At 33.7% G+C, this 118083-nt stretch overlaps 14 protein-coding genes and 2 pseudogenes across 16 annotated transcripts in view; 9 read left to right on the top strand and 7 right to left on the bottom strand.

The window, feature by feature from the left end:
* Positions 1 to 803: 803 nt before the first annotated feature.
* On the bottom strand, positions 804 to 5511 carry LOC122606568 (disease resistance protein Roq1-like). The gene is made up of 6 exons (XM_043779410.1): positions 5332 to 5511; positions 4494 to 5012; positions 3138 to 4239; positions 2673 to 3023; positions 1563 to 2336; positions 804 to 1485 (listed from the first exon to the last, which is right to left on the bottom strand). The coding sequence occupies exons 2-6, from the start codon at positions 4994 to 4996 to the stop codon at positions 910 to 912; spliced, it is 3306 nt and encodes a 1101-aa protein (XP_043635345.1). The 5' UTR covers positions 4997 to 5012; positions 5332 to 5511; the 3' UTR covers positions 804 to 909.
* A 3335-nt stretch (positions 5512 to 8846) lies between these two features.
* LOC122608840 lies at positions 8847 to 15255 on the top strand (annotated as a pseudogene).
* A 1279-nt stretch (positions 15256 to 16534) lies between these two features.
* On the bottom strand, positions 16535 to 20013 carry LOC122608429 (purple acid phosphatase 3-like). The gene is made up of 7 exons (XM_043781538.1): positions 19831 to 20013; positions 18775 to 18931; positions 18352 to 18459; positions 18124 to 18248; positions 17096 to 17224; positions 16836 to 16903; positions 16535 to 16748 (listed from the first exon to the last, which is right to left on the bottom strand). The coding sequence occupies exons 1-7, from the start codon at positions 20011 to 20013 to the stop codon at positions 16535 to 16537; spliced, it is 984 nt and encodes a 327-aa protein (XP_043637473.1).
* A 5725-nt stretch (positions 20014 to 25738) lies between these two features.
* LOC122608839 (disease resistance protein RUN1-like) lies at positions 25739 to 26780 on the top strand. The gene is made up of 2 exons (XM_043781917.1): positions 25739 to 26001; positions 26363 to 26780. Exons 1-2 carry the CDS (start codon positions 25739 to 25741, stop codon positions 26778 to 26780), a joined length of 681 nt encoding a protein of 226 aa, XP_043637852.1.
* Positions 26781 to 27604: 824 nt separating this feature from the next.
* LOC122608838 (disease resistance protein Roq1-like) lies at positions 27605 to 31238 on the top strand. Its single transcript, XM_043781916.1, has 5 exons — positions 27605 to 28104; positions 28382 to 29474; positions 29558 to 29839; positions 30845 to 31006; positions 31098 to 31238. Exons 1-5 carry the CDS (start codon positions 27605 to 27607, stop codon positions 31236 to 31238), a joined length of 2178 nt encoding a protein of 725 aa, XP_043637851.1.
* LOC122608073 lies at positions 31208 to 32696 on the top strand. Of its 2 annotated transcripts, XM_043781161.1 has the most exons (3): positions 31208 to 31595; positions 31701 to 31894; positions 31990 to 32696. In XM_043781161.1, exons 1-3 carry the CDS (start codon positions 31406 to 31408, stop codon positions 32524 to 32526), a joined length of 921 nt encoding a protein of 306 aa, XP_043637096.1. In that variant the 5' UTR covers positions 31208 to 31405; the 3' UTR covers positions 32527 to 32696. The 2 variants fall into 2 exon arrangements, with proteins under 2 accessions (XP_043637096.1, XP_043637095.1); XM_043781160.1 differs by having other exon boundaries at positions 31208 to 31894.
* A 5784-nt stretch (positions 32697 to 38480) lies between these two features.
* LOC122608837 (disease resistance protein Roq1-like) lies at positions 38481 to 45450 on the top strand. The gene is made up of 9 exons (XM_043781915.1): positions 38481 to 38707; positions 39201 to 39345; positions 40390 to 40876; positions 40934 to 41006; positions 41169 to 42261; positions 42347 to 42628; positions 43879 to 44652; positions 44742 to 45386; positions 45439 to 45450. The coding sequence occupies exons 1-9, from the start codon at positions 38481 to 38483 to the stop codon at positions 45448 to 45450; spliced, it is 3738 nt and encodes a 1245-aa protein (XP_043637850.1).
* A 2368-nt stretch (positions 45451 to 47818) lies between these two features.
* Positions 47819 to 49349, top strand: LOC122608836. The gene is made up of 4 exons (XM_043781914.1): positions 47819 to 48284; positions 48376 to 48711; positions 48808 to 48978; positions 49093 to 49349. Exons 1-4 carry the CDS (start codon positions 47819 to 47821, stop codon positions 49347 to 49349), a joined length of 1230 nt encoding a protein of 409 aa, XP_043637849.1.
* A 6977-nt stretch (positions 49350 to 56326) lies between these two features.
* Positions 56327 to 59467, top strand: LOC122608835 (annotated as a pseudogene).
* Positions 59468 to 64419: 4952 nt separating this feature from the next.
* On the top strand, positions 64420 to 66079 carry LOC122608085 (glucuronoxylan 4-O-methyltransferase 3-like). Its single transcript, XM_043781172.1, has 2 exons — positions 64420 to 65028; positions 65575 to 66079. Exons 1-2 carry the CDS (start codon positions 64480 to 64482, stop codon positions 65920 to 65922), a joined length of 897 nt encoding a protein of 298 aa, XP_043637107.1. The 5' UTR covers positions 64420 to 64479; the 3' UTR covers positions 65923 to 66079.
* A 4185-nt stretch (positions 66080 to 70264) lies between these two features.
* Positions 70265 to 73577, bottom strand: LOC122606933 (40S ribosomal protein S26-1-like). The gene is made up of 5 exons (XM_043779828.1): positions 73443 to 73577; positions 73228 to 73320; positions 72258 to 72342; positions 72040 to 72173; positions 70265 to 70532 (listed from the first exon to the last, which is right to left on the bottom strand). The coding sequence occupies exons 1-5, from the start codon at positions 73443 to 73445 to the stop codon at positions 70461 to 70463; spliced, it is 387 nt and encodes a 128-aa protein (XP_043635763.1). The 5' UTR covers positions 73446 to 73577; the 3' UTR covers positions 70265 to 70460.
* Positions 73578 to 75296: 1719 nt separating this feature from the next.
* Positions 75297 to 78586, bottom strand: LOC122606932 (40S ribosomal protein S26-1-like). Its single transcript, XM_043779827.1, has 5 exons — positions 78475 to 78586; positions 78121 to 78213; positions 77191 to 77275; positions 76962 to 77095; positions 75297 to 75617 (listed from the first exon to the last, which is right to left on the bottom strand). Exons 1-5 carry the CDS (start codon positions 78475 to 78477, stop codon positions 75546 to 75548), a joined length of 387 nt encoding a protein of 128 aa, XP_043635762.1. The 5' UTR covers positions 78478 to 78586; the 3' UTR covers positions 75297 to 75545.
* Positions 78587 to 82309: 3723 nt separating this feature from the next.
* Positions 82310 to 83818, bottom strand: LOC122606499 (immune-associated nucleotide-binding protein 9-like). Its single transcript, XM_043779356.1, has 4 exons — positions 83605 to 83818; positions 83156 to 83430; positions 82583 to 82750; positions 82310 to 82436 (listed from the first exon to the last, which is right to left on the bottom strand). Exons 1-4 carry the CDS (start codon positions 83816 to 83818, stop codon positions 82311 to 82313), a joined length of 783 nt encoding a protein of 260 aa, XP_043635291.1. The 3' UTR covers position 82310.
* A 10606-nt stretch (positions 83819 to 94424) lies between these two features.
* Positions 94425 to 96064, bottom strand: LOC122608834 (immune-associated nucleotide-binding protein 9-like). Its single transcript, XM_043781912.1, has 5 exons — positions 95842 to 96064; positions 95452 to 95729; positions 95185 to 95349; positions 94994 to 95068; positions 94425 to 94616 (listed from the first exon to the last, which is right to left on the bottom strand). Exons 1-5 carry the CDS (start codon positions 96062 to 96064, stop codon positions 94425 to 94427), a joined length of 933 nt encoding a protein of 310 aa, XP_043637847.1.
* A 445-nt stretch (positions 96065 to 96509) lies between these two features.
* LOC122608833 (immune-associated nucleotide-binding protein 9-like) lies at positions 96510 to 98820 on the bottom strand. The gene is made up of 5 exons (XM_043781911.1): positions 98601 to 98820; positions 98196 to 98470; positions 97963 to 98127; positions 97741 to 97875; positions 96510 to 96704 (listed from the first exon to the last, which is right to left on the bottom strand). Exons 1-5 carry the CDS (start codon positions 98818 to 98820, stop codon positions 96510 to 96512), a joined length of 990 nt encoding a protein of 329 aa, XP_043637846.1.
* Positions 98821 to 115186: 16366 nt separating this feature from the next.
* The window catches only part of LOC122606711 (putative methylesterase 12, chloroplastic), a 13080-nt gene continuing 10183 nt past the window's right edge, over positions 115187 to 118083 (top strand). The window contains exons 1-3 of one of the 2 annotated variants that reach the window (XM_043779567.1): positions 115187 to 115613; positions 117443 to 117682; positions 117780 to 117923. In XM_043779567.1, coding sequence (XP_043635502.1) covers positions 115344 to 115613; positions 117443 to 117682; positions 117780 to 117923 — 654 coding nt within the window. In that variant the 5' untranslated portion in view covers positions 115187 to 115343. The remainder of the gene's footprint in view (positions 115614 to 117442; positions 117683 to 117779; positions 117924 to 118083) is intronic. The other variant, XM_043779566.1, reaches the window with a different exon arrangement.

Genomic DNA, 118083 nt, shown 5'->3' with positions numbered 1-118083 from the left:
TTACACTAGGCTACATATATAATTGAGTTTAGTAATATTTAGAGTATGCATGGTGTTTTCTGTACCTTATCGTATCGAATTAGTTAGTGCCGAACCAGTTGTTATCAAAAGAAGAAACCGAATAATTAGTATTGAAGTTATGATGATGAGGAGAAGGGAGACAGTACTCCCCGCTCCCTTATCAACCCTAAAAAAAGTGTCACCTAGCCACCATTTTCTTATCAGCCCACCCCTTATTTTTACCAATAGCACTACAATACCGTATTAAAACAATATATATATATATATATATATATGAAAAATTTATAAAGCTCAAGCTCGGCCCTCCATTTCACCAGAAGGAAATAGTTAATGGCTTCAAAATGTATTCTAACTATACACAATGTTTGATGTATCCAACTCTATGTATCTATATTCAAATTCTTAACATTGTATGTACACATACGACATACCCAACCAATCATAAGCTTGCAAACTAACAAGTTGACACTTGACATGGCAGCATAGACGGATGCACATATACCCGAGTATACACAGAATGTTAGAAGTTTGCAAGTTAAAAACTTACAATGGAAAAAAATTATACTCGGATACTATAGGATAGTGATCAATGAAGAGGTGACTTTAAGGAAAAAGGGTAGAGAAGATGGTTTTTTATACGAGTATTTTTTTTCTTTATTTTTCCATATTTGATTTCTTTATTTTTTTATAGTAAAAACTCATTCCAAAAAAATTAAAAATAAATTAAATAAAATAAAAAATCGTTACACATGTAAAGTATTTTTTATTTTTGGAATGGGTTATCATTTAAAAAAAATTAAAAATATTTTTAGAAAGAAAAAAAAAGGTAAAAAAAAAGTTTAAAATAACCTTCTTTCCCTTCTCTTTAAGCTACCGTCTTCTTGGATCCTACTCTAGATAGAATTCGACTATAATTGGATACCTTACTAAGCCATTAAAGGAAATCTTTAAAGAAGAAGCCGAGTCATGTTCAATCGTAAAGTGAGGTGAATAATTAGAAAAGGCAGGAGACCATGTTGATGTTTCCGCTGAAGCAATTCCAACTTTTTTGGGAACGAACCCAAATCCAAACCCCCTACATATGCCACTGGATTCCACAACCGAAAACGAAAGAGCATTGTATGTATCATCCCACCATAAAGTATGTTTCAATATATCAAAAGAAACAAATGCCACCCATGTTCTTTTATCATCAGCACTCTCCTTCCAAGCCTCATGCTCATATCGAGAATCCATACCCAACCCACCACTCATCGCCTGCTCCATTCTTATCACGATCTCTTTATATGGATCTAAATCCCTTGTACAAGCAACACATATTAAGAATCCAGAAAAGTCATTACACCAGTTTCCCGGAAGTTGGAATTTACGCGTGTTCCCACTAACAAGACAAGGTAAAAACCTCTTTGGAATTTCAAGGCCTTCGAGTCGGAGGATCATACAGTGATTTTCAATATCACTTCCCTAATTAATCAAAACAAATCAATTAAAGTACTTTAAAAATTATAACTACCATAAACTAAGGCCTATATAAAGCTTACCTGGAGCACGGAATCTAGTAAACTGCTGCCATCAATTAAAACACCCCCTCCCACTAATGACACTTTATAAAAGCCTTTACAATTTCTGTGACTACTTCCAATGGATATAAGGGAGTCACAATAGTCTGCTTCCAGAATAGCTAAACTTGATGGGAGCTCGGGCAATTCTACAAGCCTTCTGCAGCCTGACAGGCAGAGGAATCTGAGTCGAGCTAAATAGGAGAGGCTGAAACCTAATCGTGAAAAATCATTCCCATTAAGGTCGAGCTCTTCTAAGTTGGATAACTCACCAACATTAGAGGGAATTTCTCCGTCTTTCAAACCCCAATTACAGAGACTCAACTTTCGTAAGCACCTGAAGTTCAACTTTTCTACAAAACGTGTCAACTGATTGAACACTGTCTCAACTTGCGTACAACGTTCCCAAATTGATGGGTCCGGAAACTTAATGATTCCCTTACTCAAATTTAACTCTACCAACCTTTCCATGTTAGCTTGGATCACTGGAACTTCAACTAAACGATTGCAACGTGCTATCTTAAGGGTGTTGAGTTTCTCCAACCGGACAATCGCTGGGAAGATTCTAAGCTTAAGACACGATCCTACACTTACGTATTCAAGATTTCTATGAGTTCCAAGTGACGGGTGAATTTCTTCCAACTGATAACATGCAAAAATATCCAGCTTTTGAAGACACGGAAGTCCGTCAAAATCAGGTGTGTTGAGTAGGCCTCGCATACCATGGAGTTTAAGCACTTTCAAATGTGGTAGATGCTAATTAAAAAAACGTATACAATTAAATTCATATTTGTATATCGAGTAGTTAAATAAATAGTATGATATGGCATCATTGAAGAAATACATCTCACACTGAAGGCTTCTAGTCTAACTATATTTGTGTTGCCACTTTCAACACCAATATTTGTATACTAGTTAAACAAAATAAGTGTATTATTTTGTAGATTTTAAATTATGTTTGAATTAAACAAATCTTATTAAGAAACACAAAAATAACTTCTAAAAAGTGTATTTCGTAGATGTTCTAAGTCAATCTGGTTAAAATCTGTTAAGGTTATAAATGTAATAATTCCAAAGAAATATATGGATTACCTTGTAACCATTCCAAAGTTCTTTCTGCAAGCTTTCCTTTATTTTTAGCACACACAGCTTCAATGGGGGAAAACTGTCTGGAAATGGACTTTCTGGATACCATCCCCATGAAATATACCTCAACTCATTTGACAAAATATTAGGCATTTCAGCATACTTTACATCTTCATCGTCATGTAAATTAAAACACAATCGTCCAGACGGCGGTTTAATCATCATCTCATGTTCAATCATCATCTTATAGGTATCGTCATTGTAAGAAAACCACCTTAGTTTCTTCATGTTAGATATAATCTCTCCAAAGCATGATAAGTGACCACTATAATCTACAGCTTCAATCTTGTGATTTTCCTACAACAAAGAAAAACTTATTTGATGTTTAAGTAGAATTTATCATTTAATGGTATACGTGTTGCATATATTTTGAAAATAGATTTTGAAAAGCCTAGCTTATAAAATCTCTACCTTTGTTGCTTCCCCAAGATGCATGTTATTGATTTCCTCTTTTTTCCAGACTCTGCTATGTTTTTCAGGATTGTTAGGATGCTCCCCTGTTACAATGTTGTGTCCCATTTCTTGAACTAGATCATGCATATCAAACATACCACCCACAATAGAAATGAGAGCTCGTTGGTGCAACACCTTTATCCCTATAACAGGGTGAAGTCCACAAGCGTCGAGTATCTCCATCGGCGGATCTAAGATATCTGTGCTTTTCCCCCTGAAAAAACATGCAATATCCAAGAATAACTCTTTCTGGAGAGGTTCAAGTCCGTCATAGCTAATTCTGAGTATGTCCATAATCTTGATATTTGGGAAATCTTTTAACTTGGCAAGGGCACTTATCCACTCATTCTCGTCTTTATCAAACAAAAACGAACCTAAAACTTTAAGTGCTAATGGTAGACCAGCAGCATAAGAAACCACACGGGATGAAAGTGTCTCATAATCTGTTAAAGGTTCTTTTTCATTATGTGCATGCTTATAAAATAGCAGGACAGCCTCTTTATGTGATAATAACTTAACAGGGGAGATATGGTCTACCCTGTGAGCTCTTAACACATGTTCATCTCTCGTTGTAATTATTATTCGGCTCCCAGCACCAAACCATTTATGTGATCCAGCTAATGCTTGTAGCTGGTCAAGATCATCAACATCATCAAGAAGTACTAATACCTTACTGTTACATAACCTACTCTTTATTATAAATTTTCCTTCTTCAACACTCTGCACTTCTGCTTGTGTTTTCATAACACTCGATAGAAATTTTTGTTGCAAGGTTTCTAAACCATGTTTGCTTTGCTCACGAATATTGGCAATAAAGCATTGTCCTTGAAAATGGTGAGAGACTTTGGTATAAACAGAATATGCAAGAGTAGTCTTACCACTGCCTCCAATCCCCCATATCCCAACCATGCGCACCCCACCCGACTCAATTTCTAACAGTGATATCAAATCTTGTGAGCGAACCCTCATTCCAACAAACTCTTCATCAACATCTGAATCTAAGGAAAGCAAATAATCTTGAATTTTATCAACAATTTCTTTAATGACTTTTGATTCGTGTCTGCATATTGGATTTATATGGATAATTAGTGTAAGCTAACATTCACAAAGTGAAAAAAAAAAAATAGAAACTAACATGAAATCGGTTTGAAGCTGCAAGTAAAATGGTAAATCCTAAGTGCGAAAAAAAAAAAAAAAAATTCTACTGTGATATATATTGATCCACTATATTTTCTAAAAATGTGACACAAGAAAACTATACTCTATCAATCAAGTCTTCACTATATTTACTTGATTTTTTATAAAGAAAATTACCCGTTGGCAATGTGCTTGGGTTCCCATCCAGCAATGTTACTTGCTTCAATTAGTGCTTTTCTCCATAAATCAGCTTTCTTGAAGTTCTCTGCCTCATGTTTGGCAAACGCTTCTCCAAACTTTCTTTTCTGATGTCTCACATCCGAGGGATCCACGTCATAAAATATGGGTATAACAGTTAACCCTCTGTCATCTCTGCATTTCATAATATGTGCAAGTTCGTCTAAACACCACAAAGAATCTGCATAATTTTCGGAGAATACGATGACAGCAATATGTGATTCTTCGATAGACTTCAACAAAGACGGACCAATGGAATCACCACGGGGAAGTGCTTCATCATCCTTGTAAACACGAATTAGTCTCTGTACAAGAGCAGAGTAGAGATGATCTACAAAGGTCTTGCGGGTATCATCTCCTCTAAAACTTATAAATACATCGTATTTCCATGACCGAGAAGACGAGGCTTGAGCAGAGTTAGAACACGACGGTGCCGATGTCATTGATATGTTTGATTAACTGCTAATTGTGGATTGTAGTTGTAAGGATAATATATAAGTAAAGGTTTAAACTCCAAGTCTACATGATGATGATGATGATAAAATGCACTAAATAAACACTAAATACGAATAAAACGGATACATAAATAAATGTGTGTTTCACTAAGGATAAATTGGATTATCTGGTATCTGGTTTTATTAAGTTATTAGGTAACATAATTCTTATACAGTTGACTTAATAATCCAATATGGTTGGGAATTTAATCTAAATTACACTATAAAAGAATTATAATCAAATAAAAATGAAAATGAAGTAATGATCGATAAGAAGTACAAACCTTAATAAAGAAATCATGAAATCTTGTAATAATTCAATGCAGCGATTGTTTGTAATCTCAAAAGACTGGAATTATCACCGGTTGAGAAAGAGAACAGTCAAGGGCGGCTTTTGTATTTGTCAGTTGGCGTTGACTCTGAAGTTTGTCCACCGATTAAAAAGAAAATAAAAAAAAAATCAATTAGAGCATCTCAGAAGTCAGAACTTTCTAATAGCTGATGACAATTTTTATGTTTTATTTTTCTTCAAACTCAACATCACTTACCCAAAACCCCATCCGGGTTGCGTTGGGTGGGTTGGTAATGGATCCAAACAGAGCGTTTTTACCATAAGGCGGATTGGTTGAAAAGTTTGATTTTTGAGAAAATTATATTTTTACTATCTCAACTTGATAACTTTTGTACTTTTAGTCTTTAACTAAAAAAATTACAGCTTTCATACTTAAAATTTTGTGTTTTTTTTCAGTTTTGATACCACTTTCATACGACGTTAAATTTTGCTGTTAACGCCCTCACGTGATAAACTCGTGAGGGGTATTTTAGACTGTTGACCCCTTTTTTATTGAGAAAATTACATTTTTGATACCTCAAGACTCAAGTTGTCAATTTTTTCACTTTTGGTACCTCAAGTAGACAACATTTTTTATTACACTCTCCAATTTTCATCTCACACATTAACATCTATCAAAGAACACACCCTCAAAATCAACACACATGATTTTTTTTTTTTAACGGCTCCTAAAAAAACACCCAATGGTGTGTATCTATTTTTAAAATATTATATGTTGTTGGTGTAATTACGAGTGATGGTGGAGAAACAGAATGCATTGGTGGATCGATAGCTGGAAAAAACTCATGTCGCCGAAAAATTCTCTCTGGTGGTGTATGATTCATGTAAGAGATCTGAATCCTCTCACCCCTAAATTACCCTTTTCTTCAATTGGAATATGTTACAAACAAAACTTCATCGGAATCTGCTACAAACGAGATCTTAACAGAATCTGTTACAAATGAATATATTTGCTACAAACGAGATTTGATCGGAATCTGGTGCATGGTGGGGAGGGAGATAGTCGACAACCTTTTTTGGTGTGCATGATTCATATAAGAGATCTAAATCTATTTATGCATGTTTATGTATTAGATTTGGTATCGTATAGAGATATATGTATACATGGATTCATATGAATGTGTGTTGATTTTTAAGTACGTGATGTTTGATAGATGTTAATGTGTGAGATGAAAATTATAGAGTGTAATAAAAAAATGTTATCTACTTGAGGTACCAAAAGTGAAAATATTGACAACTTGAGGTATTAAAACTGTAATTTTTTCAAAAAAAAAGGGGGTTAAAAGACTAAAATACCCCTCATGTGTTTATCACGTGAGGGCCTTAACGGAAAAAGTTAACGTCATATGAACGTGGTACCAAAACTGAAAAAAACACAAAACTTTAGGTATGAAAGCTGCAATTTTTTGAGTTGCAGACTAAAAGTGCAAAATTTACCAAGTTAAAGTATCAAAAATGTAACTTTCTATTGATTTTTTTTATTTAGTTCTTAGAAATTATCCTAAAAAAACATTATCATTTATTTATTACAATATTCATTTTTAGCATAATAGATCGTCCATTTGATATATTATTACATAGTCAAAACATAGGTCCTTTCACATTTGTGGTCCTTGTGGTCATTTTATATTTGGCTTTCTTCATTTTTCTCTATCTCGTCAGATTTCATGAATTTACCATCGTCAGAGTTAATCACTATCATTTCCGTCGCTAAATGCGGGTAGCTTTTCTAGTTTCACACTAAAAAGTGCTCTTTTGTCTTGTAAGTTTTAACCCATTTCACAATTCACATGTGTGCTCTTTAGCTAATCTTTGTAAGCAATAAACAACCTTTCCTTCAGTTTTTTTAAATTGTTATTGGAAATGCTGACTCAGGGAGTGATGAACTTAAAGGATACTGTACAAGTAATCTTGTTGAGGTTGAATGTCTGATTGCGCTTTGCCCTGTAGCCACCAAAAGACGAGTCCCCAAATGATTTTTTTTGCTCAAAGCAGGGACATGATTGATGTATTCTTAAGCATCTTTAATTTACAGGATATTGTTTATTAGCTAGAGTAGTAACGATGATAGCATTGTTTATCATATAACCTAAAAAGGGTTTAGATTTTGTGATATCTTAATTACGGATTTACGGGCAATTGTTTGTAACTTATTAGTGATACATTTCATTTTTGTAAATTACCAATGCATGACCAAAAGGTCATTATCTTACAATGTTTTCGCATGCGGGTTTTATTTATTAATACCGTATATTTACAAACAGCTTGAGGAGGCAAACCCAGAAAACCCAACAAGGAATTAGCTTGCACATTTAAATTAGTCTTTACAAATTTTGCAATCTCACAAATATATGTGTTTGATATGTAACTTTTTTACACTTTGAAATTAATTTTCAGTGTCATATGATTTGTTACATACTCTGAAATTAATTTCAGTGCATATTATATGTTATGCTCTTTGATATCAATTTGTGTTTGCTTTTATACAATGATATTTACCAAATTTAAAAGTTTTTTAACTCAATGATATGAAGGACCATAGTTTGTGGACACCTGGGGCTTCTATGGGGTGTTTTTAGAGAGGGAATGTTTGCTTAAAGACCACATATCGAATCTCATCAATTCACCAAGGTCCAGGCATTTATCATTTCGGACATATGTGAGCCGTGTTATCGCACCCTTGGTATCTAGGGGTACATGGGTTCCAACCTCTAACATACTAGCCGCTTGAATGTCACTTTTAGGATACGAACAGTGTCGACTTAATCTTTTTTGTTGCCTTAAGCAAGACCAATTTTGAAGACCTATTCCTCAAGTCTTCTATAAAAACCTCCCTATTTATCCGTACTTGTGATCGACAAAAATGTAAAGAAAAACTTATAACTTACTGAGTTATTTACTTTTATAGACTTTTTGTAAGTGAAAAAAAAAAGTTATATAGAGTTTATTTTTTTAGCTTTTTTAGAAGCAAATTTTTAAGTCCTAGCCCAAAACGTAAACATAAGGCCAAAACAAAGGATACCCACACCCAAACATTAAAAAAAAACTGGAGGCCTTTATCATATGGAGACCTCAAACAACCGCCTAACTGTTATTACTATTGAACCGGCTATGGATTTGAGCCACTAATCAACTAACACGTTGTTTTAAAAAGAAGTTTGATGGACTCTCGTATCTTTAAAGCTAAAACTATGGGAGTGTGCCAAGTTATTCATTTTCTAAAATTAGTTTTATATGTCTACTACGGAGTACAATATAAGGGTTATATTTTACGTTGCTTGTTGCTTTGAACTGTATATAACATTTCCACAATAAAGAAATTTAAGAGAGCACTGTTGCCTCTACCCTCAATCTAAAAAGTCAAAGTCAATAAGCTTCGAAACAAACTACAATAGTCAACGCAAATGAAAATGCTTGTACGTTAGTATTTTTTTTTTATCCCCATGAACTGTACATTTTCTTTGAAGAAGAAATCTAACACAAAGTCAACTTATTTGATGATATGTTCAGGTTTTGTGAACTCAGCCAAGCAGGTATTTACTTGCTCTTGCAATTCTTTTAGTAATTCTTTTCAATTTTATATATTTGCTGGACAGATGAAGTGTTCGATTAAATGCCCCAACCAAATTAATTTTCTGCTATATAGAAGATGTTGTCGTTATTTTAAGTTCCTTTCGATTTTTTTTTTTATTAAAGATGTTGTCGTTATTGTAGAATCCACCTGTTGTTAAACACATCAATGGCATCTACATCTTCTTCTTCTAACCCTGCTCAAGCCTCTTCTTGTCGATCATGGAAATATGATGTATTTCTTAGCTTTAGGGGAGAAGATACTCGCAAGACCTTTGTGGATCATCTATACTCGGCTCTTGTAGAACGATTAATCCGCGTTTACAAGGACGATGAAGCACTTCCCCGTGGTGATTCCGTCGGTCCATCTTTGTTCAAGGGTATCAATGAATCATACATTGCGGTCGTAGTATTCTCCAAAAATTATGCGGACTCTTCATGGTGTTTGGATGAACTTGCATATATTATGAAATGCAGGGATGAGAGAGGGCTAATCGTTATGCCCATATTCTATGACGTGGATCCATCCCAAGTTAGAAAACAAGAAGGGAATTTCGGAGAAGCATTTGCCAAACAAGAGGCGAAGAACGTCATTAAAGCTGAATTGTGGAGAAAAGCACTTTTCGATGCAAGTAACATTGCTGGGTGGGAGCCCAAGCACATCGCCAATGGGTAACTGTTTTTGTTTCTTAATGTTGTTATAATATGCTTAACGTGTTTTTAAAACTTCTTTATACTTGTACCATATAAGTTTTAAGTGATGGATTAATACAAGCTAAGTCAACCAGCTCGTTTAAAGTAATGGGGCTTGGGATATGTCTTAAACTTATTTGTAACATTTAGCTTGGCTTGAGACCGGTTTTATCAAATCAAGCTTGGTTTTGATTCTACTTGTTTGCCAGGAGAATAAACGATCCAAAGCTATGGTCCAAGCAATGAATCTCCGGCTTGTTAATTGTTTCCAAGCCTACTCGTAGTAGTGGCCGTGGTGGTAGTAGTAGACTAGTGTAGTAATAGTAGCATGATTAGTAGAGGAGGGGGAGTAGTGGTAGCAGTAGTGGTATTGGTAGTAGGAGTAGCGCAGTTGCAGCTGCGGCTGTGGTGGTGGTAATAGTGGTGGTGGTGGAGGCGGCAGCGGGGGTAGTGGTGGAAGCAGAGGTGACGGTATGTGTAGCGGTGGTGGTGGTGTGCAGTGTAGTAGTGATGATGGTAGTGGCTGTAGTAGTCGTGATGATGGTAGTGGCTGTAGTAGTCGTGCTGCCGCAAGTAATACTGTATAACATGCTATATTTTGCTAACCAGATTATTTGAGTTTTCACCTATTAAAAGCGTTTCAAACATACAATACTATATCTATGCTATATTACCAGTACTGTTGCTGTTACTACAAGTACTACTTCATAACATGCTATATTCGCCTAACCAGATTGTTTAAGTTTTCACTGATTAAGATTTTTACATAAGATATATAGTTTTTGTTAATTGTTGATGCTATATATTACCAAACTATTAGTCTATCACCTATTAGAGTATGTATAAGCTCAGTTTGAGTTGCTCACCTAATCGAGCTAAAAGTTAATGTCAGAATTGGATTGGGTTCATTTAGCTCAACCTCAAGTCATTGTATTAAGGGCTGATCCTGAGTAGCTTGGATTACTTTATTAGACACCTACTTTCGTTATATATTAAAACAGATTGATTTTTATTATACTTAAATAGATATTTGGATTGGCAAATGAATTATATGATTTGCTATTGATGATGTACCATCTCCCTAATAGCTTAGGAATGATAATATCTCTTCTACCCTACGGAGGCTATTAGGCTTCAGCCCTGATGTAGCCTCCGGACATGAGCATGGATGTTCCATGGAAGCTCCTGATGCAGCCTCTGGATCCTGCTCCATGGAGGCTCCTGACGTGGCCTCCGGACCTAAGCCAATGAGGCTCCTAACGTAGCCTCTGGACCTAAGCCAATGAGGCTCATGACGAGCCTCCGGACCCTGCTCCATGGAGGCTGGAGGCTCCTGACGTGGCCTCCGGACTTAAGCCATGGAGGCTCCTGACTTAGCCTCCAGACCCAAGCCATGGAGGCTCCTAACTAAATCTCCAGACATGAACATGACCCCAGCCTTGTTAAGTCATGGGCTTGATTTAGGCCCACGCATGGAAAGCCAATGGCCCAAAATCATTAAACCGTAGAATCTACTCTCTATAAATAGAAGACAAAGGGCACCAAGCCAAGGGACTTTTCCTTCTCTTCTCTCCCTCTTCTCTCTCACACACTCCTTAACCTACTTCGGCTTGTGGCGTCACATCTTGTGGTCACCGGTTGGGAACCGCCACCCGAAGTAGCAACAACATCATCTCCCCCATTGCATCTTATAGATCTAGGATTGACCCCTCGTACCTAGGTGTAACTTTATGCTTAAACGGCTATTCCATTTAAATGTATGCAGAGCACGCGTCCAATCTAGGATGATCTTCTGCTTAGCTACTCCAATTGTAGATCATAAGCCAGTGATGGTCTTAACATGTAGTTGTGATTTTAACTTTGATGTAGTGGTTCTATACTCTATATCACTAGAGATCTAAAATCTACTATCACCCATTTGCCTTTTTTTGTGGTGGTAGATTATCACTTTCCATGTGAACATACACTAATTATTCTTATAAATCCACTTTACAGGCATGAAGCGAAAGCCATCGAAGAAATTGTTAGTAAAGTTCACGACAGATTGTTTCCCTTAAATTTAGATGTTGATGAAGACTTAGTTGGGATGACACCCCGCATACAAATTCTAAAATCTCTATTGGAAATAGGGTCAGGTGCTGTGCGAATGGTCGGGATATGGGGGGTTGGGGGGTTGGGGGCGGTGGTAAGACTACTCTTGCAACTTCGGTTTGTATGGAAATCTCTCTCCATTTTGATGGTTACTACATTGTTGACAATATTCGTGAGGAATCTAGCAGATATGGTCTTAAAAAGCTTCAAGAAAGTTTGCTATCAACTATTTTAAAAACAGAGGTGAAAGTACAGAGTGTTGCACAAGGAAAACGCAAGATAAAAAGCATATTATATCATAGTAATGTGTTAATACTTCTTGATGATGTCGATGATCTTGGCCAACTAGAGGCATTAGCTGGATCGCATAATTGGTTTGGTACTGGGAGCAGAATAATAATCACAACTAGAGATGAACATTTGCTAAAAACTCACAGGGTGGACCGTGTCTGTCCTATTAGATTATTATCAGTTGAAGAGTCTATCTGGCTATTCTATAAGCATGCATATAATGAAACAGAGCCTTTAACAGATTATGAGAAACTTTCATTACGTGTGGTTTCATATGCTGCTGGGCTCCCATTAGCACTTAAAGTTTTAGGTTCTTTTCTATTTGACAAAGACAGGAATGAGTGGAGAAGTGCCTTGGCAAAGTTAAAAGACATCCCAGATTTTGAGATCATGAATATACTCAAAATTAGTTATGATGGACTTGAGGCCTACCAGAAGGTGTTATTCTTGCATATTGCTTGTTTCTTCAGGTGGGAAAGCACAGTTGATGTAATGGGGATACTTGAAGCTTGTGGTTCGCACCCTTTAATAGGGATAAGGGTGTTGAGACAAAAAGCTCTCGTAACTATTGTGGATGGTAGATTTGATATGCATGATCTCATTCAAGAAATGGGACTCTACATTGTTAGAGGGGAACGATCTAACAATCCTGGAATACATAGCAGATTTCGGATATATAAAGAATTCAGTAACATGTGCTTTGGAGATACAACATTGGTAAAGGTTTAATAAGCTAGCTAGTTTTTCAAAATTTACATTATAATGCCAGTGTATACTTAAATCAACCTATACACTATTTTCTCTTTCATTGTAGGAAAATGACAAGATTGATGCGATACAATATAATTGCTCTTATCATGACCAATCATCACGCTTTTCGAAAATTATTTCAAATATGAAGAAGCTTTGGTCGCCTAGCGTGAGTAAATACTGTAACAATGGCAATGACGATGACCAACTTGATGTTGAAGAGCGTAATTATATCAAGAGGTTGAGAGAAAAGATCAAATTTCTCAAGATTAAAGACACAATTAGTGGTTACATTGATGTTGAAAGGCTTAAGATTCTATCCAAAGACATAATAATTAGGTATTATAGTAGTTCATGTCCAGACAGTTTCCTGAATCTACGTTTTTTTCCAGAAAGGGGGAAATTCTTGCCAATAAAAGAACCATGGATTCATCACAAGGTAATTTAGCTGGTTTCTCTTATTAACATATTGGTGTTAATTAACTTTTATATATATATATATATATTATATATTATATATATATATAGGAGAGAGATCAAATGAGAAGGTGTGTTAAGGAGAGAAGGGAAAGAAGGCTATATGAACCAATCAGAACATGACATGTGGCTTTAAAAAAAAACACGGTGGCATTTTGGTAAATAAATCAAAATTTTGTGAAGCTTGGTCAGCCTGGGTTCTGGGTCAGCTTGGTCAACTGGGTTAGTTAGCTTGGTCAGCCAACCCCAAGCTGACCCAACCCAACCCCAAGCTAACCCAACTTGACCCCAAGCTGACCCAACCCCAAGCTAACCCAACCTGACCCAGACCCCAAGTTGACCCAACCCAACCCCAAGTTGACCCAACCTGACCCAGACGCCAAGCTGACCCAACCTGACCCAGATGCCAAGCTAACCCAACCTGCCCCAGACGCCCAGCTGACCCAACCTGGCTCCAAGTTGACCCAACCCAACCCCAAGTTGACCCAACCTGACCCAGACGCCAAGCTGACCCAACCTGACCCAGATGCCAAGCTAACCCAACCTGCCCCAGACGCCCAGCTGACCCAACCTGGCTCCAAGTTGACCCAACCCCAAGCTAACCCAACCCAACCTGACCCAACCCAACCCCAAGCTGACCCAAGCTGACCCAGACCCCAAGCTGACCCAACCCTAACCCAAGCTGACCCAACCGGACTTAGACCCCAAGCTGACCCAACCCAGAACCCAAGCTGACCCAAAACCCGATTTGTGTGGATTAATCTACATTTGTGTGGATTAATCTACATTTGTGTAGATTATGTGTAGATTGTGTCAAGCTGACCCAACCCAAGCTAACCAAACTTACTAAACCCAGCTGACCCAACCCAAGCTGACCCAACCCTGCGGACCAAGCTGACCCAACCCAAGCTGACCAAGCTTCACAAAAGTTCATTTTTTTTACAATTATGCCACCGCACATTTTTTTTTTATTTTGACACATGTCACGTTCTGATTGGCCCATAGGACCTTCTCTCCCTTTCTCCTTAAGACACCTTCTTCCGGGATCTCTAATATATATATATATATATCTACGAGACATTTAACATGTGTATGTTTTTATACATTAGTTTCCATCTCAGTTGACAGTGCTTACAATCTGTAACATTAAGCGACTCAGTATAATACCAGATTTTGCCAGAATACCGTGTCTTCAAAAGCTGAAACTTAATAATTGCATCAATTTAGAAGAGATCCACCCTTCACTTGGAAATCTTAAAAATCTTATATATGTAAGTGTATATTATTGTAAGAAGTTTAGAAGGTTTCCAACGATTGTCCATATAGAAAAACTCAAGACTCTTAAGATTAAGTGCTGCCCTTTGATTTTTGAGTTACCGGAGATCCAATCTAACATGGAATGCTTGGTAAAGTTGTCTTTGAGAAGGATTTGGAAAGTTGAGAAACAAGTTGAGACGGTTTTTGATGAGCTGACACATATCTTAGGAAAGATGAATCTCAGTAGCTTACGGGAGTTGGATCTCATTAGCTGGGGTTTAAGATCCAATTTAGAAGAGCTAGATCCAAGTGATAATTCGTTTTTACGATTAGGTTTAAGTCCCTCGCAAATCACTTTGCTCAAAATTTTCCGCTTGACGGATTGTACAAGGCTTGTGAATTTGCCGGAGCTCCCATCAAGTATAGCTATTCTTGAAGCAAACTATTGCGACTCCGTTAGAACCATTGCAGATTGTTACACAAATTGTAAATGGTTATGTAAAGTCTCACTTGTCCAAGGGGTTGATACAATTGATGGCGGCAGATTACCACAATCCCTGCTTCAGGTCTCTTTCTTTCTCGCTTGAAATATTTATCAAATTAGGATATCAATTATATATCTAACAAATTTAAATATGTTAATGGTTAGGGAAACGCAATTGAAAATCCCTCTATGCTTCTCCAACTTGAAGGCATTGAGATAACCTCAAGAGAACTGCTAGAATGACTTTTGTGGATCCTTATTTCATAATGTGCGTTGCTTCCACAGATGGCGCCATGACTCATATGAGTGGTTTATTAACACGATGATGTGGCCTGAAATAAGAATGTTAGTGATTAAAGAGACGTGTTTGGTATGTTTCATTTGGTTCATTGTATAATGTATATTGTATGGAAAAAGATATCGGTACCGGGTACCATACAAAATGATAGATGTACCATAATATACAAGCTTTACAACATACAATTATGTAATGTACAAAGATGATAAGTTTATCATCTGATTTTAGGCTTTCCTTCGAACCACTTGGATGTAGTGGTTCGATTTTTGGATCTTCAACTTATCCAATCTAAAGGAAGTGGTTCAATTTTTGGATCTTCAACTTATCCAATCTAAAGCTTAGATGGAACGACATAGCCCTAAGAAAAATTAATCACCTCTTGGAGATTTAGTCTAGACCATATCCCTACCAGTTGCAATATGGTACACAGAAATATTGACTTAGACTCCTCAAAATGTCCTGTTTGCGACTCTGATGCGGAAACAACCCCCTCTATAGGTTCATGATATTCTGTTTTGCGCTGATGTCACGGGATTCCTATGGCAGCCCACGTTGGTTTTGTGATACAAACGGGGTTGGCTCAAAAAGGAAGTAAACATGAAGTGATCTTTCACAACCTTGTTCTGTCTACCTTTAATTCGATTCGTAATAACTAATAAGAGTAAAAGCTGTAATTTGAAATGGCTAATAGACCCCGAATCCTTCTTTTATTAACCATTGTAATATGTAACTTTTGTATTAATACATCACTTTGCTTGTATCAAAACCTATCATATATAAAGTACTAATATCTTTGTTGTTCAAGAGAAAAACTTTACATATGAACATAGAAATGAATGGCAATGGCATTGTATACACCATGATTCGATAAAAACTTAAAACGATCCATGTCGAGCTACTATATGATCTTGTTCATGTTAAATCACAAAGATGGTGGCGTAGAGGTAAAGTCTTGGTCCCTAAGGATGGAAATACTTGGAATTCTCACGTTCAAATCATTTGAGGAAAAAATACACCAACAACGATTCCGGGCTATCAGAAAGCACGTGGTCGCCCTGGGATTAGTCGGTTCGCAAAACGACTCGGATATCATGGTTAAAATAAGGATCTTATTTTTAGCCAGTAAAACTTAACTTCATGTAAAGATAGTCTTTGTATTAAATTTAATTGCTGACAGTTAATCAGATACAAATAGTAACAGAACATGTCTGGGGCTCTTAAGTTTTACAAGAAACTATGTGGGCTTTCTGAGGCACTCCACTTGTGTAATATGTTCCCAAAGATATCATAAAAGGCCACATTCAAGTCATTTTCTCTAACTTCCACGGCCATGAAACCTTGGCCGTCGTAGAAGAACTTCATTTCGTTAAGGTTCTCTAGATTGAAGTCACCCCGCCATGCCTTTGATCCACCTCCACTTGTTAGAAACTGAAGCTGACTGCAAACAAGTAGTAAAATTTTCATTAATACCTAAAATATAATATTTTTTAAGTAACTTTTATATAACAGAAAAGTGTAAGTGTACCTGTTTGAACTACTAATATGCTGCAAACAATGGTCATGCCCATTGATGTATAAATTCACATCATTTTCCTACAATTATTCATACGTTATTCATATGGCAGATAATGGGTTACAATAGACAAGAAAGTAACAAGTGATGTGTATGTTTGTATTATTGACTAGTTCCAAGTTCTAGATAATATATTATACTGGATATATACATGAAGAATGGGCAGAAATTTGTCCTGAAGCTCTAGATAATAAATACTCGTATTTGTATACCTGAAGAATGGGCAGAAGTTTGTCAAGAAGCTCTAGAGTACTGCCATGAACGCCAGCACTGAATAATGTATGATGTCCCACTACGATTTTCCATCTGGCAGTTGATTCTTTTAAAGCTACTTCCACATTCTGCATATCATTGGCATATGCAACACTTTGTTGGTTTATATTTATACTAAATTAAAGATTACCTTTGCCTTGTCAACTATAATACATTATGAAGTTGTAACGCCCAAATTTAGAACTACGGATTTTCAAAAACTTTTAATTTCAATAAGCAGCGTTAGAAAATCGGAAACGTCCCGTTAAAAATTTAATAGAACCCATACAAATGAGTTAATCAACAAAACAAGGTGTGTTACCAATTGCATCATAACAAAATATGCAGATGCATAATGGATACTCGTGTGATGAAGCGACCCAATACACCTTGTGAGGTGTTGTAACAAAGTCAGTTCAAACTAAACAGGTGTATAAAGAATGATAGCATAGTGTCATGTGAACTATAAAAGATAATGTTTCGGTAAAGTAAAAAAAAATAGTTATTATTTTTTATAATTAAAAGTTATAAAAGTATAAGTTTTGATAGATTAAATTGATGGTTAAATAAGGTATTGTACAAGGAGGGAAGTTTGCCTAAATGAATGAGGAAAGAATAATCAATAAATTGATAGAGATAGTACTGTAAGTGTGAAAATGTTCAAAATAGTTAATTAATACAGAGTAATGTCGATGCATATTTTTGTTTCATCAAACCATTGTTTGTATGTTTACATTACACTTTAGAAAGCATTTACAGTGTAAACACAAAAAATGCTTTGAAAAGTAGTAGAGTATATATGAGTATATATTTAGATAAAAAGCATGAAAAATTAGACTTAAATAAACAATTAAGACGGGATATAAACATAAACATCAAACTATAAACAAAGAGATCAATGGAGGATGCATGAGAGATTTAAAAATATTAAAATAATCACATGTTCCATATTCCGTTAATCCGTAGTATTTAATTCAAAAATAATCACCTTCAATAGTTGTGAAAGATACTCTTCTCTGGGAAGCACCCCTCTCCAATCATATTTTTGTTCTGTCTCATTGAAATACTTATCCTGAAATGGTGTTGTATCCACAAAAAAGAATTCCACATTTCCTGTATGTACAAATTCACAATTTAATAAGTTTCAACATTTTTATAAGTAGAAATTGGCTATTCCCACAAATAAAAAATATATATATAAAAAAAAAAAAATTACCAGCACTTAGAATAAAAGATCTAAGGCATAGCCATCTGTTATCCCTTTGGGTGAGGGCCGGGCTCAATTGTGCCAAGACATTACCCCTGTAGTCATGATTCCCTAGCACTACAAAAAATATCAAAAAAAATATTGTTATGTTTTCATAGATGTTTCTTGTCTTAGTTTTAATCTATAAGCAGTAGCGGAGCTATGTGGCAGCCACGGGTGGCCATGACAACCCCACAATATCTATAAAACTCTATAATTATAGTACTATTTTTATGTATTTATTTAATAATTTAAAGGTAATTGGCAACCCCAGATTAATACAGTTTAATTTTATAGTATAACTATTATGCTTATTAGTATAAAAAAAACTATTCGACAACCCCAGATTGAATATCCTGACTCCGCTACTGTCTGTAAGTTAATTGGACTTACCGGAATACCATTGTTTTTGTAAGCTAGGAGCAGTATAAATATTTGTAAAAGAGTCGTAAAATGCTGGATCATCTTCGTCGACTAATCCATTGTCGTAAAAGTTGTCACCGGTCGAGATAATAAAATCAACATGATTTTTCTCCCCCACGTTTCCCATCTAAATTAACGATCATTGTATACTTAAGGTACAATTACAAAGACTTAATAGCAGATTGTATATATAAAGCAAATGTAAAACGGATATATATGATGTGGTGTTATTTAAAGAACATATACCCGACAAGTAAATCCCAATGAGCTAGATATACTATACAATTTTATTTATTGTAAATTTAAAAAAGAATTTCCTTTTGTCTCTTTCAATAATAGATGATCCAGATGATTAGTTCCATTTATTATAACTAGCTAATAAGAATTTCTTTCTTTCATCGATAAATGTTTCACATAAATTGGCAAATATAATATACATATGCAAAACTCTTAATTAATCCTCTTAAAATTAAAATTATGCTAATTACAAAATCATGATATGAGATTAGGAAAAAAAGTTGATACAATCTACAAGTCTTTGATGATTTTAAAGATTAATCATTTCCAATTACTTTTACAAAACATATATAATCAACCAATTATACGTACTCTCGCCGTTCATGAAACTGATATTAAATTTGAAATGTTAATTAATTACTTCGATCAGCATCATTCATGCATGATATAGTAATATAAATACGATGTGGATAAGATTATTTCTGTTTGAGTATAGTATAATAATAAGCGTATTAGAAGCTTCAATAAATGGCAAACACATGTCAATATGTAACATAGCATGGCAATTGATCATAAAATGCTTTTTTCTAATTGAAATTAATGTCATTTGTAGATATTAGATACATTTTTCGGACTCAAAAGTAAATTATATAATGATAATAATATAAAGACGGACTTGCATGGTAAGTAAACTTGTTAATTGGTTTTTATACTCGATCATTTACAATAAGAAATCTAAGCATGTTCATAGTTACTAGCTAACTTCAAAAAAATAGTTATTACTGTTACCTGGTAAGCAACATTGGATTGATTGTAGAGTCCTCTTCTACCCCAGTCACCCACGACCAAAAAGCTGAACGATCCGTCGGAGTTCACCTTATGTTCAAAACGTTTAAGCTCTGCCGCCGTCATTATCACCGTCACTGCCATAAATAACGACAAATAAATGATGGGGGACTTGATCATAGACATTGCAAGGCAGGAAGAGGGAGAGATATATATAGAAAGAGAGAATTAAGGTGTGATGAGATTGAAAGGTGGGGTGGTTTATATACAAGTTTTTACAACGCAGCCAACACTCCTTAATTAGTCCTCTCTTGATATATCGAATTTAATAGTAATTTTTATCAACAAATCCAAAAATCATTGATGAGTGGCATTTGAGGCATTATCCAACAGATTTATAAACTAGTCATGCAAAAATACAAAAATAAAAGTAAAGAGATTTTTCCGTATTGAATAAGATATTGATTTTGTCGACGTATAAAAATAATAACTACTATATCTAAATTTGCAAATTAAAAAGTTCGGGAGCTTAATTAATTTTCGTATAAAGTATTGTGCCATATGTTGCACATGAAGGAACTTGGTGACAATCGGAAAATTATTTAATAAATAGCTCATTTCTCACGAAGTTCAAATGAGATAATTAAGAAGAATTATTAAAACTGGCATAGGAATTGAACATTCCCTTTGTATGAGGTCTTGTGTTCAAGTCTTGGGGAAGACATACGAATTAAGTCCTTTTATGAGGGTTTGGCTTGGGTATACCCAGGTTCAAGTCTGAGAGGGCAGGATTTATCCCTGTTAATAATCGTGCTTTAAGCCGGATTAGTAGGGGGTTTTCCCCCATCGGGTATTTGAAATAGGCATTTCTACTTCAAGTGAGCCCTCTAGCGCGAACCCGGTTAACTTACTTATGTTAGACCTCTCACTGTCGAATCACGATACGAAGTTTCCAACAAAATTCACTTTAAAAAAAGAAAAATTAAAACGGACACATTTCTTTCGAGGGTTTTGACTTTAGCGTTGGTGATGATTTTTGATGTTGAAAAAACAAAACATCATTAAGAAAGTGAGTAAGTGAGAGTAAAAAACTATTTTTTTAATTTGAAACCAAAATATGTTTGTTTAGATTTTTTTTGAAAATCAACAGATTTTAGGAAAAACAAAAATAATAATACTAATGCAAATGCAAATGTTAAAAGCAATATCATGATACAACAATAAATCCAGAAAATTAATATCTAACGAATTCTTATATTTGTTATATTACATGACATGCATCTAACCCATTTATATTAACATTGAATAACACTTTACCCGCATAATGCGGCGGTAGTCTTGACGCCGATGATGTAGTGGTGGACGCGACATTTGGTGGTAGATGAGGCATCGAGTATTTGGTTAATGAATACTCGATTGATAATTAATTAATGAAAGTATTTTAAAAAATAAGGATTGATAATGTAATTTAATCATCAATGTTAAGAGGATAGTGTAAGTAAAAATATTTTAAAGAGTACTAAGAGAAAATGTTACATATTTTTTAACACTTTCAAAAATAAAGTACTATTTTTTTTATTATATAATACTCCATCTGTCCCATCAAATGTGTTCACTTTTAAGTTTTTAAAGATAATTTTTTCAACTTTGACCTTGAATATTTTTGTTTGTGTTATATAATATTCGATGAAAGTTATACCAATGTAAACATATGTAAAACTCAATAAATTTATATAATTTTCATTAAGTATTATACAACACAAACAAAGATATTCAAGGTCAAAGTTATAAAAAAAATTGACTTTAAAAGTTTAAAAGTGGACACATTTAGTGGAATGTAGGGAGTATAAATAATTACAATGCAGTTCTCAAAATATTAACGTTCTACCACATAATTAATATTTAATCTAAATTTAATCCTCATTAAATCAATGCCATCTATTTTTTGTTAGACTATGTAATATTAAGTAGATATGAACTGTATTTGCATAGTTATTATATATAAGGTGTTCGTTTGTTAACACAAATCTTTAATCTTTAGTTTAGTTGTAATTAATTAGTTTTTGAGCTTTAGCTCAATGGTTGAAAAATCACCCCCTTTTTATGAGGTCTTGTGTTCAAGCCGTGAGAAAGACATATAAATTAAGTCCGTTTATGAGGGCTTGCCGGCTTGGCATAGGTATATCCATGTTCAAGTCCAGGGGGCAGTTTACCTCTATTGATCGTCGTGCCTTCAAGCGGATTAGTAGGGCCCCCCATCGGGTATTTGAAATAGGCATTTCTACTTCGGGTGAGCTCTCTAGTGCGTACCCAGTTAAGACAACGTATGCTAGATTTCCCGCTATCGAATCGCGACACGAAGTTTCCAGCGAAATTCACCTTAAAGAAAAAACATACTAGTTAAGAAAACTTAAAATAAAAAATCCATCAAACATTCTAGGCTCAAATTCTCGCGTTCTCACTTACCTTATAGTCATCACACGTTCTAGTGAAGGTTATCTCACGTTTTTGGGTCACATTTTAATAAATTAATCCATAAAAAACTTACTATTTACTCATTCTGCATTAAATAATAAAAAAATTAGTATGAAAGAGCTTCATACTTAAGTTTAAGTACATAACAACCACACGATCATATATATTTTATAATATAAATTCAAGTTAGCTTATCTACTTTTCTTTTTTAATTTTAACAACCCAAGTTTTACTTTTATTTTTTCTGTTTTTGACACAAGAACTTTACTTTTCTTTACATTCCGCCAAGATAAAAAAAACACCAACGTCGTAGCCGTTGTAAGCTAGTAAGTCCGAAATCCAATCTATAACTTGTAACTTATACTATATGTCCTTTCCAGTCAATAACTTATATTATATTGTCCTTTCCAATACCTATATTATATGTCCTTTCCAATGGGTTGAAGGGTGCACCAGATCACTCGAAAGGCTTGTTGACGTCAAAAAAAAGAAACCATTAGAGCTTAAAGTTGGAGATAAGGTGATATTAGAAGTATAATCTTGGAAAGATATTACCCGCTACAGGAAGCAAGGAAAGTTGAATAAAAAATAAATTGAAACATTTGAGATACTAGACACTGTCGCTTCAGTCACATATTGCTTACAACTATTTAAACATTGGGCTGCATTCATGATATTTTTCATGTCTGAAAAAGTGTATATTAGAAGAAACAATGGTCATGCCTAAAGTTGAGATCCGGATCGACAACCAGTTTGTCAAAACTCTTATAGAAATAATCGATTAGGAAAGCCAACGATTGAAACATAGAAGAATCTCTAATAGTGAAAATTCGTTAGACTGACCAAGAGGTAATAAATACACATGGGAATGTGAACACCAATAGTGAAAATTCTTTAGACCGACCAAGTGTTGATGTCTTAAAATATGTTATTTGGAGAAAATTCGTTAAAATATGTCCCTATTGGTAATTTGGACCAAAATTGTTGAAAAAGTTTCAAAGACAGAGATCAAAAACGTAATTTCAGAAAGTCAAAGACGAAATTTGTAACTTCATGCAAGCCACAAGGACCAAAAGTGTAACTAAGTCTATATAATTATAGGAATCTGGACAGGGACCAGACTCAAGAGTGGACTAAAGAGTTTTTTGTGTGTGTGTGTTTGGTTATGTCTTCCAGTCAAAGTCAAAGTCAAAGTCAACGTCAACCAAAATGAAAACTATTTATGTGAATTTATCATGATGGTTGTTTATGACAATAATAATAAGGGTAAATTACAAAAATCATACTTAAGGTTTGTTCAAAACTACATTGGTCACACCTACAATTTAAAAATTACACGAGACATACCCATCATTGTCAAAAACTTACACTGGCCATACCTATCGCTGACGGTTGTCTATTTGGCCGTTAAGTTAAGTCACATGCCGTGCATGTGAGGTATCAAAATCGTAATTTAATGCATACTTTAGGTATTATTCTTGTAATTTTCATTCTAAAATAAATAATTGTTAAGAATCTTAGAGTTTTATTTATAATTGAGTTATTAAGTTGGGTATATATGATATTTATCATAAAAAAATATATTTTTATTTAATTAAAAATATAACGAGAAAAATAGTTGATACATGAATGCATTTATTATTATATATGTCATTATTATTTTGTTATATATGTATAGTGAATATAACAAAGATGAAAACCATGAAAACCACTAAAATTTTCACTTTTGTACTATTATATTATTATATTAATTTTTTTTTTATGATTTATATATATTTCCCTATAAAGAAAAAATCCTCTTTTATTTTATATAATTTTACCTTTGAATTACAAGAATTGCCTTTGAGTTTTTGTGTTTAGTCCTTAATGAATTAATTTACACACTAAACCTTTATTTTAATAACAATTTAAGCCCTTATCTTTTAAAAATTTTCTAATATCACAATTACATCAACCTACACCACTTGACTCCACCACCACCATGAATACTACCATCACCGACACCACTATACCGCCTCCTCCACCATTGTCGCTGCATTGCAAGGGTACCATGCTTGTTATTTTTAATAGAAACCAATTTAAAAAGATATAAAACAAAAGAATTTTAAAAGGCAATATAATAAATGAAATATAAATATAAATATCTTAATAATTTTTTATTAGGGTAAATTACACATATGATACCCGGAGTATACACGAAATTACGATTTTGATACCTCACATGCACGACACGTGACTTTACTTAACGGTCAAATAGACGACCGTCAGTGATAGGTATGGTCAATGTAAGTTTGTGACTAATGTAGTTTTGAACAAACCTCAGCTATCATTTTTGTAATTTATCCTAATAATAATGATAAATTACAAACTCTCGGGCTGCATTCTTGAGTTTTTTTCCAAAAGAAAAGAAAGGGAAAGATAAGAAAAATTACCTTTTTGCATTCTTGAGTTTTTTTCCCAAAAGAAAAGAGAGTGAAAGGGAAGGAAAAATCAAGGTTTTTTCCCCCAAAAGTTTTCTGGCCATTTTGGCCTGATTTGAAAGGAAACTCGTGGAAGTGGTGGTTGCAGGTTTCCGGTGGTGGTTGCGTTGTAGGGGGTGGTTGCAGGTTTCCGGTGGTGGTTGCGTGGAAGGGGTGGTTGCAGGTGGAAAGGGTGGTTTCCGGCGGTGGTTGCAAGTTTCCGGCGGTGGTTGCAGGTTTCCGGCGATTGTTCCAATTATTTTTCTTTCACTTTCCTTTCAAACTCAAGAATGACTTTTATAAATCTAATCTTCTATCTTTTCTTCCCTTATCCAATCTTCCCCTTTCTTTTTTTTAAAAAAATCTCAAGAATACACTCTCACAGTTTTGCCGGATGCTCTGTTTAGAGATTTCAGGAATTCGCTGTAATCACTTCAACGTACTTCAAAGCTTTTGATCAATTATGGATCCAGGTTATACCATTTTAAGAGCTTCTATTTTGAGTGGTAAGTCATGTTAACCTTTAAATATTGTCCCTATGGATCTTTTATTATGGATTCTATATTTCTATTTCTATTATATATACATAGTTCAGATTTTAGGTTATTAACTTATAAGTTATAATAAAGGGAATAACTTAATGACATAATTTGAGGAAACAGAGGGTTGTATTTAGCTAATCAGAACCTTCTTTTTAATATATTTTAAGATAAGATTAAGATAAGATAATTAGATTGTACATGTTCGACTTATATAAATGCCCCAACCAAATTGATATACTTTGTTCTTGATTATTTTTTTGTTTGCTGATATTGTTTATTGATTAGGGATCCACATTGTATTGTTCAGTTTTTTGTTTGAATAATTTATTTGTATAAATACATATTATGTCAATGTCATGTAGATTGCTGGAGAGTTAAAAAACATTAATATCCATACAAGTACTTACAATTCACCTGTGGTCTTCAAACACGTCAATGGCATTTTCAATGGCGTCTTCGTCAAACTCTGCTCCACCATCGTCCTCTAGGTCATGGAGATATGATGTATTTCTTAGTTTTAGAGGAGTGGATGTTCGTAAGACCTTTGTTGATCATCTCTACTCCGCTCTTATAGGGATGAGGGGGCTAATCGTGATGCCCATATTCTATGATGTGGATCCCTTGCAAGTTAGGAAGCAACAAGGGAATTCCGGAAAGGCATTTGCCAAACAAGAAGTAAAGAACATCAGCAAAGTTTTGTTTACATGGGTAAAAGTACCCTTTACCTAAAATAAAGAAAACATCAAAAAAGTGGAATTAGAGAAAAGCACTTGTTGATGCAACATTGCTGAATGGGAACACAAGAACATTGCCGACGGGTCATTTTCTTTCTTTCTTAAATTAATCGTTGGCTTCTCATTTCACATGAATACAATTATAGATCATAAGCCAAACATGGGTAATAAAGGTACTGTCTCTAATATTCACTTTGGTGTTGTGGTTCTATTTTAATCGAATGTCTCAAATTTACTTACAGTTCCTTTGCCTTATTTTGTATGGTAAGTTACCACTTTGTGAATGTGATCACATGCTAATTATCCATATATATCCAATTCGCAGGCATGAAACAAAAGTCATCAAAGAAATTGTTGATGATATTCAAGATAGATTGTTTCCCTTGGAATCAGATGTTGATGAAGAGCTTGTTGGAATGAGAGAGCGATTGCAAGATTTGATATCACAGTTAGAAATTAGGACGAGTGATGTGCAAATGGCTGGGATATGGGGAAAGACTACTCTCGCGTCTTCTGTTTATAAGCAAATATCTCGCCATTTCCATGGTCATTGTGTTGTGGCCAATATTCGTGAGGCGTCAAGCAAACATGGTTTAGAAACTCTGCAACAAAAGATTCCATCGACTCTCTTAAAAATAGAAGTAGAAGTGCAGAGTGTTGAAGAAGGAAAACACATAATGAAGAGTAGGTTATGTAATAGATTTAGGTTTCTTATGCTGCTGGGATGCATGGGAGTATTGTAATTGATGGCAGCAGTTACTACAATCCATGCTTCAGGTATGTATGTCTCGTTCTTTGTTTTCTAATCTAAATCATTTAAACTTTATATACATTTAGTTATACATAGTAAATTTATAGTTTAAAAAATTTGTAATAAACTACTAGGAATATAATCAGGGAAGGGCTTGTGAGAGGGAATACCCGTACACTGTAAAGGTGATAAGGCTTTTTCAAAATTACTAAGTGAACAGATGCAAACATTACATCAAATGTATAACACCCCTTTAGTATAGGCTTACCCATTGTTATTAAGGTATTGAATAAAAAATCCCAAAACTTTCTTTTATAAAACTAACACCCCTTGAGATATAAAATAAAATAAAGAGAGCGCTATTGCCTATTTTTTATATACCCCATCAAAAAAAGTCAATGAGCTTCGAAATAAAATACAAAAGTCAACGCAAACGAAAAATGCTGAATGCAATGCATTGTGTATATTTTAATTTTTTATATTCCCTCCGAGAGAGCTGTACAATTATTTGAAGAATACAACACAAAGTCAACTTTGAAGAAAGTCAAAAACCTTAACCAGCCAAACAAATTATTCCCTTCAAGAGAGCTTTGAACATTTCTTTGATGATATCTGATTTCTTTGCTGTTTGTAATTTTTTTGATTCTTTTCAAGTTCATTTCTTTGTTGCAAATGAAATGTTCGATCAAATGCCCCAACCAAATTGATTTTCCGCTATTTAACTTGGACTTTCAGAACCAAGTTGTTTTAGGAGTGCCCTTTCTATATCTTTAATAAAGGGTATGCAGTAGAATTCACTAGTGGTTAAACGCGTCAATGGCATCTTCATCATCTTCTAACTCTGCTCAAGAGTCTTCGTCTCGGTCATGGAAATACGATGTATTTCTTAGTTTTAGAGGAGAAGATACTCGCAAGGCCTTTGTAGATCATCTCTTCTCTGCTCTTGTAGAACGACTTATCCGCGTTTACAAGGATGATGAATCGCTTCTCCGTGGTGAATCCATCGGTCCATCTTTGTTCAAAGCTATCGATGAATCACATATTGCTGTCATAGTATTCTCCAAGAACTATGCAGACTCTTCATGGTGTCTAGACGAACTTGTACATATTATGAAATGCAGGGATGAGAGAGGGTTAACTGTTATGCCCATATTCTATGACGTGGAACCCTCGGAAGTGAGAAATCAGAAAAGGAAGTTTGGAGAAGCATTTGCCAATCAAGAGGCAAAGAATGTCACTAAAGTTGAACTGTGGAGAAAAGCACTTTTTGATGCAAGTAACATTGCTGGGTGGGAACCCAAGCACATTGCCAATGGGTATTCTTTTTTTATTCTTGTTTAAAGTTTCTACATAGCTTAATGCGTATTTTTTATGGATGGTATATAATTGTGTACCTTATAGTTTTCAGAGTTATTTAATACATTCGATTGTACCTTTTATGGAAATTAAGATAGCTCAAGCTTGAGCTAGGGTTGTTTAGAGCCCTTTGTTTATAACTTGCTACTTATAATTCCTTTTCATTGATTTGTGTAGGTAATTACCACTTTGCTTATGTCAACATAAACTAATTATTCATATAATTCCACTCTGCAGGCATGAAAAAGAAGTCATCAAAGAAATTGTTGGTAAAATTCAAGATAGATTGTTTCCATTGGATTCAGATGTTGATGAAGAGCTTGTTGGAATAAGAGAGCGATTGCAAGATTTAATATCACAGTTAGAAATTGGGATGGGTGGTAGGCGCATGGTTGGGATATGGGGAATTGGCGGCAGTGGTAAGACTACTCTCGCGTCCTCTGTTTATACAGAAGTCTCTCACCATTTTCATGCTCATTGCTTTATTGCCAATATTCGTGAGAAAAGTAAACATGGTTTAGAAACCCTGCAACAAAAAATTTTATCGACTCTTTTGAAAAGAGAAGTAGAAGTGCAGAATGTTCAACAAGGAAAACATATAATAAAGAGTAGGTTATGTAACAGTAAAGTGTTGGTAATTCTTGATGATGTCGATCATCTAGGCCAACTACAGGCATTAGCTGGATCAACTCAATGGTTTGGAAGTGGGAGCCGAATAATAATCACAACTAGAGATGAACATTTGCTAAGAACTCACAGGGTAGATCACATCTCCCCCGTTAAATTATTATCCGATAAGGAGGCTATCTTGCTATTTTATAAGCATGCATATAATGAAACAGAGCCTCTAAAAGATTATAAGAAACTTTCATCCCGTGTGGTTTCTTATGCTGCCGGGCTGCCATTAGCACTTCATGTTTTAGGTTCTTTTCTATTTGACAAAGACAAGGAGGAGTGGATAAGTACCTTGGCCAAGTTAGAAGATATCCCAAATATCGAGGTTATGGATATACTAAGAATTAGTTATGAAGGGCTTGAAACTCTCCAGAAAGAGTTATTTTTGGATATTGCGTGTTTCTTCAGGTGGAAAAGCATAGATGAAGCCATGGAGATACTTGATGCTTGTGGCTTTCACCCTGTTATAGGGATAAGGATACTAAGACAAAAAGCTCTCTTAACTACTACGGATGGTAAGTTTGATATGCATGATTTGGTTCAAGAAATGGGACACTACATTGTTAGAGGGGAACATGCTAAGAATCCTGGAAAAAATAGCCGAGTTTGGAAAAACGAAGAAATCAGTAACATGTGTTATGGGGATTCAACAACGGTATAGATTTAGTTAGCTATTATTTCAAATATATATTATATACGTGCACTGAGTAACAAGATCAGTTTTCTTCTTTATTACAGGAAAATGACAAGATTGAAGCGATGCGTTATTATGGTCATTCATCGCGTTTATTCGAATTTATTTCAAACATGAAGAAACTAAGGTTGCTTAGTGTGGTTTTGTACCTTGATGATGACAGGGACAACCAAACTGAAGGGCCTTTTTTTCTGTCAAATGAATTGAGGTATTTTTATTGGGAAAGGTATCCGGCAAGTCCACTCCCAGACAGTTTTCAACCAATGAATCTTGTTGTTCTAAAATTGCATTACAGCTCGCAAAAAGAACTTTGGAATGGTCGCAAGGTAAGTAAATTACTATTAGTTCTGTGATTAACATATAAAAAGTTATGGATCCATTGAATTGAATAATGGCGGAGGCATTGAGTCAAAATAAACTAAGTTGAATTTTATCTATTTTTGTTAACAGTCTGTACTTAATAAAATATCACAATAAGTTTTTCTTTCAAATGAACCACAGTGAAGTATGTGATAAGCAAACCATTATTAATTTTATGTAAAGTAGAATGTAGAGACGACGTCTAACCATAAATGTGTAAAAACAATGTCTAACCAAAAAACTGTTTCTTCGTCGAGTTACACCATTTGAGTTAGTTTGACAATAAATTGCAATATTACCACACGTTTGTCATACTATCTGTCATAAAACACTAATATTAGAGCTGTCAATCACGTCAGGTTTGGGTTTGTGGGTTGGCGGGTTTTAATTTTTCAACCCTAACCCATCTCACTAAAAGTTTAAAGTCAGAAATCTCAACCCTGTCCTACAACCTATTAATCAGGACCCAACTCATGGAACTCATCAATACATTGTTTAAACAGATTGGTGGGTTGGTGGGTCGGTGGGTTGGTTTCGGATCAAATGGATTTCACATCAACATGTTGTGATCTTTTTTTCTACAAAAGTAAAGATTTAAAAAGGCTTAACAAACTAATACTTGTGCTTATGGAGTGTATTAAAAATAATCGGATTGTATTAACCAATATATCACAAGTTCACAACTTATACAACAATATGACAACCAAATGCTTGAGAAATGCATATGTGTTAGAAAAAAAATTTATTTAAAAAGTATCCGAGTTTACGGATCAATCTGACAACACACAAAAAACCATCTCTGGCCCGACCTAAAGAAAATCAGGTTGGCGGTCTGTCGGGTTGGTGGGTTTGCAGTTTGAGATTATATAATTCTAACCTGCTTTTTTTAGGGCTGCTTTTAGTTGGGTCAAACTCCTATCTAATATTACTGATACATAATCTTATTATTTGTATATGCTTGTATACACTAGTGTCTACCACATCTTAAAGTTCTTCAACTCTGTTTTATGAGCAATCTACTGAGCACACCAGATTTTGATGGACTCCCATGTCTTGAAACGTTAGTACTCCGATATTGTGACAAGTTAGAAGAGATCCACCCATCACTTGGAAATCGGAGAAGTCTTGAACACGTAAGTGTATTACGATATATCGTATATGTCTTAAACTCTGATATATATATAATAATTTCAGTTTTAACGTGTGTATGCTTGTATACATTAGCGGCTGCCACAGTTAAAAGTGCTTGAACTCTGTTATATGGAGAAGCTATTCAGCACACCAGATTTTAATGGACTCCCGTACCAGATTTTAATGGACTCCCGTATCTTCAAAAGCTTGAAATCAGTAATTGTGACAAGTTAATAGAGATTCACCCATCACTTGGAAATCATACGAGTCTTGGATACGTAAGTGTTAGATCTTGTAAGAAGCTTAGAACGTTCCCAATAATTGTTCAGACGAAAAATCTCAAGACCCTCGAAATAGAAAATTGCAATTCAATTCTTGAGTTGCCAAAGATCCAATCAAACATGGAAAGCTTGGTAAGTTTGTCTATGAATAGGATTAGGAAAAGAGTTGTTCCGTCTTCCGTTGGAGAACGTTATACACAACATGAGACGGTGTCCCATCAGTGTACACGAAAGATGAATCTGAGTAGCTTGCAAAAGTTGGAACTCAGTGGCTGGGGTTTGAAAGATGGAGAAATTCCATTTGATATTGGTGAGTTATCCAACTTAGAAGAGCTCAATCTTAGTCGCAATGATTTTTCACTATTAGGTTTCAGCTTGTCCCATCTTACTCGGCTAAAAACCCTCATCCTATCAGAATGCAAAAGGCTTGTCGAATTGCCTGAGCTCCCATCAAGCATAGCTGTTCTGGAAGCAGACTTTTGCGACTCACTTACAACCATCGGAAAAAATTATCACACAAATTTTAAATACTTATGTGAAGTTTCAATTCTGAGAAATTCGCGCGGAATTGTAGATGATGCGGGCAAATTAGTAGAATCCATGCTCCAGGTATATATATGGTTTGATTCTCTGTTTCTGTATCAATATAATAAATTAGTAATACATCCTTAACATAATTTAATAAATTGGTGTTAATTAATTAGGGAATGGGCATTGAGATTCCAGTAAGGAATAAACATATGGTGCAACTTCCAGAGAACTGGTGCAATGACTTTTATGGCTTGGTAATGTGTGTTTTCACAAAATATTCAACCCCATTGAGCTATACGATAATAATGGAGAAGATGATCAATTATGACAATTTATCGGAGCCGGATTGGCGTCGACAATATGTAGTGTCTTCCGGGAAGAGCATTGGTGGTGAAAGAACATGGGTGGGGTTTGTTTCATTTGCTGCACTAAGACACACTTCTTGGTGGCAAGAAACACCCAACACTCTTTTCGTTTCATTTGAAACTAAGTTACCAGATGAAGGATTTGGAATTGCACTCGTTCCCAAGAAAAGTGGAATTGCTCCAACGGAAACATCAACAGATTTTCTTGCATTCCCTCACTTAAACATTGTAGGCGACTCAACCTCTACATTAAAGATTTTGATCAGCTTCAACTCCAATGATAAGTCAGGTTTCTATGTTTCAGATACAATCATCAAACGAAACCAACTTCTATTTAGTGATTGAGTCATAAATTCTTATGAATTGTATTTTTTTTAACTTCATGTACCCGTCATGATAAACACGACGTAACTTAAGTGGCTAACTTGTTGATTGTTGTGGTTTATATATGTACGTTTGATTGAAAAACTAATGGTGGATGATACTTTAAGTTGGTTGTTTTGGTGCATCATATTTTTAAAGGGATCAGTGCATGCCTGTTTTGTTTTTGTGTCTATTTCACTTTAAAATCTCTGTTGTATGTACTCAAGTCTTGTGTTTTTCATTGATCATCTAGTTTAAAAAATAATGCACACATCAACAAAAACGAAAAATGTTAGAATACACACAATAGTTAAAAAATAATGATGTGAAAATTAATTTTATATCATAAAAAAGACATAACAAATCACCATGACTTGGTAAGTATGTTATTAAAATAGCTTGAATAAATAAACTAGAGCATAAGCTTGGTATGTTCAGAATGAAGATCACCATGGGTGGTCCCGCGTTCAATGAATTCACTTATTGACCTGCTGGATCACTGGATGTATTGTTTGGTCTTTTTAGTAGGGATGCTTTACCAGCATATGGACGGCAACATAAATATCCGTTTATGGACTGGGGCAACACATTAATGGATTTCGAAAGTCCATGACCATCTAAGTTTTTTTTTTTTTTGAACAGCCCATGACCATCTTAGTGATTTGAAGAGCTAGGGATGAAGTCTGTATTAACGTGTAAACCACAAGAACGATAAGTTTAATTAACTTTCTAGTTGTGTAAATTTGGATCAAGTCACAAGTTGCAAACTTATAATTAATTGTATTTTTATACTATAGTGATATATTATTATACATTGTTTATTATATATATATATTATATATTATATTTATTGTTACATTATTTTGTATTTTATCAATATAGTTTTGATCTTTTTATTGCGAGTTTAAGGATAAATTGTAAGTTTATGACTAAATGCTATTGAATATGTACCATTTTGATAAGATAATGAACTTATATTTTGTTTCCAAATACGTCACATATATAATTATACTATATAATGTAATATTTAAAAATATTCTGCCTTTTACGAGCCGAGTCACGTTTCGTGAGTCAAAATTACATGTTTTCGAGTCACGAATCAAAAATTATGAGTCAACAACTATGGTATAACCGAGTAATTATTTTCTTTCTATTATTTATTCTGTACGTAAGACTGGAGGACTAACGATGATATCAGGTATGCATTATGGGTAGAAAGCGTCAAGATTGAAAAGTTGGGAGCTGGTGTGGACTACTTTTGCAAAGAAGACTAAACATTGGATGCTGCTTGGAGAAGTCTCAAAAGAACAGACCATCATATGTCCACTGTGATGGTGGCTTATGACGGAAACATATTTTGTGTCTTGGGCAGTTTGATTGATTGATAATTACACCCAAAATCAAGCAGGTTCTTAATGCTTCTCTTACATTACCTATTTACTTTAATTACTCGTACTTCTTTTTCATAATTAGGTATAATTTGGCGTTTTGACTTTGTTGTTAGATTAATACTAGTAATAAAATAGATTATGCACGCACAGACGAAGTATTTGATTGAATGCCTCAATCATATTCATTTACTACTTTAACTACTTCTAAATTGGATAATATTATAATTAAAGATTATTTGTTACTGATTGTATTTTTTTCATATCCATTTAGAGTTGAATCAATCATTACAAGTAGAATCCACCACTTCTATACTTACTATGGGTATGTTTGGAAAAAGTAGCTATAGCTGCTATTTGTAGCTTTTAGTTGGAGATGTAAGCTTTAGCTTTTAGTTGTAGTTGTAAGCTATAGCCTTTATTTTGAAAAAACAGAATCGAGGCGCGTTTTGAGGCGAAACGGGGTTGTAGCGTAAATGAGGCGGCGCCTCAGGGTATTGGTTTGGTACGTACGCCTCGGGTTGTTGAGGTGGTGGAGAAGTGTATGAGGCGGAGAAACGGATCGAGGCGGTTCCTTATTTTTTTGGGCGGGCTATATCTATTTGGCAGCAAAAATAGGAGGCAATATCTATTTGGCGGGAAAATTGGAGCCAATAATATTATATGGCGGCAATTATTGGAGCCAATTATATATTTTTGGAGGGCATACCTTTACCTAAAATACTCTAAACATCAATTAATATAAATACAAAATAATATTGGGCGATCTAGGGCTCCATATGCTATCTTCCTCTTCTCATCTTAGATAGCAAGGATTGAAGGTATGTTTCTCTTCTTCAATTAATTCTCTTCTTCAATAATATTGTGAATAATTCTCTTCTTCAATTAAACAATCTAGGAAGCGAAAAAGTGCTCCAATAAATTTGATTGATGAGTCTGAAGATGAAGATGATTCGGTCCATGAAGCTGATGACTTGGGAGATGATGCAAATTATCTTATTTGATTGATTATGAACTTTATTTGATGTTTAGTATTTTCTTTTTTAATATAAGATATTAAATATATAGTTTTCTATATTTTTTTTATTAACGCCTCGACCTTACGACTCGATTCGCCTCGAGGCTTACGCCTCTTGAGGCAAAGGAAAAACGCCTCAAAACCTGTTTCCGTTTTTTTAAACCTTGGAAGTGTTTGGTATGGTAGCTGTAGTTGCAACTTCAAGAGGTATTTGTGTAACTTTTAAAGATTAAAAGCTTTATAAAAAATTTAAAGCTTTTGAATAGCGTTTCATTTTGGACCTCTTTCTTTCAAATAAAAGTTAAAGTTAGTTGCATCTAAACAAAACTTTAACACTTTAGGAGCTTTTAGTTTAATATAAAAAGTTAAAGCTCCTGAAGTGCCAAACTCAATAACTAAGACAAGTATTATTTTTCTTTGAAATAGGTTCCATATAACACGAATAGCCTACTCACTTCTTTTTCTTTCTTCACTTCCACGAGTCACTACAATCAAGTTGAGTCCCCTAGGCTCAATTTGTTAAACCTTTGGGATGTGATACATACCCATTTCTTTATGAACACAATTGTAATAACGACATACATACTTGATCTAAGTCTTTGTTTATTCAAGCCCTTCCTTCATGAAACGTTAATTAAATATAAATAAATGTGAATATGGTTAGTAGCGCTACTAGGATTGACAACCCCACTTTGTACAAGTGATCATATTTGTAAACTTGGGTACCTTGAACAAGTACCACTTGAGGCAAACTATTACTAGTCAAGTTTCGTTTCATGAACTTAGATATTTACGTATGCAAATTTGGCTGCTAGATATTGCAAATTTGGGTAATGATCACTATATGGTACCTTATGGTTCATGGATAACTCGTTTTGCTAAAACTTGGGAATTCACCAACATTATTGTTGACTTTGTTTAGTATGTGTCACAGGTGTTTTGATGGATTTCTATGGCTTGACAACGTATGCATGCAATGGGGGAAAAGTTGGGGGATCACAAGTCTTGACCTTCGAAAGTTCTATGCTTACTATGTTTCATGTTTTCAATAAATAAGTTGTTTAATGTCAACAACGTTCGAACTCTTTATATTTTAAATGTAATGTACTCATGTTTTCAAACTAATCGTCATGTTATTCCATAAGTCTTTCGATAGACAAAAACTTGTCTTGTTTACTGTGAATTTGTGTTGTGATACCATATACGTCACACCCATTGCATACCATATTTTGGGGGTGTAATAGACAGAGTGGTATCAGAGAGAAAGGTTATAGTGAACTAGGTTTCAAAAAGAGAATGAAATGCGAAAATGCTTTAAAAAAAAAGCCTAGACTATAACCCCGGGAAGTCACTAAACATTGCATGCACCTTAATTGTTATATTTGAACATAAAGGATGTGTTGCTTGTTGAAACTAATGTTGTCTTACTTCTTGTAGGACTCAAATATGGGTTTATATGATTGTTAGTATATGTGAAATGCATAATCTATCTACATGAGATTCGTGCATGTTTTTCAGCTTGTTTAGCCTTCTATAGACTTGGACTGTTTGGGACGAATTTATTGGAGGACAATCCTGAAGGTTTGGGACTTCAAAGTTTTACTACATAAACCACCTTCAAATGCTTAGTACTTACTTGAATTTTTCCAAATTTTATTTCAAACATTAGCTATTTTTAAAAATTCTCTAAAGGAAACTGCACCAGAAAGCTCACTGTCTTCTGACATTGAGAGTTTTATAAAAGTTTAATATGAAGAAGGCTTTCAAAAATTCTGAAATTTTTGCAGAAATTCATTAACACCTTAATTGAGATACTATAGAAAAATCAGGTCTTAGTTCCCTCTGGATTGCGAGATAAAAATTCGCAAAGTTTCTGTTGAAGGAAGCCAGAAATAATAGTTTTGACTTCCTGACCCGTAAAACCCTTTTGATCGACTTTACCTTACTCTTAAGACCTGAAACCACATCGATCGGAAGGAGGATTCTCTGGACTTGAGTTTAGGCACCATAATCATGATAAAACAATAAGCCATGGTCGACTCATACCCTTTTGGAAACAGAATACGTATTCTATCTAGAAGCTGAAATCATGCTTAGGATGACTTTTGTGTGTAGATTTTTGTGTACTTATTCTTGGGAAATGTAGATAACTAAATATAAGACATACGTGATCGTCTCAATCACTATAAGACCCTATTACATGCTTTGATGTTACTTGTCTTGTATAACATACGTGGAAATATTTATACATATGCACACCTAAACATTTTCTGTTTCTTTTTTTCTTATTCAGAAAATGGATGACATAACCGGGGTCCCTATTGAAGAAATTCCTGATACACCATTGGAAGAGCTATTGATACATGTGGACGAAAATGGCAACTTCATCCCTGAGCACGAGATCTTAGGTGACAATGCCGAGCTCCAAATCATCGAACCCATCGAAGACTCCTCCGATGAAGAATCCATTGCTCCCTCAAACCAAGCTCCACCTCTATCACCTACGATGCCACTTGCTCAACCCGCCCCTATTGCCACTACTACTCCTTTCCCAGACCCTCCTATCATGAACTTACCTCCACACCCCAACAAGGGGATTGCACATGGAGAAGGTTCATTTCGGCGACCGTTTCCCCACTCCCACAACGACTATCGCCAATGCCTTAGGCAACGCTCCTCTTTCACCTCCACAACTATTGAGCCACACCATGGACACCAAACAATGTGGAGCCTCAATGGTGTAGGTTGGTCGAGCAACTTCATGAATGGAAGCGACAATAGGGGATTGAGAGATCACCTTTGTGTGGGAAGGCAATGGGAAGAATGTGCACACCTCACCTCACTAGGGAATCGGTCCATAAAACCGTCCCATTTTCTTGTGGCTCGACTTGCAAGGGCGGAGGAGCGTATCTAATTTCTTGAGTGTGTACTAGCATCGCTAATCAGGTTTACACCGTCGATGACAGATTGGAGGATGGAGTTATGCAAATCCATACACTGCATTGGAGGCTAGCGGAGTTGGAGACGGAGAACAACCTACTAAGGATCGGAGCTCAAATGAATGGGGAGAGAATTCAAAAATTAGATACATGGGAGCTTCGCGCAATCTGACATCTTATAGACAGCGGTGATGAAAATGATGGAATCACCGTTGTCATAAGGATGTCAGATTGTTGCAGCTCTTGTTTTACTTTGAATTCTCTTCCCATTCATTTGAGCTCCAATCCTTAGTACATTGTTCTCTGCCTCCAACTCCGCTCGCCTCCAATGCAGTGTATGGATTTGCATAACTCCCTTCTCTAACCTGTCCTCGACGGTGTAAACCTGATTCGCGAGGCTAGTATAGTCCACACACTCGATAAATTGGACAGACTCCTCCGCCCTTGTAAGTCGAGCCACAAGTAATGGGACGGTTTTATGGACAGATTCTACGGTGAGGTGAGGTGTGCACATCCTTTCCATTGCCCTCCCATACAAAGGTGATCTCTTAATCCCCTCCAGTCGCTTCCATTCATGAAGTTGTTCGACCAATGCCATTGAGGCTCCACATTGTTTGGCGAAATGTGGTGTGGCTCAATAGTTGTGGAGGTGAAAAAGGAGCGTTGGCGAGGGTGATAGTCGTCGTGGAGTGGGGAAAGGGTAGTCGAGATGAACCTTCTCCATGTGCAATCCCCTTGTTGGGGTGTGGAGGTAAGTTCATGACAGGGGAGAGAAGTAGTAGTGGCAATAGGGGCGGGTTGAGCAAGTGGCATCGTAGGTGATGGAGGTGGAGCTTGGTTTGAGAGAGCAATGGATTCTTCATCGGAGGAGTTTTCTTTAGAAAATTTTTAAAAATAGCTAATGTTTGAAATAAAATTTGGAAAAATTCAAGTAAACACGTTACACAATAACCTATACTACTCGATGTGGCCACCTCCACCAATCACCGCCGTCATTATCGCCGCATCCCGCGGGTACTCTTCTAGTGTCGTAAATTACATCAATCAATGGCATCCTCGTCTTCGTCTAACTCTGCTCAAGCTTCTTCTTCTCGGTCGTGGAAATAGGATGTAGATCATCTCTACTCTTGTACAAAGACTAATTTGTGTTTACAAGGATGATGAAGCACCTCCCAAGGGTACGTGATTCAATCGGTCCATCTTTGTTCAAGTCTATTGGAGAATCATACATATTGCTGTCACAGTATTCTCCAAAAACTATGCAGATTTTTCTTGATCTTTGGATGAAGTTGCACATATTATGAAATGCAGAGATGAGACAGGGTTAATTGTTATGCCCATATTCTATGATGTGGATCCTTCTCAGGTTAGAAAACAAAACCCGAATTTCGGAAAAGCACTTGCCAAACAAGTAACATTGCTGGGTGGACTGGGAACCCAACCACACTGCCAACGGGTAATCTTCTTTATTTTGGTTAAAGTTTCTATCTATGTTTAATGCATATCTTTCTGGATGATTTATAATATTGTATCTTTATTTTGGCTGAAGTTCGTTATGTCAACATATGCTAGTTATTCATATAATCCCACTCTGTTCTCTGTAGGCATCAAATAAAAATCATCAAGAAATTGTTGATAAAATTCAAAATAGTTATTTATAACAATGTAGTTAATGTGTTTTAACATTTTGGTATTTGAAGAAGAGGAACCTTGACTCAAATAGAAATATCATCCACTTGGCCACTTCTAAACTCTTTTCAAGACCCCACTCGTAATATTCACTTTTAAATAAGCTTCAATGTTCAAAAAAATAAAAATAAATAAGCTCCAACTTAAAAACTCTTCTAAGAGACAATTGGCCAAATGTTTTTTGGGTTCCTAAAGAGACATTTTCAACTAATGATGTTCTCTTTATTTATTAAAATATATACAAATAGTAATCTGGACAGGGACAAGAGTGGACTAAGCATAATTTGTGTTTGGTTTATGTCGTCCAGCCAAAGTCAACATCAACCCTAATGGAAACTATATGTATGAACTTATTATGATGGTTGATACTCTGTCTTGAAATTTCAGGAATTCGCTGTAATCACTTTACGGTACTTAATCAATTATTTTTGGTTATATCAAATTTTATAGAACTTTTGGTTGAATTGTTTCGATGACCGGTTTTGTTGTTGAATTAGTAACCATCTAAACTCTTTATAAAGATCTATAGATAATTAAAATATTAGATTAGATTTTAAATGTTCGTTCTATACAAATGCCCCGACCAAATTGATATACTTTGTTTTTGATTATATTTTTGTTTGATGATATTGGTTATTGATATAGATCAACATAAAGTAGCTTTATTAATTTATTTGTTTGTATAAATATGCTTGGGTTTTTGTTATTGAAATTTCCTTTGCTTTCTCATCTATCAAAGATTCGTTTTTTTCTATCTTCTTATTGTTGATGATATTACTGATTGCATATTTTTTTTGTCAATGTCATGTAGATTGCTGGAGAGTTAAAACCATTAATTATCCACCTGTGGTCTTTAAACACGTCAATGGCATTTTCAGCGGCGTCTTCGTCGAACTCAACTCCACCCTCGTCTTCTCGGTCATGGAAGTATGATGTATTTCTTAGTTTCAGAGGAGAGGATACTCGCAAAACCTTTGTTGATCATCTCTACTCCACCCTTACTGAAAGACTAATTCGTGTATACAAAGATGATGAAACACTTCCCCGTGGTGATTCTATTGGTCAATCTTTATTGAAGGCTATTGAAGAATCACGGATTGCGGTTGTTGTATTTTCCAAAAACTATGCAGAATCCTCATGGTGTTTGGATGAACTTGCATATATTATGAAATGTAAAGCTGAGGAAGGGCTAATGGTGATGCCCATATTCTATGACGTGGATCCCTCACAAGTTAGGAAACAACAAGGGGATTTCGGAAAGGCGTTTGCCAAACAGGAAACGAAGAACATCAATAAAGGTTTTTTTACCAGGGTAAAAATACCCTTTACCGAAAGAGACAAAAACACCCAAAAAGTTGAATCATGGAGAAAGGCACTTCTTGATGCAAGTAGCATTGCAGGATGGGAACACAAGAACATTGCCAACGGGTCATTTTCTTTCTTTCTTAAGTTCTTCCTCGTCTCCTCCTTTCACCTCAATACTATTATAGATCTCAAATATACTAGCTTATAGTTACTTTTCCTTATTTTTTTAACGTGATCATGTACTGATTATATATATATATATACACATATATATCCAATCTACAGGCATGAATCAAAAGTTATCAAAAATATTGTTGGTGAAATTCAGAACCGATTGTTAGCCTTGGCTTCCGATGTTAATGAAGAGCTTGTTGGAATGACAGAGCGCTTGCAAGATTTGATGTCACAGTTAGAAATTGGTACCGGTGGTGTGCGAATGGTTGGGATATGGGGAATAGGGGGCAGTGGTAAGACTACCCTCGCATCTTCTGTTTATACAGAGATCTCTCACCATTTTCATGGTCATTGCTTTATTGCCAATATTCGTGAGAAAAGTAAACGTGGTTTAGAAACCCTGCAACAAAAAATTCTATCGACTCTTTTGAAAAGTGAAGTAGAAGTGCACAATGTTCAGCAAGGAAAATACATGATAAAGAATAGCTTATGTTACAGTAAAGTGTTGATAATTCTTGATGATGTCGATTATCTAGGTCAACTACAGGCATTAGCTGGATCGCCTCGATGGTTTGGGAGTGGGAGCCGAATAATAATCACAACTAGAGATGAACATTTGCTAAAAACTCATAGGGTAGACCATGTCACTCCCATTAGATTATTATCAGATAAAGAAGCTATTCGGCTATTTTATAAGCATGCATATAATGAAAAAGAACCTTTAACAGAATACGAGACACTTTCATCCCGTGTGGTTTCTTATGCTGCTGGTCTACCATTAGCTCTTAAAGTTTTAGGTTCTTTTCTATTTGACAAAGACAAGAAGGAGTGGATAAGTGCCTTAGCCAAGTTAAAAGATATCCCGGATATCAAGATCATGGATATACTCCGAATTAGTTATGACGGGCTTGAAACTCTCCAGAAAGAGTTATTCTTGGATATTGCGTGTTTTTTCAGATGGAAAAGCATAGCTGATGCAATGGAGATACTTGATGCTTGTGGCTTTTATCCTGTTATAGAGATAAAGGTGCTAACACAAAAAGCTCTCATAACTACTACCGATGGTAAGTTTGATATGCACGATTTGGTTCAACAAATGGGACAATACATTGTTAGAGGGGAACATCCTAACGATCCTGAAAAACATAGCAGAGTTTGGAAAAACGAAGAAATCAGTAACATGTGTTATGGAGATTCGACAATGGTAAAGATTTACTGTAGATAGCTATTACTTCAAATTCAGTTTGTATGTGCACTGCGTAAGTATATCAACTTCTTCTTTGTTACAGGAAAATGACAAGATTGAAGCAATGCGATATTATGGTCATTCATCACATTTATTTGATATTATTTCAAACATGAAGAAACTAAGGTGGCTTAGTGTGGTTGTGTACCTCGGAGCTAACAGGGGCAAGCACACTGAAGGGCCTTCTTTTCTGTCAAACAATTTGAGGTATTTGTATTGGGAAAGGTATCCGGCAAGTCCATTCCCAGACAACTTCCAACTATCTAAGCTTGTTGTTCTGAAATTGTATTACAGTTTGCAAAAAGAACTTTGGAATGGTTACAAGGTAATTAAAATGTTTCTTCGATTAACATATAAGTTGCGGATCCATCGAGTTAATTAATAAATCAGACTGATTTTTCTGTTGTTAAGTTGCCTATACTTTATAAAATGTCACAATGAGTTCTTTTTTCAAATAAATCCAAAATCTATCTGTGTTTCTTAATGTTTTGAGATTAGTATATATAATCCAAACACTAGAGGTACACTTTCCAACCAAACTTATGTTTCTTTGTCAGATTATACCTTTGAGTTAGTTTTGACAATAACTTGTGATCTCCCCACGTTCATCATACTATCTGTCATAAACTCTAATATTAGGCATGTCAATCAGGTTGGGTAAGTTTGTGGGTTGCTGGGAGGAACTATCCTGACCCTAACCCAACCCATTATAAGTTTCACGTCTGAAATGTTAACCATGACCTTTAACTCCGACCCAAGCCATGTGGCCTGATTAATAAATGGTCTAAACTGGTTGGTGGGTTGACGTGTTGGTTTTGAGTCATATGGGTTGGTTTGAGCAGCAATTTCTGTGATCCTTTTTTTTCTCCTACAGAAAACTTAACAAACAAATTCATACGACATAACATGTTTTACGTAATCTGAGTATCACAAGTTGTGCCAAAATATAATAACCAAATGTTTAAGATATGTATATAATAATGAGCAAGGTTGGATCAAGTGATTAACAACCTTGCGTTTGGAGACAGGGGCAAGGGTTTCATCCTCATATCTTGTAAGGGTGTCAACATCTCAACCTCCCTCATACACCGCCGAAATAGACGACATTGAATATTACCAACTTACTTATTTATGTTTGAAAAAAGAATTCATTAAAAAGTATTCGGGTCGATGTGATAACCAAAACACCAACCCTGACCTGACCTAAAGAAAATTAGGTTGGTGGGTTCGCATGTCGAGATTGCACAATTTAATTTTTTGGGGTCTGGTTCTGGGTTTGGTCGAATATCTAGAGTCCTGTCTACTATTACTAATATATAATCTCGTATACACTAGTGTCTACCACATCTGAAAGTCCTTCAACTCTGTTTTATGAGCAACCTACTCAGCACACCAGATTTTGAAGGACTCCCGTGTCTTGAAACGTTAGTACTCCGATTTTGTGACAAGTTAGAAGAGATTCACCCATCGCTTGGAAATCGTACAAGTCTTGAATACGTAAGTGTATCATGATATATGTAACTTTGCTATCGGTTATAATTTTAAATTTAACTTATGTATGCTTTTATAAATTAGCGCCGGCCACATTTAAAAGTGCTTCAACTCTGTTATATGGAGAAGCTACTCAGAACACCAGATTTTAATGGACTCCCGTATCTTCAAAAGTTGGAAATCAGTAGTTGTGACAAGTTAAAAAAGATTCACCCATCACTTGGAAATCATACAAGTCTTGAATTCGTAAGTGTAAGATCTTGTGAGAACCTTAGAATGTTCCCACTGATTGTCGAAATGAAAAGTCTTAAGACCCTCGAAATAGAGAATTGCTATTTAATTCTTGAGTTGCCAAAAATCCAATTAAACATTCAAAGCTTGGTAACATTGTCTATGAATAGGATAAGGAAAAGAGTTCTACCCTCATCAGTTGGAGAATGTTATATCCAACCTGAGACTGTGGTCCATGAGTTTACACGAAAGCTGAATCTGAGTAGCTTGCAAAAGTTAGATCTCAGTGGCTGGGGTTTGAAAGATGGAGAAATTCCATCTGATATTGGTGAGATATCCAGCTTAGAAGAGCTCCATCTTAGTCGCAATGACTTTTCACAATTGGATTTCAGCCTCTCGCAACTTACTCGGCTAAAGATCCTCATCTTGTCCGAATGTAAATGGCTTGTTGAATTGCCCGAGCTACCATCATGCATAGCTGTTCTCGAAGCAGACTATTGCGATTCACTTATAACCATTGGAAATAATTGTCACACAGATTTTAAATGCTTATGTGAAGTTTCACTTCTGAGAAATTCACACGGTATTGTAAATGATGCGGGCAGATTAGTAGAATCCATGCTCCAGGTATGTCTATATGGGTTCATTCATTCTCTGTTTCTGAATCATTATAAATTAAGCTGTATACCGATAATTAATGAATTGGTGTTAATTAGGGAATGGGCATTCCAAAGGTTTTACGTCCAAGGAATAGACGTAGAATGCAACTTCCAGAGAACTGGTGCAATGACTTTTGTGGATTCATAATGTGTTTTTTCACAAAATATTCAACCTCATTGAGCTGTAAAGTAGGAATGTCGAACGAGATCCCGGACGAGATCCCTAAGAAGTTTTCTTTTATTAGTTATTATGAAGTGTCTTTGGAGAGGAGTATCGGTGGCGAGAGAACATGGGTGGCGTTTGTTTCATTTGCTTCACTAAGACACACTTCATGGTGGGAAGAAACACAAAACACTCTTTCTGTTTCATTTCACGAAGTCTTACGGGTTGAAGGACTTAGCGATATGTTAGTGGATGCAGAATTTGAAGTTGCACTCGTCCCAAAAAAAAGTGGAATTGCTCCAACCGAAATATCAAGAGATTTTCCTGCATATCATCCCTTAAACATTGTAGATTACTCGACTTCTAGGATAACGATTGAGATCAGCTTCTGCTCTAATCATAAGTCAGGTAAGAGCATCCTTAAAGGGCCGGCGGTGAGCATTGGCGACGATCAGCCCCCGCTAGGTGATGGGTTACCGAGAGAAGGTGACAGGGTCGGTGATGGTGAAGTGGGTGGTAGCCACCACCAGGGTAAAGGGGTCCGTTTCTTATTTTTAAATTTTCTTATTTTGTTTTTTGTTGTTGTTTTAGGCGATAGAATAGTTAGGGATGGATGGTATCATACTTTATAATTAGTTTTTGTTGTAAATCGCTGATCTTGAAGAAACAATCTTGTTGGTAATATATGTAGAGAATCCGAGATTTCCAGAGGGCCAAGTTTAAAATAAGATTGATAAAGAGATTTTATTATATTAGGTCCAACAATGATGCTTACATTCTCCTTGCCTGAAATCCCTTCTCGTAATTGATGTTTGTGAAGCAATCCCTTCCAATATACCATTGTTACCAACGTTATTCCTATTACTGTAAATCTGTAATCCACAACGGTAGTTTTTTATGCGGAGCATTCCCTTTCTTCTCCCAGTCACAATTTTTTGGTATCAAAAACCAGTCCGTGGTAACAAATGTTATTCAGGGAACTTGTAAATTCCTATAGTTGCATTCATAAAACCAATTCCGAATTCCCGTACTTAATTTCACCAACAATCTTTGTTCTGCCAGAGCATTCCTCGTTTATCTTTGTCTTTACCAGAAACACTGCACGGTAGTGGTGCTTCCATCTTCTATTTCAGTTTTCATGTAAATCGTCCTGCAAAAGTATTCATACCAAATTCAATGGCTTTTCTTGCATATCCAACCACAACCGTGTTTTAGTCTTCTAATTTTGTACAGTCACCAAAAACACCCCGTTCTTATTCTTCATCAGTTGCACAACCTCAATTCACAAACACACAAACAAAGTCTCCAAATAGTACTCTATGTTTTTTTCAAAGAAAAATTAATGTTTCCAAGTAGAAGCCCAAATAATGGCTTGGGTTCGAAAGATGGAGAGATTCACAGATTCCATCTGATTTTTGGATTATATAATATATATAATTAGTCCAACTTAGAAGAGCTCGATCTTAGTTATAATGATTTTTGGCTATTAGGTTTCAGCCTCTCCCAACTTACTCGGCTAATCCTCAACCTATACGAATGTCAAGGGCTTGTTGATTTGCCCGAGCTCCCATCAAGCATAGCTAAGCAGACTATTGCGTCTCACTTTCAACAATCGGCAATAATTGTCACACAAAATTTAAGAGGTTATGTGAAGTTTCATTCCTAATTTTATTAGTAGAGGAAGAACAAGGATGGGGTTTGTTTCATTTGCTTCACTAAGACACTTCAACGATCGACTACCGGATGGAGGAATTGCAATGGCACTCGTTCCCAAGAAAAGTGGTATTGCTGCAATGGAAACATAAACAGATTTTCTTACATTTCATCGCTTAAACATTGTAGACGTCTCAACTTCAACATTAACGATTGAGATCAGCTTCCTCTCTAATTAATGATAAGTCACTATGTTTCCGACAAAATAATCAAACCAAAATCAATTGAGCCGTAAATGCTTACGAATTGTATAATACAATACAATTTGTATAGTATCGTGTGCGTACGGTGTATTGGTAATTAAAATATGAAGTAAACATCTAGTGCCTCGGTGTATGAGGAATGAGGAAGGTCTATGATGTAAACAGTCTTACATCTATCTAGGTGGAGAAACAACTTACAAGTTTTATTTAAATGATGGAAAAGGACCTCTGTCTTTGCATGAGGTGAGTTTTGAACTCTTTACCTTTGTCCTCAAAAACAAGTGTTAACCACTTAATCCAACTATGTTATTTTTAAAATGTTAATTCATGTAACTTAAGTTACTAAAATGTTAATTTTTGTGGTTTATATATGTACATTTGAATGAAAACCTAATAGTGAAAAAAAAAGTTAATTAGATGGAAACCCTTTGATCTCATGTAACATTGATACCCATTAATCACTCAACCAGACTAGTGTCCAGGTGGATCTCAACCACTTAATAATCTCCTGATTATCTCACATTTGTCATTGGCAAGACTTGAACCTAGGACCTCTTTTGGAAAGTGACGACTGCTGGCCACTTGGCTATTACCCAATATGAAAACCTAATAGTGGGTGATTTTTAATTAGTTTTTTGAGTTGTTTTCACAAATGATCATTATGGTTGTTTAAATTAGACTTTTAACCCATGTGCTTTTTATTAGTCATTGTTAGACTATCCGGAATAGCCCGTTCCCTCTCTTGGAAACCGTTCAGAACGCCCGGGAAAGCCTCCTCTCGGCCCCGGGGGGCGTTCCACTTACTGAAAAAGCGTGCCCCTTTGGTTTTGTAACGCGTCCGAAATGGTGTTTGCTAGTGGGCATATAGCCGTTTCTCCCTTGGAATAAACAAAATATTTTTTTTTTAATTTTTTTTATAACATTTCACCTTATATATATATATACATACACATATTCTTACATAACTAAACAACCATCTACCTATCTATCTTCATTCTTTCTTCAAATTTTCTTTAAAAAAAATACATACACATATTCTCTTATAAAATCACCATATGGATTCCGATGATTCATCTGGATCTTCTAACGGTCACGACGACTACGCAGATCGTTTCCAGGCTATACTACAACGAGCTGCCCAAGTAGTTCAAAGGCGTCTTGCTGACCAACCTGACGCAGTCATTCACCGAAGGGTTCCAGTTGACCGTAATCGTATTGAAGCACATGCGCGTTTGATGCATGACTACTTCAATGATCAACCGCGATACAACTCGAGACTTTTCAGAAAAAGGTTTCGTATGACAAAACCTTTATTTATGCGGATAGTCGGTGATTTGGAGGCTAGGTACCCATATTTTCAGACGAGATATGACCGGGCTGGGAGAAAAGGGTTCGCCGGGGTACAGAAGTGTACATCTACAATTCGCCAATTGGCATACGGCGTGAATAGTGATTTCCTTGACGAGTATTTGCAGATGTCTGAGCGAACTTCAAGGGAAGCGTGTCTAAAATTTTGTATCGGTAATATTTTTTACAGTGTATATATATAATTATTAATATTATATATATATTATTTACAGAGTATTTATACTTTTATATATATCATTCAAAGGTATACGGGAAATTTATGGGCCAACATACCTACGGAGACCAACTTCGACCGATCTGCATCGTATGTACTATGTCCATGAACAACTTCTTGGTTTTCTCGGTATGATTGGTAGTATTGATTGTATGCATTGGCCATGGGAGTTGTGTCCGGCGGCTTGGCGAGGTACTTACACGAGCGGTCATGTGGGTAGACCGTCATTGATATTGCAGGCTGTAGCATCCAACGATCTATGGATTTGGAATGCTTATTTTGGACAGCAAGGTTCGCACAATGATATCAATGTGTTTGAAGCATCGCCGATTCTTGAGGAGATTATTAACGGCTTGGCACCTAGTGGTAAAAGTTTAATGATAAAAGTTTAATTAAAATGTGTAATTGTAAATATTAATTTATTATTGAGTCAATTTTTGTATGTTTTAATTGTATTTGCAGTTCCGTTTTCGGCAAACGGAAACCATTACGAGAAGGGCTACTATTTGGGCGACGGCATCTATCCTGAATATGCTACGTTTGTGAAGACGTTTTCCGACCCGTTTGATGAAAAAAGAAGACTTTTTAAGAAAAAACAAGAGTCGGCACGAAAGGGTATTGAGCGGGCTTTCGGTGTGCTTAAAAAACGATGGAAGGTTCTAAAACATCCGGCGCTATATTAGGAGAAAAAATCAATTCAGGATGTTTGTTATGCTTGTATCATATTACATAATATGATTCTGGAAGACGAAGGGAAAGCCGTGTGCCAAGACTACAACGCTCAAGAACCGAGCCTAAATCCCGCATATTGGAGTCAACAAACTCCAATGGAAGTTCGGATCCAAAATCTGTGTACCGTTAAAAACCGAGAAACCCACAACATGCTAACGACAGATTTGGTTGACCATATTTGGGCGAACACACCACATGACTTCGAGCATCCAGCCGATCCCTTCGCCGATCTTCGAGATAATGTTAGCACCGACGATGACGACTCTGATTAGTTTTATATATTTTTTATGTAATGTTTTTTAATGTGATGTTTTTTTTTTAATAAAATTTAGTATGTTTTATATAATTTTGTTTTAAATCAAAAAATAAAAAATAAAAAAAATTAGGGAATGCCCTTTGAGGCATTCCTCCACCCCAAGGGAATGGGGGGAATGCCCCAAATGATTGGAGAGTGCCATGTGTCTTGTTTTGAATGGAAGAGGGGCATTCCCACAATGGGCTACTCCTAGTAGTCTTAAGTGCTCATTATTTAGTTGCATTTTGTATCATCATCCGTCTCCACCTTTAACACTGCATTCTTGAGTTTTTCTTTTATGGGATAAGAAAGGAACTGCTAGGAAAACTTCCTTTTTTTCATTCTTGAGTTTTTTTATAAGAAAAGAATGGGAAAAAAAGGAAAACCTAGGGCTTTTTTATCTAAAAAATTTTCAGCCATGGCCGGATTTGGACAGAAAACTATACATCGAAATATAAAAGTACCAATCTATCCCTTGAAGCTGCTGCTGCAACCAATCTATGCTCGAATATGTTGCTGCAACCGAGTCGGATAATAGTATCATATGTGGGGATATTAGGAGTTAGATTCTTGTGGAGGATATGGAATTTTGAAAGAGTGAAACTGAAATAATAAGAAAATGGAAGGGTTTTTTTGGGGTTATGAAAATAAATGAATGAAATGAAAGAATAGAAAAAGAGAAGGAGAAGGAAATGGAGATTGAGATGGAGATGGAGGTTCAAGTGTAAGGTTCTTTTGAAGGTATAATAAATCTGACTTTTTTTAATGATATATATATATATAATGAGAACTAAATATTTGTCGAGAACTATGAGAACTTTTTTTCTATTAATATTTATAGGGTTAAATTGTAATTTTGTAAAACCAATTTAAATATTAAACAATTTAAATAAAAATACTCCTTAAATATCTCAATCTAGTTATATTTACTTTTAGCTTTTACATTTTTATTTGAATTATACCGTTATTTATTTAGGCATAATGGCTGAAAGTTTTAAACCGAAGTCAAATAAAAATCTTATGCTTATCTATTTCCGTTATAAATCTACATGGATGGTTATCAATTTTTTTCTCCATTAATCAAATTATTTTCATATTCATTAGTTATTAGAATAAGATATTGCTTATTTTAATTAGCTTGCGCTACTCAAAGTTTGAAAGTAATCCACATTCTCATTCTCTTTCATATTTCTACGAAATGTTTTAGCACTTGTCTAAATAATTATCTAGCATAATTATAACGTATACACTTATCTACTAACAAGTTATTTTAAAACTTCCTTTTTGATATATAGATAGTGTCATTTACATACTTTGTTATAATAAATTAATATATTTCTATATTAGGGTCATTCACATGTATACAAGCTAACGTCCATATGTGTACAAGTTAACGTTTACATGTGTACAAGTTAACGTTCACATGTGTACCAACTAGAAGATATATATATTTATATATAAAAAAAATATATTTATACACTTGTAATCACATGTGTACTAGTTAAAAATATATGTTTTTTTCCTCAAATGGTTATAAGTTAAATATAATCACATTTTCATATTTCATAACCATATATTAAGAAATCAATAAATTAAAAAATAATAGTTATATTACTAATAAATGTTTAAATCAATACTTTTCTTTTGTTGATGATTAATTTAATTAATAATTTGTAAAACGAATAAAAATAAATTTGGAAGAAAAAGAAATATGCATCAATTATTATCATTATTAATTAGTTAATATTAAGATAAGAAGAAGTTGACAAAATTTTAAAATGTAAGTTCCATAATTTTCGAATGAACGTGTGTTCCGTACTTCCGTTTTCGTTTTATTACTTGTAATTTCATATTCCTGTTATGCCCTTTATTAATTGTTATTTATTAATAAATTAATTTGTATTCAAAATTATTACACAAATGCCATCAAATCAATTTGGCCCTTGATTTAATTAATCTAATGGTTTTAATTAGTTCTCGCAGTTCTCGACAATTTATTGGTTCTCATAATAACTCAACTCTATATATATATATATAATGAGAATATAATAGTAATTTTTTGTTTTCTTATCCTTTCTTTTTCTAATCTACTTTTTGTAACTCAATAATGCTTTTATATCTATATCATTTTTTTATCTTTTCTTTTCAAATCCATCCCTTTCTTTTCTTTTTCTAAGTTTTAAATTCAAGAATAGAGTATTAAGAGTATGCTTGAAGAGAATAAGTGAATAGAGGTAATTAATAGATGAAGTGTTAAGGCGTATAGGTGAAAAGAAAAGGTGAAATAGGCTACATAAATAGTTTTACCTAAGTGAAAGATGATGTGGGTTCACTTTAATATAGTTATATTAATTTTTTGTTTGTTTTGATTTATTTTAATTAGATATATTGTTGTGGTTTGTGGGGCAAAAGGGAATGATGATAAAAAAGATAAAACTTACATTAGGTAAAAAATAAAATGAACAATTAAAAATGTTCTAATGGACATTTCCTTAAATCCCTCGTGTACAAATGAATGACTTCTTTTCAACCCAATCACCAAACACTGGGGCTGTAAATGAACTGAACAGTTTATGAACAGTTCATGAACCGTTTGGCGGTAAGTTCGTTCGTGTTCGTTCGTTTAATTAAATGAACGAACATGAACAAAGCTTTCGTTCGTTCATTTACGTTCATGAACGTTCGATAATCTGTTCTGTTCGTGAACGTTCGTTCATTTATTTCATGAACCGTCGTTCGTGAACAATAGTTCATCATGTTCATTTATATATAAATAGTTTAAATAAGTATTTCTTTTATATAATATATTAGTAATACCAAGTTATTTAAGAAAATGTATAAATAAAAGTACTTGATTTATAAATACTTCGTTTGTTTGTGTTCGTTCTTAGTGTTCGTTCGTTTGTGTTCGTGAACATTCGTTCATGAACACAAATAAACGAACATGAATGAGTCATTATGTTCGTTAATCTGTTCGTGAACCGTTCGCTAAGTTAAATGAACGAACATGAACAAGGTCCCGTTCGTGTTCGTTCGGTTCGTTTACAGCCCTACCAAACACAAAAAAGTTCTTTAAAAAAAAACTCATCATATTCGGTATCAATATCCTTTTCCAGGATTTATCTTCATGTATCATTAAAAAAAGCTTAAACAATCTATTCATCTATACATAAGGGTGATTTGTACAATTGTACATCACCGGTTTTTGGGTACATATCACCATATGTTTGTATAATAATACAACAATACAAAGCACATTGTGGTGATTGTGGTGCTGGTGTACACTTCTCATACCTAAATATCCATTCATCTGTCAATATAGCCATCTACCTAAAAAGAAAGCTTAATCTGGTGGTGATGCATGATGATGTACTTACAGAAGGGTGGTGGTCATGATCGGAGGTGTTGTCCGATGGGGCTTGGTGGTTGTCAACGGTCAAAAGTAGCAGACGAGAAATATGGTACTGTTTCGATGGGTTTTTTATGATTGTTTTTTGTTTATCTGATTCCCAAGCGATACCAGAAAAAAATACGGAAGGGGCTAAATGGAAAATCAATAAACAATAAATCTAAAAGTGGACAAAATATTGAAAACTTATAAAAACATTTTAAAAGTCTATGAAAAATTTAAAAATACATAACAAAATTTAAACTTGGTGCCCTTGCCCCCTTTGGAACCGCCCCTGCTGATCCCTAACCCTACATTTCTGATTCCTTCGTTTCCCGATGATGAAAGGTGGTAGTGACGATGATTATTTTGGGCATCTTTCATATTGGGGTGTTAATACTAGTTAATTATTATTAGCTTTGTGTGTGATTTTTAGTGGTGAGGTGACATGATTTATTTTTGTGATATATTTTGTGGGGATAACATATATGTTCCTAGTTAGGTGGTAAACACAAATCTATAAGAAAACACCCATGTAATCCTTTATATTATTATATACATCTATAGAAGTACCTAACTTAGGTGTTACTAGAAACATAGGTTATTCTAATATAGTGTTTAATATATTATATTTGTCGTTGGGTGTGTAATCTTTAGATTTATGTTTTCGTTATGTTTTTCATCAAGATTTGTGAAGGAATTAAGGTATAGAAGATATAAAAGGTAGATTAAAAGATTTTTCTATAAAGTCATATGTATAAAATGGGTGAGAGCAAGAAGTACAAAGGAGGCGGGAAAAGGTATTTATACATGTAACCTATTTTCACTAATACCCCTTCATCACTAAGAAAGTTATAATTTAACACCACAAATTTTATAGCTAACAATTTCCCCTTGGTGTTGAATTGTAAAAGTTGCATTGTCTTCACTCTCAAAATCTTGGTGGGTCCTTTATGTTGAGGATTCTTGTTGTTGAGTGACCTTGAAGCTTTCTCTCTCTCTCTCTCTCTTCATCGTCATCACCCAACTTTGACTTGTTCAATTCTCAAGCATTCTGTGGATGCGAAGACTCGGGTTTCTGGTAAAATGCGGAAGCTTGGCTTGGTGTAAAGTGCGAAAGCTTGGCTTGTAAATGAGTGTAGATTTGGTATAAAAATGATTTGTCATTTTAGCCCCCCCTCAACTTGTCATATGTACAAAAACTTCTCTGAATCTTGCTTCCCCTCAATCAATTACTCTTTTCATAATATACAATAAAAATATACTAATAGATCCAAAAATATTTGTCATTTACCTCCCCTCAAGTTGAGCATAATCTTTGAAACAAAAAAAAAAATCACGCTATGCATTGTGCTCAAAATATATATATATATAATATATATATATAATATATATATATAATAAAAAAAATGTTTATGTGTTCTCCCATGCCCCCCCTCGAATGAACAATATCTTCAATCATTCTATCTCTATCTCTCCCCCTCACGATGAATGTGAGAACCACGTTCATCATGCATCAGTGATTGAAAGCACAAAAGGTGAATGGAAATGTTTATTATGAAGTATTAGTATTGAGAAAAACAGATTTTGAACGGGTTGTACACTGAAATGTGTACAAGCCATCTGACAACAACTTACTTTAAAGCTATCTTCGGAACCCATTTGAGAACGGGTCCAAGAGACTTGGATACTTTTGAAAAATTCTTGTAAGTTATGTCAATTTGATTATAGAACATTGAATTCCACCTTGATTTAAGAGTTGATGATTCATTTTGAAGTAGCTTTTGTGGAATCAATGGTGATTTGAGGGCAGGTTCAGGAGTTTGAGATTTGGACTTTGGTGGCATATGTGAAAACCAACCATATTGATCTCTAAATCGAACACTTTTAGTGATAGAATCCTTAAAAACTCGACAAGTGTAGTATCGAGGAACATGAGTCTTGGAGAAATTAGGCACGGATTTCGAAAAGGTTGGTTTGAACTTTTGAAGTGGTGAGGAAGATCTATTTGGTGGCTCGATAGTGGTTGATTTGGTATTTTCTGGTGGCTGAGGAGGTTTTGGTGCAAGATTTAAAAGTTCGGAAACATCAACCCAAGCGGGACATAACGCCAAGCTTTTCGCTTCCGTCCAATTTAGTTGGGATGGTATTTTCTTCGGCTCGTTGGTGTCTCTCTTTCGATGTCTTCGTCTCTCTTTTTGAGGAGACGAGACACTATCTTCGGGTTGTGTCTCTTGAACCGCCTCCAAATCTTCGAAAGAGGAACCCGCCGGTGGTGTATTGATCATCCGTTGTGAATCTTTAAAACAAACAAATAAACATAGAACCATATCTATATATATATATATATCCGAAATATATAAATAAATAAATATATATATATATATTTATATATACCGAAAATAATATATATATAAAAACCGAAAATATATATATATAAACCAAAAACATATATAAATTTTACCAAACATGCCGCCGGGTGTTTGAGCGAAACCCGACGGAGAGGAATTAAAACCGAAATTATCTTGTTGAATCCACGGTGTCCTATTTCCCGGCGGAGTCATCGGTGATCCAATTTTCATTGTACCAAGTGATTGAATAAACTCCGAGTTTTGGTGAAGATTCGGATAATCAAGTAAGTCGGGTTGAAAGGGTGTTCTTTGAGTGTTACTCGCGTTTTGGTTCGAAAAAAGGTTCAAACCCCACTGATTTGGAAACATTTTCGGTTTGGTGTGTGGAAGATGATTTGATTTTCGGAAGAAAAGTTTGATTTGAGAAGATGAAGATAGAGATAGATAGATATGAGTATATGTGGTTGTATATATATTGTGTTATATATTGGATAATTAAAAAAAATAAGAAAAAAAATCTGAATTTTGAGGCATGTTTCAATTTCCCATGCGGTCAAACATATAAAAACAAAGGAAATGGATGCGTTAGAATTCCAAAGGGGCTCGGGTTTTTTTTACGTGGAACGCCCCCGGGGCCGAGGTGAGGCGTTCCGGGGGCGTTCCATATGAAGAATTCAAGAAGTAACCGGCTACTCCTTTCGGTCTTAGTCTTAAATATAGATTCCCTCTGATAAAATTGAGATACGCAATCCAATTTTGTACACTGCAACACGTTTTCTGATCCTTTCACGTGATAGAATTTTCAAATAAAAGTGAAAAAGTTTTGCTTTTATACACCACAACAATAACCAACCAGTAGTATTATCTCTCTTCACAATTTCCTTTTACTCTCTCTTCTCTTATGCTTCTGCCAAGCAAATGCAACACACATAAATTTGCTTTCTTGGTCTTTTCTTTCACGCAGAAATTTAAACAAGCAAAATACTCAATTAAACACCACTCACAACCACAGAATATTTGTTTTCTTTCTTTCATAAACTTGTTTGATGAAATCTGATATTTTCTGTGAACTCAACCAAACAGGTACTTACTTGCTCTTTGTAATTCTTTTTAAGTTTATATTATAATGTCCTTAATTTCGATTTCTTTAATAGAGGTAGACTCGGAGTTGAAAGCAAGAAAGTAGAATCCTCCTGTGCATGGTTAAACACGTCAATGGCATCTTCTTCTAACTCTGCTCAAGCCTCTTCTTCTCAATCTTGGAAATACGATGTATTCCTTAGTTTTAGGGGAGAAGATACACGCAAGACCTTTGTGGATCATCTCCACTCTGCTCTTGTACAACGACTAATCCGCGTTTACAAGGATGATGAAGCACTTTCCTTAGTTTATAGAGATTTTTTAATAGGGTGAATTGCATGTGGGTGTAACTAACTATAATGAAATATCTATGTTATGTAAAGATTTCGTAAAACGTCTATCCCATGTAATGAACTTTTAAATCCTAGTTATCCCGGGTATCTGGGGCAACCATATAAACGGCGACTTGTAAGTTTTTGATTGGTCGTGTACTTCCAATCGCCAAGATTTGAAATTTTATTACACGTTACGAGATCTTTACGTAACATAGACATTTGATCATAGTTAGTAATTTAGTTATTTCTACAGGTAATAAACCCTTATTTTTAATACCATCAGTTGTAGCTTTTATGTAGATTAGGTAGCTCTAGCTTGCGCTAGGTTCTTTTAGAGCCTTTTGTATTTAACTCAGCTCTTTTGCCTGGTTTTGTGTAGGTAGATTTCTACTTTGGCACTTTGCATACGTAAACATACACTAATTAGTTATATATTTATATAATTCCACTCTGCAGACATGAAACAAAAGTCATCAAAGAAATTGTTGATAAAATTCAAGATAGATTGTTTCCCATGGATTCAGATATTGATGAAGAGCTTGTTGGAATGAGAGAGCGGTCGCGAGATTTGATATCACAGCTAGGAATTATGACGAGTGGTGTACGCATGGTTGGGATATGGGGAATTGGTGGCAGTGGTAAGACTACTCTCGCGTCCTCTGTTTATACAGAAATCTCTCACCATTTTGATGCTCATTGCTTTATTGCCAATATTCGTGAGAAAAGTAAACATGGTTTAGAAACCCTGCAACAAAAAATTCTATCGACTCTTTTGAAAAGTGAAGTAGAAGTGCACAATGTTCAGCAAGGAAATCTTATGATGAAGAGTAGGTTACGTAACAGTGAAGTGTTGGTTATTCTTGATGATGTCAATGATCTGGGCCAACTAGAGGCATTAGTTGGATCACATAAATGGTTTGGTTGGGGGAGCATAATAATAATCACAACTAGAGATGAACATTTGCTAAGAACTCATAGGGTAGACCACGTCACTCCCATTAGATTATTATCTGATAATGAGGCTATTCGGCTATTTTATAAGCATGCATATAATGAAAAAGAACCTTTAACAGAATACGAGACACTTTCATCCCGTGTGGTTTCTTATGCTGCTGGTCTACCATTAGCACTTAAAGTTTTAGGTTCTTTTCTATTTGACAAAGACAAGAATGAGTGGATAAGTGCCTTAGCCAAGTTAAAAGATATCCCGGATATCAAGATCATGGATATACTCCGAATTAGTTATGACGGGCTTGAAACTCTCCAGAAAGAGGTATTCTTGGATATTGCGTGTTTTTTCTGATGGAAAAGCATAGATGATGCAATGGAGATACTTGATGCTTGTGGCTTTCACTCTGTTATAGAGATAAAGGTGCTAAGACAAAAAGCTCTCATAACTACTATCGATGGTAAGTTTGATATGCACGATTTGGTTCAAGAAATGGGACACTATATTGTTAGAGGTGAACATCCTAACAATCCTGAAAAACATAGCAGAGTTTGGAAAAATGAAGAAATCAGTAACATGTCTTATAGGGATTCAACAATGGTAATGATAGAGTTAGCTATTAATTGAAATATATTATACATGTGCATTGAATAACAAGATCAACATTTTCTTTATTACAGGAAAATGACAAGATTGAAGCGATGCGATATTATGGTCATTCATTGCGTTTATTTGGATTCCTTTTTAACATGAAGAAACTAAGGTGGCTTAGTGTGGTTATGTACCTTGGGGATGACAGGGAGAAGCACACTGAAGGGCCTTCTTTTCTGTCAAATGAGTTGAGGTATTTGTATTGGGAAAGGTATCCCGCAAGTCCATTCCCAGACAGTTTCCAACTGATGAAGCTTGTTGTTCTAAAATTACATTACAGCTTACAAAAATTACTTTGGAGTGGTTGCAAGGTAAAATTAATTTTTTTTTCTTCGATTAAAATATAAAAAGTTGTGGATCCGTTGAATTGAACACTGATAGAGGCATTGAGTCAAAATGAACCAAATTGATTTTTATTTTTGCCTATAATTTATAAAATATCACAATAAGTTTTTCTTTCAAATACCTAAAAAATACTGTTGTGTTTCTTAATGTTTTGAGATTGGTATAATCCAACGCTTCAAAAACTATAGCTATTTATTACAGACAACGGGTATGTTTGGGGAGAAACTAATTAGGAGCTTCAAACTTCAAGCTTTAAAGAGAAAATGTCCAACTTAAAAATTGTTTCTTTGTATGGACCTTTGAGTTAGTTTTGACAATAATCTGTGTACCATATGTTTGTCTATTTGTCATTAACTATAATATTAGGGTTGTCAGTGAGGTCGGTTCGGGTTTGTGGGTTGGTGGATTGAAATTTCTAGCCCTAACCTGACCCGTTTTAAGTTTCTTGTCAGAAATCTCAACCCAAACCACGATCTATTAACCCGAAGCCAACCCACATGACCTATACATGGGTTAAACAGGTTGGTGAGTCGATTTCGAGTCATATGGGTTTGTTTTAGGTCAAAAGGCTTTAATGTTGTGATCTTTTTTTCTCCAAGGTTATAGATTGAAAAACAAAATAAAAATATCACAAGTTGTACCAAAATATGATAACTAAATGCTTGTGTCTATATATGTTTGGAAAAAAAAATTCATTAAGCAGTATCTGGGTTGCAGGTTGATATTACACAAACCTGACCCGTTTTTATTCAAATCGGCTTTCAGGTTGAGTCCAATATTGACTAACCTAATAATATGGATATATAATCTTATTATTTTGTGTATGCATGTACACACTAGCGTCTGCCACATCTGAAAGTTCTTCAACTCTGTTTCATGAGCAACCTACTCAGTACACCAGATTTTGATGGACTCCCATGTCTTGAAACGTTAGTACTCCGATATTGTGACAATTTAAAAGAGATTCACCCATCGCTTGGAAATCGTAGAAGTCCCGAATACGTAAGTGTATCACGATATATGTCTTAAACTTTGAAATATATTATAATTATAATTTTAACTTGTATATGCTTTTATATACATTAGCGTCTGCCGCGTTTGAAAGTGCTTCAACTCTGTTATTTGGAGAACCTACTCAGCACGCCAGATTTTAATGGACTCCCGTATCTTCAGAAGATGGAAATTAGTAATTGTGACCTGTTGCAAGAGATTCACCCATCGCTTGGAAATCATAAAAGCCTGGAATACGTCAGTGTAAGATCTTGTAAGAAGCTTAGAATGTTCCCAATTATGGCCCAGATGAAAAATCTCAAGACCCTCAAGATAGAGAATTGCTACTCGATTCTTCCGTCATCTATTGGAGGACGTTATACACTACTTGAGGTGTTCCATCAGTTTTCACGAAAGTTGAATTTGAGTAGCTTGCAAAAGTTGGATCTCAGTGGCTGGGGCTTGAAAGATGGAGAAATTCCATCTAATAATGTCGAGTTATTCAACTTAGAAGAACTCCATCTTAGTCGCAATGACTTTTCACGATTAGGTTTCAGTCTCTCGCAACTTACTAGGCTAAAAGTCCTCATCCTGAACGAATGTAAATGGCTTGTTGAATTGCCGGAGCTCCCATCAAGCTTAGCTGTTCTCGAAGCAGACTATTGTGACTCACTTACAACCATTGGAAATAATTGTCAAACAAATTTTAAGTGCTTACGTGAAGTTTCATTTCTGAAAAAGTCACTTAATATTGTATATGATGGGGGCAGACTTAATATTGTAAATGATGGGGGCAGATTAGTTGAATCCATGCTACAGGTATGTGTGGGTCCATTCTGTGTTTCTGAATCATACTCGTGATAAGTTAAGCTTTACATAGACAAATTAATAACATATCATGATCATAATTTAATAAGTTGGTGTTGATTAAATTAGGGAATGGGCATTCCAGAGGTTTTACGCTATCGCAGTAGAAGGAGGCAATGTACAGTGAAACTTCCAGAGAACTGGTGCAATGACTTTTGCGGCTTCATAATGTGTGTTTTCACAAGATATTCAACCCCATTGAGCTATGCAATTAGAATGAAGAAAATGGTGGATGATTTAAAAATCGGTTCTCCTAGATTTGGGGTGTGTTACGAGACGATTATTGGTGGTGGAAGGACATGGGTGGGGTTTGCTTCGCTAACACACACTTCTTGGTGGAAAGAAACACACATCACTCGTCGTGTTTCATTTGAAGCTGAGTTACCTGGTGGTGGAGAATTTGAAGTTGCACTCGTTCCCAACAACAGTGGAATTGCTCCAACAGATTTTCCTGCATTTCAATGCTTAAACATTGGTAACGACTCGACTTCAACATTAAAGATTGAGATCAGCTTCCGTTCTAATGACAAGTCAGGCAAGTATGATTCCGACACAATAATTAAACCAAAATCGGTTGAGTTGTAAATGTTTGCGAATTGTATTTTAATATTTTATCACGTGCCTGTAATGAAAACATGATAGCACTAGTCATCACATAATCTGTTAAACATTAGCCATCGAAGAAGAGACAATAAACGCTACCAAAGATAGAGGTTTAAAAAAAAACCGGGTTGGAACCCGAACCCGAAACCGAACCCGAAACTGGTCAACAACCGGGTTTGACCCAAACCGGTTCGGGTTTGACCCAACCCGGCGGTTACAAACCGGTTTGGGTTTTTGGGTTTTATTTTCGATTAGAAACCGGGTTAAGTTCGGGTCGGGTTTGGTTTTTGGTAAAAAAAAACGAGTCAATAACCGGTCAAAGTTTGACCCCAAACCGGGTTGGGTCAAACCCGGTTTTGGTTCCGTTAACCGAAAAACTGGTTCGGGTTCGGTTTCACGTCAGGTTGGGTAGAAACCGGTTTTTGTTCACCTCTAACCAAAGATATATCATTGTTTTAAATGTATTAATTTCTTGTTACCTTTCCCACATCAAACAACTAACAATTTCCAAATCACTAAAACTCTTGTACAGATTCATTCGGTACAATTATTACATGTTGGCTTACGGGCCAGAGATGTGATATTCTACCTCGTCCCAATATTCGTGATGTATAAAGATTGTTTAATGGTCTCCTTATGAATAAAAGTTGAAATTAGGAAACTAACTCTTAAAGAGTTAAAGACTCTAATGTATTTTTTTAATCAATATGATGTAGCACTATGTTTTTACCGGATACATTTATACGGTGTTTAAGCGATGGTAAAGTGGCATATGTTGCATACATTAAAATTTATAAGTTCAATGGCTATTTTTGCCGTTCAAGAAATAAAGAAAAAATATATTGTTAAATAATACTTTTAGGAATTTGTTGTCTAGTTATCCACAATGGTAATTTTTGAAAGGATTTTTTTTTTTTATTATTATCAAAATGTGTAAGAGTGTGTAAGAGAGTTTTTAAAAAAAACCTTATATTTCAATGGTAAAAAGTTTTCAAAGCTTAAAGTTTAATTAAATATGAATTTTCGGATGAAAGAGAAGATTAAAGACTTTTTGTCAACCTATTGCTCTTGTTTTTTAATCGATTTCTATACTAAATTAATGTATTTTATTCAATTTTTAAAAAAACCTCTTACACACTTTTATATAAATTTTGATAAAAAAATAACTTTTCAAAAACAACCATTAAAGATGCTCGAACAAGGAAAACACATATATTGACATCGACAATTATATTATAAAATATACCCATGCTCTATGAGTGTAAGGGTCTGTTTGTTTTATGAATTGATAAAATGACTTAATAAATAAATAATGTTTGTATGGATTAAGTTAATATAATTGTTTTTTGTTTATTAAGTAAAAAAAACAAACACTTTTGATGACTTAATAGATTAAGTATTTTGAGTAAGTTGTGTCGTCGTGACTTACAGGGACGGAGCCAGAAAACTTACTACAATGGGACAAATTTAAAATCCGTATGTCATAGTCAGGATCAATCTTCAAATATTTGATGCTTAGGGCGAGTTGGTTTAAAACGCCTCTACTAATTTCCGAAAATACACTCATTGATTAGTTTAAATATATGAATATCATCATATGATTATATAGTAACTTTAAAAATTTATGGTTTTCTAATATTTATACAGTGATCTAGTTTGCAAGAATTAATAACAAGTATCATATTACTTTAGTTACGAGCTTACTTTAAAAATCAGAACACTTATGTTCAAAATGCCAATACTTATTAAGAAACAATTAAAAAAATTAATCTTTAATTTCAGTTAACAATTATAAAATAAGGTGAATACATGCAATGTGGAAAGGTCATAAGTTGATACTTCAGCAAGACTATAGTTATTCCAAAAAGAAAAAAAAAAAAGTTATAGTTATGAATTAATGCCATTGTTTTAGTAGTTTTTCTTAAAATAAAAAAACTACAATGAAGTCCAAAGGCAAATTTAAAGACATTGTGTACAAGACTACAAATATAAAATAAAATGGTCGATATAACATTTCATTAAAGTATAAGGGTACGTTTGGTTCAAATGTTGTTACTGTAAAGAATGAAATCTGTCAACCGAATTAGATTTCGAAGAAATGGAATTTGATGAAATTTTTTTTTGTATTCTTAAATTTCAAAAGAAGGAAGGAATAAAATTTAATCCAATAACCCCATGGAATGAAGATTCTATCCTTTGATAGAATGTTTACATTCCAATGGAATAAAATTTCGCCATTTTCTGATAACCAAACGTACCATAGAATGGAATTCAATCCCAATTCCATCAGAATTTGTGAGCCAAACGCGCCTTAAAAGTAAACAAAACTAAAAAGTAAGGTAAATTTTGAAAGCTTGTCATCTTCCATAGCCTAATCCCCTGTAACACCTAACGGCAACAACCATGAAAACATAAACTGATTGTCCATTAACTGATTGTCTATTGTGACTTAAACAATAAGCTTTTAACTATGTAAAACATTTTTCCATAATTCCGTCAACATCTATTTGGTTTAATTTACTTTTTAAGGGTAAAGTTTCAAGCAAACTCTTAAGAAAAAAGAAAACTTTTTTACAACCTACTTTAAAATTAGAATGAGGGCAGTTGCCCAGATGACCCCAAATTAAATGGTGATTTAATTAAAGTTTTTAAATAAACACTACCTGAGACATGTTAAAAGAATATTTCTATTATATTGTCTTCCATTTTTCGGGTAACATATAGCCATATAGGTGGAAAAAAAATTAAATTCCAGCAAAGAAATTGAAAATTGAACTTTACTCAAAAGGTATTACCAACCACATTTTCCCAGTCTTTTCAAACACACTGTCCATCTTGACACCTTCCATCATAATTCAATATTTCAAAATTAATAAGAAAACATTCAAGATGGATTGTTATGCTATATCAGTATGTAACGTAGTAACATACTAACATATGTAATTTATTAATTTGATAAAGCACCATACGATTATATTTTCATTTATTAAATTGTTAGACAAAAGAATAAAGTTTAACATCACATCTAATTTTTTTAACACACATTTTTTTGGCAACGTCTTTTATGTAAGGTTATATCGAAAATGAAGTGAAAAACAGCGAGTTTTAGATCTTTCCAAGCGAGTTAATATCAAAGCGACTTGTTTAATTATGAGCCCAGAGTTATATAGTGTATGAACTTGTTGTATGGCCACTAAGAGTTTATATCAAAAATGAAGCTTGTAATCTTTTACATAAAGAAACATAAGTTCTTGCCAATAAACCACTATCCTAGTGGTTAACGAATTTTATTGTATATTATAGTAATCCTATTTCCCTTTGTTTATAGACATGTTTTGTCTTCCCAAATTAATGTCTCAGGAATCCTTCCTTCCTACTCCAATTGATTAATTAATACTCTTACACCACGTCTCACCCACTTCTTTGCTTCTAAAATCTCTTCAAATATAACACAAAAACAACACACTAAAAAATATCGAAACACACACACTATCTATATACATCTATCTATTTCTATTCTCTACAAAATTCTCTATATCTCTTGAAACATGAGAAACAAAACAGGCAAATACAATATTACCTCCAAGCCAATTCTTCTAACCATTTTCATTGTTCTTGTTTTCCTATTAGTAATCTTTCTTCGATCATCTTCATTACCACAATCTCATCAAATTTCATCCGTTACATCCGATGTTAACACACAAACCAAACCAATATCATGCCCTCCTATCGAAAACCAATTACCCGCAACTTCACATACATGTAACAAACTCCCAACAGCCACGGCCGAGACACTTGTACATTATGTTACGTCTAACATAACGCCACAACAAACTTACAAGGAGATTTCGGTCAGTTTGAGAGTTCTGACCAAGAAATCTCCTTGTAATTTTTTGGTTTTTGGGCTGGGCTATGACAGCCCGATGTGGGCCACCCTGAACCAGGGTGGTCGTACTGTGTTTCTTGAAGAAGATAAGTCATGGATCCAACAAATTCAAGGGAAATTTCCAAATTTGGAATCGTACCATGTTGTGTACGATACCAAGGTGACACATTCGTCAGATTTGATGGAAATCGGTAAACAAGGGCAGTGTAAGGTACATTGCTACTACACAAATTAATAAGTCAATTATGTACACTTCTTTGGTACTTGTCTCACCATAGGTTTACATCCTACATTCTTCGGGTCTAAAATTACATAATTAGTGATTTATATGTGTTAAAAGGCAATTTGATGCAATTTTGTGATATAGAATACTCAGGGAAGAGACACTTTTTTTTTTGGCAAAAGCGGACCAAAATTTAGGACAAATATAAATCTACACGTGTTATACATTGAAGTGAACATAAAGCTGAGAAATTTACCAAATGTTAGTAACAAGTTCACTTTGGAAGTTGACATTTAAATATGCTTAGAAGGTGTGGACTAGTTAAAAATTCATTACACTTTTAGCTAAAAAAATTTAGACAACTTACCTTCACAATTTAGGGCCAATGGTTTCAGTTTTCTAACCTACTCATGTTTGACTTTTTCCAATAATTGATACTCTATCATTTTATATTTATTTGGTATAAAAATGTGGACATTTTCTTTCTAACTTATACATCTATACTAACTTTGGACAACTTATTATATTTTGTAGAGGGTTGGAGATCCAAGGGAATCCGAATGCGAGTTGTCCATGAAACGAAACTTGCCGGATGAAGTGTACGATGTGGAATGGGATGCGATAATGGTGGATGCCCCAACGGGCTACCACGACGAAGCTCCTGGCAGAATGAAAGCGATATACACCGCAGGATTAATGGCGCGGAACAGGGAAGAAGGGGAGACAAATGTGTTTGTACATGACATCAATAGGGTGGTAGAAGATCAATTTTCTAAGACGTTTTTATGTGAAGGTTATTTGAGTGAAGAAGAAGGGAGGTTAAGGCATTTTATAATTCCAAGTCATAGGGCTCGATCGGGTAGACCATTTTGTCCACTTTAGATGTATTTAATTGGTGTATGATTTCTTACACGACTATCTTTGTATTTTTCTAATTTACTACTTGTATTAACATCTTCAGTTCTTTGTTACCTTTCATTTTTTGAAAATTGATACAAATATAGCTCCCGCCTTTGGGCTATACATATTATTACGTCGACATTTTATGTTTACGTACCTTTTAGGAATGTAATAAGTAATAACATTTTAAATATAGCTTTGAAGGATATGTTTAACATTTCCCTTAACTTTTTAATTTTTTTTTTTAAATTTACAATAGTCTAGGTTTCAAAAAGATTAAGTTGGTATATCTTATAAAAAAGATTTATAAAACCAAATCATTCCACACAAACATTTATAAATTGTCGATCATCGAATTAAAAACGACAATCATTTTTATCGATGGATAATATAACGATACCTTGAAAAAACAGGAGAGGAAAGATGTGGAAGTAGAGAATAAATATAAGTGATGGGGTAGTTGAATATATGTCATTAAAATGGATTAAATATTTATTAGTAGATACAATTATAATTATCTATACTATATTATAAAAGAAACCGTCATTTTTATTTATAGAAGTGTTAAAAATATGTAATATTTTCACTTAGCACCCCTTAAAATATTTCAACATACACTACCCCATAACATTAATGATTAATTTACACTACCAATCATTTTTTCTTTAATATATTTTCATTAACCATTTACATCAATTATCCACACCACTCGACGCCGTCTCCACCACCAACACTCAGCCCCCACCACAACGGCATTGTCACGACCACCGCCGCATTGCGCGGGTAACGTGCTATATATATATATGGGGAAGGTATTTTAATCACAACTAACTTTTATTATCATTTTAATCTTATAAAAGTTTACTTCTAGCATATGTTTAGATGTATATAAGTTAAAATATAACTAGCACGTTACTCGCGCAATGCAACGGTGGTCATGATAACGATGAGGTGGTGGTGAGGCAACTGTTGATGATAGATGAGACGTCGAGTAGTGTAGATAATTAATGTAAAAATATTGATGCAAACGGTTAATAGAGATATTTTAAAAAATAAATGATTGATAGTGTAAATTAATCATTAATGTTAAGCGGATTGATAGTGTAATTTAATCATTAATGTTCAAAGATAATGTAAGTGAATATATTTTAAGGATCGCTAAGTGAAAGTATTACATATTTTTTAACACTTTCAAAAATAAAATGATATTTTTTTTATAATATATTATAGATTATAGATAACTATCGAAATAATTAAAATATACAAGTAATAACCAACAAAGTGAATGAAATAACTTGTTTAAGTACTCGTAATAATTATTGTGCACTATGAAGATTTACGTGCATTAGTAAGATAAATCTTATGCTATTTATTTTTATTGAATATATATATGGATTTGACAAAAATAGATTAGGATTTCTTAAAGTTATCATAATTTTACTTATAAAGTTGAGAGCATCTCAACCATTAGATTGAAATCAAGAGTCAAAATTCAAACTTGATTTTTGAATCTTAACCCTTAATTTCAATCTAATAGTTGAGATGCTCCCAACTTTATAGATAAAGTTATGCTAACTTTAAGGAATCTTAATCCGCTAAAAATATAGAACTAAAAATATGTCTAAAACATTAAATAAATGACACATGGATAATATTTATTCTCTTTTTTAATCTTCACATTTAATCATATCATATGTCAATATTAGATTTTTTACACATCTTTAAGCCTAGTAATTAGACACATCAAACATTTTTCTTATTTTATAGTAATACTTGCAATAAACAGACCTTATTTCTATTATTTTTACCAAATGAGCTAACCAATATTATCATTTTTTCCTAATTGTTGTTAGTGAATAATACATACTATTATTACAAAAACAGCAAAAAATAACTATTTATCATTTCTGGAGTATTAATTTTTTTGTTTTATTTTTATCAAAATCCAATAAACTAAAATAGTAGAGTTTTCCTACCTACAACTTATGACACCATCTAACACTTCTCAATTAACTAATCAAGTATTGTCATTTCATAGTTAGCTTGAATCTCATTATCCATGGATGTTAGGAAATTAATGAATATTCTATGATCTTAATTAATGGGATGTTAGGAACTAGGAAGTGTAGACTTGATAGCTTAACAAAAATTTGTAAACGAATCCCTAAAATTTGGGTTGAATAATTGTCACTTAAAGGTATATCTTACCTTATCTCCAAACAAAATAAATTAAACGGTGCAGATCTGATAGCATAACGACACTTCGCATGTGCTTTTTAATCATATCAACTCTAACATTGATTAAACCAATTCCTTTTCTATCAACTCTTTTTTTGTATGGTGTGAATTAAACCAATTCCTTTTCGGATGTCGCTAATAAATATTATTTAGGAAACTAAATTCTCTTAAAAATACCTCTAAAAAATCTTTGTAACAATATGATTGTGATATTTCACAAAACCAATTGATGAGATTATGAGAGAAAAATTAATGGAATGTATGATAATTAAGAAGATTATTAAAAAGATTTTTAAGTCCCTATTATTTATTTATGTCATCATCTACCAATAAACTAAAACAGAATTAAGATGTTTTTGAAACAACGTGTGACGTAATCTTTGATTAACACGTATTTATTTAATTTATTTATTTTATTAAATTAGTTTTTGTAATTGTATATAGATTAAATTTCTTTATCAGACTTACATTCTTATAATTGAACTTTAACTATTGACTTTTAAGTACAAAACACATTATAACCTTATTTGATTGATCGTTTTCACATTAATAAGTTTTTTTAACATGAAGATTTCAATATTTTGAGTTTACGATCCAAAATCACAAGGCTATTTGCCGTCATTCACTATGCTTATAATTCTGATGTAATTGAAAAAATTTAAGGTAAATCCAAAACTCTAACTAAACATATATTATATTTATCATTACTGTTTATTATAATTTAGTTTCGATCATCGGTTTACTTTGACCATAATTTATTTCATACCCACGAATCATGTATGGGGCATATTCGAATTTTCTTTATAATACAATCTTTATAGCTATTGTACATCGTACAGTTATTAGTACTAGTATAACTATATAAGGCAAACATTAAGCTAGTATATATTTGTGTGTTGTTTTTATAGCTAAAATTACACGATATAAGATCATATGGGAAATCTGTTACGGGAGTTTTGAAAGGCATTTAGGAGCTAAAAACTTGAGTTTCTTTTTTTAAAATGATAATGAGAGCTTTTACCAACAATTTAGTATATGTATAAGAATTTGTACATTGTATATTAAAAACCATCCTCTAAATTTTTAAAAAACAAAGTATACATTTTTATGCACCCAATTAGTTTTTACTGACAGCTTAAGAACTGTCATTAACAAAACCCAAGAAAAACACTAGCCTTTTTTGGATTGGTAGTATTAAAAAGCTCGAAGCTCGTAATAACCCTCTAAGATCTGTAATAAGAGTTCATAAAAAATATTAAAAAAAAAGTTTGAAAAAGAAGTTTCATTTTCTAGTTTCAGCCACAAGCTTCAATTCCAGACTTTATCAACAGCCCAGAGTTCTTTCTCTTTTTTATTTTTCCCGAACATACCCATAACTTAAATTTTGTTCAAAGCTAGTAGCAATATTTTTATTTGTCTGAACTCACTCTGCAAAGTTGGCGTGACTAAAGTCTGTTTTCTTCTATAAACTTAAACGGCTAATAAAAATATTCCAACTTGGCAAATTTCAGAATAACTCTATTAGCGTAGAGAAGAAACCTTAAAGCTTGTAGGTCTATTTCTTCGAGCATACATCAACTTTAAAGAGTTGATAAAATTAGATACAGATAAAAACCGTCGTTATCTTCTTTTCAACCTTTTACTTACCTTTTACTTGACTAAATCATTGTTATCAAATAATAATGTCACATACATCTGTTGATGAGTTGACCATTGCTTCAAAATGAATACAATACTCATCGCCACCTAATTATGTGTACTTAAATATATAAAAATTTATAGCCATGGTGTCACACGTTGAGATTCTTCTTTGAAAAGAAAATTATCATTGCTTCACCAATGATTCATTATGATACTTATACACATTATATAATCTTTGCATAGAAAATGGTATCATGATTGCATATTCATATAGACCGGAACAAGAACATGGCTTTAACTAACTACGCAAACGTCGTTAATTCGGATTGGTTTCCTACTTCTCTTCGCCTAGTGAATAAAGAAGATATTAGCAACCAAATGAACAAAATACTTTGGGTTGAATCTGAAATTACCCTTAAGCTAATATAGAATTAGATGTTAAGGATTAAAAAAAAGACCATCGAACGGGTTCATGGAATCCAAAGTTTTAAAATTCATTACAGATACAAAAACCAGAAGAGAATCTTTATAACCACAATGCCAATACCTAGATAGAAGGTTATAAAAGCATCATAGAACGGAAACTGAATTATCTTGAACCATCAGATATGTCTGACACGATGATTGGATCCTTATCACCCTTAAGAACGAACTGGGGGAGGACCACCAGCACCACCTGGGCGTGGAGCTTGACCTGGCTTGGGGCCATCATCCTGAAAAAAAAAGAATTCAGTGATTAAACCATGAAAGTATACCAGGAGATAGCAATTTAACACAACAAAAGAGACATATATAAAGCTTTTACTGTAGTAATATACTAACAATTTTTTGTAAGAGATGGGAAAAGAGGTCAGATGCGTCAAAAAAACAGGATGTTAGTTTTTAGTATATTTTACTTTTAATGAAGTAACATACCAACATATTTTTTGTAATCAGTTATTAGCAGATTAGTTGGTTGATAATGTTTAGTATCAACAAGGCACAAACACATTACCCAGCCCATCAATCCCACCCATTTGCCACCTCTACAAGAAACATTGGAGTCTTAACTAACTTTTGCCAAGTTCACAATATAATATATACAATGTCGAGAGGACATTACATAAAAAGCTTTAATCTAACAAAAGTCTATTCCAATGAAACTCTTGTAAACTATAACTTCATATTGGAAACGCTTAGAATTGTACAAGCTAAAAACCCCATTATAAGTTGCAATCAACTACTCTTTACTCATGATGGGCCCATCACTAACAAAAAACATGAGTGCATTTGAGGGAACATACAAGACAAGTTAACATTAAAGAAGCTAAAGAAAGATCATGATAAAATAGAGTAGCAATTAAAACTTTAATCAAGCTAACTTTAAAGAAGTTGAATCAGGTACATCACATTATGACTTGCTGGTAACCAACCAAATCATAAAGAGAATATATATAATCATTAACTACATCAACAAAAAAAGTTCGCCACTTTCCAGTTTAAACCACCTTACACCTTTTTTAACAGTCAGTTCAACAAGAAGACTAATTGTACAGATATTTATATACAACCATCTGAAGAAAGACTATATATACAATGATCCTGATAAAATATCCTTAACACTAAAAAACTATACATGAAAGAGTTAAGCAAAATCACAACCAATAAAAAGTGACTTGTGACACTTTAATAAGGTTCATTATGTTAGTTATGTTGGTTCAAACTGGGTATCACTGCTTAGCTGCATATTTGGTTTGTAGTTTTTTGGGAATGTATATATAATAGAAACCTCTCATCGCTATGTGTTCCTCTGTAATGTTGTCTTTCAAACAACAAGTTAGCGCATATCAAAAGTTATTCTAAGTTAAAGTTACCAAATTCAAAGGACAATCAGACATCTTATTTTCAAATAGGAAAATGGGAAGCATAAAGTGTGAGGGGTAACTAAGCATAAAGATATATCTTTTAAAGGCATATAGATTAATAGATATATCAAGTTACACTTTACTAAATGTGAGTATGTGACCACTAAATGCCAATTGTAACTAAGCATACAGATATATCGCTTATATGCATATATCTCAAAATTATAAAACAGGAACAAGGTGCAACAAAAATTGATACTTAGCGAAATAGAACAAATAAGAATCTTTAACCATGCTTTCTTCCAGAAACCAATATTTTACCAAAAAAATAATATCTTACGAAAAATAGAGATGACAATATGGATATGATGCATACCCTTGGGCGAGTGAATCTCTTTGGGGGCTCACGGTTCCTCCTTTCAGTTCGAGAACGGACCCTGACAACCTTGGAGTGAATAGCACAAGAGACACAGTACTGCATCTTCAGATACAACTTTGGAAGAGTGTACTCTAAATGAAACATACAAAATGCTGTCAGACTCACCAAAAAATAACTTTCATAATTTAATAAACTAAAAAGTTAAAAAGACTTACGGTCAAATGCACAAGCTTCTTGAACATCCCTAACAGCAGCTTGCTCCACAATGTTCCTCACAAGAAATCTCTTGATAGCCTTGTCCTGATAACAACCATATATATATCAAAAACAGAACGGTAATCTATCTATATAAACAGAAACAGTGTTCAGAGCCCTTTTACCAAAGAAACGTAGCCACTAATTTAACATACTAATATAGATCATAAAGAAACTGCCAATGACCCCTAGCCCAATGGTTAGAGTGAGATAAGATACTGTCTTTGGTGAGAGGTCCCATGTTCGATAATGGGCACTAACGAGTAATGTGTAGGTAGTGTAAAAGGTGTATAGTAACATCCAACCAAATAAAAAGAAACTCATACTTCTTCAATGTCACAAAATGAGACCCAAGTTACATTTTAATTGCTTTGTATAAGTTATACTGTATAGCAAACAATACCCAACTAAACACTCTAAAGCTAATAAACACATTACGATTTACACAAGAGCGAAAATAATTACACCAACACGCTAACCCAAATATTTTACTAGAATTCAAAAGTTTCAGTTTCCCATAAACGAAAATAGACCAGTTTTGTTACAAAAGCCATATTCTAGTTCCTAAACATATAACATAACACATACCTTTCACATAGTATATCTTTATCAGAGAAATATTTGTGTTACAGAAACAAAATGTCACATTTCCCTAAGAGTGACCTAGATATGCACATTTGTGTCATTCATTCATATCAACAATACCCACATTACCAGCAGTTCAGATAACAAAAAAAAAAAAAAAAGTAACAATTTCACACACTAAAATAAAATACCAACAAAATAATCCACCAACAAATTACTTAAAAAAAAATGAAAAGACAGAATTTCAACTAACAAAATAACAAAATATCAAAACCCAGATCATCATATATAACACTTAAAAATATAAAATAAAATAATTATTAAAAAAGAAACAGAAAAAGGGACCTTAGGGCAGCACTTTCCACAGTTAGAGCAACGAATGAATTTAACATGGCCACGTCCATGTTTGTTCCTTCCTCCATTCCTTCTCTTGAAAGTCTACAATTACACAATTCATATTATATTATTATTTTATTATATGTATATATGTATATTGTTATACATTTTTTATAAAAATAAAAATTATGTAAAGAAAAGAGTAATAAATAAAAGAAACAAACCATATTGTTGCCCTCGAAAGATTTTGAAGCGGCCGTCAATGAAGGATTCCGGCAGATAGATGTATAGCTAAGTTGTTGTTATTGTGAGGTGTTGAAAATTAGGGTTTTATATTTCGGCAACACTATTTTTGTTTAGCCCATTATCACAGAATATGTGTGTTTTTATGTGAGAGAAGTGGGCTTCTTCTTGGGCCTTTGAAGTCTACATTTTTGTCCAAATTTCTTTGTTTTAAGAATTTACTGAGCATTTAAAATAAAAAAATGGGTTTCTATATTTTTTTTATTTTTTGAATGGCGAATGGGTTTCTATATTAAGTTATTAACTTTGACATCGGTTATAATGATTAGTTTTATTAGTTATATGCCTGCGCGATACAGCGGTGCGGTGGTAGTGGCGGCAATGGTAGTGGCGTGATTATTAATATAAAAGTAATTGATATAAAAAAAAAGGTATTATGGTTATTTTAAGGGTTAAGAGACGTATGTTGTAAATAATAATTATATTAAGGGTATTATAGCTGTATTAGGTGGAGATATTTAATATAGTGAATAAATGAAATGGGTAATTTAGGTAAATCAAGTTATTTTTTAATAAACTATAAAAACCAAATGCTTTATAAAATAGTTAGATTTAGATTAAGATAAAAGATCTCTGATTCAAAACATGTTAGCCCCAATTAGGCCGTTTATTTCTAAGCCAACAAGATTCGTCTTTCATGACTATGGATAACAGGTAAAAAAAAATTGCATATGACAATTGATTATGTTTAGAAGTCAATTAATATTTATAATTTATGTATAAGAATTGTTTAAAATGTGAATTTTAGTTTGATAGTTATGACTACTCATTGAGTATTGAGTGAGCAATATTATCAACGTATAAAACTATAAATTCATGTTTCCACTTTTAAGCATTTTCTAGCATCTGCTCTTGCCAAGTTACCTCCTAACGAACATATACCAACAAACATGAGTAAACAAAAGTTCATGATCATGAAGTTGAACGAACGGAGGTGTGCTTATGTTCAACGAACAAATTTTTTGTTTATGTTCGTAAATGAAATTCCTGCCAAACGTCATGAACTATATCTTGAACGGTCAATTCGTTTACGTTGGACGCAAATACTTGGCGACAACACTTGTGTTGTGTTTCTACTTTAGTAGATCACTAAATATTTTCAACCCACTTCCCATCCTTCTGTGCACAATTAAAACTATATAAAGACTAATAAAAAGAATTACAATGTGATTTCAAGTACCCAAATACACAATAATAGATTTGCCAAGACCACCAGATAAATATATTTAAGCTTGCCAGCTTCGATTATACTCCACTAAAGTAATATTTATAAGTTTAAAATACTCCGGATAACCGATAGCAAAAGTAGTACAGTGAGAGAAGGGTGACCTTAGACTGAAACATAAAAGAATTTAGAATTTTATTAGGTATTACTGGTATTGAACCAGACCGACACTTGTTTGTACTGTTACCACTAGCTTCAACAATGATTCAATATGATAAATGTACATATATTTTCTCTGTAAAAAAAAAGTGCTAACAGTAGACCTTTATTTTAATTTTAAGTTCATAAATATGAGTTTAAAATGAGATTAGAAGATTAGAAGCTAAATATTGTGAAGAGCAGGATAAGGCTTTAAATTAGTTACATAAAATTGAAGTTTAGAAAGATCGAGTTTTTTCTTCGTTAAGAGCCTATTTGTTGATACCTAAGTACTCAAATCAACTCAGTCACTTAAATTACCCACTCAACAATTAACGGTTGAAAAACAAACTCAAGAGCCTAATAACGAATAGTAGATAAATAAGCAACCAATTAAACAGAAAACTTCAGATTAAATCCAAAATTACCAATAAGCTAATATAAAATCAGAGGCCAAAGATAAAAACAATGAATCGAACATAATTCGTTCATGGCATCCAAAGTATGATATTCATTACCAATACGAAACCAGAAAAGAATCTTGATGAACACAAGGTCAAGACCTACATAGCAGGTTATAGATACATAGCCAGAAAGGAAACTGAAAAGTATCTTCAAGAACCATAGGATGTCTGACATGATGATTGAAGGCTTATCACCCTTAAGAATGGACTGGAGGAGGACCACCAGCACCACCTGGTCTGGGTGCTTGACCTGGCTTAGGGCCATCATCCTGAAAACAAAAGAGAACAAGCATTATTAATAGTGGTTAAACCATGAAAAGATATTAGAAGAAACCTAATTAATGCACAGAAAAGCGGATATGAAAAACTTTTCATACTGACATTTTTTGAGGCATTATCATGTACTTTTACTGTATGTGTCTTTTACTGTAGTAACAAACCAAGATAATAACTGTTAGCAGCTTTTAGCACATCGGTTGATAAAGATTGGATAAAATATCACCCTGAATGATGCATATTACAACCGTAAATCTAAATTAAAATTTGCATACAGGTCCATTCAAATGAAACTCTTACAACTATAACTTCATTCTTGTAGAATTTAGGATTGTACAAACTAAAAAGCCCATTTATGACTTACAGTTAAGTACACTTTACTCATGATCGGTGGGCCATCACTAATAGAAAAAAACATGAGTGTATTTGAGATAATGTACAAAAATAAGTTACAATTAAAGAAGCGAATAGAAGACAACATAAACTAAATGAAGTAGCATTTAAAACTACAATCAAGTTGAAGTTGAAGAGGGTAAATCACATTATGACTTGCTGGTAACCAGCAAGCCATAAAAACATATACTTGTACATTAACTATACCAATATAAAAAAGTTCACGACATACAAGTTTAAACCAGATATTGACCTTTTTAGCAGTCAATTCAACAAGACTAATTATACAAATAATAAACATCTGAAAGAAACCAATATAAACAATGATCCTAGCAAAAAGTTCTTAACACTAAAATGATATATATAAGAAAAACTTTGGCTCAAGCACCAGCTATAAAAAGTGACTAGTGAGTTGTGACATTTCAGTACGGTTCATGATGTTTGCTATGTTGGTTCAATCGGGAACTTGCTGCTTAGATGCGTATTTGGTCTGTCAATTTCAATGAATGCATATAAACCTAACATGGCTATGTGTGCCATGTATTTCATTCAATTATTTTAGCACACATCACAAGTTGTTCTAAGTCATGGTTGTCAAATTCAGAGGACCAGCAGCCCAATTTTGTTTTCAAATGAAAAATAGGAACCCTTAAATGGCAGGTGTAACTAGAACAAGAGGCCTCCAATAGCTTTCTGCCTCACTAGTAGGTGACAGGAGAATTAGGAAAAACAGAGTATTCTAACAAAGATTTATAACATGGGACCATTAAATGTCAGCTGTAACTAAGAATATAGATGCATCTCTTAATAGCAAACACCTAAATGCTTGTAAAACTTTCCAAACCAAGAACCATCACATGTTATCTGGTAGTAAGCAACATTCTAATAAATACTTAATATCTAACGAATAAAAAATAATTGGATAATATATATATGATTCATACCCTTGGGCGAGTGAATCTCTTTGGGGGCTCACGGTTCCTCCTTTCAGTTCGAGAACGGACCCTGACAACCTTGGAGTGAATGGCACAAGAAACACAATACTGCATCTTCAAGTACAGCTTAGGAAGGGTGTACTCTAAAACAAGGTAAAAAAAAGAAAATAAATAATGCTGTCAAATTCACCAAAAATAACTATAAATATATTAATAACTTAAAGTTAAAAAGGCTTACGATCAAATGCACAAGCTTCTTGAACATCCCTAACAGCAGCTTGCTCCACAATGTTCCTTACAAGAAATCGCTTAATAGCCTTGTCCTGATAACGACCATAAATGTAACAATTACAGAACAGAAATCTATAACAATAAACAGTGTTCAGAGCCCTTTTTCCCAGAAAAGGGAACTTATTGACACAATAAACATTGTTCAAGCGCCCTTTTCCAGGAAAGGGAACTTATTTATACAATAATATAATGATAAAAATGGAATACTTCCATCATCGTCACAAAATGACACTCAAATAGCAATCCAACTATCAAAGTATGACACATAATACCCGGCTATGCATTCAAACGTTGATAATCACATTACACGAGAGTAACCCAATAACCACGTCATCCTCATTGCAACCACCAACCATTTTTTTTTATCAAACTCCAAATTTTCAACTTCTGACAACAATTATAGACTAGTTTCATAATAAAACCTAAACACATGGTTACTTTTTATAAACATAAACTGAAAAACTGTCTGCGTTATAGAAACAGCGGGTCAAACCTAGCTAACAGTGACATAGACATAGTGACATACAAATATTTGTCAATTCATATCTTCATCAAGACATACAAAACAAGCGGCCAAATCACACGATGTTTCATCAAAAATCCGATTACTATAGATACTTGATTAATAACTAAAATAGTAAAAATGTAAGTCCAGTTACAAAAATGAGCTAAAAACTGTATTCTTTAAAGCTTTATCAATTCATCATATAGTCGATATTTAACAGATTTAAAAATTCTGTACACAAAAATCCTAACAAAAATAAAATTCACCTAACAAAAAAACATAATAAGTTGAAAAATCAAACACAAATCATCATAATTTTTTTTAAAAATTAAATAAAATAATTATTTAAAAAAAGAAGAAAAAGAAAAAGACCTTAGGGCAGCACTTTCCACAGTTAGAGCAACGAATGAATTTAACATGGCCACGTCCATGCTTGTTCCTTCCTCCATTCCTTCTCTTGAATGTCTACAATTACACAATTCATATATTATTATTTTATTATATGTATATATATATATCTTTACTTTATATTGTTATGCATTTTATATAATAATAATAATTGAATATATCAAAAGAACAAACCATATCTATAAACAATTAAGAATTCCGGCAGATTGATATAGCTAACTTATTTATTTATAAACATTTATATTATATATCTATATATAAACATATAATACTGAGGTATAAAAATGATGATACAAAAAGAAGGAAAAAAAGAAATACCATATTGTTGCCTCCAGAAAGATCCTTGAATGGCCGTCAATGAGGGATTCCGGCGGTTTGATGTAGAGTTAGTGAAAAGGTGTTGAAAGTTAGGGTTTTATATGGCGATATTTTTGGGAACCCTATTATTAGATTGGACAGTATCAATGTGAGAATATGCTTTGGGCCATTTTATTGGGCTTCTTTTTTGGGCCTCTGCAGTACTTCAAGTTTACACTTGGGTCAGTTCATATTTGTTATCGTTTTAACTTTGAAGGAAAAAGTTAAAAAAGTTTTACCGTCTTAACATCTTTACAAGATGTTTCATGTTGGATAGAATACTTCAGTTAGACCACTATTACGTCTGAGTGAAAACATTTGTTTTTCTGGTTAACATGAATAGGAAAAACCTAGGCATGCTTTTATTTTATGGCTTGCAATTCATGAAAAATTAATGACCTAGGACAAAATGGCTAAGTGGAAGGATATTGATTGTTTGCCGTGTGCATTGTGTAAATCGGGTAGGGATAGTCATGACCATTTGTTCTTCCAATGTAAGTACTCTAAGGAGGTTTGGTCCAATTTAGGGAGTTTTATTTGGGGCATGAGGAGATTGCATAGTCTACAGGATATTGTGAATGAGATGGCTAAGCAAAAATCTAAGAACAATATTGGAGTTGTGGTCAATAAACTTTTGCTGGCTGCTGCAATTTATTTTCTTTGGCAAGAAAGGAATTTAAGAACATTTCAGCAGAAGGAAAGGAATGCAGAAGATGTTTGCAGAATTATTAAAGAGAATGTCAAATAGAATCTGGTGTCAATCAGAATTAGGAAGACTAGGGATGTTCTGAGTATTTGTGAGCCGTGGAATCTCAAGTGGGTAAATCACATGTTTGTGGCCAATTGAATTGATATGGGATTTGCTGCTATACACTGAAATATGCTTACAAAGTTGAATAGTGAGGTGTGAAAGATGAAGTTACTTGGTCTTCTTCTTGCATATTTCATGTGTATATTCTACTTTGTTCTTTGGAAGGTTGCTGGTAATGTAATGTCTGTTGTGAGATTTTAGTGTATTCTGGTGTATAAGCCTTGGTCTACCAAGTGCTATGTCCTTATTTGTAAATATTTGAATATCAATATAATTCACAGTTTAAATCAAATGAATAGGAAAAACCAAATCCGTTTATCCGTTTATATATTTTTGTTCATATTGTGTTTTTTAGAGGCTACGGATAACAAGGTTTTTTTACCCGCACAATGTGCGAATATTAAATTTATTTTTTAAAAGTTTTAATATTGACATTGAAGTCAATAATATATACGAGGGTTGGTGCCCGCACGTTGCGGCAGTTAAACGGTGATAATAATACAAAATAGTGGAGGAGGAATCGATATGGGTGTGTGTAAATAGAAAGGAGAGAAAGAAGTGATTGTGTGTTAGATATTGTGTTTAGAAATATAGAATTAGAGATAATGTGTAAATTAGGGGCAATATGAGGATATTGAAAATATTGCTGAATTTTCTAAAATCAAAAGTCTAATATGTTTTATAAAGGATTATAGAAGTAGGGGTATTTTAGGAATTATGAAAAGTTGCTTAATTTCTTAATTTCAATACCTTTTATAAGGGTTTATAGATAAGGTTCAACATTTAAATACCAAAAAATAAATAAACTTAATTGAACATATTTAGAAACCTAATGGTGTTGTGCTACTTGGATAGTGAAAATTAATTTAATTGAGATTGACATTATCAGTATCTTATGGCTGCATATTTGCTCTAAATATCGTATTTGATTAGGAATAATTGAGAGCTAGGAAAAATTTCTCCTCTCAATTGAGAGCTGGTTATAGTTGCATAATTGTTCCTGGTGGTAGGCAGGAGACCTATTATATGGAGCATGATTCAGAGGTATCCAATAGTCTTGAATTTTTAACATTTTAACTTTCAACATTTTATCAAAACAAAATTACATCAATAACCTACAATACTCACCATCGCCGCCACCTTCACCACTGCCGCCGCCTCCATCGTCGCTGCAGCGCGCGGTACCGTTCTAGTTAACATTAGAGGGACTAATTCTTAAATTCATTGTGTATAATACACTTAAATTTAAACTAATACCTTATAATTGTATTTAACCATGCATAGTCCTGATTTCAAGAAATTGAGAAATACTTGGATCTCAATTGTATTGGAGTCCATGTATAGCATTTTCAAGAAAATAGTTTTTGAGGTTCTAGATCAGATGCTGTCCTAACTCCTACAAAAATGTTGAAAAATTAGTCTTATGTTGTAGTCTATTATCTTTTTTTTTTTTGTTTCTTAAGCATTGGCAAGTCCAACATTGGAGACATTCTAACATAACTCCATATATTACATTTCAATATATCAATATTTATACCTTATTGGTAGTGTCTTATGTGATAAGGATAGTTGAAATTAAAGATGGTCTAACATATTATATATTTCACTATAGAATGCCTATCTGAAAACGAGGAAAGGATTCATACGCATTGCGATGGAGACCAATATATAGCCCTTTGGTTCCTGTTTTCTGTTTCGGTCAGGTATAAATCGTCCTGTTTTCTCTTCTACCACCCATATATCTTCCACGTTGAATATACAGAAATATATTTCCGATGTGGACCAGTGATAAAGTGGTCTTAAGATAATAAATTTAGAATGGCCTTAAGATAATAAATTTAATTTAAGTTTGAACCTCCATCTCTAAAACATTTTCAGATGTTCAGGAAATTGAAGAAGCCAATTAAACGGCCGATACAGCTATGAGAATACCGTTTAATTAAGCTGTATACACATTTTCAGATGTTTTGTAAGTATTTTTAATTAGAATGCACTGACCTCGACTCGATTAACAAGCAACATGTCTTTCGTGTTGCAGTCGTATGTTTACAAGTGGTGGAAGCTTTGTGGGAAATGGGTCTTGAAATTTTCTCGGGCTATAAAGTGATCACTCCGGTTCTATTTTGGGGTATCTTAGGGTGCGGACATTTTTCTAGAAAATTTTATTATTTATTTAATAGATTTAGAAACACATAATTATACTATAATAGCATCATTTAGGGGTTTGGTTGTTTTTTTAAAATTTTTTTTTTTTTAATTGCAGGTCACCAATACCTTATCGCAAACCACTGTATGTGGTAGTCGGCAAGCCAATAAATTTCAACAAAAATACGACATCTACCATGGAAGAGGTATTCTTGCCAATAATGCATGCCAACAAAAATATTTACTCTGGAAAAATGATAAAAGTGACGTCGAAGCTTCATGCCAAATCGCCTTAAATACCTTATTATCGATAAGTTGATTAGAAATGAATCATATTTAATTGGTATATAAATTGTGAGATATGCTTATTAAAATATGATTATGGATATTTATTACCAATCTTGCACTAACGAAATTGTTAGATTGTGAGGAGTGAGACGACCTCGATCACCCTCAAGTCGCCCAACTAATTAAAGCCTCCAAGTTACCATGAACAATTGAACACCAGTTTGGCTGGTGATCTTGGTAGAGTAGGCTGTAAGATCATACTGCTCATCACAATGATTAAATGCTAATGCCTTCCAAAATTATAACATATAACATCAAAAGTGGCCGGCTGTAATTAAGATCATTCCATGGAGGTGAAAAAAATTGATTGATACTAAAATTAAGGAGAGATCGAGTCGCATTACGCGATCTTTGAACAAGCATTATGCCTATCAAGCAATCATATTTCATCCTCTTTTTTAATTTTATTCAAAGCTATTCGAAATAAGCTTTGACATTTAAAGATAAAAATAGGGTTTAGCACTTTGCTTCAAAACATGTTAATCCGGTATAATCACATAATAACACACCAGCTCTTATTCAATTCTTCTTCCAGCTTTTTAGCATTTTCCTCAGCCTTCAGCCGAGCAGCCCGCTCTTCTTTCAATAACTTTCCAAGCGTCTCAATTATCTCAATGAGCTGCGCCTCAACCAATAACTTATCAAATTACTTTGAGTACCAATACACATTAACACAGTTAATTTGACGAGCTGCGTTAAAATGGTTAACTGCATTAACCATTTTAACGACTTGCTTCAAGAAACATGCAAGGACATGTTGCTCACCTGCTTTTCTTGAGTAAACATTTTACAGGAGTATGGCTTTCCACCATTCTTTTCTAGCAATGTATTTACAAGAGAAAGAAGTTCTTGTACTTGCTTCGCTTTTTTAACTGGATCCTTCGTCCTGTTTTCAAAAAGAACTCGGCGATTCCCACAAAGAAGAAGAATTTCCTGAATAATTTGATTAAAAAGTTCATATATATAGCAATTAGTAACATCAGCTTTAAAAATCAAAAGGTACTCCATAAACAGCTAATTACAACTTTCTTATGAAAAAAAACAAAGAATATTAATTAATTAGTACAAACTACAAACTATCTAATTACCATATGCAGTCTAGCATTAAAATAAAAAATCATCATGAAACACACCAGAGAATAGAATCAAATGTGCAAAGGATGAATTAACAAACTAACAATGGGTTAAATGGTACAAAGTATCTAATTACCAAATGTGTGTAACTATATGAACCAGTGATTGTAATTTGTAAGGATAATTATATCGTATAATAGGTTTACGTACGCAAAATATGTGACGATACAAACAAATATAAATATTATTGCCTGCTTTAATTACCTTCAATTCATCTGGAGAATCACTCAAGAAATCTTCAAAACTCTTTCCCTCCTCTTCAAGTTCATCACCACAAGTAAAAACAATTATCACATAATCATATATTTTGTCCCCAAACAGAGTACCCAAACTACGTATTGCTGCTTGGTCCCCCTCTGAAAAGCGGCTACAAACAGAGAAGACGGCTAAAACGGCATGAATGCCATCCTTTGACATATCAATGCAACTGACAATCTCCTTCCGAATAAAATTAACATCAGCCGATAGATCAAAAATTCCTGCCAAAGTGTCACCATATTTTTATACAGTAATAATTATAACATAACTTTTTATAATTATAAAAAGGGGTAGTATCTGTGAATGTAACTAACTTTGAACGAATGTCTATATATAATGTGACTTTTGTCTACTGTACGGAATATCCACCTAATTATAAACATGAGTATATATACCTGGAGTGTCAATGACGTTAAGGACTTGGCCATTTTCTAATTTGGTTGTTTGCAACTCAGATTTCATTGTAACTCCATGGAAACTGCGCCTGGATTCAAAATTCTTGGCCCCTAAGATGCTGTTTCCTGTCGCGCTTTTCCCATTTCCGGTTTTCCCAATCAAAACAAGTGTCAAAGGAGACTGATCATCATCTGCCATTGAGCATCCACCCATTGTATAGTACGTAACCAAAAGATACCAAAAACAAATTCAAATAGTCAGTTTAATGTATAAAGCAAAAGTGATAAGGATTTTGTTGATACAAAAATTTGTAATAAGTAAATGCCTGGTCCTTTCCAAAAAAAAAAGTAAATGCTTGGTGTAATTCGAAAGATGATTAATAATGAGTGGTTAGGCAAACATGCAGTGCACATATATATCTGTAAACTGTGAAGCCAAACAGTCACCATGTAAAAGAGTGAAACAACCGTTCAGTAACCTACAATTTTCCTTTTTTTTTTAAATGACAAATTTCAGCCCACAAATTTAAATCATTAGCTACTAGACTATTAGTTTTGTATCAAATACATATATTTTTTTTTTCTAATTGCATTACAACTCAGTATAAAATGATGATTGTCATATTACCGCAAATTGACAATCTTCAAAGAATAACCCCACAAACTACCAATCCAAATGATTAAACTCGTGAATGACATCTAGAATAACCTCATATGCATCTGATCAATCAAAAACTAATGGATATTTATATCTCAGTACATTCAATAACCGAGATTTGAAATTTCATTACATGACATAGACATTTTAATGTTTACATAGTAAAGACATTTGGTTATACGAGTAGTTAGTTATATCCGCAGGTTATAATCCCTAATTTCATAAGGGAAAATGATTTATCCTCTTAAAATATTAGCCTAATAATCCTCCTAATATCATCAAATATTGACATGTGTAACCCACTCATTATCTTTCTTCATCACCCCCCCTGATTTTTCCATGTGACTTGATCTTAGAGCATTCACAGTGTCTATAACTCATCCTCCAACGACTGGTCTCTGTCAGCATCACATCAGCCAAAGGACTAAACAAGGACTATTCCCCAAAAACACCCACAATGTCAGGACTAGTCTATGACCCACTATTTATTTAATTTTACACTTTTAACCCAATAATAATAATACTAATAATAATAATATAGAAAATAAATAATTATTATTATTATTATTATTAATAACATAAATAATATAGAAAATATATTTATTCTAGGGTGGTTTTTAGAATTACATATAACTATAGGGGTGAAAATTGAAAATTAATAATAATAATAATAAATACTAATAATAAATAAATAAAGTAAAGTATATAAATATAGTGGTCTTGTTCTTCGTTCCTTTTCCATTGGCAGCCGCCCACCACTCAGGTAACACTCGTCGGAAAAAATGGCTTATGCCTTTTTTTCTTCACAGCCACCACTACACACCGATATATACATACATAACACATATATACATACAATATACACATATATTAAATACCTAAAAAAGAAAAAAGAAAAATAAAAAAATAACGTCAAGTTCTTTCGTTTATGTGTGGACGGACCAACGAAAACGAACCTAAAGACGAGTCACACCTAACGGTGTGCACTCGTCCTCCAACAAGGAACGAACATGGGGACGAGCTAGAACGAAGGCACTGTAATCTCTCTTATGGTTAGAAGGATAATTAGACTAATATATTAGGAGGATTTATCATTACTCATTCAAAAGTACCAACCAACTATTTTCTATCAGATGTAAAGAGACATCTACAATGCTTAACTTTTTGGATATATAAAAAGGGTTAATTGTTTGGAAAAATACTTAAATTTTGATGATTTTGTTTTTGTGAGGATCCAACAACAAAAAAAGAACTTCTTTTTTTTTTAACATAACAAAAAAAACTTCTATTTGAGAGTAGGAAACCGGCTAGGATATCTTTAATGGGGTTTCATACAGTCACTTTTTAATTTTTATTTCAATGAATATCTGATTAGTAATGCCACATAATCACAATCATGCCACGTAAGCTACCAACTACTATGTCATGTCATTATCTTCTCTTTCACATAATATTTTCAGGTGACACTACTTTTTCCATTCTGATGATATTTTTTTTTCGGTGACACCATTACTAATATCATTTCATCTATATATAAATAAACTAAACAATAACAATACATTGCATTTTGCACATGATGGATAAAAGAAAGTATCATCTTTACTTTAAATTTGAACAACATATTGGATTTACAATGGTAGCTATATTAAAATCATCAAAACTTTCCGCTGTAGCACAATTATGTGATAATGATGTAACTAGAAACCAACAAAAGCTCAAGATAATGGATTTACATTAATAGCTTCATATTTTTAGTTTACATCGCGGTGGTGATGGTTTAGGAGAACATCGAAAACACAAATATAAGATAGATCTAACTCTAGATCTCATCGAAAAGTGTCATCTGAAAATGTAGATCTAAACCAAGTACTTGCAACTTCCGAGCGTCCTACCAAAAAACAAGGTGGTTAAATCCAAGTATCCAACTATGATTGAATCTTCTTTTATTTTTTACGACAACAGTGATTGAATCTTAAGGAGATGTTGGTAGATGTATGTTTTAGAATTTAGGGTTATGTTAGTTAAGTTGGCAGATGATGTATTTTTAATATTGATATATTGGCTAGTTACTAGACATGTAATCAAAAAGTGTACGGAGTTCTACAAAAGTAATTTCGACCACAAAAACAAAAGTGTGAAAGTTGGAATAATTTCCAAACAATTAGCCCTATGTACAAGGGCGTAGCTACATAGGGGTCGGGAGGGCGCCCGACCCCCCGAAATTTTTTTTGCGATGTAGGGGGGTATATTGTTTTCGTGTAGAAAATTTTCGATATACTCGGTTTCGACCCCCCATCTTAATTGTGAAATTTTTTTAATATACTAAACAATAAAATTAATCCATTACATTTTACATAAGCCAACAAAATTACTTAGCCCAAACTAAAACTCATTACTTAATTAAAAATTTAGCCCACTGAATTCAAGTGCTTAAAGGTCGAAAAATTGAACTCTAATTTCTTCAGTGAATCGAACCAGGTACCAACCGTTTGTCTCTTTTTAATGTTTACTTGTCTTGGACAAATGTTTAGTTTTGCCGTGATTGAAACTTTTTTTTACAATAACAATATCTAATTTTTTACCCGAACTAAATCGAATAACTGACCCGAACATATTACCTGGAAAATAGAGTTAGGAAAAAAAAAATTTAGAACCCGACCCTGTACTCAAAAATTCCTAACTTCGTCACTGCCTATCTAAAATTGTTAGTAGTATATCATATTATGAGCTTTTTATAAATTAACACCAAATATAGGTATGTTTGGCACAAAAGCTTGAAGCTGAGGCTGTAATTAAGGGCTTAGGGCTGGAGCTTGACGTTGGGGCTAGGGTCGGGGCTTTTTTTTCAACTCTCTTCCTACGAGCTTTTATTTTAAAGACCTTTTGGGGCTTTTAGGGGTTTTTCGGGGCTGGGGCTTTTGATTTTTTATGTATTACCAAACAGGGCTATAATTTTCAAATGAGTTTATTTTTAAAAGCTAGGGTCTTTTAAGCCCTTAAAAACCCCTTACCAAACAGTCCCTATATGTATTTATTTGAACGGCTAACACCAAATATATAATAACTCAAAAGCAGTTGCTGATCACATTATGTAGTTAAGGATACATATTGCCAAAAAGTTTTGCAAAAAAAAAAAGAAAAAAAAAAGCAGAAATTAAACTAAATTAATTAGCCACTAATTAACCAAACTTCACAAGCGAAGAAACAAATCAAAGTGTACGTGTAGCACAAGGTTGAACACATGTTGAATGGCCAAACTCGCTTCTTCCATATCTTGTGCATCCACCAGCTTTTCACTTCCTCTAATTTCTTTCTAGCTGCTTTAGCTTCCTCTTCAGCCTTAACCCGAACAATTCGTTCTTCTGCAATTTGTCGTTCAAGATTCAAAGTTGTCTCCTGGAGTTTTAGCTCAACCTGGCACGTCGCAGATATTTGGTTACCTTTTTAAAATTAAAATATGTATATAAAAATCACAAAAAATGAAAATTGTATGAAGTACCTTACCATTTTGCTAATTCGTTCAAAGTGCTTATCATGCATATGCCCTATCAGCATGACCAAATCCTGGTTGCTGATCTGATCATCTTCAAATGAGCATCCACCCATTGTAACGCACACAAAATTTATTAATAAATTAAAAGCTATTAAATATAAATATATAGTCAGTTTTAAAATATAGAGCAAATTAAAATGAAACCTATGAGGATTTTGATATGATTAATAAGGAAGAGCCGTTAGTCAAACATGCAATGCATATATATATAAATTAAAGATTGAAGCCAAACAGTCGCCATGTACGAGAGTAAAAAACGACCGTTACAACTTACAAATTTGTTTACCTATGGGCTATGGCAATAAGTTATCGATTGAATTTGATTAATTTGTTTTTTCTATCAACGATCTAATTCAAATTCAAATAAAAATAATAAACAAAAGAGGAATTAATGATGTAATTGAAACAAAGCTACGTACATTCTAAAGTTAGTATTTTAGCGAAGAAAACACCAAATAGTTAGCAAATATGGCCTCTGTGATAATTTTTATATGTTTTACACGTTAAAATTAGTGAAGTTTGGTGAGATGTATCCAAATGATTTTGATGATACAGATAGAAAAAATCTTCCAGGTCAACTGACGATTTATTATCTCACTTTGCATCAAGATGCTAGATTTGCTAACTTAAAAGGAATAACTGACCTTGCTCGTGTGCTGGTGGAAACAAAAAAAAAAAATGGTTCTTTTTCTTTGGTTTATCAGTTGTTGAAGCTAACATTAATTTTGCCAGTTGCAGTTGCAACTGTTGAAAGGTGTTTTTCGGCAATGAAGCTTGTGAAGTCATATTTGCGTAATCGAACGAGTGATAAATTTATGAATGGTTATCTAATTTGTGGTATAGAAGGGAAGGTACTTGAAAACATTGTACTTGAAAACATTCGGATTAAGAATGTAATTGTACGATATCATATGCAAGAACGTAGAGGACAACTTCTATGAGGCAAACTGTTATTGTTAATCTTTAGTTTTATACTCCTCCGTCCTATATTAAGTGTCATATTTTGACTTTTTGAATATTTTTCTTTCAACTTTGACCGTAAATATTTTTGTTTGCTTTATATAACACTTGATATGACATATATAAATAGATTGAGTTTTAAATATACTTTTCATTGTTATAACTTTAAGCAACTAATATATAACTTAAGCAAAGATATTTACGGTCAAAGTCGGAAGAAAAAGACTTTGGTCAATCAAAATAGGACAATTAAAATGAGATGGAGTAATATATATTATGTTAGATATATTGTGCTACGGGTTGTTTGGAATCCTGGGTCCGCCACTGATTTTATCTTACTTTATTAGTACCGGAGATCATCATTCGGGGCCTGCATAGTAATTTGATTCGGTGTTGCTGACTTACTGTGAGCAAAAAAATAAAAGAACTATCCGCTATGGTTTTTTATAGATTTTAAGCTCCAATACTTCGACGGTATATAAGAAAAGTTAAATTAAAGACATTTTTTACCTCTACCTGAGTAAAAACAATTTTTAGGTTCAACCTAAATGGTAGAAGAAGACCTCCGATCTTTGAATGAGATGAAAATCGAATCTTTGACCGCATAGGCCAAGATATTTGCCACTTACCATGAGCACTCAATCGTAAATAACTAATTTGCGGTTCTTGAAAAGAATATATGTTTGGACTCAAACACTAAAAATATATCCCAGCTTTCAATTTAAGCGATCAACTACATACAAGATTCACTTTTTTATCTAGTTTTATCAAACATACCCAAAACGCAATATTTATATATTTTTATTTATTTATTTTATTGTTTGTAACACATAAGGGATAACTGGATAACATCAACGGCTTTAGTGCACCCACCTCAGGTTCAATTCCTGGCTACGGGCAGTGGCGGAACCAGGATTCTGAGTAACCCGTAACACGAATATTTTGACGTACACTAGCCTTTTATCCTACAAAGTGTTGCTAACAACTATATTGTTATAACTTTTAAGCATTTTTTATTGAGTTTGCGCTATTTTTAATATTTTATAAGTGTTTTAACACTTTTGTTAGTTTTTATTTCCCATTTAATTAGTTATTCAAATACATTTTTATAAAGTTTGTATATAAAAAAGTTTCAAAATTTTAAAGTTATCATGCTGACCGCTATCTCAAATTTCGTTAACCATTAGCACCAATAGAACCAAACGTGTTTCAAAAAAATAAAAAATTACATCATAGATTGAACGTACGGACTCGTAGCTCGGGCTACACCTAGGCTTAATGTAGTTCTGCCCAATTACGGATCCATAGATTTGATTAAAGGGCGATAAAAACTTACTTAGAACATCAAAATAGCTATGGCTTTATGGAAAAGAAATACCACAAACATCCATTTTCTTGCTTGTGTAGTCGTGTGTGCGATTCTGGAAACATGAATTGAGATTATGAATGACTTGTGGGCTTTTGTGTTTGGGTATCATAAATCTGGGATTGAACCCAATATTAATAAATAAATAAAAACTACTTGGGCTTTTATTTTGAGAGTAGGCTTGTGCCCCTCATAAAGTATAGACTGTGTATTAGGGGTGTTCATGGACCAGTTTGGTCTGGTTTTACTAAATTTCAAACCAAACTAAGTATATTGTCGAAGATTTTTCAAGTTTATTTTTTCTTTTTTTCATTCTCATATAATTCTATATATAATTGTCAAGATTTGTGTTAAGATAATTAAAGTTATAAGTGTACATATTAAAGAAACTACTACCGGGTGGAACTATTTGTTTTAATGTATTCAATCTTTAGGTTAAAACTTTATTATACGTTAATAACAAGTATAACACCCCACATATTGAAAAAGTTTTTGTTTATATTAAAATGTATAATTAATTATACATTTAAAATATAAGTTTTGTTCTTTATAATGAAACTCTAAGGAATTTGGAGTATAACAGTGTTTATTTTTGTAAAATGTTTAAACTTTATGACTTTAGATACGGTAATTTTCTTTTCGAATTATGAAAGTATAAAGTATGGTCCGGTTTTACGCGGTTTTTTCTTTGCTCGAATTGTAACCGGGCCAAATAACCCGGTTTTTCAAAACTTAAATCACCGGACCAGACATTGACAATTCAATCAGACCAAACTAATCCAAATACTGCGCGGTTTGGTCAGAATTAAACGGTTTGACGGTTGGATGAATACCCTTACTGTGTAGTGGTAGTGCATTCGCCACCGATTTCCGTTGATGGCTACAAGCCTACAACATTGTATAGGGATTCTTCTCCCAGTTTTATACTCCCTTCGTCCCAATTTAAATGTCATAGTTTGACATTTTCGGTCTTTCATGATTAACTTTGACCGTCTAGAATTCTATTTGTGTTATGTAATATTCGATGTAATATATATGAATCGATTAAGTTTTCAATGTATTTTATAATGATATAACTTTCGTCAACTATTATAGAACACAAACAATAATATAAATGGTCAAAGTTACATAAAAAAGACTTTGACAGTCAAACTTAGACATTTAAATTGGAACGGAGGGAGTATTACTAAGGCGCTTCACCAAATATAAAGCAGGATTCAAAGTCTTACTTTTGGATAGCTAACAACTATAAATAATCCTACATTAAAACATCAAAATCACAAAAAAACTTGAACATCACATAAGCAATTAATATCCTTAGCGTGGGTTCAACCAATTTAATTGGTCCAATCGGTCATTGGTAAGGTCTTTGATCTTGGGGAGATCCACCTGGGTTCGAGTCCCGCTTTTCACATTTGTGAGGATGGATTAATAGGGTTTTTTGAAAGTCCTGGTTTTCAAACATACGCGTAATTTAGGAGTTGAAGTAACATAGAATGTCGTTCAAAAAAAAAAAAATTTGTAAATACATAGATTAATATTGGAATAGCATTCAGAAAAACTATAAATGTAATAGAATAGTATATAAAGGGGAAAATTTCATAAAAATGTAATACTTTTACATAAGTTTCCTATTAAAGGCAACTTGACAAGTTATTTAGTTTCCGTCTATTTAAATGATTTTAATTTTAAAAATTTCTCAATTAAAGGAATATTGCTAGTTTTTAACGTTTGTCATCGGTTAAGTGTTATGTCACCACTATGACACTACCATATCATCAAGAATTGCTAACTTGGGCTTTGACAGAAAGTGTTTTTCATACATATATATATATAAGGTTTTTTACCCGTACGATGTGCGGATATTAAATTTATTTTTTAAAAGTTTTAATATTGACATTGAAATCAATAATATATAATGTTCAACATTTAAATACCAAAAAAAAAAATAAACTTAGTTGAACATATTTAGAAACCTAATGGTGTTGTGCTACTTGGATAGTAAAAATTAGTTTAAATGAGATTGACAGTATCTTGTGGCTGCATATTTGCTCTAAATATCGTATTTGATCAGGAATAATTGTAATTACAACCCATGTTTTTATTAAAACAATTGCTACCCATGAAAGAAATGAACTTTCATAACCCGTAACTTCAATGAATCAAATTGTGATATCATTATCTAGTTAGAAATATTTAAATTTTGATAATATACGATTTGATTAAATGAATCCAAGATAAAAAAAAAGTTAGATAAAGAATATTGCCTTTACAGGGAAAAAAAAAGATATATAGAAAATTTAAACTCATATTTAAGTTTATACGGTTTTATTTTTTTATTTTTTTTGCAAATGGGATTTGTTTCTTAAATATAAAGGATTTGGTTTCTTAAGTTTGTGTATAAATATCTTTTTTATTTAATATTTAATGGATAAATATTGTCAAAAAAATGTGATAATGACACATAGGATTAAAACCTATGTGGCAAATATTAAAAATAGCTTTATATTGAGGAGGGTTTTAAAAGGTTAGGATTCCTATTGTTTTAATATATATATATATATATGTATGTATATATATAAAGGGTAACACTCCGGTGAGAATACTTTGAAAATAAGAACGGTGAGAACACTTAAAAACATCATTTTGATGCATTAAAAGTCCATAAAACTAACATAGTGCTTAACTAATTATCATTATTTAAGTGTTTAACAACACATTGATCCGTCAAAATTGAAAAAATCACGTTTTTTGTTTTGTGCATCCATCTTGGATGCATATTCATCAAAATGATGCATCCAACAAAAAACGTGATTTTTTCAATTTTGACGGATCAATGTGTTGTTAAACACTTAAATAATGATAATTAGTTATGCACTATGTCAATTTTATGGACTTTTAATGCATCAAAATGTAGTTTTTAAGTGTTCTCATTTATTCTCATTTTAATTTGGTTTTCATTTGATTGTCAAAGCCCACGTAAACAACTGCGCTTAATGGTGGACTGACGTTAAAAACTAATAACATTCCTTTTATTGTGAAATTTTTACAAATGAGATCCTTTAAATAGACGAAATCTAAATAGATCACCTTTAATAAGAAATTTGTGTAAAAGAGTTAATTTTTATGGATTTTCCTTTGTATGAAACTTATAAAAATGATACAAATAAGTTTATTAAATTTAACTTGTACTTTATTTGGGGCTTCTAAATTATAATACTAACAAGTAATAAATGGATTTATATAATCTAGTCTTTTAACAATTATATATAACTCAGATGGGAGAAGAACACCAATTAGCTTATAGACTAGTTGGTCAAGGCATGGTTGGTACTCGAGTTTGATTCCCAGCAAATGCATCCTATTTTTCCCGCTGGACTAGTTAGAAAAAGCAGTCAGCTCACCAATTTGTGGTTTAACTGGTTCGATCGGCGGTCCGGCTCGGTTTTCAAAACCATGATTTCAAAAACCCTCGAAGCCCATAAGGCACGCCTTATCAACTTTTACTTTCTTTCTTTTTTTTTTATTTTTAGTTTTGTTAATGACAGACACCCTTAAGACGGTTAGTATTAATTAATTTGATTCATTAACATTTGTACTTTGTCTTGCGAAAATTCAGGAGGCGGTTATTAATATATAAAGTATTACTTTTTATGCATGTAATAAATTGTTAATGACAGCCGTCATTTTTCTTTTTTTTACACTATAAGATAAACAACTATATATATATATATATATATTTAGAAGATATACAATTATACATGGTGTAAGAAATTTTTTTAATTTTTATTACTATTTTTTTTGGTATATATGGATTTCTGCAAAAAGAAAAAAAAACAAAAATTTAAAAAAAAATAAAAATCTTTTCATTTGAGCTGTATCTTATAACTTTATTTATTATAAATACAAATTAATATTACATTAAAAGCCCATATCATCATTATATTATTAACATTACAATTGATAACTCTTGGTAGATGATTCAAGCAATCATGCTTTTGATTTATATTACTATAATAAACTTAAATTACCTTTTGGACCTCTATATTTGTAAACTACCTAAGCATAAAATGTACTCGTACGTTATAATTTACTACGGCTGAAGAACTTGTGAAAAGCTCTTCATATATACGCCATAAACTTTTATGAAACAACACCGGCCATTGAAGATGCTTAATTAATCAACTCAAAAACAGTTTGTTGATCACATACCAAAAAGAAAAAGTAAATTTAATAGCGCCACTAATTGATCAAACGAGCAGACAAATGAAAGTGCAAGTGTGTCACAAGATAGAACACATGTTGAACGGCCAAACTGGCTTCTTCCATATCTTTTGTATCCTCCAACTAATTTTTCTCTCATCTAATTTCTTTCTAGCAGCATTAGCTTCCTCTTCAGCCTTTACCCGAGCAACTAGTTCTTCTGTTATTTGGCGTTCAAGATTCAAAGTTATGTCCTTCAGTTCCGGCTCAACCTAGGTGAGTCGATAATTACCAGTTTAGACATGTATGTATGATCATTATTAACAAGCACACGTACATTGCAATCAAGAATCCTTAAATATCAAGCACGTACACCAGCTTATCATAAAGTCATAAATTACTAACATCAACCAACCATCGCTTATATATACTTAACGACATATATATATATATATATATATAACCCGTGTGACATTTGTGAAAAAACTAACCATCAAATACTAGCATAAATGGCATTTTAGGAGCCATGGACCGCTTTCAAGTTAAGTTCGTCGCAAAACATGTGAAAATAGTTTGAAAACTAGTCCAATATATATGCCCATAAGCCCAATTAAATCAAAAATTCAAAATTAAACATATGTATGAATACCATTTCAGTCCGCACATATTCAGTGCACTGTTTCTCCTTCCAGGCTTGAAATGCTTCTGCTTGTTCCTTGTCTTCCTGTCAATAAAACAAAAACCAAGGTAGCGTGACAAGTAGTAGCTTGCGTTATAACGTACGGGCCCCACATAAATTTACAAAACAAGGTAAAGAACAATATTGGTGTAGTGGCTCACCTTTGCTTGAGTAAACATTTCATTGGTGTATGGCTTGTCTCCGTTCTTACTTGATACCGTGTTTATAAAATCACACAGTTCCTTTACCTGACTAGCTCTCTTAGCTTGATCCGTCGTCTTGTTATCAAAAAGAACACACCGATTTTCACACTTTTCAAGTGTTTCCTGAAAGAAGAAATTAGAATGTGAAATTTATCAAAAAAAATTAGATGAAACAACACAAATAATCTTTAGAAGTAAAAACTGTTCCAACTTCTAGGCATATACCTTTAATGTTTCAGGACAGCCATTTAAGAAATCTTCCAAGGTCTGGTTATCTTGATCAAGTTCGTCCCCACCCGTAAATACCACTATCATGTAATCATATATTTTTCTTCCAAACAAAGTCACCAAATTTCTTATTGTGGCTTCTTCCTCTTTTGAAAATCGACTATGGACCGAGAATACTACTAAAAAGGCATGCATAGTATCCCCAGCCAAAGTCAAGCAATGCTTAATCTCCTTCACAAAAGATTTATTATCGTCGAGGGAAAAATTAACCAATCCTGTCTCAAAGACTGTGTTAATGTCCAAAAACTAGAGTGCTAATATAAATCGCAGGAAAAAAAATAACAGAATAAATTTTTTTCTCAAAAATTAAAAATTCAATGTGAATACCAGGAGTATCAATGACATTAATCATTTGACCATCTTCGAGTTGTGTTGTTTGCAAGTCGGATGTAATAGTAACGCCCGATGAACTTCGTTCTGAACGAAATACGTTTGCTCCAAGAATGGAATTCCCGGTGGCACTCTTTCCATCACCCTTCCTTCCTAGTAAAACAAGTGTTCGTGGAGAAGGAAACTCCAAACCGCATTCAAATGAACTTTCTGCCTCCATTGAACTAAACGTTTACCAGACGAAAATATTTGAACTAGTGAGCCAAATGCATTTAAAACATGACAAGTTTTACGAAAAAAGGGAATATTAAGAGTTCAAGAAAATACTTACGGAGTATTTGATTTGATTTAATTTAATTTGATGTTAAACAAATAATCAACAGTGGACCTTAAGTAGGAAGTATGTAAAGCCAGTGGGGTGAGTATTAATTAAGAATTAGTGGAGTGAATAGAATACAAACAGTCAAATTGAAAAGTACAAAATGACTCTTCGGTAACTAAATTTTTTATTATTTTTTTGAAAAAAAAAAAAAAACACCGAGCGTTGTCTTTTAACATTATCTGCAAAGATTAAAAAAAAAAAAAAAGACATGTAGCAGACTATAACTTGCTACTTTATCTGCAATGCGAAAATAACTTGATTATCGTCCTAAGCTAAGAGTTATTTAGAGTATTGAACAAGATTCACACTGAACTTCCACACTTTGCCTCTTCTCTAGCTCATCTCGCAGCTCATGTTTCCCCTTGGCCAATTTTATTTCGGCAACTTTAGCATTCTCTTCAGCTTTTATCCGTGCAGCTCGTTCTTCCTCAAGTAGTTGCTCAAACCTAAAGGTTGTCTCCTTGATCTTCAACTCAACCTGTAAAAGAATAACATGTCTTTAGTTAACAAACAAGTTTTTTCTTTGAAATAGAGCTATCTAGAGGTCACAATATGGGTGAGTTGGGCAATGGGTCAAAACTGCTCAGAATAGGTTTGGGAATTTGGGTTGAAATGGGTCATATATTAGTATCGGTCGTTTCTGGTTGGGCAAATATTTAAACGTTGCAATATGTGTGAGTTAGGAATTAAAGCACAATTGGGTTGAAACGATTCAAAACTCGGTATGGATCAGCTAGACCAAATATCTTTTTTTCTTTTTTTTTTTGATATGGTAGGTATCATGGAGAGTACAATATACCTGGGTAACGAATCAAAACGGGCTCTGGCTGACACAAGTCGTGTTTTGATATGCTTGGGTAAGGTTGACCATAAATCTTATTTCTAGGTATCTAGAGGTAGCAATATGGGCGTGTTGGATAACGGGTCAAAACAAGTTCACGTCGTAGGGCAGCTCAGATTGACTTAGAAGGCAATGTATCTAAATGTTGCAATATATGTTAGGAATTAAAGCGCATTGGGTTGAAACGATTCAAAACTTGGTATGGATCAGTTAGACCAAGTATCTTTTTTTTTTTTTTTTGGATATGGTAGGCATCTAGAGATTCAATATGCATGGGTAAGGAATCAAAACAAGCTCTGGCTGACACAAGTCATGCTTTGATATGCTTTGCATAAGGTTGACAATAAATCTTATTTCTAGATATTTAGAGGTAGCTATATGGGCGTGTTGGATAACGGGTCAGAACAAGTTCAGGTTTAAATATATGGCAGCTCAGATTGACTTAGAAGAACCATATGAAGTATAAACTATAAAAAAGAAACATGTGCAATTATAAATTCATAACCAATTTGACCTATTCTATTTTTACTTAAATTCTTGTTTTTTGATCTGTTTGAGGTGATACACTGCCCATGTACAAGTAAATGGTCAAAATGCTCTATTTTAGTAGGTATCGAACCGGATGATGTTCAACTCAATTTAATAAAATTTGAAATATTCGTGTTAAGCATGCCATTGAAAATATTCTTTTAAATAGCTCATCCTGCATAGGTGCTGTTAGCATTAATATCTCGTGTTCCGTATACTGATTGGTCTCTTTCAACGCTTGAAATTTCTTCGTCTGTTCCAATAAGTACCTAGTTCCATTCTATCAAGGAAATGTTGTTTCAATGAAAGAAATGCATATAATTGGAACAAGATTTATTAATTTAAATCAGTAAGTTTCGATTTTCACCTTCAGCTCAGTGAAAATCTCATTGGTATATGTTTGTCCATTGTTCTCTTTCAAAACCATGTTTACAAGAGAAACAAGTCTATCTACTTGATTAGCTCTTTTACTCTGATCATTTGTCCTGTTATCGAAAAGGATACAATGATTTCCACACAGGCAAAGAAGTTCCTAAAACAAATAATCATATGTTTATTAATAATGAAGCAAGAATATGGGCAAAAAAGTTACTATTTTACCTTTAATGATTGAGGACAATCATACAAGTAACCTTCCATAGTTTTGTTATCTTGATCAAGTAAATCACCCCCAGTGAAACCTAGTATAATGTAGTTGAAAATTTTTGTTCCAAACAATGCCAACAAGCTACTTATTGCAGCTTCTTCTTCTTTGGAAAAGCGGCTGCTCACTGAGAAGACGAGTAGAACTGCATCAATACCATCCGTGGCCAAATTTATGCAACTCACGATCTCCTTTCCAACAAATTCAGAGTTAACCGAAGTATCAAACAAGCCTGCAAAAGCATTTATACCACAATGCATAACTAAATTTTATACATACAACTTTAATAAGTAGATTACTTGGACACATTACAATCTAGAACTAAACCTTATACAACGTATGATAAGATATAACATCCGTACCAGGAGTATCAATCACATTAAGCTGCTGGCCACTTTCCAACACCATTGTCTTTAACTCAGAAGTTTTTGTTATGCCAGATGAATGGCGTTCGGATTCAAATATCTTTGTTCCGAAGATGCTGTTCCCAGTTGCACTTTTCCCATCACCTGTTCTTCCAACAAGAAGAAGAGTTTTAGGAGAAGCACACTCCCATTCCTCGTCGAAGGTAAATCCGCCCATCACACCAACAGGAAAATCTATCATAAACAACCTTGAAGTCAGTTTGCATACCATGTTTTCAATAACTATCAACTTTATTTAGATAAACAATTAGAAAATGGTATTAATTAAAGGTTCATTAATTAGGAGGATGGTTTTCGAGTGAACTCTTACCAAATGTAACAATCTATACTGCTAATAGGGTATGCAAGTGACGTTCTATAACATCAAAATTGACATGAAAACATATAGAAAACTAGTTCATCACATATGTTAATTTTACATTCGCAGACAATTCATAGCCAGCAATGATGTCAGACCCACACGTCGCACCTTAAGGAGCAAACTGAGCGACACAAATTAGGTCAACTTCATAGCACAAGAAATAATCTAATAATATGTGGTGACTTTGTTCTTAACACACATATAATCATATACTCGTATAATAATTAATAATATAGCAGACCCGAAAGGTATTATAACCCGACCCCTATTAGGAGCCCGGACTAGATTTTCATAGTGACACAAAATTGTCCACAATGGAATGGATACCAATTAATCAAAGGTTGGCTGCTGAATATCAGATTGTATAGAACTTGGCCCATTAGCTTTCCATGACGATCAATGTATACTTTTAAAAAACCCATAGCTAAGGTTCGATTATGTAACACTGTTTCATAAATCGAATAAGCACCGCAACAAATATTACATTTTCTACAAATTTTTTCAACTCAGGTTCAAAAATAATGTCATCCATTTGTACAATGGTCGTAAAGCAATGTATGAGAAAATATCAAATATCCCCTTCCTAAACCCCCTAAATATCATATATACCCAAATTACAAGTTTTCATTGCATGATGTACAATGGTCGTAAAGCAATGTTTGGGTAAATATGATATTTCATGCTTTAGGAGGGATATGTATGAAATTAACTCATGTTTTTTTTAATTTTAGTTTTAGGAGGGATATATATGAAATTAACTCATGTTTTTTTTTAATTTTAGGTAATTCTACCTTCCAATTACCCAAATTACCCTTGACTTTTTTTTGTTTTACCCTTAATGAATTATAACTTACACTCTAAACTTTTATTTTAATAATTAACACTTTAAGTCTCTATCTTCTAAAAATTTCTACTATCACAATTATATCAACCTACACCACTTGACACCGCCACCACCACCAATAGTACCATCACCGACACCACTAAACTACCTTTCCCACCACCGCCGCTGCATTGTACGGGTACAATGCTCGTATTCAACATCACAAATCCATCCATTACTAGTCACACACAATGATAGAAATGATAGGTGCATGTGGTGTAGACCACCAATAGTCCACAACATGTCTTGTGATGCCCATTATGTTAATTAGCACCCTCCAATAAAACCACCCACATATTCGCTCATTGAAAAACCAATTACACACGACTTACGACTATATTTATTATTTCTATCTTAAGATAAGTACTCGTACTATATAAGTTTTTTACCATTTGATCGACTTTAGTTATTATTTTATATTTGTTTTAAATTATAAGAGAAAATTTTAAAAACTATATTTTTTTTTCTTAAAAATAAATATTAATTGTTAATAGTTATTCATGTCCGATATATTGTCCGAGTTTTAATGATTAAATGTCACATAATTAAGAACGACCGCATGCGGATGAATAAGAACATTTTGTATATTCATTTAGATAATTAGAGTTAACTTTCATATATTAAAATTGGCATCGTTTCTCTTGACAAATATGGATAGTATTTCTTTTTAAGATACTAATTAAGATATATTATTTTCTGTGAGGTTTCTAAGTTTAAACAAGGTACTAATCAATAAAACAATGTTTAAGGTAGAGCATAAGGGATAAAGTAACATCTAAGGGACAAGGATGTATTTACAATGTATTGGCAAATTGACAAGTTTAGCAAAAAATAGGCCAATAAAACCATGCCATTTGTCATACCAAAAATCTTGCCAAAACTAACTAAAATCTTGCCAAATTCCTTTGTATAGTGCAAAAAGTTGCCAATTTGCCAATGCATATTTGACCGTATTTATATATAAAAAAAGGCTCCTAACGTTCACATGTCAGCCCCCCAACGTTCACTTGCATCGGCCAAAACTAGCCGATGAAACTTGTCAAACTTGCCGATTAAAGTTGCCAATGCATGTGCTATAGGGTTGCCGATTTGCCGATCCTAGTCCATGCTTTTTGTCGATAAAACAAACCGACTACACCCTTATTCTAAATGATTAAAAAAGAAAAAATAAGTCAAAAAGTAGTTTGTTAAATATCCAATCCAATCAAACAATATGTAGTTTTTGTCTTGTCTAACAATAAAAATCTTTATTATGTGTGTATGGTCTGTGGTGAGAAAGGGAAACCATGTGGTGTATTTTAAATACATAAACTTGCGAAAATTATTCTAAAGATATCGAGTCTTTTTTCAGTTTTTCTTTTAACTTTTTTCGTTCAACACCTCATCCAGATTCCAACTACTTATATTGGCATGTTATTCTTCTTTTTCTTGTCTTATTTTTCCCTTTGAATAGTCATATGTTAAATTATTAACTGACTAATTTACCCGGATTTAACCCGAACATATTAATAATTTTTTATTTTAAAATGTATCCTCGCTACTCTATACTCATAATCTTGGAATAGTATACATTTTGTTTCAAATAAATATAATTTGCTTACTAACCCGCATAATATGCAAATAATTTAAAATTTCGCTATGTATATATTACTAGAGTTTGCAAAAAAAAAGACATTTTTTAAAAATGACATTATAAATAAAATAAATTAAAATTAACTAAACTATATGAAGAAAAGTATTTATGATATCATAATTAAATTAAACAAAACAACTAAATTTTAAGAAATATATTAGAGGTGAAAATAAAGTAAATTTATAAAATGATGATGTTATTACAATCCTTTTTTATTTAATATAGAGGTGACTTATTATATGTTTAAGTTTCATTTAAAAGTGGTTACCATTTCATAGAAGTAAATAAAATAAAATAAAATAAAATCCAATATACAAGTTTGATTGATTGCCATCACTTTGACAAACTTCAAACTTAACGATTACTACGAGTAAATAAAATAAAATAAAATCCAAATACAAGTTTGATTGATTGCCATCACTTTGACAAACTTCAAACTTAACGATTACTACGAGAAACTTTTTTTTTTCTTCTAATAATGTTATGTAGAACAGCACTCTCAATTATTTAAAGGCATGAGTCAATTCAAATCAAAATAGTCATTTATTTTAACCGGACTTGTTACATCTAATGTTGCGTAAACATCTATAAAAAAAACCTCACATACTCTCCTTGAATGGGGTTAATGAGAATCAATACCTCGCCTTTTGGGTAAAACCTGGATACGTCATACGAGTTAATCCTAAAATCGACATTTTGACGAATTAGTAAAATGGATTATTTATGTTGCAACTTGTTAAACTATTGGACAATCCTTGCTTGAATTTATCAATCTCTTTTCTTATTATCTATGTTGAGTTATGTGCAGGATTATCCTTTTGGAGTGTTGATGAAAGATGCATGGATAGCATACCTCAAGGACTAAAGATGTTGAAAGACTTCTCAAAGGACCAAAGTTGTCAAGAAGTTGAAGACCAGGGCTAATATTCTGTTTATTAAAGCTCTGGGGTCTATTCTGTTTTTTTCTTCATCGATGTGACCGTTGCTTATACCTAGGATTATATAGTCATACTCCTAGGTTTCCTAATATTCATTCTCTCTGACAGCCGCTTCTATGATGTCTCTATTTCTTCTTCTCTTTCTTAATATTTTGGCTGTTTAGATTGAATCAATCCTTTTTAGTTTATTAGTATTTCCAGCATTCGTGTTTATGTTGAAAACCTCCTTTCAGTTAGCCCCAAATCTTTATTGTTGATTATTAGTATTGGATCGATTACAAAAGTTTTCATGGTATCAGAGCCAGGTTCATCCATCTCCTAACTTCAATCAATCGATCCTTGTTATCTCAACTCTTTTTAGGGTTTGGGATCATCGTTGATTGAAAATATTATTTTTCCATATTATTAAAACCTAACTCTTTTTAGGGTTTTGGTTATCCTTCCCTGGATATATATTCTATCCCGATTAAAGTGATAAGGAATTATTGTTGGCGACCCCACTGTAAGTGTTCTTCACCTACCCATATCAGTAGCAAATAACCCTTTACTTGGAGTGTTTCAAGTATTGGGAGTTTGGCTTATAGATTGGGATCCCTTATTCTAAGTTGCTTATTATTGAGTTATTGCTTGTTCCTTACTAGGTTTCTGATGTGCAAAATCGAGCTTTAAATTTATAAAACTAAAACTACCCAAAAACTCACTACTACGCACTCACGGGCAGTGAACCCGATCGTTTGTAATATAGTTAAGAGGTAAGTCTGAGTTCGTTCTCAAGGATTGGGAAATGATTAGTTGCTTATGAAATGGTTTGGAAAACGGGTGTTGCTTCGAAAATCCTCTTGACACTTAAAGTAAATTGGTTTGCAAAATAATTGCATAAACTAAAAAAGACTTCAGACAATATAATTAAAAGTCATCCACCTTGACTTTCCTCAACTTCAAATGTGATTGCATTTAATGAAGAACAAATTCTCTAGAGTTTAAAGATAATCGTGACAAGATTAAGATACTCACGTGGTACCACCAATCGTGAACAAAATCTCGAATCACCTAACTGCCAGTTAAATTACCGAAGCCGGTACCACCAAAACTAAGACAATTCTTCTAACAATTAGTTTTATTGACTATCAAATTATCAATTGAGCCTATGTGACAATAGCGTGGTACCACCAACCGATATCAATCACGTTGACAAAATTAATTTTTTCTTAAAATGATATTCACTATCATACCATGAACTAGTGATAATTACTTATAGACAAGTAACCGTTTTAAAATCACATACACATTCAACTGGTACCACCAACGAAGAATCATATGCAACCAATATCAAAATTAATTAATGAAAAGAATTAACATCATCAAGATCACAAAACAACGATAATTAAATAAACCTTCTTGAATTAAAATATTGCAATCACATTATCCGTCTAGTATCATCAAGGTGGATGATTAAACGTTTAGCCACTCATGATCAATCCACAATAATAAATAAAATAGAAGAGAAACATGATGTACCAATCGTTTGATGAAAAGTAAATTGCAAGACAATAAGTAGATACGATCTAGATGGGTGCCCGTGAATCTTCAACGAATCCGCCTAAGAAATAATCTTGATTGGAGGAAGAGGAACCCTTGTAGAACAGCTCCTAGAAAGATTTTTGATACCTGATTTTCGACCTAGGGTTTGCTATTTATACTCCTCAAAAATCTGATGCAAAAACAAGGCAAGTCTTGTTTTCCTGTACACCCACTACGGCGCAGTGGGGTTGAGCCTTCCCTCACTGCGACGCAGTGAGGTGTTGTTGACTTTGACTTCAGGGGGACTGCGGCGCAGTGGTTCGTGTGACCACCACTGCGGTGCAGTATGAATCCACGACCTCCTTTCTTCCTTCCTTGACTGCGGCGCAGTCTTCCTAGTGCAACCCCCACCCCCACTGCGCCGAAGTGGGGTGTTTTCCATTTTTTCCGTGGATCAGGACTGCGGCGCAGTGGGCTAGTGCAACCCCACTGCGGCGCAGTCAATGCTTGTTCAGAACCAATCTTCTTTCGATCTCGATTACTTGCCAAACTATGTCGTCTCTTCCACTCAAATCAACTCTCATCATCATAACGCACTTTCCGGGCCAATAATCATCCGAAAATGTACCAAATGAACGCGTATCCTGTTTAGAGCCTGTAAACACTAACAACACCATAAACGCGCCAAATGCATACAAAAACGACTTAAAACATATAGTAAAATGGCCAATAACGATGTAGGTAATGGGTATAAATTAGTCACATCAGTTTCTTTGGTTGTTTTCTGTGCTTTACTTACTTCTGTGCTTTTGTGTTCTTGTTACTTTTTTTTTTATTATCTGTTGTGTGTTCTTGTTCTTATTTTTCTGCCTATTTAATTGTTTAATATGGATGCTAATGTACCACCTATTATTCAACCTAATGTTGGTATTTTTCCTAATAATCCTCATAATGAGGATGAAGTCACTAATGATGATAATTTCAGTGAACCTCAACCAACACAAATAAGCAGACTTGATTTTGGTGACCCTCTATACTTACATGCTAGTGATACCAGTGGGACACCTTTGATTGGGTTTAAATTAAAAGGAACTGAGAACTATAAGGTTTGGGCATGTGCTATGATTTTGGCTCTTGAAACAAAAAACAAGGTTGGATTTATCAATGGCTCTGTTGTTAAAAATGAAAATGATGATATTCTCTCAAAACAATGGGACAGGTGCAACTCTGTTGTACTGTCTTGGATTTTAGGATCGGTAAGTGAAGAGGTCTATTTAGGTCAATTTTTTTCAAAGCAGGCTAACCTTGTGTGGGAAGAGCTTAAGGAAACTTATGATAAAGTGGATGGGTCAATTATCTTCAATCTGCACCAAAGTATTAACTCTCTTACTCAAAATGGTACTCCTGTTTCTGAATATTACCCATAAATTAAACTCTCTTTGGAAGCAATATGATGCCTTGGTTCACTTGCCAACCAGTGTTTGTAATGCTGCTAATGATTTTAAAAGTCATAATCAAACCTTGAAGCTTATGCAATTTCTAATGGGACTGGATGATGAATATAATCTTGTTAGGAGTAGCATTCTCACCAGAGACCCTTTGCTTAATGTCAAGACTGCGTTTGCTATCATCTCTAGGGAGGAGTCTCATAGGGGTTCATCTCCTAGAGATTCCAAACAGAAAGCACAAACCTCTGCCATTTCTGCCAGAACTTTTGAAAACAAATCTTATTCTAAACCTATCACTGGCAGAGGACCTAACCCTGATCTTAAGTGCACAAGATGTAAGAGGATTGGACATACTGTTGACAGATGCTTTGAAATTTATGGGTATCCTCCTGGGTACAATAACCCTAATCTCAGAAAAAATTCAATAAGTCAAAGTAATCAAAGGTTTTCTTACAATCAAAACAAGTTTTTTAATGACACAACTGGTAACAAAGGTACTCAAACAACAATTGTTTTTCTGAAAATATCCCACCTTCTACTGCTTCACCATCCTCCTCTGTTCAAAATGTGCAACCTATGCAATCTATGCAATTCACTCCTGAACAGTTCTCTCAACTTGTGAATCTTTTGAATGAAAGGAATGGTACTCCAAGGGCTCAAGCAAACATGGCATGTACTATACAAAACTCAAATCAATTTTCAATCAAAACTTTAATAGGTTTTTTTGTACCACAATTCAGTTTAAAAGTGAAAAATACTTTCTTGGATGGATTGTGGACTCTGGTACTACTCAGCACCTAATATGTTGTGATAATTACTTAATTGATCTTGTTGACATCTCTGATCTTAATCTCACTGTTGGTTACCCAAATGGGACCAGAGCTAAGATAAGAAAGATTGGTAATCTCCAAATTTCTGACAATATAATCATATATGATGTCTTGTATGTTCCTGAATATTGTGTTAACTTGTTGTCTGTTCATAAGCTTGTTAAGGACAGTAAATTGTTTGTTGGATTTGATGAAAATAAATGCTACATACAGGACTTGAGTACCAACAAAATTCTGGGGACTGGTAGTGAGAATGGGGGCTTTTATCTTTTTGATTCAGATAGGAAAGGTAGGAATCATGTTCTTAGTAATAACACTTTAGGAATTCAGTCCTTTAATCTCTGGCACAGTAGACTTGGACACCCTGCAGACCAAGTTATGCATGTTTTAAATCTCAAAGGGACAAATTCTGCCCCTTGTGAAACCTGCTTAAAAGCTAAACAAATTAGAGACCCATTTCCACTGAGTAATCACACCAGCACTGCTGTTGGTGATCTTATACACATTGACCTATGGGGACCCTACAAGGTTACTAGTAGGGATGGCTATAAAATGTATGGGTTTATATGTTAAAGTCTAAGGATGAAACCTTTGATAATCTAGTCTGTTTTCATAATCTGCTATTAACTCAATTCAACAAAAGAATAAAAGTTCTCATAAGTGATAATGGGTCTGAGTTTGTAAACCAAAGGGTTAACAGTTTTGTTAAACAAAATGGTATAATCCATCAAACCTCTTGTGCCTATACTCCACAACAAAATGGAGTTGTTGAGAGGAAACATAGACACCTCTTGAACATTGCTAGGTGCCTTATGTTTCAGGGGGGAATACCTCTTTATATGTGGTATGAATGTATTCTAACTGCTACCTATCTAATTAACAGGCTACCCTCTTCAGTGCTTGGTGGATCATCTCCTTTTGAAAAAATTTTCAAAAGAAAACCTAATCTAACTCATCTTAGGGTATTTGGGTGCTTATGTTTTGCTAAGATCTTAAATAATCTTGACAAGTTTTCTGCTAGGTCTGAAAAATGTATTCTTGTTGGTTACTCAAATGAAAAAAAGGGATACAAACTTTTCAGTCATGAATATAAAACTGTTTTTTATTCCAGGGATGTAAAATTTTTTGAGGAAATCATTCCACTTAAAGTTAATGCAAAACCTGATGAAATTCAGAATGTTAATCAATTAAACTTCTTTGATTTCTTGCATTCAGAAGATCCAAATACCCATAGTCCCAATGATGAAGAGATGGATACTTCATGGAATGATGGCAATGGTGCCACCTCTCTTAACAGAACTCCAAGTTCTACAAGTGATGGAGGCACACCTGCAACATCCCAAATTGAAGAAAACTTTAACTCTGAGGGCACACTTTCTTCTCCCTCAACTTCTTTATCCAATCCAAGCACTAGAGAAAAGGCTTCCCTTGATTCTGTTCAACCTAGGCAGACCAATAGACAGAACAGAAGTCCTGTTCAAACTAGACAATTTGATAGACAGACCAACCTTCCTAAAAGACTTGAGGATTATATGCTTGATGGAAAGGTTAAATATGGTCTTCACAGAGTTGTAAACTATTCAAACCTTAGCATAGATAATTTCTGTTTCTCCACTGCTCTAAATAAAACTGTTAAACCTACTACCTTTCTTGAGGCTTCTCAAGATAGAAACTGGATTGATGCTATGAACCAAGAAATGGAAGCCCTTAATAGAAATGGCACTTGGATCCTAACTGACCTTCCTAAGGGAAGAGAACCAATTGGGTGCAAATGGATATACAAAAATAAAATATAAGGCCAATGGGCAAATAGAAAGCTACAAGGCCAGGTTAGTAGCCAAAGGCAGGGTCCAGATTATGATGAAACTTTCTCCCCTGTCATAAAAATGGTGACCACTAGATGTTTATTAACCCTTGCTGTCCAAAATAAGTGGCCACTTTACCAACTTGACATCAATAATGCTTTTCTTTATAGAAATATTAGTGAAGATGTTTATATGACCCCTCCTGAGGGCTTCTTTGATAAGAATGAGACTAAAGTATGTAAATTGGTTAAGTCTCTATATGGCCTTAAACAAGCCCCTAGGAAGTGGCATGAAAAACTGTCTAATACTCTTCTTGAAAATGGGTTTAAACAAAGTCAAAATGACCACTCTTTGTACACTAAGGAATCTGCTTCCTTTTTTGTTGCCATTCTTGTGTATGTTGATGATATTATACTTACAGGAAACTGTTCTATTGAAATTCAGAAGGTTAAGTCTTTTTTGAATTCTAATATCATGATCAAAGACTTGGGTAGACTCAAATACTTTCTTGGGATTGAAGTTGTAACACCTCGAGCTAGGCTCGAAATGCACCGAAAAGCATGACACAAGATGGAATTACTGTAGAACGAAACTATATGAAATTAAAAGGATTTCGTGAACCCAACAACTTAGTTATAATGTCACAAAGGCATAAGGAGCATTCAACCATCAAAAGTTTTACAAAAACGATATCAAAAGATGGCTCATGATCCTAAGCGAGTCCCATCAATGGGAAATGAATAACGGATCCATGGTCATAGTCCAACTTCTAGCAATGCAATCAAGCTCTTGGGTTATCTTGGTTACCTGAAAAGTGTACTAAACAATGTCAACACTAGGTTGGTGAGTTCGTAAGGAAAGATGAACAAGAACACATACCAATGTAATCTAATACATAATTAACATCAACATGATCTAAGATTTTGCACACTTGTACCCAATGTTCCTCAACGTTCACATATCGTTAACAATTGTCATCAAGTACTAAAAGTACCCGTAAAATGTCATCAAGTACGTATTGTACCCGTATAATGTCATCAAGTACTAAGTGTACCCATTGTAATGTCATCATGCACCCCATTATGCTCATTGCACGTAACTTGATCATCAATGTCCACACAAAATCAAACACCTTGTATATATACTTTGTACGATACTACTTTTGAAAGGCCTTTGATGTTTATATATAGGGTCACCCGCAGCCTTCCCACCATATCTCCAACCTTTCAAAGGCATTAACGTCTTCCATATATACACAACTATCCTAAAAACGTCTCAACATACATATACAATAACCATACAATGAAACACATACTTGCACGTCTACAAAATCATCACACAACATGTAAATCACAAATGTCATCAATGCACGAGGTACACTTTTCAGCCGACTCTTAAAAGAGTATGGGAAACTACGAAAACTCACCTTTGCCTTGCAAATGTTAAGATTAAAATGAGCTACAACGTCAATTGTTCGCCAAATGTTCACGACCTATCAAGGTATAACATAATGTCGTCAATGTCATCTCTAAACCCTAGAACAAGTTGGTCTAATTATTTCAAGTCAAGTCACAACTCACTAATGCTTCAATGACCCTTTTCGAGTAAGAAGCAAGACACTTTGATCCGGAATTTTTAGAAGTGGAGTCAGATTCGACCCAAATGAATGTTATAACAAGAAACTAGACTCTCATACGATTCCAACGATAGGTCATATGACTCGATTGGACTTACGGATCAAAAGTTATGCACGTTTGAAAAAATCTGACACGAAACTACACAAACTCGCGGCACGAGTTTTCTGGCTCGCGGCACGAGCTTCACAATTACTCGCGGCGCGAGGTACAACACGAGAAATGTTCTGATCAAGGGACACCAAAACTAGCGGCACGAGTTTTCTGGCTCGCGGCACGAGCTTCACAATTACTCGCGGCGCGAGGTACGACACGAGAAATGTTCTGATCAAGGGACACCAAAACTAGCGGCACGAGTTTGGCTCCTAACATGAATCAAACACGACCCAAGCACACCCAATCACCATTTTTGACACCTAATTCAACCATTAGTGCAAAATTAATCAGTTTGAACCTCATAAACATGGTTTTGACCCAAATGAACTCAATTCCATAACACAAACTTGAATCAAAACATCATTTTTATGCCTAAATTCGGCCATGACACCTCAAGAACACCAAAAATCCAATTTTTTGACTTCTAGTTGTTTGAGGACACTTTCAAATCGATTTTGAACATAATTAGACAAAACTCACGTCACAAATATACTTATTAACACCTATTTTGCTCAAAATCATTCTTGACCTTCAAAAACCCTAATGAAATCCTAGTTTTGAACCCAAATCGATATTGACCCGAATTCGACCAAAAGCGCTTAGATTTGATTGAAAAACATGCTTAACAATTTGAAATAATGAATTTGAACTAGAAATCACTTACCAAAACCTCCACAAGAAGTCAAACCCGAATTTGACCTAATTTGAAGCTTTTTCATACACTTTGAAACTTGGATTTTTGATATGATGCTAGAATGATGATAGGGATGATGATTTTGTTATTAATCTTGTTGAACCCACAATAAATGAAGCAAGATTATAGAGAGAGATTGGGAGTGTGTATGCATTTAGTGAGGTAGAGAGAAAAGTGTAAGGGAAATGAATGAATGGGTGGGGAGATTGGATAAGGTTGGGTTGTCTTGGGTGGGTCATGGATTGGGTTTAACCCATGGGTAGGATCCATATTCAATTCTACTAGTTAAATTAAATGTTATCAAAATGAATGTAGATTGCACTAATTAACGATCTCAATTAGCACATAAGTCTCTAGTTAAACTCATAAATTGACCCATATGAACACATTGCACGCAATTGAACCTCAAATTGCACTTGCATATTTAATAGCTAACTAAATTGTTAGTCAAATTGTACACATAGTCAAAAGGTCAAAATGCACGATTGTTACAGAAGTTCTTGATACCAAGGAAGGACTTTGTCTCAATCAAAGAAACTATTGCCTAGAGGTATTGAATGAGTTTGGATTGCTTGGTAGCAAACCCTTTTCAACACCTCTTGAGCAGAACTTAACCATTTCTACCCAAGAGACTTACAATGACAAACACTTAACTAACCTTACTGAATATCAAAAGTTGATTGGCAAACTTATCTACCTCACCTTGACTAGACCAGATATCTCTTTTGCTGTACAATGTTTGAGTCAATTCATGCATGCCCCTTTACAATCTCATTTAAGGTGTGCATTTAGAATTTTAAGGTACCTTAAGGGTGCCCCTGGAAAAGGCATTCACATCCAACAAAGTGAGTGCCTTGATCTTCATGCTTATGTTGACTCTGATTGGGGAAGATGTCTTTCCTCAAGGAGGTCTGTAACTAGTTTCTATGTGTATTTGGGGAACTCTCTTGTTTCATGGAGAAGTAAAAAACAGAATGCTGTCTCCAGGTCATCTACTGAGGCTGAGTATAGAGCCATGGCCTCTATCACATGTGAAATTATCTGGATAATCAAAATCATGGAAGATCTTCACATTCCTGTGAAGCTTCCTGTAGATTTGCATTGTGATAACAAATCTGCCATTCTTATTGCTCAAAACCCTGTCCATCATGAAAGGACCAAACATATAGAAGTAGATATTCCCCTGGTAAGGGAGAAGGTAAGTGATGGACTGCTAAAGCTTAAGAAAATTGAATCATTGTCTCAAAATGCTGACATTTTCACAAAGGCTCTTGGTATAAAACAACATGACTTTCTTACTTCTAAATTAGGTATGATCAACTTATTTTAAGCAAAGGATTGAGGGGGATGTTAAACTATTGGACAATCCTTACTTGAATTTATCAATCTTTTTTCTTATTATCTATGTTGAGTTATGTGCAGGATTATCCTTCTGGAGTGTTGATGAAAGATGCATGGATAGCATACCTCAAGGACTAAAGATATTGAAAGACTTCTCAAAGGACCAAAGTTGTCAAGAAGTTGAAGACCAGGGCTAATATTCTGTTTATTAAAGCTCTGGGGTCTATTCTGTTTTTTTCTTCATCAATGTGATCGTTGCTTATACCTAGGATTATATACTCATACTCTCAGGTTTCCTAATATTCATTCTCTCTGACAGCCGCTTCTATGATGTCTCTATTTCTTCTTCTCTTTCTTAATATTTTGGCTGTTTAGATTGAATCAATCCTTTTTAGTTTATTAGTATTTCCAGCATTCGTGTTTATGTTGAAAACCTCCTTTCAGTTAGCCCCAAATCTTTATTGTTGATTATTAGTATTGGATCGATTACAAAAGTTTTCATAACTAACATCTTTAAGTGCTTTTGTGTTTGGGTGATCTATCTAAGAGCCTATAATTAGCATGATGACATAAAGAAGTGGAGTATCTCTGAGTAGATCATAGTATTCCATTATTAGACAGGTGAACATTTGTAGTTAACTTTATATGGTTCAAAGATGACCTATATATGAATTGATCATATTGACGTTTCTGTGTCTTCGAAAAAGTTATAGATGCTTCATAGCTATATCATTATTATTGGTGTTGAACTATTGATCAAGGGGTCGAAATGTGAAAATATCAAAATAATCAAGGTTGGTGTTCTTAGGTCGTAGCATATTGGAAAGATGGATAAACCAAGAAAGTAATTCATTGTTAGGCTATTTGGAAAAAGTCGAGTCTCTTAACTATGACATACGCAATCCGATCAGTCTATTTTTTTTTAACGGAACCTGATCCGTTTATCGCCCTTGTCAGTAAAAGAAATAGTTACCACTTTTGCTTATATGTTAACATCCAAATTTCTAGCCTTATTTGTAAGTTTTCCGATTTATTATTATATTTTTCCTTATATGTTTTCACATGTTATTTTTCTTTTCACAAGACAACTTAGCAGAATTTTTCATAGAACAAAAGTAAAATAATTGAGGGAAATAAAGGTGTTGCCAAATATTCTTCAATGAGGCAATCTTATGGTCCACAATCCCTACCTATCATCAAGTTCAAATTACTAATAAATCAAGAAAACTCTTTCGTGGCATTCACCCCAATATATAATCCCCATATGGTCATATCACATCGAGGTCTCAACTATAGATTATCCTTTCATGGCTTATAAATTCGACTTTAACAAATATATATAAGGGATAAAAACCTGAAATGTCAACGATATTAACACGTATCTATCTTCTCAAAACTTTAACATGCTACAAGAAGGTAATTTATTTACAATGTCTTAGAATTTAATTATCAAAGTCATTTATTTATGTTGTCATAGAATTTAGAGTTCTCGATATTAACACGTATCAAAACGGAAATGATAAAGAAACAAAACAGTTTGAAAAAACCTCAAATGTAGAAACTTTGTAATACATGATTCGATCTTTAACCTATAGGTTCGAAGAGCCCTAATTAACTAGTCTCAATGGAAAGCATATACAGACATTTTTTATTTTTACACAAACCCGTGAAGAAGAAAGAGTAGAAAAACCTTAAATGTGATATTTTTTCCTTGTCATACACATGAAAAGCTTTCTTAAAAAATTCTCTAGTCATTTTCTTTAAAAAAAATATGAAAAATTCCCAGAGCATTGATTCCACTAGAATTGGGACACCTAGCTATCTTAGGTTAATCTTAAATCTAAAGCTAACTATTCATAGTTCATACACTTATATTTAATTTAATTAGTTGTTTTTGCGAACATGGGAGACTTATTTAATAGTATTTGATTGGTATACGTAGCCATTTACACCTAGTCTTTGTCTCAATCAAATGAAAAAAGGCACCAAAGTGAAGAAATTGTGTACAAAAATTAAAAGCTTTTCACCTACATGTTCATAAACGTTGACCTTTCTTATCCATAAAAAGATATAAAAAGATATGGGGTATTTTATTCTGAAGTATGCCGTTTTCGTAGTTACATACCACTTTCGCATGTGAATATAATGTACACAATATATCATCGCCTCATCGGATAGTCAAATTTTATTTTAATTAAGATAATAATGCATACATGTGCCCGAAAACAAAGTAAACATTACGTATTGGTATCCACCCAAATATAAGCTAATATTGCATAGTCGTGCCATTACTCGTTTAATTGGCGTCAGTGACAAAGCTATATTATTTTTATGTATTAGGTTAGTTTAAAGTTAATAAACTTATCAATAATAAGACATTAATTTTTGTTCGCCTTCTATATATTAATTTCTCTTCGCAGTGATTGTAATATCTAATTTTGTCTCAGTTGTCAAAATCATGATGACCAGTGTTCAATTCATTTTTATACTTTATGCTTTGTGATTATTCATATACATGTTTTAATGCTCATGTTTATCGTTTGACATTTCACATATATTGTAATATAAAAACAACTAAGATCAAAATCTTATATCATTGAAAAAAGAGGTGTATGCTCTCGAGTATGATTAGCTCTTTCCCACCATCATTCCGTTCCATTACACTATATGTAGATTTTTGATAAATCATTTTATTAAATTTATAAAAGTTATCTTATTAGTTACGAGTATAAGCATAAAGATACTTTAATCAGTTTAATTATTCTTTTTATTTAAGTTTAAGGTATAGTGTATTATTAGGTGGAAATTCTAAACATCTGTGGGCAATCCATCTAGAAATTATTCGTAATTTTTAAGGAGTAATAGGAGTTAAACAATTTCTTATTTTAATAAAAAGGTGGATTGTAACACCAACAATTAAATTATATTCCATTTCATTAAAGAAAAACTATTTTAACTCTATAAAGTATAAGCATAAACTCTTAAATTAGTCTTGCACCTAATTACAAAATACAAACCATACATTTATAAGTTGTAGAATACACCCAAAATCCAAAAATAAAATATGTCCCATATTGTAATGTAATGTAATAAAAAGTTATAAAGTAGCAATCCATATTCTATATTCCCCCTTTTTAATATGCTACTTTTTTATTAAAAAAAACAAAAGACAAAGAATTCAGTGTAACAAGTAAAAACAGTGAAAAAAACAAAACCAATATTAATTGAGTCACAATTTCAGCTCTACTATTAAATTCTCTACTTCACCTAATCTCTCCCTACTCACACAAACACATATACATACAACATATACATACAACTTACTATTTCAACTTCACCAGCTGAAATTACTCAATTCTAAACTCAACCCACATCTTAAAATCCTTTCAATTCCAATACCAAAAATTAATTTTAAAAATCTGGTAACAACAATAATATGGGAAATAAATTCAGCTGTAAAACAAAAAATAATATTGGGTCAAAAAGTAGTAGAAGATTTGGGGGTGGAAATAAGAAAAAGATACAAACAGATGAAGAAATATTACATATGCAAGCTTTATCGTTAGCTATTCAGCATCATCAACAATCTCAAAGATTTGAAAATGGTGGCTCAATGTCTCGCCGGATTGGATCCACTAGTTCCCGGCGCCGGAATAACCCAGTTTCCGATCAACCGTTGACTAATAATCCTAAACAGCAAAAACAGGTCTTTTTATAATTTCTTTTACTAAAGTTTGCTGCTTTTTTGGAATTTTGTTTGTGGTTTTTTATATTTGATTAAATTGGTGAAAAGGGTGTTGAAAAAAAGTGAAATTTGGTAATTTTTTTCATAACCATGTAAAAACAGGTTTCCTGAATCATGAAATTTAGTCAAAGTTTGTTGCTTTTTTGGTTTTTGTTTTGTGGGTTTTTTAGTTTGATTAATTTGGTGAAAAGGGGTGGTAAAAAAGGAGAGTTTTGGTAACTTTTTATTTGACACTAAACAGTGAAAAAATAGGTTTCTTGAATTTAAATTGTAAACTAAAGTTTGTTGCTTTTTGGTATTAAAGTTTTGTGGGTATAATATGATTAATTTGGTGAAAAGGGGTGTTAATTAAAAATTGAAATTTGATAACTTTCTTTTGATTTGGTTGCTGGGATTTCTTGATAGGCTAAAAAGGGTGATTTGTTGTGGAGTATGGTGATGATTATGTAGCTTTTTTGTAGCGTTGACTATTTCAGGATGTACCTTTTTAGGGATCTTAGGATTTATACAGTGGATTTGTTTTTTAAAGGAAACTTTTATAGATTTGCAGTGACACATTCATTTTTAGATTATAGTACTTAAAGTGATCAATGTTTACATGTTTTTTCATGATCTTATTGTATTTGCGTTATTTTTTAGATATCTTCGCTAGACGCTAGTGTTGATGTTTGTCAATTTGGAAGGAGTTGGGTAAGGGTGGGTATAAGTTTCTATATTATACAAGCGGAAGAATTTATAATAATTTCTATATGTTCCCCCCTAAGTAGATTTAGTTGCCCTGCTATTGGTTACGAGCATTCATGTGGATACTGTGGTGATTGGCAATGGCAACATTTACGACATGACATGATTCTATGGGTAGTTTGTGTGATAGTCACAAGCTTTCATTGTAAATATGGAGTTATATGTGGTTTTTCTGTGTTTCTCTATGAATATACGTGTATTATATATGGTCCTCGCCTTCATAAGTTGATATGTAGTGATTCCTGCAATCATACCTACACCAAAACTGTTGATGCATACACCAAAATATCTTCCTGCTTAATAAATATGATATAACACATTAAATGTATAGTTTTGGCGTCTACATCAACATTTTTGGTGTACGAGTCATCTCCTTTGAGTTAGCTCGTAAGCATATATGGCAATAAGCCAAGAAGACATTCCCATCATCCTTACATCATCTTGATATTACAATTATGAAGCTTTTGTGCACTATACTTGAACTTCCTGATGACAACGGTGCTTGTATTCGTGATTTGAAATTGGTGATATATTTATTTGACATGTAGTCTGAGTAAACTATTTTCATGTTATTTATGTTACAAAACAGTTGAAGATAATAACCAAAATCATATCTAATCTTAATGTTTTAGGTCCTAATTTAGGAATCAGATTATTATTTATGGCTAATGAGTTTCGTATCTGCAACATAACCGATTATGAATACTATCAATACCACTTATACTATTATCTCACAAGATATCTATCTGTTTTTCACAAGAATGTTCTTTTGGTAACGTTATGTACTAATATCTCAAATGCTAGAATCTGATCACCACAACTTTAACAACAAATTCACATCTTAACACTATCTACTGCTGCTCATTTTTTACAACTAGTTATTAGCACATTATCGCTCTCAAAATGCAAATCCAAACACCATCTAAAGTTGAATAATGTTTTCATTCAGTAGCCAACAGGGAAAGAATGGTTAACGGTGTTATCAGCGTGTTGTTCTTCTACTAATCCATTCTCTGACATTTTTTTCTAATTTTTTTTATATTCAGTCACTGGAATTCTTGGAAAATTTGGAAACCAAGAAGGTTGTATTGATACATGGAGAAGGATTCGGAGCATGGTGTTGGTACAAAACTATTGCTTTGTTAGAGGAGTCGGGAATGGTTCCAACTGCCTTAGATCTTACTGGATCTGGTATTGATTTGAAGGACACCAACCACATCACCACATTGGAAGACTATTCGAAGCCACTGACCGATTACTTGCAAAACCTACCAGAAGATGAAAAGGTAATATATATTTCTCTCTTTATGTTGATGATCATAGGATTGTTCGTTTTGGTCTTGCAGATCAAATGGGTCTTATATAGTTTTTGAATTTTTTTAGGTAATCTTGGTTGGACACAGTATCGGAGGGGCTTGCGTTTCGTATGCATTGGAGCATTTTCAACAAAAGATTTCCAAAGCAGTCTTTTTATGTGGTACAATGGTAGCTGATGGGCAGAAGGCCTTTGACGTTTTTGCTGAACAGGTATTCAATTTATCCATATAACACATAATGTAGAGTTGGCAAAAATGAACAGGTTGTGTGATGGGTCAAAAGTAAAATGAGTGATTTAATACTGGTCAAAGCAGAGCAGGTCAATTGGGCTGACATGTAAACACTTTTTTTCTACATTTTAAAATGCATT

Source organism: Erigeron canadensis, chromosome 7, assembly GCF_010389155.1.
Source record: "Erigeron canadensis isolate Cc75 chromosome 7, C_canadensis_v1, whole genome shotgun sequence".
In the NCBI taxonomy this organism is placed as follows: domain Eukaryota; kingdom Viridiplantae; phylum Streptophyta; class Magnoliopsida; order Asterales; family Asteraceae; genus Erigeron; species Erigeron canadensis.
Note: the sequence above shows the minus strand (reverse complement) of the source record. Positions and strands in the feature narration are given on the sequence as shown.

Coding starts and splice junctions, on each gene's coding strand:
- LOC122606568 (XM_043779410.1), bottom strand. CDS start 4,996: ATGACATCGGCACCGTCGTGTTCTAACTCTGCTCAAGCCTCGTCTTCT. Junction 2,337..2,672: donor AACTTTGGAATGGTTACAAG/GTAATCCATATA, acceptor TTTTTTAATTAG/CATCTACCACATTTGAAAGT. Junction 1,486..1,562: donor TACTAGATTCCGTGCTCCAG/GTAAGCTTTATA, acceptor TTGATTAATTAG/GGAAGTGATATTGAAAATCA.
- LOC122608429 (XM_043781538.1), bottom strand. CDS start 20,013: ATGTCTATGATCAAGTCCCCCATCATTTATTTGTCGTTATTTATGGCA. Junction 18,460..18,774: donor ACAAAAACAATGGTATTCCG/GTAAGTCCAATT, acceptor TATTTTTTGTAG/TGCTAGGGAATCATGACTAC. Junction 16,749..16,835: donor CATATTAGTAGTTCAAACAG/GTACACTTACAC, acceptor ACTTGTTTGCAG/TCAGCTTCAGTTTCTAACAA.
- LOC122608839 (XM_043781917.1), top strand. CDS start 25,739: ATGGCATTTTCAATGGCGTCTTCGTCAAACTCTGCTCCACCATCGTCC. Junction 26,002..26,362: donor AAGAACATCAGCAAAGTTTT/GTTTACATGGGT, acceptor TCCAATTCGCAG/GCATGAAACAAAAGTCATCA.
- LOC122608838 (XM_043781916.1), top strand. CDS start 27,605: ATGGCATCTTCATCATCTTCTAACTCTGCTCAAGAGTCTTCGTCTCGG. Junction 29,840..30,844: donor AACTTTGGAATGGTCGCAAG/GTAAGTAAATTA, acceptor TGTATACACTAG/TGTCTACCACATCTTAAAGT. Junction 31,007..31,097: donor ATCGGAGAAGTCTTGAACAC/GTAAGTGTATTA, acceptor TGTATACATTAG/CGGCTGCCACAGTTAAAAGT.
- LOC122608073 (XM_043781160.1), top strand. CDS start 31,406: ATGGAAAGCTTGGTAAGTTTGTCTATGAATAGGATTAGGAAAAGAGTT. Junction 31,895..31,989: donor TAGTAGAATCCATGCTCCAG/GTATATATATGG, acceptor TTAATTAATTAG/GGAATGGGCATTGAGATTCC.
- LOC122608837 (XM_043781915.1), top strand. CDS start 38,481: ATGCCATTGAGGCTCCACATTGTTTGGCGAAATGTGGTGTGGCTCAAT. Junction 39,346..40,389: donor CCCAACCACACTGCCAACGG/GTAATCTTCTTT, acceptor AATGTCATGTAG/ATTGCTGGAGAGTTAAAACC. Junction 42,262..42,346: donor GTTATGGAGATTCGACAATG/GTAAAGATTTAC, acceptor TCTTTGTTACAG/GAAAATGACAAGATTGAAGC.
- LOC122608836 (XM_043781914.1), top strand. CDS start 47,819: ATGGATTCCGATGATTCATCTGGATCTTCTAACGGTCACGACGACTAC. Junction 48,285..48,375: donor GTGTCTAAAATTTTGTATCG/GTAATATTTTTT, acceptor TATCATTCAAAG/GTATACGGGAAATTTATGGG. Junction 48,979..49,092: donor GGGTATTGAGCGGGCTTTCG/GTGTGCTTAAAA, acceptor TGATTCTGGAAG/ACGAAGGGAAAGCCGTGTGC.
- LOC122608085 (XM_043781172.1), top strand. CDS start 64,480: ATGAGAAACAAAACAGGCAAATACAATATTACCTCCAAGCCAATTCTT. Junction 65,029..65,574: donor GTAAACAAGGGCAGTGTAAG/GTACATTGCTAC, acceptor TATATTTTGTAG/AGGGTTGGAGATCCAAGGGA.
- LOC122606933 (XM_043779828.1), bottom strand. Junction 72,343..73,227: donor GTGGAAAGTGCTGCCCTAAG/GTCCCTTTTTCT, acceptor GGTTGTTATCAG/GACAAGGCTATCAAGAGATT. Junction 72,174..72,257: donor AGAAGCTTGTGCATTTGACC/GTAAGTCTTTTT, acceptor TGTTTCATTTAG/AGTACACTCTTCCAAAGTTG.
- LOC122606932 (XM_043779827.1), bottom strand. Junction 77,276..78,120: donor GTGGAAAGTGCTGCCCTAAG/GTCTTTTTCTTT, acceptor GGTCGTTATCAG/GACAAGGCTATTAAGCGATT. Junction 77,096..77,190: donor AGAAGCTTGTGCATTTGATC/GTAAGCCTTTTT, acceptor ACCTTGTTTTAG/AGTACACCCTTCCTAAGCTG.
- LOC122606499 (XM_043779356.1), bottom strand. CDS start 83,818: ATGGGTGGATGCTCAATGGCAGATGATGATCAGTCTCCTTTGACACTT. Junction 82,751..83,155: donor ATTCTCCAGATGAATTGAAG/GTAATTAAAGCA, acceptor CAAATTATTCAG/GAAATTCTTCTTCTTTGTGG. Junction 82,437..82,582: donor TGTTTACTCAAGAAAAGCAG/GTGAGCAACATG, acceptor GTTGAGGCGCAG/CTCATTGAGATAATTGAGAC.
- LOC122608834 (XM_043781912.1), bottom strand. CDS start 96,064: ATGGAGGCAGAAAGTTCATTTGAATGCGGTTTGGAGTTTCCTTCTCCA. Junction 95,730..95,841: donor TAATGTCATTGATACTCCTG/GTATTCACATTG, acceptor TCTTTGAGACAG/GATTGGTTAATTTTTCCCTC. Junction 95,069..95,184: donor AAATGTTTACTCAAGCAAAG/GTGAGCCACTAC, acceptor TTTTATTGACAG/GAAGACAAGGAACAAGCAGA.
- LOC122608833 (XM_043781911.1), bottom strand. CDS start 98,820: ATGGGCGGATTTACCTTCGACGAGGAATGGGAGTGTGCTTCTCCTAAA. Junction 98,128..98,195: donor ATTGTCCTCAATCATTAAAG/GTAAAATAGTAA, acceptor TATTTGTTTTAG/GAACTTCTTTGCCTGTGTGG. Junction 97,876..97,962: donor AGATTTTCACTGAGCTGAAG/GTGAAAATCGAA, acceptor TTTCCTTGATAG/AATGGAACTAGGTACTTATT.